Here is a 135,920-nt window from a genome sequence, read left to right on the forward strand (position 1 = left end):
GATTAGGTATTTACCTTGACATCTCCGCTTTATTGCATACATTTGTGCAATTAGCAAGTCTCATGGCGCCCAATCAACTGTGTTTCATTCATTTGTGCTCGGACCCATATTTAATTTTTAGTGAATGGACTGGTTTCTACGAAGTTTCCGCTTGACACTTTGCTATGCAATAACTCAAACTGGCTGTCTTTACCGTACAGTAGGGGCTTTTTGAATAGTTCCTGAACAGGTACTTACAAAATCTAAAACATAACATTTAAACAAAAAATTATACCTTTTTTTAATGCATTTTTTTATATTCAAACAGAACAAAATATTAATTTAGGTGTTCAATCAATAACCAACATTTATTTATATAGCCCTTAATCACCAGTGCCTCAAAGGGCTTCACAAACCACGATGACATCCTCGGATCTGAACCCACATCCGGGGAAAAAAAACCTCAATCCAATGGCAACAATGAAAAACCTTGGGAAAGACCCCTCACAGCGACCGGTGCAATGGGTATGGTTCATAATGTGAGAGTCTAGTCCATAGGGGGTCCTCTTGCATGCAGACAGGTCGGCAGCGCAGAGACGTCACCAACTGGTGCATAGAGGAGTGGTCCACCCTGGGTCCCAACTTGGAACAGCTAGCGTGTCGTCCGTGAAAACCGATCCGAGGCCTCCTGATATAACCTTTTCACGCAGGAGAGGGGCAGAGAAGAAAAGAGAAGCGGTAGATCAACTGTTCTAAAAAGAGATCTATTTAAAGGCTAGAGTATATATACTAGTTTTAAGATGGGACTACTGCTTCTATTGAGGTAGCATCTCTAACTGTTACCGGTAGAGCTTTCCAGAGTACTGGAGCTTAAATATATTTAAAAAACAAAAGATGACTGGGAATCCTTAATAAATCTTAAAACGCAGATTTCTGGACAGGACATATGGTACAATACAATCAGCAAGATAGGATGGAGCTAGACTGTTTAGTATTTTATACGTCAGTAATAAAATCTTAAATTTGCATCTTAAGTGCACAGGAAGCCAGTGCAGGTGAGCCAGTATAGGCGTAATATGATCAAACTTTCTTGACCTCATCAGAAGTCTAGCAGCCGCATTTTGTACCAACTGAAATCTTTTAGGGCTATACATAGGGATTAAATATGTTGCAGTAATCTAGATGAGCTGTAACAAATGCATGTTGTGTTAAATAATTGTAATAAAATAAAAGTAATTATGTTAGTAATTGTGTTTTAACATGAGTAGTATGATAAAAAATAACAGTGTCATAATTATTTCCGCAAAACCAGCAACAATACAGAACACAGAGGGCCTAAAATCCAAATACCAGGTGCTTAACAGTGTAAGCAAACTATATACTCAGATTGTGTTTACAATTAAAAACTGGTGCGGACCGCCCTATTTAAATGAGGATTTTGCGTGTACTTTCACCATTGAGAATCTCATTTCCTACATATTCATGTTGTCATGCTCCTACCTGTGGTGTTTTGTTATGTTTTGAAACATGACAGACATGTGTCACTTTTTATGGACATTTTAGAAGCAGTCCTGCAGGGCATCTACAATGGAACCCACTTTTTAGCGCGTTGAAGGTGTGCTCATTGAAGAGGCTGATATGAACTGCGAGCGTGCATTGGAATGTTCCAGATGCAAGAAAATACATATTGCCAGAAGCCTTTTTATATATGAGGAAAAAACGGATGTCATTAAAAAACGCCAGTCGACAAGGCAAGGCACGTTTATATATAGAGCACAATTCTTACACAAAGCAATTAAAAAAAAATTTACACAACATTAAGAGAAGGCAAAAATAAACATGTTTCAAATTAAAATCTGAAAATACAATCAAAAAAACAATCAAAATTTAATTCAAAATCAATCGAAGGTTGTAGAATGAATAAAATACTTTCAGTTGTCATATAAGTATATTTTTTGAGCAACAGGAAGCCAGTGCAATGACTTGGGCAGTGGACTAATAAGGTCGTATTTCCTGGTTCTAGTTAGGACTCGAGCTGCAGCATTTTGGATGTGCTGCAGCTGCTTTACAGCTCGTTTAGAGAGCCCAGTGAGAAGGCCATTACAGTAGTCTAACCTGCCCGGCAACAAGGGCATGGATTAGGCTTTCAAAGTCTGATTTAGACATTATTCCTCTGATTTTGGCAATGTTTTTCAGGTAGAAAAAAGCTGCTGATGTTATTGACTTAATGTGGCTGCTAGGTGACTAATAATAGTTTCTCTTTACTTCTGTGGGCCAAAGACAATGATTTCAGTTTTGTCTTAGTTTTGCTGAAGAAAATTGTTTTGCATCCACAGACTGATCTGTTCCATGCAGCAACAATCAACAGGCCAACATTCACCTGCTGTCAGTGACATCTCATAGTTGTGGTAGGACACATTGAAGCTGCATATTAGCTAGCCTAGTGGCAGCATGTACAAGCTGAACAATAGGGGTCACAAAATCGTGACTTGAGGAATCCCACAAGTATGTCCTGTGATCGAGATAGGACTTGAACCAGTTAAGAGCAGAACTGGATATTACCACCCAGTTTTCTAACACCTGTATTAAGATAGTATGGTCAACTGTGTCAAAGGCAGTGCTCAGGTCCAGCAGAACCAAGAAGGAGACTTTTCCTGCACCTGTGTTCAGACGGATATCATTTAGTATTTCATCAGAGCTTTTTCAGTGGTGTGGTGGGGCCTAAAGCCTGATTGGAAAGTATCAAACACATTGTTATACAGGAGAAAAGCACTAAGCTGTTGGTATACAACTTTTTCTAGGACACTACCCAAAAACGGCAGGTTTGATATGGGCCGATAGTTGTTCAGTACTGTGGCCCTTCTTTAAGAGGGGCTTAATGACAGCAGTTTAAGGCCTTTGGAAATGTTCCAGTCTGAAGTGAAATGTTAACGATGAGCGAATTGTGGTAACAAACTGCTCAGCACAAAATAAAAAAATCTAGTGGGTAACTCATCAAGGCAGCATGTTGATAGACTCAGACTGGTGATGACTTCTTCAACTGTTTTGTCAGTGACAGGAGTGAAATGTCGCAGTTTTAGTTGTCGAGCTTGCTGCAGAGTAGCTATTTGTTTTCCAGGAATTATTGAATTTTCAATGTCTTGAACTTTATCATTAAATCATTTTGCAAACTCATTGCACTTAAATGTAGAAATGAGTTCTGCTGGAAGTGAAATTGGAGTTGTTACTACAGTTTGATGATTTCTGAATAATATTTTTCCCTTGTTCTTCACAAAATCTGGATGAACAGATTTAACTTTTCTTTATAAATCTCATAACGAGATTGGAGCTTTAATTTGCGCCATTTTCACTTGGCTATGTGGCACTCCCTTTTCTGTTTTAATTTCTCCATGGCACATTTTGCCTACTTTTAACCATTCTAACTTTGATAGGAGCAATGGCGTTCAAACATTTACAACACTTGATGTATATGAGTTCAACAGGTCATCAACATTAGCATACGGGGTGTTTTCAACCCTAATCATTTCCACAAACTTTCCATATGCTATCATTTATGAGCCTTACCCTAACAGCCGCAGACCCAACTGTTGGTTTGGGTCTAACAGACATGTCGAAGAAAACAGAAATGATCGGATAAAGCAACATCGATGACATTCATGTTTGAATAGCGAGACCCTTCGTAATGATCAAATCAAGAGTGTGGCCTCTGCTGTCGGTGAGCTCGTTTACATGCTGAGTTAGATCAAACATTTCAATGACAGCACTGAGTTCTTTAGCATGCCTGACATTTCCTACATCTACATGCACATTTAAGTCCCCTGTGATAATCAAACAGTCAAAGTCAGTGCACCCGACTGAAAGTAATGATATAGAATCATCAATAAATTAATTTGATTTCTGTGGTAGTTGTCATGTCTGTGATCATGTTTTGTTTAGTTATGTTTTGCTTGGTTTTTGGACACTTTTTAGTTCTTGTCTTCACTCCCTTGCTTTGTCACCATAGTAACCATTAGTTTCACCTGGTTCACATCCTCATGTCACGCACCTGTCTCACGTTTTCACATTTTGAGTCACGCACCTGTTTTCACTAATCATGTCACCAGTATTTAAGCTTGTAGTTGCCAGGCAGTCGGCCTGGTGACATTATCATATCTATCTATCCTTTCTACCTCTGCTACCTGTCATGCCAAGCCATTGTTTCATGCACATTTTTCATGCCACAGTAAGTGTTGTATATTTAATGTTTAGCGTTTTTGCCTTTGTGCAAATTTTTGTTTCATTAGCCAAGTTTTTGTAGTTCCGCCTTGTGCGCGCTTTTCGTTTGTTCTTTTTGTTAGTGTAAAATTAAACATGTATTTACCTTCACGCCATGTCCAGTCCAGCTTTACTTGCATCTCCGGAAAACAACCACTCCACAGTCCTCGTCCTGACAGTAGTTTGTAGATCGTGATATAAAGTATGGATGTTTGTTTTATCTCCATTTTGAATAACACATACTCAAATGATGAAAAAGAAACACAAATGACAATTTGGGGGTGCGGATATTTTCCCTGAATATGGCAAAGACACCTCCACCCCTCTGGTTTTGTCGTGTCTCAAACAAAGCCAGGTGGAATAGTTTCAATCAGAACTGCATTTGCTGTGTTTATTTGGAGCCATGTCTCAGTTAAAAACATAAAATCGAGATTGTAAGAGGAAATACAATTTTTAATTAAAAATGATTTATTACTATCTGACATTGAGTACTGTGTGTTTGAGATTAGCTAGAGTTGCCGTGGACACTGTATTCTTCTAAGGAATGTGGATTACATTTCTCTGATCAGATAATCTGTCTGTCTTTTTACTAATCTATGTGCTTTGATAGTAGTAGTAGCACTTTCTTATTGGGCCTCCGGTTGTTGAGATGTTAACAGCACAGAGGCCCTTAGCATCCTAGACAACAGCATTGACGCTGTTGGGAATAACAGCTACGAGCACCGTTGGCGGGGGCCAGGCTGGGGCATCTTTAGTTTGTTGAATAGGCTGAGGAGGAAGAGGGGCGGGGCAGCACGGTGGTAGACTGTTAGTGCATCTGCCTCACAATACGAAGGTCCTGCGTTCGATCCTGCGCTCGGGATCTTTCTGTGTGGAGTTTGCATGTTCTCCCCGTGACTGCGTGGGTTCCCTTCGGGTACTCTGGCTTCCTCCCACCTCCAAAGACATGCACCTGGGGATAGGTTGATTGGCAACACTAAATTAGCCGTAGTGTGTGAATGTGAGTGTGAATGTTGTCTGTCTATCTGTGTTAGCCCTGTGATGAGGCGGCGACTTGTCCAGAGTGTACCCCGCCTACGGCCCGAATGTAGCTGGGATATGCTCCGCGACCCCGAAATGGACAAGCCGTAGAAAATGGATGGATGAATGGAAGAGGGGCGCAATAATTTTTAAATGAAAGAATCTTTGATCGCGCCTTGTCCGGAGTTAGGGGAATCATTTTAATCCCTGATTTCACCAATCTCTCAAGATGGTCAGGAAGTCTCATGGGTGACGGTGGAGAGGAGACAGACAGTAAAGCATCTCTTGAGGGTGGAGATGCAGCAAGTGGGATCCAGGTTTGTGGTGAGAGCCGTGATGAAGGTGATGATGATGGAGGAGTTGCTGCATCAAAATCCTGTATTTGGGACACAGGAGGTGCTGCTGTGGTTGCTCGGTCTGAGGTGGCAGCGAAGGAGCACCTCCTCTTCCACTCCCCTTCTCTCTCCTTTGTGGCAGCACAGGATCCAGCCCAGGCTGCGCGTGGAGGAGGTTATCTGTCAGTCGTCTCACTCCACCTCTGTTCTGGTGACACAAAAACACAATTCAATTTGTTTTAAACAGCCCCTTAAGTCATCCAGCAACAGTAGAATTTGAAAATGACATTGCTGTATAGATATTTGTTGACAAACATACGTAGAACGTAACTGCAGCGCAATCATCTCCTTTCTCACAGCCATTACTGAGCAACTGCCAATTTGCATGTCCTTTCTAGACATACTAAATATAGATGCAAAACAGCTTCCAGAGAACAGTTTTAGTCTTGATCAATCACACTGCTCACTGAAGAGACGCAATCCTCTGCACACCAGTTTAATACATCAGGTTTTTAGTGTGCTATCAAGTTTGCACATGTTCTAATGAATGCAAACCTAGTGGATCAAGGACCTCATGTATCAAGTGTGTGTGTGTGTGTGTGTGTGCACAAAAAGCTGGCTTATGCCCTTTTTCACGGTAAAGTTCAGATGTATCAAGAGTAAACTGAGCGTGGAAATGTGCTTTGTCTCACGATGTGGATAGAGAGGTGGTCCTTTGGGCTTTGCCAACATTTGATTTCAACAACTTGAAAAGATCGAGGCATGGAAAGAAAAATCCTTTTTTTGCCAATGCCTTTAATGCTTCATATTAATATTAATATTTGTGAGGAGACCATTCATTTGTCCAGGCGTTGATTTTGTCACATATTGCTGTCACAATGTGTTCCTGTTACTCCAGCACAGCTTGGCCAGCAGCCTCCGGTGGTTGCGGCACATTAATGGCACCGGAGACAGTGAAGGAAAGGCCCGACTTTGTGTCACATACGACTGCTACCGCTCTTTTTTTAATAAATTGACTAATCAAACATTATTCCAAATATTTCGTATCCTTTTTGATAGCGCTGGCATGTTTAAATTTAGAAGATTGCAAACCAAATATTTTCACACAAAACTCCAATCTGGCTGTGAGCATTTTTTGAATAGTGAACTACATTTATTATACAAACCCCGTTTCCATATGAGTTGGGAAATTGTGTTAGATGTAAATATAAACGGAATACAATGATTTGCAAATCCCTTTCAACCCATATTCAATTGAATGCACTACAAAGACAAGATATTTGATGTTCAAATTCACAAACTTTATTTTTTCTTTGCAAATAATAATTAACTTAGAATTTCATGGCTGCAACACGTGCCAAAGTAGTTGGGAAAGGGCATGTTCACCACTGTGTTACATGGCCTTTCCTTTTAACAACACTCAGTAAATGTTTGGGAACTGAAGAGACACATTTTTTAAGCTTCTCAGTTGGAATTCTTTCCCATTCTTGCTTGATGTACAGCTTAAGTTGTTCAACAGTCCGGGGGTCTCCGTTGTGGTATTTTAGGCTTCATAATCCGCCACACATTTTCAATGGGAGACAGGTCTGGTACCCGCACTCTTTTACTATGAAGCCACGTTGATGTAACACGTGGCTTTGCATTGTCTTGCTGAAATAAGCAGGGGCGTCCATGGTAACGTTGCTTGGATGGCAACATATGTTGCTCCAAAACCTGTTTGTACCTTTCAGCATTACAGGCGCCTTCACAGATGTGTAAGTTACCCATGTCTTGGGCAATAATACACCCCCATACCATCACAGATGCTGGCTTTTCAACTTTGTGCCTATAACAATTCGAATGGTTATTTTCCTCTTTGGTCCGGAGGACACAACGTCCACAGTTTCCAAACAATTTGAAATGTGGACTCGTCAGACCACAGAACACTTTTCCACTTTGTATCAGTCCATCTTAGATGAGCTCAGGCCCAGCGAAGCCGACGGCGTTTCTGGATGTTGTTGATAAACGGTTTTCGCCTTGCATAGGAGAGTTTTAACTTGCACTTACAGATGTAGCGACCAACTGTAGTTACTGACAGTGGGTTTCTGAAGTGTTCCTGAGCCCTTGTGGTGATATCCTTTCCACACTGATGTCGCTTGTTGATGCAGTACAGCCTGAGGGATCGAAGGTCACGGGCTTAGCTGCTTACGTGCAGTGATTTCTCCAGATTCTCTGAACCCTTTGATGATATTACGGACCGTAGATGGTGAAACCCCTAAATTCCTTGCAATAGCTGCTTGAGAAAGGTTTTTCTTAAACTGTTCAACAATTTGCTCACGCATTTGTTGACAAAGTGGTGACCCTCGCCCCATCCTTGTTTGTGAATGACTGGGGCATTTCATGGAATCTACATTTATACCCAATCATGGCACCCACCTGTTCCCAATTTGCCTGTTCACCTGTGGGATGTTCCAAATAAGTGTTTGATGAGCATTCCTCAACTTTATCAGTATTTATTGCCACCTTTCCCAACTTCTTTGTCACGTGTTGCTGGCATCAAATTCTAAAGTTAATGATTATTTGCAAAAAAAAAAATGTTTATCAGTATGAACATCAAATATGTTGTCTTTGTAGCATATTCAACTGAATATGGGTTGAAAATGATTTGCAAATCATTGTATTCCGTTTATATTTACATCTAACACAATTTCCCAACTCATATGTAAACAGGGTTTGTATGTATATTGGGGGTAATCAGAGTCACCTACCTTTTCTAAAGTTTTATATATCATTGCAGCGATATTTTCCGTCCGCTTGCCTGTTTTGGCAATGCACATCCATCTTCTTCTTCACCACCTTCTTGACGTCCGACCATTTCTTTTTTATTTCAGCGTTTGTGCAGTTTTTGCAGCCCAAAGAATTCAGAGTATGGCGTCACATTAGTGCCAAAAATCCGAGCGCATAAATACTGTTATCGCGCGCTGATTCTCCACTTCGTGCGCGCGTGACACCCTTTTGTGTGCGCGTGGTGCCTTTTTGCGCGCGCGTGGTGCCTTTTTGCGCGCGCGTGGTGCCTTTTTGCGCGCCGTCTCGGTCTGTGCGCTCTCTGTGTACTCCTGGCATCTCTCCTCGCGCTGTCTGTTTATTTTTGGCACTTTGGGGGCGGGTATGCTTAGACGGCCCCTCCTTTCTGATTGGCTCTGAACATTTTTAAATTGACCAATGATTCTCCAGCGTAGCAACGTTGTAGCCATCTTACCTCGGACAGCTAGCCTCAATCATTACATTGATGTCAATGGTACATGTACTAATTAAATTACCATAACTTGCTCGATTTTCGACCAATTAACAAACGGTTTGCCTTGTTACAAATCTTATTACATGTAGAGATGACATAGGATGCTGTACCTGTAAATGTTCAAGAACAAGTGAAAATATAAAATAATGTTAAGGTTGGATGTTATTGCTGGTGGACCAGTTCTGGCTGAAAGATGTGATTATGGTGTTTGTTGTCTTATTATTTATTTGTGTCACATTTTGTATTACCCTGTATTGTGTTTATGTGGTATGAAATAACCTTCATCAGCGCGCGACATGTTTTTATCCACTTCTTCCTCCGTAAATCTTGATACATATTGACGATGACCCGCCCTGCTATACTTCTGATTGGCTCTGAGCATTTTTCGCCTGACCAATGTGTGCCAAAATGAAACATGACAGCGCACAGACCAAGACGGCGCGCGCGCAGAAAGGCACCGCGCGCGCGCAGAAAGGCACCGCGCGCGCGCAGAAAGGCACCACGCCCACGCAAAAAGGCACTACGCGCGTGCAAAAGGGTGTCGCACGCGCACAAAGTGGAGAATCAGCGCGCGATAACAGTTTTTATGCGCTCTGATTTTTGGCACTAATGTGACGCCATATCAGAGGCTCACACATTTATTTCACTCAACTCTTTTTCGTTCGCTCGAAATACGAGAAAGAAGCACCTTTTTCTGACTCATACTAATTTCTGTTTGGGCAGAATGTCCAGATCTCAGGCACATAGCTAATTTCAGTATGATTTACGTATTTGTAAGGGGGCGTGGCCACGGCGTGTCACAGCCGCGCGAATATCTGCGATCATTTCCATGTTGATTGTAACAAGGGGATGTGCTGGAGTTAAAGTGTCAGCACACTTTAATACACCTGAATTTTTCCTGTGTATGTTCTTTTCTGGATTTGAATAAACACCAATTTTTAATAGGAAATCCATACAACTCTTAATACATTAGGCTGCAGGTCCAAAATGTGAAGAAAAAAAAAACTTGCTTGTGTAGTAATGTTGATACTCACAATTCCGGGGTTCTTGAATGCACCTCGCTTGTTCATTGACCCTGATTGTGGCTTAATGAGGAGGTGCAATGTTGTTGTTGTCGTTTGTTATTGTTGTGGCTACTGCTGCAGCGCTAGTGGTCAAGCGCTGTCGTACCTTTTGAGCTGCCGATGGCATGTTAACGTCGGTAATAAAATTTAAAAAGGCCTCTGTCGGGACGCTACATTACTTATCAATCAATCAATCAATCAATCAATCAAAGTTTACTTATATAGCCCTTAATCACAAATGTCTCAAAGGGCTGCACAAACCACAACGACATCCTGTGCTCAGATCCCACATCAGGGTAAGAAAAAACTCAACCCATTGGGAACAACGAGAAACCTTGGAAGGGACCGCAGATGTGGGGACCCCCTCGACTCCTGGTTGACCGGTGCAATGGATGCCGAGTGGATGCAGTTAATAATGTGAGAGTCCAGTCCATAGTGGGGCCAGCAGGGGATCATCTTGCATGTAGACACGTCGGGACGCAGAGACGTCACCGACTGATAAATAAGGAGTGGTCACCCCGGATTTAGGAGATATGTTTTAAATCTAAACCCTTTTTGAGCAGTTGAATAAAAAAAGATGTGCCTGTGCAACATTTAACAGTGAAAAGTTTAGAATGATTCGTTCAGCGTAAATATTATAAATCTATTTATCAATTCAAAACACGATGGAGTTTGTAGGGCTCACTATAAAAAAATAACCACCCATGAGGAAATGTTTTTGTAAGGAACACCTTGAAAGTGAAGCAAGGACATTGCAGAAAATAGTGTAGTTTCCACGTTATAACCAATCTTAGAGGTTTGTTTCTATATTGGACCATTTCATCCACAGACACAGATTGGTAATTCTATTCATTTGTTTAAAAAAAAAAAAAAAAAAAGCACAAATCTTCTATTTTTTTAAACCTCGTGAAAATCCCTGTTTTTTTTTTAATAGTTATTATTCTTTTCAAATAGCAGATATTTCTCTCCAGGCTGAGAGTGCTGGGGCTGAATGGATGTTGCCACTGCATAATGGTCCTCAGACGTTTGTTTCCCTGGCAACATGGAGAGGGCATGTGTGGAGAGGGAGGTATAAAAACACAGCCAGCTCTTTTCCGAGTCTTAGTCTAAAGTGAGAGAGCACTCTCACAGTCCAAGCGGGGACCTTTGAAGACTTTGGTTGGTCATCTTTCCTTCTCAGCTCCGGCTAAAGTAGTTGTTGAAGAATGATGCGACCAAAAGATTTACGCCAGGGCTCCGGCACCAAGACTTTCCTGGACGCCATGCACGGTGGCAAAGTTCACCTGGCGCGTTTCATCTTGGACGCCTTGGATGGACGTATCATCAACTCAAAGACTGAAAACAGCCGTACCCCGCTTATCTATGCCATTTGTCTGCAAGAAGCTGGAACCAGAGCCAAGTTTGCCCGGCTCCTTCTCGAGAAAGGGGCTGACGTCAACTGCCAGGATGAAGACGGGCGCACGGCTCTGAGCCATGCCTGCGAGCTGGGTCACCTGGACGTGGTGAAGATTTTAGTGCAGTTCAACGCCGATCCAGACGTCTCTGATGTGTGGGGTAACAGCGCTCTGATGTATGCTGCATTTTCTGGGCAAAGCCAGGTGCTAGAGTTCCTAGTCCGGGCTTTTAAAAGACTCGGACTGAGACTGGACAGGATGAATAACGCTGGACACACAGCCATCGAGGTAGCCGACTTCTTCGGACATAACCAGTGCGTCCAGATTATGAACTTTCAGTGCAGACGCAGTGTAGGCGCTGATGATCAAACTGCTGACCAGGCAAATATTGGGGAGGGAGAGCTACCTAACAGACTGCCCCGGCACGTCCTGGAGAGGTTCTCCAAACAACACAACAAAGAAGACCACCTACCGGGGGTATTTCAGAGACATAATGGCAATGGGCTGTGGAACCGATTCATGTGTCCCAGGAACCAGCTCCATGAAGAGAACCATTGCCACAATTGGCCTCCTCAGAAAAGCCAGACCGAGGCTGATCAGACTATTTTCTTTACTGCCAAACAACTCCAAAACTGCCAGCTTAGGGATCCAAGAGAGGCAAAAACACTCAATTCTGAGCCTTGCCAGAAAGAAGTCAAGGAGGACATTGGACTCCAAGAGAAAGCAGGACAGAGGTTTCCTCCCTGTGGGAAAGCAAAGTCCTTCAACTTGGAGCTTTTGAACAGCAGGAAGCAGTCCTACCAGGGAGATGTACACGACATGAGCCTGTCCGCCAGCAAGTTCAAGAGAGCCTCGCTACAGGATGAGCAATGTCTTCTGGACAACTCTCGGGTCCTGCCAAACGATGCTGACAAAATTGCCTCAGTTCCAACAGCTCCTTTAGGCATCAAGAGTCCAACGTCAAGAGCCCTCGAGGAGAAGTCCAAGATGGAAGAGTTGAATGATACAACTCCGTCAAGACGAAAAGAGCTGCAGAAGAGAGGAAGCTTCGCCCGGAGCGGCAGGCACAACAAAATGCTGTTTGGCCGACAGGAGACGGAGACCAAGATGCCCGCACGTGGCCCAGGGTTCGTGGGCCTCGGGACGAGACTGCTCCGTCGATTCACGGCGCCTGAGTTCATGAAGATGGTGATGGACTGTTCAGCTGGCTCCTCCAATGGCAGAGGGCGGATGTCCCGCTCCGAAACCTTCCCTCTTTCCCACACACACCAGCAGGTCAACAGCCAGCCGAGCGTCGACAGCATCAGCGGGGTCAAATGTGAGTTTGAGAGCTCCTCTTCTCAGTCCACCCTCGATTAGGGAGGACAGGCAGGAGGCGTTCAACAACAGAATTCATTCTTTTTACAGCACATACAAATAATGCAGTTTGGTTTCATTCTTTAAGCGGTAATGTCTTGGGGGGGGTTTTTGTATTTACAGTGTTTATGAATTGTTTATAATCTAGCGGTCAAATCATTAGGTACACCTGCAAAGTATGAGATCTCCATGAAGAACTGAATCACTTTGACACTATATGAGAAAATATATTTATTGTGGTTGCTGCATACTACCATAACATTTAAAGAGGTACAACTAAAATGTTTTGTTTGTTTTTCTTGAGATTAAAATGTTTTTCTCAGCTCTTGTATTATTCTAATGAGATTAAGTGGGTGTGCCTAATACGTTGGCTGTTGAGTGTATATTTGAAAAAATGTATACAGTGCTTTAAAAAAAAACATATTTATATTGTAAAAAAAAGACTAGTATTTCATATTGCTTCTGCACTTAGAAACTATGGATTTTTTCGCCTGATTGTGTTCAGTGACAGTGTATGATTCACGCTGAATAAACACCAGCCCTTTCCATCACGTTGTCATGCTGGACGTGTCAGAAGGTGATGATTCACTCTCATTCAATATGCATCATTTATTTGCTTTGTACAAAATTAAAATCCAGTGTAATTCCTCTTTCTCATCAATGATATCCACACACACAAATAGAAATACACGAGTCAGAGACGAGTGCATGTGCAAAGTGTTTCTCAGCAGGTGGACGTCTCACAGCATCACATGCCAGGCCTGTGTGCTTTATCTAGAAAAAATCTTCAAGAGCAACACATGGGTATTCCTTTTTTTTTTGGTAAAAAGTCAGCTTCGATACAAAGGGGCTTGTTTCGGAATCAAACAACGATGTGCCATCACACAGACGACCATGTTCTCGCAAACACACATGCACATACACACCTATCTACACATATTTCTGTAAAGAAGGTAGACCAACTAATACAATTTGGACCTAATTAGTCAGCATTGTATTTACATTATTCATTTATCTGCTTAGATATCGGTCCTTAATTATCAAATGAATGCATTTTGTAAATTCACAGCATACAAACAACCCACAAAACACCTGTTGGGAAGAAAGAGGAGGTTTTCCAGTGAGCCCATAATAGCAGCATGGCTTTCATCTAACCACTTGTTATGCTAATGACAGAGGATGCTCTTTCACGTCCCAGTTTGGTACATATTCAAGCATTCACTTCAGGCCAGGTGTGCGCCTCCATTTGGCCATGCACAAGATCATTGTTTGCTGAGGGACCACAACTGTGCAGAGGTATAACATCCGTCCACTTGCACCACAAATAATGCCCGCTATAAAAATATAAAGGTGATTTCTTGAGAGTAGCACATGACATGTATTTACGTGGAATATTGACTTGATATGCACCATCTTGTGTGTGGGTTGACGCCCACAGAATGTCACAGGGAGCCAATCAGTGTTGTGACTGAGTAGAGAGGTGAGCAATTGCATGCTGCCTTTTTGCTCACTCTTAAAGTGCTTCTCTCATGCCCAAAAACCATGCGGTGTCTTGCAACATAAACTCGCCGTCCTCGCCATCTTCATCCGTGGATCTCAGGGCCCAGTGACGAGGATGCACACCAAGAGATGAACCACGGGGTCAGCAGCGGGACATGCGCTTGCGATACTGCTCCACCAGGGGGACCAGGCACTGAGGTGAGCCGCTCTGCAGAAGGAAAGGGTGCTCGAGCAGGTCAGTGGCGCTGGCCCGCTGAAGGGGGTCCCGAGTCAGCATACGGTCCAGGAAGTCTTTAAGAACCGGGGACACCTGGACCACAGGGTGGAGTACATGTAAACAGACTAGCATGGTGGCTTTTTGAAGAAGTGAACAATAAGTCAGCTGGGTTGTCTCATGTACTCTTGCTCAGAGAATGTAGCCACCAGTGACGTGCGGTCACTGGAGGCGGGGCCTCACTTGCCATCATGGAAAGAAAAACAATTTTAAAAGAAAAAAAAAAGATTAAATTGTTATATGTATTCAGTGATTATACTATAACGTTATTTTCCATTTAACTTCACCAGTTTTAGATTATTTTTATTCAAAATCACTGAATTTTCACATTTGCCGATCAAGTACTGAGAAGAGACGGTGCGGTGATCAGCAGCCAGTTGAGGCACGTCACTCTGTTGTGCCTCACCATGGATTGCGGACTCGGCTAACTGCTGGCCTGCTGTGCAGTGAGATCGTATTGCTATATGAACTATATTATACATTTCTATAGTTTAGTTAGCTGAGGTATATAATGTACAGTGTATTTTGTCAAGAACTGTATGTGTGTAAAGTATTTATTGTGCTGAGCAATCATAAAACTGCTGCAAAGACGCACTGTGTGAGGCTCGCAGTAATCCCGCCTCCTGGTGCCAGTTAATGCACCCCCCGCCGCAGAATGCACCCCCCGACGGGAGCGCCACACCAACCAAAGCCCACACCCAAACCCTCCACGTGCAAGACCCAATCAACCCAAAAAAAGTCACTTAACAAGAAGCCAAAAAGTGCAAAAACAACAATGCTCGCGCCGGAGGAGCCGTGAACGACTGCAGGGACACAACATTAGGTACACCTGCAGACTGCAGCACGGATTTCATATTTCATTCATTCACAACTCCTCCAACACGAACACCACTGTTCCCGCACTCATAAGTAAAGGTAAGACCATAATAACGCTTTTTTTAATTAAATGTGCTTTTTTGTGTGCTACAGTTTGTATGTGTAAAGTTAAAGTTAAGTTAAAGTAGCAATGATTGTCACACACACACACTTGGTGTGGTAAAATTTGTCCTCTGCATTTGACCCATCCCCTTGCTCAGCCCCTGGGATGTGAGGGGAGCAGTGGGCAGCAGCGGCGCCGCGCCCGGGAATAATTTTTGGTGATTTAACCCCCAATTCTAACCCTTGATGCTGAGTGCCAAGCAGGGAAGAATGCTGGTATGAGCGTTTAAACAAAACCTGTTAACTGCTGCCAATCAAATGGTGAATAAGATACTCTTTAGGGTTCATATGTTTGTAAATCTGACTGTGATGAAGTCAGTGCCTCACCAGCCATGAACCTCACCGCACGTCACTGGTAGCCACATATTAGTTAGAGTAGTCAGTGTACAGCAGGGATTTTCAAGCAAAAATGTTTTAGGGCATACACTTCTGGAAAAGCTTCACTATCAGTCTTATTTTGTATATTCTGGAGAACTAGTGTCCTCTATAGTAGAGATTTGATTTTGGTCTACTTATTTTGTCATGTTACAGGAGCGCTCTGCTTTTTTTAGGGAACTTCTGAAAAAAAGCTTGTCGAAGATCATCTCCATGACAGCACTCTGGTGTTTTGAAGAATCTGCTTCAAAAATGTCAGTCTCTCACAAGTTTTTGAACGGAACCAGTTGAAAAGCCCAAATTATGGGAAAAAAAGAGGACTTTGAGGAACACGTGGAACCTCGATTTACGAACGCCTCTATTTGAGTCATTTTCGTTTTTTGAACGTTTACATCACGCCAAATATGCCTCTGTGCGCAAACTATGTTTTAGCCATACTTGCCAACCTTGAGACTTCCGATTTCGGGAGGTGGGGGGTGGGGGGTGGGGGGCGTGGCTGGGGGCGTGGTTAAGAGGGGAGGAGTATATTTACAGCTAGAATTCACCAAGTCAAGTATTTCATATATATATATATATATATAAGAAATACTTGACTTTCAGTGAATTCTAGCTATATATATATATATATATATATATATATATATATATATATATATATATATATATATATATATATATATATATATATATTGATTTTATTATATATTTTTATAAATAAGAGAAATACTTGAATTTCAGTGTTCATTTATTTACACATGTACACACACATAACACTCATCTACTCATTGTTGAGTTAAGGGTTGAATTGTCCATCCTTGTTCTATTCTCTGTCACTATTTTTCTAACCATGCTGAACACCCTCTCTGATGATGCATTCTACTTCGTCTCCTTGTTGTGTGCGCAGTTGTGCACTGCACTCTCTAAAAGCCCTAGATGTTATTGTCACATATGGATGTACAGTAGATGGCAGTATTGTCCTGTTTAAGAGTGTCACAACATTGCTGTTTACGGCAGACGAACTGCTTTACGGTAGACGAAAACGTGACTGCTGTTGTTGTGTGTTGTTACCGCGCTGGGAGGAAATTAATGAAACTGCCTAACAATAAACCCACAAAAGAAACCAAGAACTCGCCCTCGATCATTCTACAGTTATAACGTGATTGGGCAGGCACGCTGTTTATATTGTGGGAAAGCGGACATGAAAACAGGCTGTCGACACGTCACTCAGGTCCGCATGGATTTCGGGAGATTTTCTGGAGAAAATTTGTCCCGGTAGGTTTTCGGGAGAGGCACTGAATTTCGGGAGTCTCCCGGAAAATCCGTGAGGGTTGGCAAGTATGGTCTCGGCGTGCGAACGCTTGCTTCATTCATTGATTCATTCATTCATTTGGCATACTGCTTGAAGCCATTGGGGGCTGCTATTTTGATGACATCACATCCTGTACACAAGGGCACGGCCATTTTGAAGAGGCGGTGCACCTATACCTCACATTCTGTTTACATCCTGTACACAGGGACGCAGCCATTTCAAAGACCTTCGACCTTGAGCGGCACTTCTGAGAGTTTATTTTTTACAATTGGCATACCTTGCGCCGGTCAGAGCTTTGCCAACGTGTCTTTGAGATCACTTTGTGTCATCAGAAACGCTTTGAATGTGTCCAAACTCTAGCAGTCTTGCTGTATATCTTCGGGTTGCTAGACAACCACTTTGAGTTAGAATTTTAGCCTCTGGCTTGCGGTCCCTTCAGTTCGAGGATTTTGTCAGCGAAGGAGCTTTGTTCCGCACCAAGGGCCTAATTTACTAAGCTGACTCTCGCCAGATCCTTGTAGTTCGCTGAGCTTCACACAAGGATCTGGGCTTGAATGCATTGCAAACTCCTTGAAGATAGCAAAAAATAATGAATCAATCAGGATCGCCGGGCGGGATTTCATAGATGCGACGTAGCGCCGAAGCGACTGTTTGATTCAAACAACAATGCCAGCACACAGCGAGGGGTCGTGTGCTGACATTGATTCTACTATTGCAACTGTTTTGTCGAGTCTATCGAATATTATTTCTTTAAAAGATGAACAGAGAACGGTTTTGAAGGCATTTATTGGTGGCAAGGATGTTTTGGCTCTTCTTTCGACTTGGTTTGGATTTCCCAGGGTCGCTCTCATCAGCATCACGAGTTGATTTGTATGTGAGTGGTTGAAGTAGCACGTCATTCAAGATAACGGACAAGTGGTTTATCCAATCACATACAAAGTTTTTTTTACAAGGCCCCGCCTTCTGAAATACATCTCCTATTGAGAAGTCCCAGATCAAGGTGTGGAGCTCAGCGAACTACAAGGATCTGGTGAGAGTCAGGTTACTAATTTACTGAAGATTTGCGTGTACAAACAAACCTGATAGCACACGCAAAGCTGATCTACTAAAGGTGTGCAAAGTGGATTGTGTCTGTTAGGTGAGCAGAATAAGGCGTGCAATCCATTTTGCGTCTCTTGTCTTCATTAATATGGAAAATATTTGCTGATGATCACAACACACAGGCTGAAATAAAATTGAACATCAGAAAGAAGGTGAAGAAAAAGATGGATATGTACGGCCAAAACAGGCGAGTGGATCGGAGAGAGTAATGTAGTTCTGCACCTTGTTTGAAAAGATAGTCGCTGCAATGATTACGTAAAACTTTAATTCTGAATACCCCCAATATAAATATAATTTGTGTAATTTACGACAAAATGTGTTCTTGCAGTATTGCCTGCTCAGAGCCAGATTGAAGTTTTCATGTGAAAATATGTAATATTTGATTTGCAATGTTTTGATTTAAAACGTGCTTGCATATCACAAAATATACCAAAGACTTTGACTCTTGTTTGATTACTCAATGTATTACTACAAGACAGGAGAGATACTTGTAACAGCTGTATGTGACACAAAGTCGGACAATTCCTCCACTGTCTTGTGTCATTAATGTGCCGCAACCACCGGCAGCTGATGTCCGTCTGACTGGCCAAGCTGTGCTGAAGTCACAGGAACACATTGTGACAGCAATAGGTGGCAAAATGATCGCCGAGATAAACTAATAGATGTCCTCACAAACATTACTACGAATATGAAGCATTAAATACAATTGCGAAAAAGTGAACTTTGTGCCTTTGACTTAATTTTTTATTTTTTTTTACAGTGTTGAAATCCAATGTTGGACTTCTGTGTGTCGCCAAAGTATCCACAGCATGTAGAAATGTGCGTACGTAAAGCATGAAGTTGGCGTGAGGCAGCACACATTTCCACGCACATTTAATTCTTGATACATCTCATTAGGGATGTCCGATAATATCAGACTGCCGATATTATCGGCCGATAAATGCTTTAAAATGTAATATCGGAAATTATCAATATTGGTTTCAAAATTATCTGTATCGGTTTCAAAATTAAAATGTATGACTTTTTAAAACACCGCTGTGTACACGGACGTAGGGAGAGATACAGAGCGCCAATAAACCTTAAAGGCACTGCCTTTGCGTGATGGCCCAATCACATAATATCTACGGCTTTTCACACACACAAACGAATGCCAAGCATACTTGGTCAACAGCCATACAGGTCACACTGAGGGTAGCCGTATAAACAACTTTAACACTGTTACAAATATGCGCCACAATGTGAACCCACACAAAACAAGAATGACAAACACAATTCGGGAGAACATCCGCACCGTAACACAACATAAATACAGCAGAACAAATACCCAGAACCCCTTGCAGCACTAACTCTTCTGGGAAGCTACAATATACACCCCCCGCTACCCTTCTCACCTCAACCCCGCCCCCCCAACCCCGCCCACCTCAACCTCCTCATGCTCTCTCAGGGAGAGCATGTCCCAAATTCCAAGCTGCTGTTTTGAGGCATGTTAAAAAAAATAATGCACTTTGTGACTTCAATAATAAATATGGCAGTGCCATGTTGGCATTTTTTTCCATAACATGAGTTGATTTATTTTGGAAAACCTTGTTACATTGTTTAATGCATCCAGCGGGGCATCACAACAAAATTAGGCATAATAATGTGCTAATTCCACGACTGTATATATTGGTATCGGTTGATATCGGAATCGGTTATTAAGAGTTGGCCAATATCGGAATATCACATATCGGCAAAAAAGCCATTATCGGACATCTCTACATCTCATCTTTGCCCATGCATAAGCAAGCTTAATGCATGAGGCACCTGTTGTACAGCTTGTACATATTTATAAACCACACAGCCATTACTCTCCAAACAGCTAGCAACACAAGTCAGTAAAGAGATAATTGTGTCTTGCATGTCTACAGTCAAGCATTGTGGTTATAACTAGGGATGTTCCCATCAGTGTTTTATGCTGTCGATACTGATTCTGATCATCCATGAGCAGAGGTGGGTAGTAACGCGCTGCATTTACTCCGTTACATCTACTTGTGTAACTTTTGGGATAAATTGTACTTCTAAGAGTAGTTTTAATGCAACATACTTTTACTTTTACTTGAGTATATTTACAGAAAAGAAACGCTACTTTTACTCCGCTCCATTTATCTACATTCAGCTCGCTACTTGCTACTGATTTTTATCGATCTGTTAATGCACGCTTTGTTTGTTTTGGTTTGTCAGACAGACCTTCAAAGTAGGATCTATCGTGACGTTGGACCATACTTGCCAACCTAGAGACCTCCGATCTCGGGAGGTGGGGTGTGGGGGGCGTGGTCTTGGGTGGGGTGGGGGCGTGGTTGGGAGCGGGGGGCGTGGCTGGGGCCGTGGTTAAGAGGGGAGGAGTATATTTACAGCTAGAATTCACCAAGTCAAGTATTTCATACATACATATATATATATATATATATATGTATATATATATATATATATCCATCCATCCATCCATTTTCTACCGCTTATTCCCTTTGGGGTCGCGGGGGGCGCTGGAGCCTATCTCAGCTACAATCGGGCGGAAGGCGGTGTACACCCTGGACAAGTCGCCACCTCATCGCAGGGCCAACACAGATAGACAGACAACATTCACACTCACATCCACACACTAGGGCCAATTTAGTGTTACCAATCAACGTATCCCCAGGTGCATGTCTTTGGAGGTGGGAGGAAGCCGGAGTATATATATATATATATATATATATATATATATATATTTATATATGATATGTATGTGTATGTATATGTATATATGAGGTAGATCACCTCGACTTGGTCATTTAAAATGTAGCTCGTCTGCTGAAAAAGTGTGGGCACCCCTGGCTTACATGAACTCAACGTCAAATTTGAGGAAGCACATTGCGGTAAGTAACGTTAGTAGATATTTTGGCTGTCACCGTAGGCTGATGTTAGCTTCCCTGCTATGAATCACTGTCAAATGTACATCGTGTGGGGACATTTATTAACGCACTGCAGACTCACAGACACACACACACGCGCGTGCATGCATAGAAACACCAATCAGAAGTGCATAGTGTGTTTACCATGAATTGATTAACGTTGAAAAACTTATTGGGGTGTTACCATTTAGTGGTCAATAGTACAGAATATGTACTGTACTGTGCAATCTATTAATACAAGTTTCAATCTATCAATCAATGAATGCCTACTGAGCCTATGGTGCTGTTAAGTTATTGTGGCTCAATTTGTCTTAATTTTTTTTATTTTAATGTATTATTATTTAATAAATATTATTGTTTTAGTTGCTTAAGAGATATTACTGGCTCTGAATTTGCTCATTGCTATTTTTATGTTTTTGTGCATTATTTGTCATTAAACGAACAGGTTACTCTTCAGTTACTCAGTACTTGAGTAGTTTTTTCTCAACATACTTTTTACTTTTACTCAAGTAAATATTTGGGTGACTACTCCTTACTTTTACTTGAGTAATAAATCTCTAAAGTAACAGTACTCTTACTTGAGTACAATTTCTGGCTACTCTACCCACCTCTGTCCATGAGTGAGATTGGTCGATACCAATGCCAATACTGATCACATCTATTAACTGTACATGTTTTTATTTATATATGGTGAGTGATATTAACAGTGTAACAATGTCATCAAAATATTTAAACTAGTTCCTTATTCTCTTACATACAATTTTTGGAGCAACACAAAGTCAATCGTACAAAAACTAAACAAAAGGGAAAACTGCTAGCTTCTACTCATTTAAAGGAGATGATGAATTTTGTCTTCTCTGACTTAAAGATGTTGTTACGATGTTAGGTACTCATGTTAAACAATGTCAAAGCATCAAATAATGAGGTTCATGCTTGTTGGCGTGAACTTGCACACAGTTTTGGATGTCTCTGTTTGCAGGGTTTTGCAGTCTGGCTACATTGTGACATCACAGCGAGATGGGCGTACTTATTTGAACATAAAGTAAAGTTCTCCGACACAGGTGTAGGAAGGACTCAAAACGGGTTATAAAAGTGACAGTGGAGCACATTTGCACTATTTATTAGCCTTGCACATATTATCAATCAATCACTCAATCAAAGTTTACTTATATAGCCCTAAATCACGAGTGTCTCAAAGGGCTGCACAAGCCACAACGACATCCTCGACTCAGATCCCACATCAGGGCAAGAAAATACTCAAACCAATGGGATGACAATGAGAAACCTTGGAGGGGACCGCAGATGTGGGGACATCCCCCCTTTGGATCGAGCCGCCCTCCTCTAACGTGTCGTGTACTGACTATGACAATGCTGACATGCCAAAGGTTGTCTTCTCTTTAGACTCTTATTAATATACTTGTTAATGTCCTGTTCATAGCTGTTTACTTTCTGCTGTAATGTTTACTAACAATGTATTTCTTGGTGTTGTTTAAAGCTAGCTTAGCGATTAGCATGTCTGCTCCTAGCTTGCTGTTGGTGTGTAGCATGTTTAGCCTCGTCATCCAGTGATAGTTACTTAAAAGTGATACACGGAAATGCAGTTTATTTGCCGTGGAAGTGATTATTATTAGCTCAGCCGAGCGGCTCCACAATATGTAGGGAGACAGATAATTATCTACTAGCTGCTTGTCAGCCGGGGGAACTAAAAATAAAGACAGTGTCAGCCAGAGGGGATCAGCGTTTGAGATCGCCATCAAAAAAGCATTAATCGTCAAAGGTGATCAAATACTTTTGTACGAAAATCGACCGATATCAATCAGTGGCCAATTGATCAGCACATCCCTAGTTATAAGCGTCATGGTCTGAGACTAAACGAGTGCTGCCGGCATTGAGGGGGAAACATGAATTTCAAAATGTACTGTGAATTTCTGAAGCAAAGCATGAGCCTCACCCCTTGGGAAATTGGTGGCATGTCTGTTTTCCGACATGATAAGAAGCCCAAAGCTCCTCCAAGATGACAAAGGTGATGGAGTGGCTGGGTATGACTAAAATGGAGGTTTACAAAGTGTGTATCTAACATACACCAGCTTCATGACATCATCAAGTAACATGTGCAGCTTTGGTCAATTCCAAGGTATTTACAGATCATAGTAAAACTACACTGCGATACAAAATGTACACTGAATACTCTAAAGCAGTGGTTCTTAACCTTGTTGGAGGTACCAAACCCCACCAGTTTCGTATGCGCATTCACCGAACCCTTCTTTAGTGAAAAATAAAATGGTTTTTTTTTTCAAATTCAAGACAAAGTTATATGTTTTTGGTAACACTTTAGTATGGGGAACTTATTCTAAGTAACAAAGACTCAATTTAGAGTTATTTGGAAACTAGGGGAACATATTCTAAGTAATGAAGACTTCATTTAGAGTTATTTGGTTAGGGTTAGGGTTAGGGTTATAATAAGGCCATGCCGAATAAGGCATTAATAAGTACTTAATAATGACTAGTTAAGAGACAATATGTTACTAATTTGCATGTTAATAAGCAACTAATTAATGGTGAATATGTTCCCCATACTAAAGTGTTGCCATGTTTTTTTGCTGGTGCATAAAATGAACCGTGCATGAACATCACCTTGTTCAAACAACAAAACCAACACAGTGCATGAACTCACAACAAATTACACACCTGCAAACCAGTCAGCTGTTGTCGTATCCGTAATACGCCAAAAGGGAGAAGTTTTTATTTACACGATGAGTCGGGTGTGTCTAGACCTCCGCCGAACCCCTGAGCCTGACTCACCGAACCCCTAGGGTTCGATCGAACCCAGGTTAAGAACCACTGCTCTAAAGTATATGTAAGTTTCCTTTCTGTAGTATTGTCCTTTGAGAAGATACTAGTTGCTGAAATGTGAGGGGTGTACTCACTTGAGTGGTACTCAAGTAGTGTATATTTGTGTACCTGGTTGATGTTTCGCACAGTCGGCGCCTGCTCATCTCTCAGTCTCTTCATAGCTGCCACGGGGGTTTCACTGAAGTATGGCGGCTCTCCATCCACCATCTCCACCACCATGACACCCATGGACCAAACATCCACCTTGTGTGCAACACATACACAAATCATTCATAGCACAGATTGCTAATGTTGGCAATGTTATGTAGCATAACTACCCCGCCTTCTCACCTCGGTGCCATATGGCGATTTGGAAATGACCTCAGGAGCCATCCAATAAGGTGTCCCCACTAGAGACTTCCTTTTGGGGATGTCCTTACTGATCTGAGCGCAGAAGCCAAAGTCGGACAGTTTGACCTGAGGGAGAAATGGCAAACATTTTGTATCAACAACAACAACAACAGAATAACCAAGCAAAGCGATGACATACTCTTCCATCTAATGTGAGTAGTATTGAGTCACTCTTGATGTCTCTGTGGATGACTCCTTGTGAGTGGAGATAGGCCAAAGCTTGCAAAACAGCTTCACACACTGTGGCAATCTGCTCTTCACTGAGCCTGCACAAGAGACACACATGCATATATTACCATTCACTTTTACCAGTATCAACAAATTAACAGCTTGGAAAGTTTAAATTTATGAATCATCGTGCATTAAAGAAAATAACAGAGCGCAACGGGTTCATTCAACTCCCTCACAGAGAAATGACATCTTCATGCATCTACTTGGTTAATGGGACTCCACAAGACATGCTGCATTATTCCTCAGTGACGTCTCACTTAAATAGATAACAGAGCTGCATCACTTAATGGACTATTCCACCAGAAAAAATGCATAAATGCATGATCACATTCCCTGTATAATATATGTATATATATATATATATATATATATATATATATATATATATATATATATATATATATATATATATATATATATATATATATATATATATATATATATATTTATTTATTTATTTATTTTTTAAAGTTCCTGCACATTGATCTAATGGCAAATATAATAAATACAATTTAAAAGGTTAACTTAAACGACATTGAAAACTGGGCAGCCCGGTGGCAGAGGGATTAGTGCGTCTGCCTCACAATACGAAGGTCCTGGGTTCGATCCTGCGCTCGGGATCTTTCTGTGTGGAGTTTGCATGTTCTCCACGTGACTGCGTGGGTTCCCTCCGGGTACTCCGGCTTCCCCCCACCTCCAAAGACATGCACCTGGGGATAGGTTGATTGGCAACACTAAATTGGTCCTAGTGTGTGAATGTGAGTGTGAATGTTGTCTGTCTATCTGTGTTGGCCCTGCGATGAGGTGGCGACTTGTCCAGGGTGTACCCCGCCTTTCGCCCGATTGTAGCTGAGATAGGCTCCAGCGCCCCCCGCAACCACGAAGGGAATAAGCGGTAGAAAATGGATGGTTGGATGGAAATTGAAAACTGGAAAAATGACATTAGTTGCCCAGCACTACTTCCTAAAATTAGACTTCAGCATTTTAGACCAGTTGCCGTCTCTTTTCTGCTCTGCCCCCCTCTACTGCGTGGAGAGGTTATTAGGTGACCGCAGATGAGACGCTAGCTGTTCAAAGTCGTGACCCGGGGGGATGGACCACTCATCTATGCATCAGTTGGGGACGTCTCTGCGCTGCTGACTTGTGTCCACTCAAGAGGATCCCCTGCTGGCCCCACTATGGACTGGACTCTCACGCTATTAACTAGATCCACTCGACTTCCATTGCACCAGTCGTCCAGAGGGGGGTCCCCACATCTGCGGTCCCCTCCAAGGTTTTTCATTGTATTTCATTGGGTTGAGTTTTTTCTTGCCATGATGTGGGATCTCAGCCGAGGATGTCGTTGTGGTTTGTGCAGCCCTTTGAGATACTTGTGATTAAGGGCTATATAAATAAACTTTGATTGATTGATTGATTATGAAATACAATACATTACTATAAATAAATAAATAAATCATATATTTGTGTTACTTCTAATCCCAACTTTATTTTAAAAGTATAGTAATAATAATGCTGTTGCATTAACACGTTGTCTTTCGTAACACATTGTTTTAGCTTGGTTTTTCAGCTCGCCGTTAATCAATAGAATGTGAATGAGTCTGTTGGTCGTGATCTTACATGAACAATTCTCTGTGTTTTATTATTAATGTTATTATTTGAATGTACGTGTGCACCATTTATATATTAAATAATATGCGTTGTCCCTATTTTGAATAATGAGAACAAGTCACATGGTCCACAGGAAGAGGCCAAAAGTAAGTTCCCTCATTTATTTTTCTGTATAATCGACGATGGCGGCGCCACAAGCTCTGCGGCTCGGTGCTCTCCTTTGAGCTGCTGTAGACAGAGAGTCACCCAACAAAACGTTGTTGTATTTTTGACAAAGTATTTTAACGTATTTCAAGTATGACTGGGGGTTTTAATAAATCTCAACACAGTGATGTTGTTCATCTATTTTTGATTTGTTGTTGTTGTTGTTAAATCAGTACAAATCTTACAGTGCTGTTACAAAAATGAGATGGGCCAATACACATTTTACACATGACCTCTGGGGAAAATATGTGTTAAACATTTAGTTTAACACAATCACACAATGGCAAACATTGTGGGAATTGTTTCTCTGCAGACTGCACCTTTGTCAACAGCCAAGATAATTGCTGAATAGACACTAGTCGGTACCGCACTGCCCTCTTGTGGTTATATGTATATTTACCCAACTGATTGATTGATTGAAACTTGAATTAGTAGATTACACAGTGAAGTACATATTCCGTACAATTGACCACTAAATGGTAACACCCGAATAAGTTTTTCAACTTGTTTAAGTCGGGGTCCACTTAAATTGATTCATGATACAGATATATACTATTTTTATAATACAATCATCACACAAGATAATCATCAGAGTATATACATTGAATTATTTACATTATTTACAATCCGGGGGGTGGGATGTGGAGGGGCGGGGGGGGTTAGGTTTGGTTGGTATCACCACTTTAGTCATCAACAATTGCATCATCAGAGAAATGGACATTGGAACAGTGAAGGACTGACTTGGTAGGATATGTACAGCAAGTAGTGGACACAGAGAGAGATCAGAAAGTATAAGAAAAAGTGTCTACATTTGATTATTTACAATCCGAAGAGGTATGATGATGAGAAGGGAGGGTGATAGTTTAGGGTTGAAGTTGCCTGGAGGTGTTCTTTTAGTGCGGTTTTGAAGAAGGATAGAGATGCCCTTTCTTTTACACATGTTGGGAGTGCATTCCATATTGATGTGACATAGAAAGACAATGAGTTAAGACCTTTGTTAGATCGGAATCTGGGTTTAACGTGGTTAGTGGAGCCCCTGGTGTTGTGGTTATGGCGGTCATTTACGTTAAGGAAGTAGTTTGACATGTACTTCGGTATCAGGGAGGTGTAGCGGATTTTATAGACTAGGCTCAGTGCAAGTTGTTTTACTCTGTCCTCCACCCTGAGCCAGCCCACTTTGGAGAAGTGGGCAGGAGTGAGGTGTGATCTGGGGTGGAGGTCTAGAAGTAATCTGACTAGCTTGTTCTGGGATGTTTGTAGTCTAGATTTGAGGGTTTTGGAGGTACTAGGGTACCAGGAGGTGCATGCGTAATCGAAAAAGGGTTGAATGAGAGTTCCTGCCAGAATATTCATGGTGCTTTTGTTGACCAGAGAGGAGATTCTATAGAGAAATCTCGTTCGTTGGTTGACCTTTTTGATTACCTTGGTTGCCATTTTATCACAGGAAAGATTAGCTGTAGAATATAACGATGACGAGATTGGGCCTTTTCCTACCTTGTTTCAGACACAATGTTTGTTAGTGCTCCCCCTTGCAGGTACTCCATGATAACCCACAGTTCTTCTTCCACTAGGGCAGATTTGTACATCTCCACTACATTTCTGTGCTGGTAGTCCCTCATGATCACCACCTGCAGAACAAAACGGATATTAATATACATTAGACGATTCTGACTTAGTATTGAATTTTTAACTCAATTGTGTTTGTAATGTTAGCACAGCTGTAATGGGTGCTAACACAAGATGCAATACGATGAGAACTAACATATTGTGTACATAGGAGTAATGTGAATTTCATTGTCAATTATTATTGAGCTATTTCATGTAGAAATTCATATAATTGATAAGAAAATATTAATATATGACATATACAGTACAGTATTTATTGTATATGTTAGGGCTGCAGCAATTAATCAATTAAATCCAAGAGGGTGAAAAAGCACTGATTCATATTCTGTTGTTTGAATGACAAAATGTTTGAAAAGTCTGGACAGCATGGAATACTCGGAACTTTAACATGCAGACATCGTTTTCGCTCGGCTTCTGCAATAGAGCGCACATGAGGGCGGTGGTGTGTGAGTGGCATGATCAGTGCGATGGCAAATTCTATCTACTTATTTGTTTTTTTTTATAAATGCTCACGTTTAAAATGTAATTTTAATGTTAATGATGTGCATTTGTTCAAACAAGAATGAAGTTTATGGCAAGCAGAAAAGTTGTTGTTTATTTAAACTATTTTTCCTAAAATACGCATTCAAGCTGGGAAGTGTGTTTTATATATATTAGGGCTGAAGCCCTAATATATTTGTAAATAATACATGTACTATATCAACATAATATATATTAATAATGTATTATGTGTATAATACATATTCATTATTTATTTTATACATTTAGACAGCGATCCCCGTGACCCCGAAGGGAATAAGCGGTAGAAATGGATGGATGGATGGATGGATTTATAATACATAATAATAAATTAATAATTTCTTATTCTCCTTGATTTTATATAGTGCTTTTCTAGACACTCAACTTTCTAGACACTGCCAATTTGCACCTGCGGCCCCTCCCACCACCATCACACATTCATTCACATTCATACACCAGTGTGAGCGGCACTGGGAGCAAGGTGAGTGAAGTGTCTTGCCCAAGGACACAACGGCTGTGACGAGGATGGCGGACGCTGGAATCGGACTTGGAACCCTCACGTTGCTGGCACGGTCGCTCTATCGTCTGAACCATGCTGTGTGAATACGATATAATAATAATAATAATACATTATATATGTATATCATTATATGGATACAATATGTACCGTAACATTAAACATAGTTATTAGTAGAATGATCTACTTTACATAGTTAGGTTATACCATTTCATCATTTCATCATACATGTTTAGGGCTGCAGCTATTGATTATTTCAGTAATCGAGTAATATATTGATTAGTTTGTTCAAATAATTTAGTAATTGGATAAAACACACGTTATAGCCTTGATGCCTATTTCAGGGCAAATAGCTGAAATAAATAAATAGAGAAAAAAAATTTGCTTGCCATAACCTTTATTTTATTGTCTAATAAATGCAAATTTTCAACATTGAAATTGAAATTTCAGCATGTTTGACTTGATAAAAATTAAATACAAAAAAAAACTATCCACTGTTCACAGCCACAAGGATAGCACCATTGCAGTGGCCGTGCGGAAACTATGTCCACATATTTAATCCATGCGGTCCAGATTCTATCCATTTGTATTGGTTACACTCAAATGATTAATCGACGCAGCAAAAAATTTAAATTCATGATTTTTTTAATCAAATGAATCGGTTGCCGGCCTATTTATGGTTGATTATTATCATATTTTATTTTAAACAGCTTAATTGGCATTCATTGGTGATACTAAAGCATGCATATTTTTAACCTCATAGTGAAATACATTTACTTAGCAAATAATGGCATCATTTTGACTGGCATCTCATCTTTGCATATTTTCAGCTATCAAGTGCCAGTACAGCAGCTGTGCAAGGGCACCGTAAAGGGCTGTAACTTTGGGCTATTACATGGTCCATAACTGAGGCAGCCCGCAAAATATATGAAAGCATTAAATGGCTGATGGGGTTCAATATCGTGTGTTTAATGAAGTGCCAAGTATCTCCAGAGCTGCACTTACTGTTGGAGTAGTTCAACATTTTAAAGGCTGTTTTTGATTGGTTAATTTCCCCAGCCAATCCAGTCAACATGTTAGCTAGTTTAGAGATGTACCTCGTTAAAAAGCAGCTCTCTCCTCTGCTGTCGCCGCAGGTCCATCATCTTCACAGCCACTTGCCGGCCACTGTGCTTCTCTGTGGCGATGCACACCACCCCTGTGGAACCCTCCCCGATCTTCACAAAGTTCTCCAGGTAAGATCGCGGATCGCCCTTATCCACCACCATCTGCAGGGCAGCCTTGAACTGTTCATGGGTCACCTTCGGAGGGTCTGGCGGCGGCCTGGGTGAAGGGTGTGGGGGCCTAAAGGCAGGTGAGCATGTGCCTGGGGGACTGGTGGCTAGGGAGCCTGTAGGGGAGGGCCGAGGTTGGGATGGGCTGTCCTGCCGTGGGTAAGGAGGATTAGGGCACCCAGAATGTCGCAGGAAAGGCTCTGGTCCATTGGGCCTCAGTCCTATATTGGGGGACAATCCTAAAGTGTAGCTGGCGGAGGAACGCACAGTCCGCTGTGGTCGGACGCCGCTCTGAAGCGGACTGCTAGTTCCAGCTGGCAAGAAGCCGGAGTGGTATCTCACTGCTGAATCCGTCTGCTCGATTAGAAATAAGAAGATCAAACATACAGTGAGTGATATTCAGCAACAGAATATGAACATTAAAACCAAAACCTCTGCATTGACTTTACCTCATATCAATCATGTTGACATACCCTCATTAAGATTTTGCAAAGCAAACTATCCCTCACTATTGACTCAACTTTAATGCTAAACTGCATTTCCATTGAACTGAAATTAGCCCTACAGTAATGCAAATCAATATACTATTTATATGGATACTCTACAACCTAAGCTGAATATGATTCATGGTGAACTTTTCAATAATGCATATATGCAATGGAGCATCTAAAGCCTGCTGTGAAATTACTCATTGAAGTCAAATGTGGAGAAAAATGTGTGTATTTTCATTAAAAAATCCAGAACAAACAAAACATGACATCACATCAGAACTTTACCAGCACATTCCTTTGCTTTTTGTGGAGTTTTTTGTGACGCTTCAACAGGAGGGTACCAATTAGAGTTCAGCAGATCTACTGAGCCCTGAACAAATGTTACAAGACTTCAGCATATCTCTCAAGACTCCAACAGATTCTCGCAAGACTAAAGCAAATCTTGCAAAACCTCAGCATACAGTAGGTCCCCCCACCCATTCTTGGTTTATTTTAAACTGTATTTTCAAACAATATTTTTTATTGTAATGTAACGTGTCTGGTCCAGCCCTGGCTTACGGGGCTTAAACATGGGTCCTCTGAATGAGAATGCGAGAGCACTGGGCATCGAGCTAAAAGCTTTAATGCGTTAGGCAGTGAGGTTTGCCAACATAGGCTTGCACACTGGCTGGACTGCGTTACAATAACTTGAATAGAAAATGTTGTTAATGTTTTATCTGCAGGGGAAAACGTTAGTGCTGCTGCTATGAATCCAACAGAGGTCACTGTCCCACAAATCAATTCACTGGAGATTTTCCAGTAGGAAGAGGCTTTGACAAGATGTGATATTATGTAACTGTAACAAGTTTTGTAAGGACAATACAGTGAGACCTCAGCTTACTCAAGAGTGTTTGAAGATAAGAGCTGTCTCTCTGCAATCTTTTATGCTTTAAGTTACAAGCAACAATTTTAGTTACAAGCATCCCCACTATTAGTTGGCGTGGCAAATGTCACAGTGAACCATGTGAGATCCGGCCAAAACATCTGGGCCCTCATGTAACAAGCTTGCTTACGCACAAAAACCTGGCGTACAACTTTTTTCAGGGCAAAGAGGAGATGCATCAAGACTATCGTTAACGGGAAAATGTACGCTACCTCACCCCAACTTCACGGCTGATGTATGTACAGGCATGCAGAGGTGGTCGTTCCAGCTCTGCCAACATTTGATTCCAGCAAAGTAAAGAAGGTCGAGGCAAGGACACAAAATACATTTTTCATATAAAATGTCATATTTAAATGTAATTTAATTAATTAATCAAGGCGATCATTTCGCCACCTATTGCTGTTAAAAAGTGTTCCTGTGACTCCTTGGCCATGTCAGTCGGACAGCAGCAGCGGGTGTTTGCGGCACACTGGCATCGGAGACCGACGAGGATGTCACGTATCATTCTAAAGGATTAACTTCATACGCTTGATTTGCTTTTTCTGTTGCCTCTATGAAATCCCATCACAAAAATGCCCTAGTTATCATGATAACTAGGGCAAGTCCAACTTTTTCACTTCTGATACGATAAAAATATTGGAGTCCTGAGCATTGGATTTTTTAATTACTTCAACCCCGATACGATATTCGCATAAATCCTGGTATATAATTGTATTATTTTGTAGTGTGAAATGTTAGAAAAGGTTTGATCAAGTGAAATTTCTCAAACAGAAAACAATGCTTGGTATGAAAACTTAACCTAACCTATTTAACTCAAATGGACTTATGATGTCTTTAAATTGAAGTGGAGTAGTTATGTTTATTTCTTGATCCCTAAAGGTCACAATAATTCATCAAGTTAAGCTCATGACGCAGCAAATTGAATGATGGGTGCACGTTTGTTAGTGGATGCGTTCCAGTACGCTTGTGCATTGGCGACTTTAGGCCGGATTTACCAAGCTCCAAATACCAGGTGCTGAACAGCGTGTGCAATCTATAAAATAGCGTGTACTATTAGTTGGCGTGTAGCATGCGATCTACTAACATTGCACGTGCTATTCTTAACCGGTGCAGACCGCCTTATTTGAATGAGGTTTTTGCGTGTCTACGCGGCTTTCACCACGGAGACTATCATTTACTGCACATTCATGTTATCATGCTCCTATCTGGGTACGATGTGCTGAACCAGCAGCACACATTTATTATCTGTAACGGATTTTCTGAATCACAATTCAGACAACAGATACATTTTTAGCACGCTGACAGTGCATTCTCAGCGCAAGGCTTTTGGATGACTTCTCCGCAGCACATTGGTGCGACTGGAATGACTCAAATGCAAGAAAATGCATAATGAAAGACGTTTTTTCATATAGGAGATATCATGTAGTAATACATTTACTAAATTAATTAACAAGCATTTAAAATAAAATGCCAACAGGCACTAAAACATCCATCCATCCATTTTCTACCGCTTATTCCCTTCGGGGTCGCGGGGGGTGCTGGAGCCTATCTCAGCTACAATCGGGCGGAAGGCGGGGTACACCCTGGACAAGTCGCCACCTCATCGCAGGGCCAACACAGATAGACAGACAACATTCACACTCACATTCACACACTAGGGCCAATTTAGTGTTGCCAATCAACCTATCCCCAGGTGCATGTCTTTGGAGGTGGGAGGAAGCCGGAGTACCCGGAGGGAACCCACGCAGTCACAGGGAGAACATGCAAACTCAACAGAGAAAGATCCCGAGCCCGGGATTGAACCCAGGACTACTCAGGACCTTCATATTGTGAGGCAGACGCACTAACCCCTGTTCCACCGTGCTGCCCGGCATTAAAACACTTACATTTTAATCAGTCTCTTAAGTCAGTGGTCCCCAACCTTTTTGGAACTGCGGACCGGTCAACGCATGAAAATTTGTCCCATGGACCGGGGGGGTTGTCATAAAAAAATACAATCATGGGTGCTTACGGACTGTATCCCTGCAGACTGTATTGATCTATATTGATATATAATGTAGGTACACTAATTGTAAGTGTGTCTTTTTATGTTGATTTAATACTTCTTTTTTTTTTTTCTTGTGCAGCCGGCCGGTACCAATCGATCCACGGACCGGTATCGAGCCGCGGCCCGGTGGTTGGGGACCACTGCCTTAAGTCAACCAGCATGCAACTATAAAATTATATATTTTAGTTTTACTGTGATGAGGTGGCGATATGTCCAGGGTGTACACCACCTTCCGCCCGCATGCAGCTGAGATAGGCTCCAGTGACCCCCCGCTACCCTGAAAAGGGACAAGCGGTAGAAAATGGATGGATGAATGGATTTTAGTTTTATATATGTTTAATATTTATTATTTCTGACAGTCCAAATATGTTGACACACACACATAGGACAGGATTCTCTGTCCGTCGACTGTTTTTGCAGCGGGAGCTCCTCCTCTCTCACAGCCATGTGCGTAACTGTATCAGTTTGCACATACTTTTCAGACATGCTAAATTAGTGGTCCCCAAACTACGGCCCGGTTACGGCCCGCCAGCATCCAAAATCTGGCCCATGGGAGGTCCCAAGTAAAAAATATAAATATTTTGTTTTAATTATTATTTTTTCATCTGTCCTTTCTAGCCCATCCATCAATCCATTTTCTACCGCATGTTACTCTTGGGGTCTCCTAGCCTCTCATCATATTGTCTAAAAATACATTTTCCCATCAATAACGTGACGTCAAGTGCGTGCTCTTCCAGTAAATTGGCACGCGAGGGAAAAAAAATGTGAAATCGTTGGTGAAACGTAAAGTAATTTCAGAGTGTTGAGTTTAGAATTTTTGCAGTTTGACTAATCTGCAAAAAGACAGTGGCGATGTTTAAAGAATTGAACATTCGGCGACACTATGAAACTCGCCACGGAGGACAGTATGTGAGCTTGTTGGGCAAAGTGAGAGGAGAAAAGATGGCAATGCTAAACCGTGAATTTGCTGCCCAGCAGAGTACAAAGCTGCGCAAAACACAGGCAAATCAGGCATCTGTTTGGGCCACATTCAAGGTAGCTAAACTAATTGCAAGCTGTAGAAAGGCGTTTACTGATGGGGAGTTTGTAAAACTCAAGAAAGATGCTCTGAACGTGGTGATTCTGTCCGCATCTACAATTACAATTACCATATACTGTATACGTGTGTGTGTGTATATATATATAGCTCTGCCACATTTTTTTTACCTCAATGCGGCCCCTGAGTCAAAAAGTTTGGGGACCCCTGTGCTAAATACAAGGCAAAATAGTTGTCGAAAAATGGTGAGAAGTGTTGATAAATCGCATTGCACGTGCTGTATAATACATTTGCATCTTCTCCTCCCAGTATTGTGTGCCTTTTGATAATCAGCATATATTCTACATAGTCATGGAGACGGCAAAGCTCAATGGATTCTGCTCACTTAACAGACGCAATCTAATTTTAGTAGATCAGCTTTGTGTGGTTTATCAAGTTTGCACGTCTTTAAGTACTTTTAGTAGATCAAGCCCATTGTAGCTGTAAGTAATATGCAACTATAATTGTTTTATACTTGTTTGTATTGACATAGGTTGTGTTTTAGACTGCAATGTTGTTTGCTATTGTGTGCTTAGCTATTGTGTAGCTGCTAGCTCCTTGTATCCTATAGGTGGGTTGCAATCACGTGACCTAGAGGCACATCCGGGCACTTCCAGGTTTCAGGCGATGGTGTAAGCCACATTAGCATATTGTTTATTTACCTGATTCCGTTCAGATTTAGGCCTCTTTTGAAAGCTTTAAAGGCAAATATTAAAGCGATCACAATAAAATATTTTAAAATGGGATGGAGTGGATTTTTACACTCTTAAGAAAAATACATTTTTAAAAAGCTTCAAACCAAGAGGTTACTGCTCGCTACTACCTCACTTCTTTACACACTTGCGGTATTTAGAGAATAAAAAATTGGAGGCACATCATGTCTTTACATCTGAGGGGTTCACAACTTAAACATCAATCCGTAAAAGAAAAAGTTTGACTTACTCATGTATCGCCAAGTATTGTACTTAATTGACATAATGAGTTCTGTGCTGCTGTGATCGTGACAATAAGTTTGTTTGCAGTTGATTTCCTGCTACAAATATTAGTCTCATCTACAATTTATGTCTGCAGTTGTTTTTATTATGTGAAGTTCATATTTTGTCTCATTATTTAGCTATAGATGTCCCTGTTGTTCAGCCATGTTTGCTAGCAATATCAAGATTCAGTAAATGCTGTTGAGCCTACGAGATATTTATTGCTAACAAATATCCCCAAAGACGCTATAATGTGGTCATCCGTATGGAAGAAAGCGCTTGGCTTTCCTGCACAACAACAACTAAGCTTTTAGATTCTGTTATGAAAATCAAGAAAGAAAATACGGTGGATTGCACCAAAAATAAAATATTCATTACTAGGACTTAACATGACATTAGTTTATTTGCACAACCAGATCTTTTTTTAGTTATATTTAGACATAGTAACCACAAAAGAACACAAACTAATGCAGTCTTTTGTCTTTTCTTACATTTAGTTCTGCTATCAAACACTACTAATATGGTAGAGAATAAACTCAATTGCATCACAGAAAGTTTCTCAAACAAATAAAATGTTCAAACAAACATTTTACAAAGTGATCGCTGCAGACACAAGCATGGTCCGATTGTATTACACAAGATGATTAAAGTTATATTTTTCCTTCGACGCACTCTATGAAAGCTGTTTCCTATCTCTGTATTTGAACGATTGGAACACCCAAGAACAGAACAGCAATACACCATTTTTTGATCAAACTTTACACTCACTCTCACTTGTTTTAATGCTACACTCTCGCTGCTTGACCATTGTGTGAATTAGGCCGCAAAAAAAAGAAAAACACATGTGACGTCATATGCAATCCAGCTATAGTCTACCATGTTTATCTTTTGTAAATTACTTTACAAAAAAACAAGAAAAAAACAACCTTGTGTGCTTATTGGAAGATATTTAGATGTTAACTGGCTGTCCAGCTTTGCACGAGTAAACTGCTTGTAACAGAGCTTATATTGAAGATTTGAGATGCAAACCGACATGATCCAATACTTGTTTTTTTACTGATATTGGACTGATATCTGATATTAATATTGGCTTGCAATCCCCTACTGATAACCATACAATAAAATAGAATTAAACAAGTCGTAGACACCGCAATACAACACGGATAGGTCGACAATAAACTGACAACAGTGGTTTACTCTGGGTTTGTTCGCAAAATCACAAAAAAGATACTTATGTTCCATTAATTATGGTGTTCACACTAGAGGTTCTATTGAGTTGAGGTCTATAAATCATGTATAACTCATGGTGCACTATCAGGCTTACTTTCAGGTCGTAGGAGGAGAAAGGCCTCCCCGGGCTGTTCTGAGGGTGCATGTACATCGGTACACTGGGCCGCAGCTCCGTGGGGACTGCGCCTTGATCTTGGTGCTGCTGCATAGTCATCGCTGGGCTATAGAAACAGGCCACAGGTATTTGATTCGGTGGCATCCCCCTGGGCAGCTGGAAATCTCTCTTCCATATCACTCTCTCCTGAGGGCTGCCCACGTCAGCGCCTATATAAGAGCCTCGACTCGGCCCTGTAATGTTCTGGCCTGTTTGAGAAGGTCCCTCCAGCGGGCCACCACTGACTTCATAGGTGGATGTTGTTTTTGGTATAATCCCATTAGGCTGCAATGTGATGCTCTTCTTCATGCCCAAATAAGGGGTGTTGGTCTCACTGTGGATGTTCCTCGCTTTGTCCCGCCACTGATCCTGAGCCGCATCCTCGTCATCCTCATCGTCCTGAATCAGGCCTTCGTACTGATAGGCGTCTCCCTCGCTCACCTCTCCCAGCCTTCCCAAAGACTTGGCCCTTTTCCTGGCTGAGGGACTGCTCTTCCGCAGAGAATTAGAGCTGGTCACAGACAGGCGGCTCATGTCGTTGATCATGGCTGCGATGTAGTCTCCATGACCGATCATGCTCCCTCGCACAATGGTCTGAAAGAGAAGGGGCATTAGAGTACAGAAAAAGAATTATGAGCTAAGGGTTACATAAGCATTGTTCAACGCCGAGTTAAATTTAGACTCACAAATGTGTAAAGGACATCGTTGTCGAGTATCAAACCAAATCCCCCTGTGGCAATTGTGACAATGCAAATAGTGAGCATATTTAAAACACACGCTAAGAACACGTTGACGCTATGCGCTGCAAAGCAGGCATGTTTAGGCAAAGTATTGGAGCCTGCTTTAACAGGAAACGAGACAACCGCAAGCTGTTTTGCCAGTGCAACACTAACAGGGCGTGCAGGGTGTCTCATTAGTCACTTTAAGGGCAGAGTCATGTTCAGTTCATGCCAGCTAACAGCCTCTCTTGTGGCTCAGACATCACAAGGGAGGGGTAACAAAAGATAGGATCTCACCTAGTGCCTCCAAGAAAGGTGAGATCCTGATCATGTTTGTAATAAGATTGCAGCAGACTGTAGGGGCTGTCCTCCACTGACCAAGTCTTCTAGCACATCGGTAGATTAGAATAGAATCATATACAATAGAAATTAGGGGCCTGATCTACTAAAGGTTTGCGTGTATTAACCCTTGTGTGGTGTTCGGGTCTGTGGGACCCGTTTTCATTTTTTATTAAAAGAAAAATTATACAACTAATTCATTTTTCAAACTGAGACTCACTGACTTTGGCTCATTTTCTGTGAAGAACATATATCAGAATACATATTTAATAACCACACACCATACACTCTCCCTACACATTTCTATTACATATAAGATGTCCGGGGCTAAAAGAAGTGTGGAAATGTATGTTCTGTGTACCACAACACACACACACACACACACACACACACAGCAGGCCTAGACAGGGGGACAGAGTTTAGGTACACAGAACATCAGAGGGTCAAATGTGCGACAAAATGAGAGCAGACAGTGTTGACAAACAATGTTGCAACCTTGTGTGGGAACCGCAGGTGCAGAAACACAAAAGAAGAATCCCTGTGGGAAGCAGAAACTGGCAGAGAAATTTTCCATGCAACATTCATATTGTTGTTACTCAGCCAGTGTTTGTGGGTCTGATGGACCCGTTGCATTTTGTGGCTTTTAATGCCTCACAATCAAACACTTTTATGTTAAAATACTGAACAGATGTTTACTTTATCCCAATAAACATCAGGCCATGGCCTACATCAGCTGTGCATGTACTATCAAGATTACGCTTGTTTTAACCCTTGTGTAATGTTGATATTGTTGTTACTCAGCCAGTGTTTGTGGGTCTGATGGACCCGTTGCATTTTGTGGCTTTTAATGCCTCACAATCAAACACTTTTATGTTAAAATACTGAACAGATGTTTACAGATGTTTATTGGGATAAGGTAAACATCTGTTCAGTATTTTAACATAAAAGTATTTGATTGTGAGGCATTAAAAGCCACAAAAAGCAACGGATCCATCAGACCCACAAACACTGGCTGAGTAACAACAATATGAACATTACACAAGGGTTAAAACAAGCGTAATCTTGATAGTACATGCACAGCTGATGTTGTAAACTCCTGCGCACAGGATTGCATCTCTTAAATGAGTAAAATAAGGAGCACAATCGATTTAGCGTGTCTGTGTTTATGAATCTGCAGAATATATGCTGATTATCAGAACGCCCATAATACTAAGAGGAGAAGATGCAAATATAATAATTTAGCACGCGCAATGTGGTCTATGCAGGTTTTATTTTGTTGTTTTGTTTGAAAGTTACGTGCAAACTGGCACAGTTATGCAAAAATGGCTGTGAGAGAAGAGCTGGATAGTGAGAGAGAATCCTTTGTCCTGCGTGTGTGTGTGTCAACATATTTGGAGTGTCCTAAAAAAAAATATTAGCCATATTGTCTATTCAGCAATATCATTGTATAATGTTATAGCTGCTGAATTACTTAAGGGGCTGATTAAAAAAAAATTCAACGGATGCATTCTGGTATTTGCTGGGGAGTTTTTTTAATGGTGTTTGTTTTTTCATTCAGGAAATATGATATATCTCCACCCAGCCATCCATTTTCTATACCACTTCTCCTCATTAGGGTCGCGGGTAAGCAATAGCCTATCCCAGCTGACTTCACTACACCCTAGACTGGTCGCCAGCCAATCGCAGGACACATTTAGACAAACAACCATTCACTCTCACCTTCGTACCTATGGACAATTTAAACTACTCAACTAACCCAACATGCATATATTTGAAATGTCGGAGGAAGCCAGAGTACCCAGAGAAAAACCCACGCAAGCATGGGGAGATCTTCCAGACCAGGCCTGCATGCTAACCACTAGGCCACCGTGCAGCCCCATAATATATCGCCAATATGAAAAACTGTCTTGCAATATGAATTTTCTTGCATTTGGATCAGTCCAGACGCGCTGCGGTGTTGTGATTATTCACCGCCTCCCTGCAGAGCGCACTGTCACAGCATTTTTTTTTAAGTTTCTGTTGCCAAGATTGCAAGTCTATATTAGAGAAAATGTGTTAAAGATTATAGATGCGCGCTGCTTGTTCTGCATTTCACACAGGCTGGAGAGCACGATAACATGAATGTGGAGGAAAATGAGTGTTTCCATGGCCACATAGTGCAGGTAGCACACGTAACATTCTCATTTAAATAGGGCTGTCTGCGCCACTTTTGCATTTGTTATCAATTGTACACGAAGTCTTAGTAGATCACCTGCAAAACATCAACTAATACTACATGCTATTTAATAGTTTGCACACACTGTTTAGTGCCTGGTATTTGGATCTTAGTCGATCAGGCCCTTAGTGTCTACGCATGGATTTATTTATCGTATGGCTAACAATAGTGTTTGGGAGAAATATTCTTAACAATGGAGATGGGAGCCTTTCACATTTGAACCAATGTACCATTTGGGGGTCAATACCAATACTCAACGGTACCAATTGTTGGTACTTCGGTGTGTGTTCATATATAAATTAATGTTTATAATAGTATAATATCTAATATAATAATAATTTGTTTCATAACAAAATCGTGTATTTTTATTTAACATAGAACAGTGAGCTGGAAATGATAACTGTGACGTCCAGTTGTTATATCATGATTTCTTACACTTCTGAGTCTCATTTGCAAATATCATATAGTAGACTTTGCATGCAGTTGCAATTCCAAGACGCTAGATGGCAGTTTTGTATAGGCTATGGTGTGTTGCCTGGTCAATGAGTAGTCTTTGCCATGAAGCTCAACCTAGTATTGGGTTGTGCCCTAAAAAGTGTTTAAACTGTAAGTATTGTACATACTACACACCAGCTGTTTGATTCATCAATTTGTTATTCAAAATCATTAATTATGTAATCATTTTCAATTGCAATAACATGTTCCATAATATGAACAAATATGTTTGTTTGTCTGTCTGTGTTGGCCCTGCGATGAGATGGCGACTTGTCCACGGTGTACCCCGCCTTCCGCCCGAATGCAGCTGAGATAGGCTCCAGCACCCCCCGCGACCCCGACAGGGACAAGCGGTAGTAAATGGATGGATGGATGGATGGTCTATAATATGAACAATTATGTTTGTTTGTCTGTCTGTGTTGGACCTGCGATGAGGTGGCGACTTATCCAGGGTGTATCCTGCCTACCGCCCGAGTGCAGCTGTGATAGGCTCCAGCCACCCCGCGACCCTGAGAGGGACAAGCGGTAGAAAATGGTTGGATGGATGCATGGACACTGCAAAAAAGAACTGACAAAATATAAGATAAAAAGACTACATTTTCAGAAAAAAATACTAAAAACGAGTGAAATCATTTGTCCATGCAGCCAGTTAATTTTACTTGATAAGACATTCTGATTTAAGATTTGTATATCTAGAAATTAGCAGGACTTTTAAGCTATAAATAAATATTTTATACGGAAAAGAAGCATTATTCAACTTGCAATTTTTAAACAAGATTTGAGGGGGAAAGCAAAATAACTTATTTGAATAGTTATTTTCTCAATTTTAACATTTTTAAACTAGAATAAACAAAGCATAATTATTTATGCTAAAATTCCAATTATGACATAAAGTCAATAACTAAAAATAAATTAATAGTTCTTAAAACTAGGAACATTTCTAGAAATAAGATTTTAAATATTGGAAAGTGGCAAATAATTTGCAGTGTAAGACGTTGACCATGTCCTGGAAGTGAATGTTTTCATGTAAGGGGTTCCTCTTGTATGTTACTATTTGCCTGGCAAGGTTCATTGCCCATTTCCAATCTCTAAACTCACCAACTTAATTGTTCTCATCATAAAAAGTACTAATGGAACAAAATATTTACTGGTTGTTTTTTGCAACTACTGTATTTTTTTGGACCATAGGGTGCACCAGATTATAAGGCACACTGCCAGGGCTGTTCTGGTCTATTTTTATACAAAAGGCGGATTATAAGGTGCATTAACGGGGTTATATTATGATTTTTTTTTTCTACATTTAAAAGATATTCTTGTGGTCTACACAACATGTAATCTATTCAACATTTTCACTGAAGAACCTTCAGTGAAAATGTTGAATAGATTTATGTTTTACAGACCATCTTCAAGCCACAAATGTATTTTCCGTTAAAGAGAAATCATGCCTCTTCAATGCAGCTACTACTTGCTTGTCTTGATGATTTTAAGGCCTGGATGGCCCTAAACTTCTTAAATTTCAATGAAAAGAAGACAGAAGTAGTAGTGTTTGGACCTAGTGGTACCTGTGAGCTCCCCCCTGTTGACTTTGGCCCCTTGGCTTTGCATGTTAAACCCATGGTCACCAACCTGGGCTTTCGTATTGACAGTGATTTTAAATTGGACCGTCACATTGGCACAGTGGTGAAAGACAGCTTTTTTCATTTACGTCAGATGGCCAAGGTTAAAAACCTTCTTTCTAGGCAACAGTTTGAGACAGTAATCCATGCCTTTATCACATCTCGGCTGGATTACTGTAACTCTTTGTATTTTGGAATTAGTCAATCCTCCCTCTCACGTCTGCAGCTGGTCCAAAATGCAGCTGCCCGACTTTTAACTAACACAAGAAAAAGAGAGCACATGACTCCTGTTTTAGCCTCCCTCCACTGGCTGCCTGTGTCTTTTAGAGTCCATTTTAAAATTATTGTACTCGTTTTTAAATCCTTACGTGGTCTTGCCCCACCGTACCTCTCTGAGCTGCTCCACCTCTATGCTCCCATCCGGTCCCTCAGGTCAGCTGATCAGCTGATCCTGGAGGTACCCAAAACAAAGCGCAAGCTCAGAGGGGACTGGGCCTTCTCTGTTGCGGGTCCCAAACTCTGGAACGATCTCCCGCTCCATGAGAGACAGGCCCCTTCTTTGGCTACTTTTAAGACCCTTCTTAAAACCCATTTTTATTCACTGGCTTTTAACCCAGCATGAGACTTTAAACTGTTTTTAACTTTTAACTGTTTTAACTGTTTTTAACTTTTTAAACTGTTTTTTATCCAACAAATTGTTCTTAGGGTAATTAGCATTTGCTTTTTCAATGTGTATTTTTATTTCTGTTTTAAATTTTATTTTTTAGTCTGTCCTTTGCCTGTTTTTCTTTGTGATGTACAGCCCTTTGTTCTTCAACTGTGCTTGTTTTTAAAGGGCTTTATAAATTAAGTTGGTATGGTATGATATGGTATTAATTGCCTATATGGAGTGATAAACCTCATTGCCACTTATAGGTTCAACATGTTGCTGTCAATGTAAACATCTGGGCCCTAAGCCCAACACCCTTTGTAGACAAGAGTGCAAAAACATCAGCAGACTTCCACATTATCATCATTTTCTGAGACAGCAGGAAGCCTCAGCAGCACCGAGGCATCATCATCATCGGCGGTCACTCGTGGTCGAGTATGACTGTCCTCCTTCCTGGTCTTTGTGGGTCTTCAGGTGGGCGTGGAGGCCGATTCTGGACCCGATTATTCTGGGGCAATGTGGACAAGGGAATGCAGTGGTGGTGGGTTTGGGTTGGGCCTGTTTGGTGGATGCTCTCTCCTTTCTTTGTCTGCGCTTGTCTTGTGCAGCATGGCGGAGGTCGTCATTATATTGCGCGGCACCCTCACAGACAAGGTTTCTCCACATCGTCCTGTCTTTTGCCTTGACTTCCCAAGACTTAAGGTCTATGCGACACTTTGTCAGGTTTGCCTTGATGTTATCCTTAAATCTCTTCTTTTGACCTCCCTGGGCCCGTTTCCCTTCAACAAGCTGGGAATAAAGGACTTGTTTTGGGAGGCGAGAGTCAGGCATGCGGACTACATGGCCAGTCCATCTGAGTTGGTTTTGGGCTATCGTGGCAGTGATGGTGGGCAAGCCAGCCTCCTCCAGGACGCTGGTGTTGGTGCGTCGGTCCTCCCAGCTGATCCTGAGGATTTTTCTGAGACATCTATGATGGTAGGTCTCGAGTGCCTTTAAGTGCCTGCTGTAGGTGGTCCAGGCTTCTGACCCATACAGAAGGGTGGGGAGCACGACTGCTTTGTAGACCAGGATTTTGGTCTTTGCTTGGAGGTCACGGTTCTCGAAGACTCGCTTCCTTAGCCTTGAGAAGGCCCCACTGGCACAGCTGAGGCGGTGGTGAATTTCATCGTCAATGACAGCTTTAGATGACAGGAGGCTCCCGAGATATGGGAAGTGGTCCACATTTTCCAGTCGGATTTTGTCAATTGACAGGTTTGGTGGCAGGACAGGCGCACTACTGTTTGGTGGTGATTGGTGGAGGATTTGGGTTTTCTTTATATTGATGACAAGACCAAGCTGTTTGTATGCCTTCGCAAAAGCAGACAGAGTGCACTGTAGGTCCTCTTCTGAGGGGGCTATGAGGGCATTATCGTCTGCATACTGCAGCTCCATGATGGATATGGTGGTGGTTTGACCTTTAGCCCTGAAACGGTTGATGTTGAGGAGTTGACCGTCGGTTCTGTACATTATTTCGACTCCCTGGGGCAGATGTATGTTTGTGAGATGAAGGATAGTAGCAACAAAAATGGAAAATAGTGTTGGAGCGATGACACATCCCTGTTTTACACCTGTGTCTACCCTAAAGGGTTCCGTTTCATCTCCACTGCCACTGAGCACTGTGGCTGACATGTTATCATGCAGTAGTCTCAGTACCCGGATGTATTTATCTGGGCAGCCAATCTTGGACAGAACCAGCCAAAGTGCCTGACGGTTAACCGAGTCGAAGGCTTTGGTGAGGTCTATGAAGGCCATGTATAGTGATTGGTTTTGTTCCCGGCATTTTTCTTGCAGTTGTCGTGCGATGAAAATCATGTCTGTGGTGCCTCTGCTTGGGCGAAATCCACTCTGAGACTCAGGAAGCACGCTTTCTGACAGGGGGGTGAGTCTGTTGGCCAAAACCCGAGCGAGGGCTTTCCCTATGGTGGACAGGAGAGAGATGCCACGGTAATTCCCACAGTCTGCCTTGTCTCCTTTCTTAAATATGGATACAATTAGGGCATCTCTGAGCTGTGCAGGGATTTCCTCTTCTTCCCATATTTTGAGAAGCAGGGCATGGATGTGCTTGGTAAGATCGGGTCCGCCTTTCTTCAGGACCTCTGCTGGAATGCCGTCGGGCCCAGCAGCCTTGTTGTTCCTCATCTTCCCAATGGCATCCTGCAGCTCATCCAAGGTAGGTGGTTCTCCCATGCTTTCATCTGTGGGTTGTTGTGGGAGTTGGTCAAGAGCCTCCATCTCAGGTATAGTGTCCCTGTTTAAGAGGTCCTCATAGTGTTCTTTCCACCTGTTTGAAATTGCGTCCTTGTCCTTCAGCAGCAGCAGACCATCCTTTGAGCGAAGGGGGGTTACGCAGCGGTGGCTGGGACCATACACCACTCTTGTGGCATCGAAGAAGCCTCTCGTGTCTCCAGAGTCAGCAAGCTGCTCGATCTCCAGAGCCTTCTTTGTCCACCACTGGTTCTTCAGTTTCCTAACCTGTGTTTGGACAGCTGCCTTCGCTTTGGCGTGGGCTACTCTTTTCACTTTGCAGTGGATGTCATTTTGCCAAGTGATGAAAGCTTGCCGCTTGTTGTCAATTAGTTGCTGGATCTCAGTGTCGTTCTCATCAAACCAGTCTTGATGTCTCCGCTTTTTGAGACCAAGAATATTTTTGCAGGATTTCATTATGGCAGTCGAAAGTGTGCTCCAGTGTGTTTCCGTATCCTCTGGGTACTGTTTGGGCAATGCTGCGCTAAAGGTCTCCTGCAGCTGTTGTTGGTAGGTGGTGTCACTCAACAGCTCGATGTTAATTCTTGGCCGGCACTGTCTTTTCTGCATTCGTCTTTTCCGCATTAAGCGGATGGACATGATGGAGCGAATGAGGCGATGGTCGGTCCAGCAGTCGTCTGCACTGGTCATTGCTCTGGTGTTTAGGACGTCATGACGGTCTTTAGAGCGGACAATGACGTAGTCAATGAGATGCCACAGTTTGGAGCGAGGGTGCATCCATGATGTTTTGAACTTGGTTTTCTGATGGAAAAGTGTGTTGGTAATGACCAGGTTGTGCTCCGAGCACTTAGTTAGCAGTAGTGCGCCATTAGAATTTGTATTTCCGACCCCTTCTCTCCCCAGCGTACCCCTCCATAGGTGGTGGTTTTGTCCCACTCTGGCGTTGAAGTCTCCAAGCAGGATTAACTTGTCCTCCTTGGGGACTTCAGATAGAACTTTGCCCAGGCCAGCATAAAAGGCCTCCTTAACTTTATCCTGTGCATCAAGGGTTGGTGCATAGGCACTAACGACTGTGGCCATATGACTGCTAGCAAGCATAAGGCGTAAGGTCATTAGGCGCTCGTTGATGCCCACAGGGAGTTCATGGAGGTGGTTGATGAGGCAGTTCTTAATAGCAAAACCCACACCGTGGATTCGTGGCTCATTTGCAGGTTTTCCTTTCCAAAAGAAAGTATACCCGCCTTTTTCTTCCTTCAGCTGCCCTTCGTCGGCCAGTCGGGTCTCGGAGAGTGCTGCGATGTCGATCTGGAACTTCCTTAGCTCTCTGGAGATGATGGCAGTTCGCCTTTCCGGTCGATCGCTGGCTTGGTTGTCCGTGAGGGTTCGCACGTTCCAGGCTCCAATGAGTAATTTGTGTTTTTTTTGTTTCTGACCGCGTGGTGGTGATCCCTCTGGATGCGGTATTCCAGACAGGATGTTGCGAGGCAGGCTATTTTTAGGGTACCTTTTCTAACCCCCTCCCCTACTGGGGTGAGCAGAGTGGATCCTGAATAGGGCTGCTCAGTCATGGGTGCAGCTGCCGAGAAGCTCTTCTGCCTCAGTCCATGAGCTTAACGACTGAATCTAACACCCACCGTCTGTGTGCCAGGTTGTGGCTAGGGACTGCCAGACTTCACTGTCCTGCCCCCGTTACCACTTCCCGGTCGCCAAAGGACTTTGAAGTACTAGGGATGTAAAATGGATGGGTTCCCATTCGGGAGGACGCCTGCGCGTGACGTCTTTTAGCGTGGGGAGACTGATGCACCTGCAGCCACCACACGGTCCTTGGCAGAGAGGGGCCTTGATCCAGTGGCATGAATCCATGACGACTGGAGACCACCCTCTGTTGCAGCCTTCATCCGCCTTCAGTGCCGTTGTGACATGCAGTGTCATCCTCCGCCATTTCCATCGTTGAGGTCTTATATCTATTTAACCCATAGATGGGGCAGTGGTTGGCGGACGCCAGGGCGTGTCCACACACTGGTGGGCCTGCACGCCTCGCCTCTGGGGCCCACTGCTGCTCCGAGATCCCCTACAGTTTAGCCTGTGTCCGCAAAGACGCAGTTTACCGTGTGTGGCCACGAGGAGGCACCACAGGGGTCTTGGTGGTGGAGAGGCTTTGTACCAGCAGGAGGAGGCTTACGCACTCGGCTCCTCTTTTCACCCACCCAGGGGCTAGCTGGCAGCGATAGCTGTAAGCAGAGAGTAGCAAGCAGGGGCAGCATGCAGCATGCACTAACTACAAGCACTTCTGCCACAAATCTAACGCACTGACGCATCACACGCACCCTGTGCGCGAGCACACACACCGAGGCATACAACAAGAAGCACATGATGTGCACTTGAAGACTAAAATGTTTGCTTTTCACAAAGGCGGGGTTGAAATATTATGATTAGTTCAAGGTCAGGTCAAAAGTGCAGCGTGTGGTCTACCTTTTTGGGCCTGAGCTCCACTTCCGTAATCCTGGAAGGGTCCACCACGGGCCGAGGCCTGCGCAGGTTCTCTATTAGGCTCTGCCATTGTGAGGGCAGGCCTATAAAGCAACCCCGCTTGGTGTCGAAGGAGGTATGGACACGGTGCTCAAAGTTCTTAGGCGCTGATATCTCAGGCCTCTTCTTTTTCTTCTTGCGAAACATCCTCACGTCCTCAAGAGAGACAGCCTCCCTGCGTCAGAAAATCCCTGTAAAGACATGTTTTCATTTGTCAACTGTGAAATGAGCAGAACTGCTGCTGTCTAGGATCTTAAATGGTGGTAGGGCCAGTTACACAATGACTACTGGCACTGACAAAATGTGACAACATCTCATGCTTAATTCTAACCGCGTTTGATCAAATTTGACAGAGCTTCACATTTAGAGTTGAATTAGGTTTTGCAAGCTAAATTGAAGGAAAACTGGACACATTATGGTAAATACTTATTTTTCAAAGCATTAATTTTTACTGTATATACAGTATATACTGTATCTCACAGAAGTGAGTAGATGCTCAAATTGTAATATTTTACACATTTTAGCATTCTGTATAAAATCTATATTGCGATTTATATATTGCAGCCTCCTGCAATAAGGATATATATCCCAATATATTATCTGGTATATATATATATATATATATATATATATATATTGATAATAGAACCATTTAAAACAGGTTTAAAAAGGCTTCTAATTTGACTAGTAACATGTGGTAACATTCTGTATTTTCGGTTGTGTTTATTTCATCAAAACTATTATTAAATATACTTGCTAATGTACTGTTAAGAGCGAGTTACATTCTGCTGTAACATGGTTCCAGCTACACTTCTGTTAGAATGTAATAAACTCTTATTCTTCAGTTGTTTGGATACTTAGTTTTGGGCGATACTATAAATGTGGGTGTCGATCCAATACCAAGTTATTACAGGGGCAGTATTGGTCATACCAATGCTGATGCGGCTACTTCAAATTTTCAAGATCATCGATTGGTTACATTTTTTAACACAATTATAACTAGACAAAAACACAGGATGGCGGTGTAACACTATCACTTAAATAATTAAATTATTTCCCACTATTGCCTCCGATTTAAATATTTTGAGTTTTGCCCTTAAAGTCCTCCTGTGTCGAGGGACTTATTTCCTGTGTTTGTAAACAACAACAAAAATGACAAAATATGTTTTTATGATAAAAAAGCATTGATCATTCTAGCCAACGTAGTATCGACCTCATATATTGTCTATATTGTACAACCATATCTGGCAACCCGAATGAGTGCCAAGCATCATTATCTGGGCCTGCATGAGTGCTGCCGACACCGGGGAGCTGCGGTTCATTGAGGAAAACATTTACTTTGACATTCTGAAGCAAAACTAATCTCTTCTGCTTAGAAAATGGCATGGCAAAACCAATTTCCATTCAACTTTTAGATCAAAATTTGGTGAGATTTAGAACATACTGTAGGTGCCGATACGAAAATATGTCCATCATCCACATGTAATGTTTGCATTTTTATTAACAGTTTGGCCTTAGTAAAGGCCTGCCCTCTGTTGAGTTGTAACTGAAATCAAAATAAATACATAAATATAGTTATTTATGTACCAATCCTGCCTACTTTGCCCATGTTGAGCCTCACTGGTTCGTCCCTTTGATATGAGAAAAGGTCTCCAGGGAGAATGGATGCATTTGTTAGCAGATGTATAATGAAGGATGCGTGGTCAATTAAGGCTTATTCATTCTCCGTGCCCTTTTCCTGATGAGCGTGTCACTGGGCTGGCATGCGCCCACAGGCTTTCTGAGCATTAGCAGGACAAAACACACACTCATGCACACAAACATGCAGTGAGGATTTCCTTCATAACCCTGTTGTAACACTTTAATATCCCATGCTGATTATTAATGCCACGTGGGACCATGATCGCATCGAGGGGTTGCATTTAATCCTAACCTTGAGTTTACTGTATCATCACTTTTATTCATTCTAGCAATTCAATACAGTAGAGAATGGATTCATATGGTCAGGGGGGGGTTTATCATTTTGCATTGCAGTCTGCTAAAAAATGATGGTAAGCGCCACACTCTACATAGCAACTGACGCTGTGGTCTTGGAATTGCCACAAAACCCATTTGAAAATATTCAAAACACTACTGCAATCTGGCAACTAAAGTGGATAGTGAAGCCCCCCAATTCTTCACGTTTCATGTGTCAGGCAAATTCCCTTACTAATGTAAATAACAGTTTGGGAGATAAGCACTCAAAGTATTCACAGTCCTTTATTTTCCCACATTTTGTTGTCTTATTCCAAAAAGGAATTCATACTTTTTCCTAAAAATCTACACGCAACATAAAGTAATGACATCATCCATCCATCCGTTTTCTACCGCTTGTCCCTTACGGGGTCGTGGGGGGTGACAACAGGAAAGATGTATTTTATAAGTTTTTGCAAATTTATTAAAAATACATAACTACGAAATCCCAAGTATTCACAGCAAGGATGTACCATTTAGGGTTTATTGCTGGTTTAGCCGATACTGATATCGATACCAATACCAATACCAATTGCAAGTCCATCCATCCATTTTCTACCGCTTATTCCCTTTGGGGTCGCGGGGGGCGCTGGAGCCTACAATCGGGCAGAAGGCGGGGTACACCCTGGACAAGTCGCCACCTCATCGCAGGGCCAACACAGATAGACAGACAACATTCACACTCACATCCACACACTAGGGCCAATTTAGTGTTGCCAATCAACCTATCCCCAGGTGCATGTCTTTGGAGGTGGGAGGAAGCCGGAGTACCCGGAGGGAACCCACGCAGTCACGGGGAGAACATGCAAACTCCACACAGAAAGATCCCGAGCCCGGGATTGAACCCAAGACTACTCAGGACCTTCGTATTGTGAGGCAGATGCACTAACCCCTCTTCCACCATGCTGCCCCCCAATTGCAAGTATTGAATGTAAATATTTCGATTTATTTATGGTGAGTGGTAGTTTAAAAATAGCAACACCATTTTTAGATTAGCTGATTATTCTCTTTCTCTGTGTGCAACATTTTTAGCCTTGTCCTCTAGCGATAATGATACTTCAGGTACAAATCTTTTTTTTCCAAGTTTATTTGCCGTAATAGAGGTGATTACTATTAGCAGCTCCACACAGTGTATGCACACACATAATTAGATGCTAGCCACTTGCCAGCCGGGGAACTCTAAATAAATATAGTGTCAGCCAGAGGGGATCTGCGTTTGTGATCGGGGTAACACTTTAGTATAGGGAACATATTCACCATTAATTATTAGCTTATGAACCAGCAAATTAGTACCATATTGGCTCTTAATTAGTCATTATTAAGTACTTATTAATGCCTTATTCTGCATGGCCTTATTATATAACCATTAAGCCATTAACTAACCCTAACCCTAACCCTAACCCTTATTGCTTATTAGTAACCCTAAACCTAACCCTAACCCTAACCCAGTGGTTCTTAACCTGGGTTCGATCGAACCCTAGGGGTTCGGTGAGTCGGCCTCAGGGGTTCGGCGGAGCCTCCGCCACGGAGGTAAAGACACATCCGACTTATCGTGTAAATAAAAACTTCTCTCTATCAGCGTATTATGGATACCCCCAAACAATGTTCCCTCTAATTTTCCATCTGATTTGCAGGTTGTTTGATTGATTGATTGAAACTTTTACTAGCAGATTGCAAAAAAAGAGAATACATTATATGAAACAGTACAGTTTACACAGTACAGTTCATATTCCGTACAATTGAGCACTAAATGGTAACACCCGAATAAGTTTTTCAACTTGGGTCCACGTTAATCAATTCATGGTAATGTGTGTAAGGTGTGTAATTTGTTGTGAGTTCATGCACTGTGTTGGTTTTGTTCTTTGAACAAGGTGATGTTCATGCACGGTTCATTTTGTGCACCAGTAAAAAAACATATAACTTTGTCTTGAATTTGGAAAAAAAAACCATGTATTTTTCACTAAAGAAGGGTTTGGTGAATGCGCATATAAAACTGGTGGGGTTCGGTACCTCCAACAAGGTTAAGAACCATTGCCCTAACCCTTATATGTTCCCATACTGTCCAAATAACTCTAAATTAAGTCTTTGTAACTTTAATAAGCAACTAATTAATGGTGAATATGTTCCCCATACTAAAGTGCTACCGTTATCGGCAAAAAAGCATTATTTGGCAATGGGCTATCACATACTTTTTCACGGAAATCAGCCGATCAATCGGCACATTCCTAATTCAAAGCATTTTAAAAATAGGTGTTTCACATCATATGGACGGAGACCAGGTGCCCAGATTCAAGATACGATCTCCCATCATGCACAGAGAGAGGCGTGGGCGTTGAGGAAATGAGTTTTGCCGTCATCCATGGCTCGGCGAGCCATCACGCCAACCGCCTCTCCTCCGCCCTCAGACCAGCATGGCTTTAATCGGCATTAACGGCGCAAGTTATGACGCTGTTCTGCCTGCCCATCATCGCAGGGTAAAACGGACACACTGGTCAAATCAGCTCAGCGCTCCTTGTGGAAAAAAGGGCGGATTACAGCAGAACGAGGAGGGTGTGGATGTGAAGGGGAATCACACTGCTCCGAGAGACGTGTCACCCTCCAAGGATAATTCAATCACGAGGCTAATATGCTAAGTGATGCATAAACGCATGGCGGTGTGCTCCCCCTGCGTATACAAGGTGGTGCTGGAAGGACTTCACTTCTGCCTGACAGGAACATTATGGTGTGAGGGCTCTCAGGAGGTTGTGCTGTCAGGAGCTGTACCGAGTCAGACCTCGATGTCTAAAAGAGACCTGTGGAAACTCTAAGGTCGGACAAAATCTGTAACAGGAGACAATTGTTTTTGGAAGCACAATTATTTAGCTAAACAACTACCAATAGCAAAGCATATTTGCTTATGCATGTGTGTGGCGACATAGCATAAGAATGCTATACCATATTTTCCAGACTAATAGCTGCTACTTTTTTGCCACGCTTTGAAGCTTATAAAACTGTGCGACTAATTTATGGATTTTTCTTCACTAAAGGCCATAATGTTTTGTATTCAACAAATGGTTTTCATAGAACATTTGAGACATTGAAAGGGTGTTTTATTGTTTGTGCTATGGCGCCATCTTTTGGACAAGTTCGCAGGTTAAAAATGTGCCTCTTTGAACCGGAAGTATAACCCTCCATAGCCTTTCTGCTCAAAATGATTCTTCATTCATCACTCCAAGCAACGTTTGTTAGTTTTACAATATAACTAAAACAATTCATACTCACTGAAACTGTATTAATTATCATTTTAATGATCTTATGTAACGTATCGGTATCAGCATTTGTATTGCCAATACTGCCTCTGTAACTACTTGGTATTGGATCGATACCCAAATGTGTAGTATGGCCCAAAAGTAATGTAAAGTATCCGAACAACAGAGGAATAAAGGTTAATACTTTTTTAAAAGAAGTGCAGATAGAACCATGTTACTGCAGAAAGTAACAAACAAGCTGTTAACAGTAAATTAACAAGTAGATTAAGGTGCATTAAAGGGGTTATATTGTGATTTTTTTTTCTACATTTAAAAGACATCCTTGTGGTCTACATAACATGTAATGGTGGTTCTTCAGTCAAAATGTTGAATAGATTTATGTTTTACTGACCATCTTCAAGCCGCTTTCTGATCGTCTTTTCAGGATGTGCCGGTATGCAAGCCACTTGTGCCACTTTCTGAAAACCGAACTTTGTCCCTGCCCGGGGCTTCCCACAGTGAAACATTACCACAGCCTGTGTATAGTGTAGCTTATGATGCAGTCTTACCTTTTAATAAACCAGCACAATGTTGGAAAAAAGTTGCCCCTGGAAGTTTTGCGCCCCCACCTAGCTGAAAAATGTCACATGTGACCATCAGGCGCATTAAGCGATGTATCCTGTTTTTGTTTGGGGTCAAATTATTGTACAATTTTCAGGCTTGCTACTGACAGTTTGGTTATGTTTGGGTTTTCCTGTGTTTAGAATCACTTCCTGTTCTGGTGCTCTTGTTTTGCCAATGTTTCCTGTATGCTCCCTGTGTTTTGCAGCACCTTTACTTTCTGTTCCATGTCCTGTCAGCACACCTGTTCCTTGTTTAAGTAGTTCTATTTAGTTCCACCTTGGTCCCTCCTTCAGTGTTGGATCATTCTTTCTTGCTCTTCCTTTCGAGACTGATGCTTTTTGTGCTGTTTTGGGTTCCATGCCTCTTTGTAGGTAATAAATTGTGTCTTACATGCATTCCACCTGCCGTTCTCCTTGGGGTCACGCCGAAGCAACGCTCACCTTACTATGACACTATATGGTATTATTTTGATTATTGATCAAACAGAGTACAAAGGGTATGCAGTCAGTTAGAGATGGCTCGATGGGATCGGCCGAGGGTCGATATCTGCCTTTTTAAACTGTGTCCCAGTATTTACATGGCTAAAGATTGTACTCACGGGAAAGATTCCTTAAAAAAGGATGCACGCTCAGGGGAACACAATTACATTTTCATATTCCTTGTTACACACATACAAGTGTTGCCTGAATTCCAGGAGGGTGCGTGTCTTGCCAGAACACCGGCTTAGATTTGGGAGCAGGCTGCAACGAACGCGTTGTCTATCCACAGTGCGACTCCGCTTCTAAAATACTAATCCTCACCAACACGGCGGAAAATAAACTAAACTTCTTTCATTATCAACATTATCAGTGGAGGACAAGAGGAAAATGAATGGCCAAGCTGGCTGGCTATACACACACACACACACACACACACACACACACACACACACACACACACACACACACACACACACACACACACACACACACACACAGACACACACACTCGCCGAGCAGAGCGACACAATAAAGTAGAGGTGATGGATACAGATGTTGATACTATCCGTATACAAATGATACTAAAGCTATTAGATCGATATTTTTCTTGTTCTTATTATTTGAAAAAAAATTTTTTGGTACTTTGTGTTTACAAACTCAGAGAGTAAGTCTGTGGATACAGGGAAGTTTAAAAAGCAAAACCCAAATGATTTAAATGGGAGTCGATAGTAGTTTTTGTTTACAAACCCCGTTTCCATATGAGTTGGGAAATTGTGTTAGATGTAAATATAAACGGAATACAATGGTTTGCAAATCCTTTTCAACCCATATTCAATTGAATGCACTACAAAGACAAGATATTTGATGTTCAAACTCATAAACTTTTTTTTTTTTTGCAAATAATAATTAATTTCATGGCTGCAACACGTGCCAAAGTAGTTGGGAAAGGGCATGTTCACCACTGTGTTACATGGCCTTTCCTTTTAACAACACTCAGTAAACGTTTGGAAACTGAGGAGACACATTTTTTAAGCTTCTCAGGTGGAATTCTTTCCCATTCTTGCTTGATGTACAGCTTAAGTTGTTCAACAGTCCGGGGGTCTCCGTTGTGGTATTTTAGGCTTCATAATGCGCCACACATTTTCAATGGGAGACAGGTCTGGACTACAGGCAGGCCAGTCTAGTACCCGCACTCTTTTACTATGAAGCCACGTTGATGTAACACGTGGCTTGGCATTGTTTTGCTGAAATAAGCAGGGGCGTCCATGGTAACGTTGCTTGGACGGCAACATATGTTGCTCCAAAACCTGTATGTACCTTTCAGCATTAATGGCGCCTTCACAGATGTGTAAGTTACCCATGTCTTGGGCACTAATACACTCCCATACCATCACAGATGCTGGCTTTTCAACTTTGCGCCTATAACAATCCGGATGGTTCTTTTCCTCTTTGGTCCGGAGGACACGACGTCCACAGTTTCCAAAAACAATTTGAAATGTGGACTCGTCAGACCACAGAACACTTTTCCACTTTGTATCAGTCCATCTTAGATGAGCTCAGGCCCAGCGAAGCCGACGGCGTTTCTGGGTGTTGTTGATAAACAGTTTTTGCCTTGCATAGTAGAGTTTGACTTGCACTTACAGATGTAGCGACCAACTGTAGTTACTGACAGTGGGTTTCTGAAGTGTTCCTGAGCCCATGTGGTGATATCCTTTACACACTGATGTCGCTTGTTGATGCAGTACAGCCTGAGGGATTGAAGGTCACGGGTTTAGCTGCTTACGTGCAGTGATTTCTCCAGATTCTCTGAACCCTTTGATGATATTACGGACCGTAGATGGTGAAATCCCTAAATTCCTCTCAATAGCTGGTTGAGAAAGGTTTTTCTTAAACTGTTCAACAATTTGCTCACGCATTTGTTGACAAAGTGGTGACCCTCGCTCCATCCTTGTTTGTGAATGACTGAGCATTTCATGGAATCTACTTTTATACCCAATCATGGCACCCACCTGTTCCCAATTTGCCTGTTCACCTGTGGGATGTTCCAAATAAGTGTTTTATGAGCATTCCTCAACTTTATCAGAATTTATTGCCACCTTTCCCAACTTCTTTGTCACGTGTTGCTGGCATCAAATTCTAAAGTTAATGATTATTTGCAAAAAAAAAATGTTTATCAGTTTGAACATCAAATATGTTGTCTTTGTAGCATATTCAACTGAATATGGGTTGAAAATGATTTGCAAATCATTGTATTCCGTTTATATTTACATCTAGCACAATTTCCCAACTCATATGGAAATAGGGTTTGTAGTTATTGTGCATTAGCCACTTTATTTTGTTGAAAAAAAACTATGTAGATTTCAATACCACATATTTAATATTTCAACTAATTTACAACAATACTAGCAAATACTACATTTAGAAGATAAGCTTTAGTTATTTGCTATAAAACATTTTCAGTTCTAAGTTGTTTTTTTAATCAGGACATCCCACTTCTTCCCTCTCCACCAATCACACTAATGCAAGGTGCAGTTGAAACTGGCATTGCAAACTTTTTTTTTTAAATATCAGCGCTCAATTCCAAACTGCACAACATGAGAGGGATTCAGCGTCTCTCTTATTGTTTTTGTTTTTTTAACCCTGGACTGTATTTTGAATAACAATGGCCTGGCAAAAAGAAATGACAGAAACACAAGATTGGGATCTTCTTTCCCTTTTGTGCATGTATGGCACTATCTGTTTGCATAGCTGTTCAACATGTAGATGTTGACGTTGCCTGAGCCAACATTTGCAGATACTGCCCATGTATCCTTTTACAAGCAGATCGATCAATATTTACTCATGAGTGAAATGCAAACTGTTATATCCCACACTGTCAGCAACAGCCGGGCGATACCAATACAAATAGCACAACCAAATTGTCGAGTACTTCATCGCTTCAGTTAGAAGTTCAAAATATTTTCATTACTCATTCTAGACCACAGTCCCAAGGGAATATAAAGTAACCACTGTGTTACTCCAAGCAAGTAGAAAAACACACTTTGTTGACTATGCAGTTGAAGTCATTCAATTAATCTACACCAGTGTTTTTCAACCACTGTGCACGGTATACAGTCTGGTGTGCCGTGGGAGATTATATAATTTCACCTATTTGGGTTAAAAATATTTTATGCAAACCATTAATTATAATCTGCAAATAAAGTGCTGTTGTTGAGTGTCGGTATTGTCTAGAGCTCGGCAGAGTAACCGTGTAATACTCTTCCATATCTGTAGGTGGCAGCAGGTAGCTAATTGCTTTGTAAACGTCGTATCTAATGCTTAAACCAAGGCGAGTGTCCCTAAAAAAGGCATTGAAGCCTAAGGATGGCTATGGAAAACAAAACTAAACTGAACTGGCTACAAAGTAAACAAAAACAGAATGCTGGACGACAGCAAAGACTTACATCGTGTGCAGTAGACGGCGTGCACAAAGTACATTCATACATGACAATCAACAATTTCCACACAAAGAAGGATAGCGTCCGCACAACTGAAATAGTCTTGATTGCTAAAACAAAGCAGGTGCTCAAAGGAAGACATGAAACTGCTACAGGAAAATACCAACAAAACAGGAAAAGCCACCAAAATAGGAGCGCAAGACACTACTACACAGGAAAACACCAAAAAACTCCAAATAAGTCACAGCGTGATATGACAGCTCGTGACACTTACTTTGAGACAAGAGCTATAGTGATGCATGGTTGGTTATGGTTTGAATTCATAACCAACAATTGCAACAATATCAACCACAGAGTTTACATTTTTAATGTTTTCTGCTGGTGGTGTGCCTCCGCCTTTTTTCGATGAACAAAAATGTGCCTTGGCTCCAAAAAGGTTGACAAACACTGATCTACACCACACTGGCCCAATATTGACCCCTTTACAAAGCGTGTGACCATCTTGACAACAATAAGCTATCGATTTTCGGGTATAATAGATATGCACAGGGTACAACTGGCACAGTGCAAAAATCGTGCTTCCTGGTCACATATCCTCCCTAAACTGTTGGGACTTGACCCTATGCCTCAGTGGCTTATCTTGAATCTATCAAAGTGCTGAGGCACAATTCCGACAGCTACTGCCTGGGAGGATGAGGCCATGCTGGAATCGTGCTTCATTGGTTATTTCCATCCTTGCGACCGCATGCCAGGCGTGAAACGCGTTTAAGGAGAGGATCAAAAAATGGAGCATGCAAATTGGGAGCGATATCAAGATCTAATCTGCCCGCGGTGTTGCCCACATAACTGCACAAATAAACAACGGAGTGGAAATAAATGTCCGATTGCAAGCCTACCCCCCAACCCCAGCTGGATGGTCCCCTCGTCAGGCTACAGAGAAATGCAGCCGAGCAGTCCATATGATTCCAACATGCAACACAGGAGGCATATTTTCTGTCCACTCATGTTCACATCCTGCGGAGCAGTAGTGAGTGGGAGGGGATGGCGAGATAAGAGAGGTATTGGATTTGCTCGACGTTAGCGCCCTGAGCTGTGCTGAATGATTCCACCCCCCGTCCCTCCCATACTATTTGCCCTAAATTCTGCCTCTCTTGTATAAATGTGGTGAATGTGCATGCAGGTGACGCTGCTAGTATGTGCAGTCCTTCACTGATCTAATTTTAGGATTCTCTAGCAAAAGTGTTTACTCTGTGTGTGATTCGTGTCAACTCGTGAGGTGAGAGTGGGAAAAAAATGGTGGTGATGAGGTAATCCTCTTTTCTTTTTTTATATGCCTGTCAATGCACGTACAGTGGAAACATAATCCAGCTGTAATGAATTACCAAGCGTATCCAGTCATGGGATGATGGTTGGCGTCAAGGTTCTTTTCTGACTGCAGTGCAGTGGTGTGAGCGCAAAGATTGCTCTTCTATCAGCTTCATTATGATGACCGTTTTGCCCTTTGAGTGTGATGAGACTGTCTCTCATGCGGGGAAAGCAGAGGATGGGTGTGCGGATCACATCTGAGGAGTAAACTTGCAGAAGAATGGCACGCAGCTACTAACTCTGTAAAGTCACCACATTTTGCAAAAGATGCATTTCAAAAAAGGCCCTGCAGTGTCTTCCCAAGGCAGGTCACGCTAAAGTTTTGGACTCACATGCCATCTGGGAGATAAAAAAAAGTGTTCGGGTGAAGTTTTCCATAGATTCTACGTGCATGTTCAAGCATGATTAATCTGCACCTGTGATAAAGCTCCATTCCAAGACAAGGACACAATATAGAGAACACCCAAGGACATGTGAAGTGACATTTATGGAGTACTTTCACTATATAGTTTATGGAAACTGAAGTACGGAAAGGGGGCAGCACGGTGAAACAGGGGTTAGTGCATGTGCCTCACAATATGGAGGTCCTGAGTTCAATCCCGGGCTCGGGATCTTTCTGTTTGGCGTTTGCATGTTCTCCCCGTGGCTGCGTGGGTTCCCTCCGGGTACTCCGGCTTCCTCCCACCTCCAAAGACATGCACCTGGGGATAGGTTGATTGGCAACACTAAATTGGCCCTAGTGTGTGAATGTGAGTGTGAATGTTGTCTGTCTATCTGTGTTGGCTCTGTGATGAGGTGGCGACTTGTCCAGGGTGTAACTCGCCTTCCACCCGAATGCAGCTGGAATAGGCTCCAGCCACAGCTGCGTCTCTGAGAGGCACTAGCGGTAGAAAATGGATGGATGGTGTTTCATTGTATCCATTAAGCCATATCCAATTGTATTTACAATCCACCAAATAGGTGAACATATAAACTTCTCAAAATGCCACAAATTCAGTCAGCCACTTTGAATATTCCGCTCCAAGCGTCACTGGAGTAACACTTCTGCACTCTGACCATCATATCAAATCAGTCATACTGGAAATACGCAAACATTAGAGAGAGTTGTGCTGTCTATCATTCACAATCCTTACATAAGACATGGACACATATGGTATGTTTTTCTTTTTTATATGCATTCATGCATATAAATGTGACTTATGACTTATGCATACATAAGTAAATACATAAATACATCTTCTAACAATGTAGTCAATGGGGGCTTTCTATTTTGCCAACAAAATTCTCTAAATAACTATCCAAAACCCGCCACCAATTCTCTATATGCATATTGTGACCTGCACATTGACCAAATATTAGTGATGTTGTTATTATCAGCGCTAAGACAGACTAACAATTTTTTCGCGGCGGATTGATAGCACACAGCTAAGTAGCCCTCTGCTGCTTTACTGTGAGCTGGCCACGATGTCCTGCTGCTCCCGCATCATCGCGTCTCAGCTCGTCAAAGTTATTCTAGATTTTAAATCATGACTCTCATCTGGATATTAGGAGGATTTAGCCATACATCTCAAAGCTGTTCATCTGTGACATTCAAGTCATACCCGGAGATGGACACAAACACACACAACCGAAGACGGTGTCTGCAGGGAGACTTTTCCTTGTTAACCCTTCGTGTGCATCATGATTAATTCTTCATATAAACGGGAAGATATGGACATCCTATTCATCGTTGTCAAAGTAATAGCAGACATTGTACAGTAAGCTATTGTTTTATTATGTTTGTAGTTTGTATTTCTTGTTAAGCACTTAGCAATATTGCTGAATTATGCTACATAATGCTGTTTCACTAAAGCTCGATCTGTATAGCAGATATTCTAAAACTTGTAGCTCACCCTCCTTATATTTAGGATAAAAAATATAAGTTTCCGGATCATAATATTTCCCAAAGTAACCGTTGTTGGCTCTCACAAAGTCTGCATGATTTGCGTTGTTGTTGGTGGGGAAGGGATCTGCGGTTCCTACCTCTATGTCACGTGATCACGTGACTGGTTTGCTCAGTATCTCTCAAAATGGCTCGGGAATCTCAGTGAGATTGATATTATTTTAATCATATCTATTTAATTGCAAACTTTGTAAGTCTTTCGGTGTCATACATCAGAGATATATGATAATAACTTCAATTTAGAGGGAACTTCTTTTTCCACTTTACTGGTACTCTAATTGAATCATGAATAGGGATGGTACTGGAACTTGGTATCATAATGGCACTGGTAGTAGAAGTGGGAATCTTTGGGGACCTCACCATTAAATTCAATTCAGGGGCTACGAGTCAACTATAAATAAACTATTTATTTAACTTTAATTAGTATATTGTAACTTATTATTGTGTATTTCGTCCTTTTTGGTTTTCAGATGCCATCGCGCACGGCATACATTCTTGTTGTTTTAGTTTTGGTGCCTTCTAAAACCACGGAATTTTTATGATCCTACACGGCAGTTTTAGAATCAGAAATCAGAATCAGAAATACTTTATTAATCCCCGAGGGGAAATTAAAATTTGGACATTAATATGAGTTTCCTGTATTTTGTATTATTTCTAAACCAGCATTACATTTTTCATTCTACTTCCTGTCTGCATTTGTTTCCCAGCCACTTTACTTCTGGCTAGAGCACCTGTCCCCAGATTGTTATTAAGAGACTCACCTGTCGGTAATAGCGAATCAGGAAGCTTCTTCTCCCGTCCCCGTTCAGAAGATTTTGCTGGATAATTTGCTTTTATGCTTTCTATTTTTGAGTGTTTCTGTGTTTTGTATACCTTGACAAGTGTTTGTCTTCTGTGTACTTCCAGTGCTGCACTAGATTTCATTTATTTTGCCTTGTTTTTTCCCTAAAAAAAAGGTTTTTTTTACCCGCATGCTGCCTTTCTTTGCACTGCATCCTGGGGTCCAGACCAGGGAAGTAACAGGAATGCCCAGAACCGAGCACAAAATGAAGCAAAAGTAATGGAAGCAATGTAGAAATCCTTCAGTTATTTCTGAACTGTATTGCCTTCTTTAGCGCGCCAATGGCTGTGTTTACTTCCAACACGGTATTCAAACTAGTGCACGTTTCTCTGTCACTCTTGACGCCAGCAACACCACACTTCCTCATTAAACATGAATCACACTCATGGCACGATGCATTCACAAACAGCGGAATTCTGAGCATAAACATTGCAACACAAGCAGGTTGTTGCACAAGTCTAACAATATAGCAATTGTGTCACTTTTTATCTAAAATACAGTCCATATTCTGCACACAATTCTATTTAATTGTGGAGGATTAATTACTTATTATTTTTACATTTATGTAACATAAGTATTCAAATTATTATTCTGTTCAACTTGCGTGTGGCAGAATTGTGTTTAAAAAGGTACTGTAGAGTTTTTGGGCAAAATTTGTATTTTTATTTTTATTTTAATTACTGCTTCAGGCACTGTTTACGAATTACTGTGCAGTACAGATTTGGCAACGCTATCAGATAAAATGTGAACGATACCCACCCCTTATTAATCGATTGACAAGAATACTCAAAACGTTCACAATCAACCATGAATATATATAAAACAAGACTTTAACACCAGGGTCGTTGATGCCTATCCGTCTTGTCCTGGAACAAGAGAGTACCGTACCAAGGTGAAAAGTGAAGAAGAAAAAAACTGGACATTTAGCTGTAGTGACAGCTAGAGGAGGAAAGCGATGAGCAAGCAAAGAAGAGGATGAATAGATGGAGCTGATATGAAGGAAAATAATTAAGTAGGCTGAAAGAAAGGAGCAGTCTGTGTCTTCACAAATCAGACACATTTTTCTGTCTCCTTACATTACATGACTTGACCCTGTGTGTGCGCAAAGTCTAACCTCTTTTCTCAGTCATCCTCAGCGCTTCTCTGTGCAGTCAACAAGCGTGTACTTAAAGGGGGATTTGAGGACGATTGCATCGAGTGACTTCATACATCATACTGTCACTACACCGTATCGGCCCCGTTAATGCTTGACGTCAAAATGGACAAAAATGTGTTCCGCCCTGCAGCAAGCAACATGGACATTAAAGCGAGCTTGGCTTGAGCTGATGTTGCTGCGTGGGCGCGCATGGTTGCTGGCGGTATCGTCACAAGAAGGGGATCCTTCATCTCCGGCTCCATCAGCACCTTCTGGTACCACTCGTCCATCCGCGCCGCACTGTACTTCTCCGAAGGGTCACTCGAAGGAGGAGGCGGACTTTCAGGAAGTTGCGGCTTGGTGGAAGCTGTGCGTCCCCAGCTGAACAGCTACCAGCCCTGGACCCCCTTCAGGAAGCTGATGACAATAAAGGTATTCTGATTCTGACTCTGATTCAAGACGGTGTCATTATTTGGCCCACGACCTCAGCGTGAAGTGAAGTCTGTACATATCCTTATTTTATCATATTACATTCATATAGCACTTTTTCTCCAGAGACTCAAAGCGCTTTTACATAGTGGAACCTACACTGTAAAAAAAATTCTGTAAAAAAACGGTCATCTACTGGCAGCTACGGCTGCCAAACAAAAACCATAAAATTAAAGTAAAACATTGTAAACCAAATAATGATCAAAAACATATTTACAGAAATTTTCATGAAACGTTTTGCGGAAAAATATCGTAATTTTTCAGATTTGTACTAAATTATTAAGATCAACCACCTTTAATAAAGTGACGATGCAAACAGTTCTGCAGAAAAATATCTTTATCAAACACCTTTAATGAAGTGACAATGCTGGCAGTTCCACAGAAAAATACCATTATTTTACAGATTTTTTCTGAATTGTTAAGATCAACCACCTTTAATAAAGTGACGATGCAAACAGTTCTGCAGAAAAATACCTTTATTCTACAGCTTGTGTGTCAAACTCTGGCCCGCGGGCCACATTTGGCCCGCCGTGTAATTTCACTTGGCCCTTGAGGCGATATCAAATTAACACTAAAGCTGGCAAACGCCAGCCAACCAGCCAGCCTAACGAGTGCTGGCCCAGTCACATAACATGTGCGGCTTCTGCACGCACACACATTAGAATGCAACGCATACTTCATCAACAGCGATACAGGTTACACTGAGGGTAGCCGAATAAAAAACTTTAACACTGTTAGAAATATTCGCCACACTGTGAATTCACACCAAACCAGAACCCTTTGCAGCACTAACTCTTCCGGGACGCTACAAGGTGTGTGTGTGTGGGGGGGGGGGGGGGGGGGGGGGGGGGGGGGGGGGGTTTGGTGGTAGCGGGGGTGTATTTTGTAGCGTCCCGGAAGAGTTAGTGCTGCAAAGGATTCTGGGTATTTGTTCTGTTGTATTTATGTTGTGTTACGGTGCGGGTGTTCTCCCGAAATGTGTTTGTCATTCTTGTTTGGTGTGGATTCACAATGTGGCGTATATTTCTAACAGTGTTAAAGTTTTTTATACTGGCACCCTCAGTGTAACCTGTATCGCTGTTGATGAAGTATGCGTTGCATTCGCTCCTGTGAGCGTACAGTGACTGGGTCTGAACGATGTTAGAATGGATGAAAAGCGGACGTGACGATAGCTCGTAGAGTACGTTAAAGGTTAATTTGTTCAACCTTAGCCCGCGGCTTTGTTCAGTTTTAAATTTTGGCCGACTCTGTATTTGAGTTTGACACCCCTGTGTTAGATTGTTAGTATGGACATAGACTTTTATATAACAAGCTACCGTACATATTTAATGAAAGATAATTACTGTAATTTTACATGAATTTGAAAGTAATTTAAGAAAACAGAAAATGCTATGTATAATTAATTTGGTATTTTTCTGTAAAAAAAATAGAAATATACATAGTTTGTCATTACTGGCATATTACTTAAAATAACAGGCGGATTATTTATTTACAGATAATGTCTTCAATTCTACAGTTTTATAAACTATTTAAAAAAAAAAGGAAAATTACAGTAGAAATTTAGAGTAAATTAACCATAAAAATAGGATTTTTTTTTTACAGTGTAGGGTTGTACGGCATACCGGTACTCAGGCACGTGCACACATAGGGCCCTATGGGTGCTTGAGCCCCTGCCCTTTTTTGCCTTGTCTTAAAAAGTGCCCTCTGCCTGTGTGTGTGTGTGTGTGTGTGTGTGTGTGTGTGTGTGTGTGTGTGTGTGTGTGTGTGTGTGTGTGTGTGTGTGTGTGTGTGTGTGTGTGTGTGTGTGTGTGTGTTTTTCTTCTTCTTCTTTCTTTAAACAACATTAATAAATTCCTGTCAGGGATGTAAAAAAAAAAGAAAGAAAAAAACAGCGGTACAAAAACTCCACGTTTTCTTGTAATACCGGGTTGTTTGAGCCTGCCGCTTCCGCCAGAGAGAGAGAGAGAGGGCGAGTGAGTGAGTAAGTGAGAGGAGAGAGAGCCAACTGCGCCCCTGAGGAGACGTGAAAGTGGAGCAATTTAAACCTGTGAGTTATGGTCTAGTCGCCGTCCACTTATTCAGCATCTAATATGGGTAATATTTCAGAAAAACGCCGTATTATTGTATTATTCAATGTGTCAGCTTCTGTTTTTGCCGGACGTCGGAGCACGGCACATCAAATCCGCACAGAGCAGAGCGGATCGTGCGGGACAGGAAGTAGTGTACAAAATACAAAATAAAACACCGGGTTAATTTTCAAAATAAAATGCAATGTGTTTACGATCACATTTCTCTCACAGTAGAGGTTTAGATATAAAGTTTATTGTGACTTTGCTATTACTGTGTGGGTTAACAAAATAATAATAATAATAATGATAATAATAACAATAATAAGAAGAATGACACATGACACTCTCACACTGAAGGGGATCTTAAGAACACTAAGAGACAACAGTGGACATGACATCTTTCCAGCACTGGAAGAAATTATGAAAACATATGCCACGATTCCAGTGTCCACTGCCACAGTAGAGAGGTCTTTTTCTAAACTGAAGCTGGTCAAAAACTCACTCACGTAGTCATAAATCACAATGATGTGATCAACATCTACAGGGACATGGAAGGTTGATGCTTTAAGGCCCCCAGAAATTTTGGCTACTGATTGTGCACTGATTTCACAGCATTTCATGGAAGCCCTGAATTTACATTGAGGAACATATTTGGGTATGGGTGGCCTCCATCCTACAGCCCTCTACTGGCCCCTGGTCCATATTTTTGGCCCTGTATTGCGTTTCAGTTGTTTAGTCTGAGCATTAAGTGAGAAAGACCATAAGTTACAACTTGATGGTGTTTTCATCAAGTTAAGGGAAGAAGGACAGATTTTCACATTTAAGTTTTTTCCATTTGGGTATTTATTTTTGTATTTTTTTTCAAAGTTCATGTTGCACTGTTCAATGTTCAATATTAAAGTGCTTATATTTAACAATAAATAGCCTAATAATAAACCAGTGTTTTGTTGCTTTTCATGTCTTCCAAGCCAATGATAATGTGAATTAACTCATTATGACAATAATTTGTTGACACAAAAGAAATGGCAATCACTTTTACCTACAAAGGACACACAGCTAAGTAGTTAGCTTCCTATTAGCAAATTTAATTTTACATTAATTTCGATATTGTGTAAAGGACCAAAAAAAAAATTCCTGCCCTTTTTTGACTTTGAGCCCCTGCCCCTCTATAAACATGTGCACGTCCCTGCCGGTACTAGTATAGTATCGCGGTACTAATGAATCAAAAACGGAGCTATACTCTGTTTGAAAAGTACCGGTTCCCAATAGGCATGACGGCGCGCCATCACGTCATGACATTGCTGAGAGGAGCATGTTCGGCAGGGCACAATCACAGAGTACTTACAAGCAGACAAGGTGTGCAGATGCATTTTGGCCTAAAAACTGACGATAAAGGTGAAGCCATAACACTGAAATGCCTGCAGGAAGAGGTGCTTTAAGACATGGCTAGCTAGCTAGCAGCGAACATCCATCCGCAGTCGGCAGTGTTTTAGCTACTTCTAAATCACTAATTCTCGCCTCCATGACGACAAATAAAGTGAGTTTCTTACAAGTATCATCCCTGCCGGACGAGGAATAGCTAAACATGCTTCACAACACACCATAGGAGGATACAATAGCTCACCGGCGTCACCGCTAACAAAAGCTAGCGCGCCTGAATGTAAACAAATGCCATGAGTGGATCTACACCTGACATCCACTGTAATGATGATCTAAATTTTTTATCGTCACAAAATCCTTTTTTCTTTTTCTTTAAAATTATATTATGTTTATAAACTCAGGAAATACGTCCCTGGACACATGAGGACTTTGAATATGACCAATGTACGATCATGTAACTACTTGGTATCGGATCGATACCTAAATTTGTGGTGTCATCCAAAATTAATGTAAAGTATCCAAACAACAGAAGAATAAGTGATAAATACTTTAAAATTTAATATCGGAAATGATCGGTATCGGTTTCAACCTCCCGATTTTCCCGGGGGAACTCCCGGATTTCAGTGCTCCTCCCGAAAATCTCCCGGGGCAACCATTCTCCCGAATATCTCCCGATTTCCACCAACATTACTGGGGGCGTGCCTTAAAGGCAATGCCTTTAGCGTCCTCTACAACCTGTCGTCACGTCCGCTTTTCCTCCATACAAACAGCGTGCCGGCCCAGTCGCATAATATATGCGGCTTTTACACACACATGAGTGAATGCAAGGCATACTTGATCAACAGCCATACAGGTCACACTGACGGTGGCCGTATAAACAACTTTAACACTGTTACAAATATGCGCCACACTGTGAACCCACACCAAACAAGAATGACAAACACATTTCGGGAGAACATCCGCATCGTAACACAACATAAACACAACAGAACAAATACCCAGATCCCCTTGCAGCACTAACTCTTCCGGGACGCTACAATATACCCCCCCCCCCCACCCCCCCCCCACACACACACCCCACCCCCCCCACACACACACCTCAACCGACAAAAAAGCCATTATCGGACATCTCTAATTATTACATTTTAACAGCAGTGTAGATAGAACATGTTAAAACAGAAAATAACCAGATATTAACAGGAAATGAACAAGTAGGTAATCCATTTTTACAGCTTGTCCTTTATAATGTTGACAAAATAATAAAATAAGAAATGACACAAAAAGTTACTGCATATGTCAGCAGACTAATTAGAAGCCATTGTTTGCTTACTTACTAATAAAAGACAAGTTGTCTAGTATGTTCACTATTTTATCTAAGGACAAAATTGTTCTTCGATTGCTATAAGAAACTGTCAGATTGTTTGTTAAAATAAAGCCAATAATGCCATTTTTATGTGGTCCCCTTTATCGAAATACATTTTGGTACCGGTACCAAAATATTGGTATCGGGCCAACCTTAGTGGTACCCATTATCTACATCTTTAAGCTTCATTTAAACCAGTGTGGGTGGCACTGGGAGCAGGTGAGTAAAGTGTCTTGCCCAAGTACACAACGGCAGTGACTAGGATGGCAGAAGGGGGAATCGAACCTGGAACCCTCAAGTTGCTGGCATGGCCGCTCTGCCACGCCTCCGCCAGCAGGAGCAGAAGCAGAAGGTGGGCGTTGGGAAGGCGGGCTGCAGGAACAGGAATTGCAGGGGCTTAGGTCTTGAAAAACTGTGAGGTGGGCGGAGCTTGAATGTGATTATTTGGCTGCAGCTGTCTCTCTACTTTAGCCAGGGACAAAATGTCTATATTGTCCTCAACAGCTAGCTTGCTGTTGCTTAGTTTAGGCTGACTAGCTGCTTTAATGTCTGTTGGAGGACATGTTACCTCTGACAGCTGTGCCGGCAGCTGTCAGAGGTAGACAGTCTGTAAGCGGCGTGACGTCATCTGAGCACACCCTTGCGCGTGCCTGACGTCCACTCCCCTGTTTGCGCGTCCACTGTGGAGCAGGAAAAGGAAATGCAGAAGCTTAAGTCTTAGGAGGCTGTGGAGTTGGTGAGGTGGGTAGACCTTGCATCTTAGGGGGCGGGGCTTGCATAAGGGATGGCGGGGCTTGAATATGGTGAGGCGGAGCTTGAGTCTTGGGAGGCAGAGGCTGAATGGATTCTTTAACAGTAGAAATGTTCATCAAGTTTGCAACAGTAGATTTAATGACATTTGGATAAGTTAAAGTTAAAGTTAAAGTTAAAGTTTAGTTAAAGTACCAATGATTGTCACACACACACTAGGTGTGGTGAAATTTGTCCTCTGCATTTGACCCATCACCTTGATCACCCCCTGGGAGGTGAGGGGAGCAGTGGGCAGCAGCGGTGCCGCGCCCGGGAATCATTTTTGGTGATTTAACCCCCATTTCCAACCCTTGATGCTGAGTGCCAAGCAGGGAAGAATGCTGGTATGAGCTTTTAAACATAACCCGTTAACTGCTGCCAATCAAATGGTGAATAAGATACTCTTTAGGGTTCATATGTTTGTAAATCTGACTGTGATGAAGTCAGTGCCTCACCAGCCATGAACCTCACCGCACGTCACTGGGGATGGCGGTGTGATGTCATCGGGCTGCGACGGGGCTGAGTCTTGACTGGGCTGATTGGCTGAATGACATTCCAAGACGTATAAACAGAAGCAATGTGTGGGTTTATCATACCGTTCTCGGGCTGAATTGGCAAGGAAAGAGATGCGAGTGGAAAGCGCACTGAGGACGACTTCTGTGTGAGTCAAGAACGGGACTGCAGAGCTGGTACGTCACCGGGCAAAACAAGACCCGACAGCGTGGTCTCCTTGTTTCTTTCCCGGAAAAGGTGCCGGTTCTCTGTAATCGAAATCTTAGAGATTAGCGAGTTCCAGGCCTCCACAACCTCAGGAGAGATGTCCACGTCCACCTTGAACTCCTCGTCCGAGCCATACCACAGCAAGCGGGCGTCTGTCTTCATCTACTCATATATTCACCGTCCATCTTCCTTCGCGAGAAACCCATTTCGGGTTTCCAATCTGTCACGTATGGTGGTGACGATCGTGTTCTCAAGATGCGTAAAGGAAAGGCAAGAGGCAGCAGGAGCAGCGTGCATGGAAAGTATTTAATCTAAATAGGCAAAAATACAATAAAGGAATTGTGTCGCTGAGAAAAACGCTTGGAAAGTTCAGTGCTTATTCAGCATAGCTAAATAGGCAAATACTACGTGGAATGTAGTATAAAGCTGACAAAGAACATAACAAGCAAAGCCAGAAACGTAACTGGGTGAAGATTGGAACCGCGCTAACTGCATGGCAGAGCGTGCATAATAATCGAGATGATTAGCCTTACAACAGGCGGGGACGCTAATCATGATGAGAGACAGGTGTGTGCTTGAGGCTCCTAGCAACGGAATGTAAATAAAGGGAGCCGAGTGACACTAGGAACAAAACTAGTATTAAACATAGGGAGAATACTATTAAACTTAAAGGCCTACTGAAATGCGATTTTCTTATTCAAACGGGGATAGCAGGTCCATTCTATGTGTCATACTTGATCATTTCGCGATATTGCCATATTTTTGCAGAAAGGATTTAGTAGAGAACATCGACGATAAAGTTCGCAACTTTTGGTCACTGATAAAAAAGCCTTGCCTGTACCGGAAGTAGCAGACGATATGCGCCTGACGTCACAGGTTGTGGAGCTCCTCACATCTGCACATTGTTTACAATCATGGCCACCAGCAGCGAGAGCAATTCGGACCGAGAAAGCGACGATTTCCCCATTAATTTGAGCGAGGACGAAAGATTCGTGGATGAGGAAAGTGAGAGTGAAGGACTAGAAGGCAGTGGGAGCGATTCAGATAGGGAAGATGCTGTGAGAGGCAGGTGGGACCTGATATTCAGCTGGGAATGACTAAAACAGTAAATAAACACAAGACATATACATACTCTATTAGCCACAACACAACCAGGCTTATATTTAATATGCCACAAATTAATCCCGCATAACAAACACCTCCCCCCTCCCGTCCATATAACCCGCCAATACAACTCAAACACCTGCACAACACACTCAATCCCACAGCCCTAAGTACCGTTCACCTCCCCAAAGTTCATACAGCACATATATTTCCCCAAAGTCCCCAAAGTTACGTACGTGACATGCACATAGCGGCACGCACGTACGGGCAAGCGATCAAATGTTTGGAAGCCGCAGCTGCATGCGTACTCACGGCACCGCGTCTGCGTATCCAACTCAAAGTCCTCCTGGTAAGAGTATCTGTTGTCCCAGTTCTCCACAGGCCAATGGTAAAGCTTGACTGTCATCTTTCGGGAATGTAAACAATGAAACACCGGCTGTGTTATCCGGCACAACAGTCAGGGGGTGCATTCTACGGCGGGGGTGCATTATCCAGCACAACACCTGCCGCAATACACCGCTTCCCACCTACAGCTTTCTTCTTTGCTGTCTCCATTGTTCATTGAACAAATTGCAAAAGATTCACCAACACAGATGTCCAGAATACTGTGGAATTTTGCGATGAAAACAGACGACTTAATAGCTGGCCACCATGCTGTCCCAAAATGTCCTCTACAATCCGTGACGTCACGCGCAGGCGTCATCATACCGAGACGTTTTCAGCAGGATATTTCGCGCGAAATTTAAAATTCCACTTTAGTAAGCTAACCCGGCCGTTTTGGCATATGTTGCAATGTTAAGATTTCATCATTGATATATAAACTATCAGACTGCGTGGTCGGTAGTAGTGGGTTTCAGGAGGCCTTTAAACTAAGACATGACCAGGACAAAAAAACATAATGTGAAAAAACATTTCCCTTTGAAAATTGTGTAATATTAGGTTTAGCAATCAGTGCTATCAAAAACGATACCAAAGACTTTGACTCTTGTGTGGTTATTCAATTTAATATTAAAACACAGGAGAGCTACTTGCGATAGCAGCCATACATGACACAAAGTCGGGTCATTCCTTCTCCGTCTCCGGTGCCATTAATGTGCCGCAACCACCGGCATCTACTGTCCGCCCAACTGGCCAAGCACATGTGTTGGAGTCACAGGAACACATTGTGGATAAACAATAGGTGGCAAAAAGATCACCTACATTAATTATTAGACGACCTCACAAATATTAATATGAACATTAAATGCATTGGAAAAAGGTGAATTTTGTGTCCTCCGATCTTTGTACATTGTTGAAATCAAAGGTTGGGGAAGCCCAAACGACCACCTCTGTGTGTTGCCAAAGTATCCAAAGTGGAAATGCACGTTTGCAAAGCATGAAGTTGGTATAAGGCAGTGCACTTTTCCACGCTAATTTCACTCTTGATTAGGGCTGGGCAATGTATCGATATACTCGATATATCGCGGGGTTGTCTGTGCGATATAGAAAATGACTATATCGTGATATTCGAGTATACGTTCTCACGCAGTTGCTTTCAGCTGCGGGCATTACACTACAGGCTTTTTTCACTCTTTCTTGTCTCTCCTTCTCACAGAGACTTAAAACAAGCGCACCTTCTTACATACGTCACATACTGTCACGTCATATGCTCTTGCTGAGCAGAGAGGTAGCAGCATGGGTAACATTAGCTGTGATGCTAGCGGACTGGTGCGAATGGTAATACGAGAGAAAGAAGGTGCGAATCTGGTAACAAATGAAGGAAGAATTAATTCCTAAGAAAAACAGCACAGGGTCCATCGTCTGGCGGTGGTATGGCTTCAAGCGGGAAGATGTCGAACAAGTATGCGGCAAAAGCTTTGCTACAAAAAAGAGCACCTACTGTTAATTTGTAGCATCATTTGAAAAGGATCGGTTCGCAGCCGCATGTGAAGCGACTGGGATGAGAATCAGCACCTCCAAGTCCGAGTCCATGGTTCTCGCCCGGAAAAGGGTGGAGTGCCATCTCCGGGTTGGGGAGGAGACGCTGCAACAAATGGAGGAGTTCAAGTACCTAGGAGTCTTGTTCACTAAGTGAGGGGAGAGTGGATCGTGAGATCGACAGGCGGATCGGTGCGGCGTCTTCAGTAATGCGGACGCTGTATCGATCCTTTGTGGTGAAGAAGGAGCTGAGCCGGAAGGCAAAGCTCTTAATTTACCGGTCGATCTACGTTCCCCTGCTAACCTATGGTCATGAACTTTGGGTTATCACCGAAAGGACAAGATCACAGGTACAAGCGGCCGAAATTAGTTTCCTCCGCCGGGTGGCTGGGCTCTCTCTTAGAGATAGGGTAAAAAGCTCTGCCATCCGGGAGAGCTCAAAGTAAAGCCGCTGCTCCTCCACATGGTGGTTCGGGCATCTGGTCAGGATGCCACCCAAACGCCTCTCTAGGGAGGTGTTTAGGGCACGTCCAACCGGTAGGAGGCCACAAGGAAGACCCAGGACACGTTGGGAAGACTATGTCACCGGCTGGCCTGGGAACGCCTCGGGATCCCCCGGGAAGAGCTGGACGAAGTGGCTGGGGAGAGGAAAGTCTGGGCTTACCTGCTTAGGCTGCTGCCCCCGCAACCCAACCTCGGATAAGCGTAAGAAGATGGCATTTGAAAAGTCACCTGCTAGAGAATGAAGAGTGCTTGAAACTCCGCATGTCAACATCTCCGTTCGGTGCCACACCAACAAAATGCCCAAGCAACCATTTCCACATCAACATCGTATGAAAAAAATAGTGAACAACAAAAGGAGATAACGTCCGCAGTAACCTACCACATAGCGAAGGACATAAACCATTTGATTTCCTATTATGCAGCCTAATTTTTATTTGACAGTTATTGAAATATCTTGTGTGACATCATGCACAAAAGTGCACTTTATTTGTGTTAAACTATTGTAGTTGCGTTCTGTACAAAAAGTGCACTTTAATTTAGTGTTGTTTTGATATGTCATCTTAGTGACATCATGCACAAAAAGTGCACTAACAGCTTGTTTTAAAATGTCTCTGACAATCTTGCACGTTCTGTTTTGGAAATTACATGAATGTTTGTGCCACTGCTTAATAACTGTTTAATAAATACAGTTTTGGTAAATTGACTTAGTTGTGATTTCCCTCTCTGCATGAAAGTTTAAAATAAGCATATATTAATGCAGTATGAACAAGAATGTTTTAATGTAGACACATAGAATCATCATACTGCTGTGATTATATGCATCAGGTGTTAATTCAAGGCTATGGCAAAATATCGAGATATATATCGTGTATCGTGACGTGAGACTTGATAGATTTCATCCTTGCCGTGAAAAAGGGCGAGCACCGAATTTTTGTGTGGACGCCAGCTAAATACATGAGTGTAAAATGCAAATGTATTTCCTGAAAAATCCTCTTGACTCGCACATGCAGTAAAGATCAGCTAATGTACCAAATGGTACCAGTTCAGATCTTCTCTCATGGGTCTAATTTATTGATGCAGCAGGCCTGTGTGCAGGCTGCATGTGCTTAAGAAAGCTTTGATTCCTATTTCTCATGAGAGGCGACGCACAGGCTCAAGCTCTCCAGCAGTATCAATGTGTACCCACTCCTCTACCTTCCAATGTCACGGGCGCTATTTTCCAACCCAGCGAGGGAACTTGCGACACGCTGTCCTAATTTAGACTGCCTGTTTTAATCCTGACTGCCGGTTACGTTAAGCCGCTAATGCGCATGTTTGCTTCCAAGGGCTGACTCATGATATAACAATAACACATGATAACAGGCGTGGATACCAGTGACACCTCCACGTATGTTTTGTCTCCCAACATGTGTGAGGCTTCTGTCACTCCCTGTCAGCGCCCTCTGGGCACGTGTGTTTGCATTGTGCGCGATTGAGAAAATGATGATGATGGCCATGTCAGCCTGCATGTCGCCTCCAGTGAAGAAGAAACTCACCTGTGAGTGAGGGTATGTGCAATTAAAGGACATTCTCTGTTACCTTGCTTGTCAATATCAATGATTGCATACAGGGTACTTTTAAGGTGTTGTGTTTTGAGCATGCATGTTGCAGGGCTGTCAATATGTGAACAATTGTGATGAAAAAGCAATTTGGCTAAAGCTAAAATCCATTCGCTTCTTGAGAACAGCTTGCTCTCTCATTGATTTTCAGTGGATATTTAAGTGAAGTGAATTATATTTATATAGCGCTTTTTCTCTAGTGACTCAAAGCGCTTTACATAGTGAAACACAATGTCTAAGTTCCATTTAAACCAGTGTGGGTGGCACTGGGAGCAGGTGGGTAAAGTGTCTTGCCCAAGGACACAACGGCAGTGGCGAGGATGGCGGAAGCGGGGATCGAACCTGCAATCCTCAAGTTGCTGGCATGGCCACTCTACCAACCGAGCTATACCGCCCCAGAGTGGAAGAGTGGAACATGTTTTCAACCAGCATATACACTATATTGGGCAGCACGGTGGTACAGGGGTTAGTGCATGTGCCTCACAATACGAAAGTCCTGAGTAGTCCTGAGTTCAATCCTGGGCTCGGGATCTTTCTATGTGGAGTTTGCATGTTCTCCCCGTGACTGCGTGGGTTCCCTCCGGGTACTCCGGCTTCCTCCCACCTCCAAAGACATGCACCTGGGGATAAGTTGATTGGCAACACTAAATTGGCCCTAGAGTGTGAATGTGAGCGTGAATGTTGTCTGTCTATCTGTGTTGGCCCTGCGATGAGGTGGTGCCTTGTCCAGGGTGTACCCCGCCTTCCACCCGAATGCAGCTGAGATAGGCTCCAGCACCCCCCCCCCCCGTGACCCCAAAAGGGACAAGCGGTAGAAAATGGATGAAAATCGATGGATATACACTATATTGCCAGTAGTATTTGGCCACCTGCCTTGACTGACATATGAACTTGAATTGCCATCCCATTCCTAACCCATAGGGTTCAATACGATGTCGGTGAACCTAAGGGGCCAAGCCCAACTCCTGAAAAATAACCCCACACCATAATTCCTCCTCCACCAAATTTCATACTCGGCACAATGCATTCCGAAATGTAGCATTCTCCTGGCAACCTCCAAACCCAGACTGGTCCATCCGATTGCCAGATGGAAAAACTTGATTAATCACTCCAGAGAAGGCGCCTCCACTGCTCTACAATCCAGTGGCGACGTGTTTTACACCACTGCATCCCACGCTTTGCATTGGTCTTGGTGATGTATGGCTTAGATGCAGTTGCTCGTCCATGGAAACCCATTCCATGAAGCTCTCTGCGTACTGTACGCGGGCTAATTGGAAGGTCACATGAAGTTTGGAGCTCTGTAGCAACTGACTGTGCAGAAAGTCTTTGCACTAAGCGTTTCAGCATCCACTGACCCCTCTCTGTCAGTTTACGTGGCCTACCACTTGGTGGCTGAGTTGCTGTTGTTCCCAAAATCTTCCATTTTTTTATAATAAAACCGAGAGTTGACTTTGGAATATTTACGAGCGAGAAAATTTCACGACTGGATTTGTTGCACAGGTGGCATCATATGACAGTTCCACGCTGGAAATCACTAAATGATAATTAAATGATAAATGGGTTATACTTGTATAGCGCTTTTCTACCTTCAAGGTACTCAAAGCGCTTTGACACTATTACCACATTCACCCATTCACACACACTATCACACACTGATGGCGGGAGCTGCCATGCAAGGCGCTAACCAGCAGCCATCAGGAGCAAGGGGTGAAGTGTCTTGCCCAAGGACACAACGGATGTGACTAGGATGGTAGAAGGTGGGGATTGAACCCCAGTAACCAGCAACCCTCCGATTGCTGGCACGGCCACTCTACCAACTTCGCCACGCCATCCCTCTTGAGAGCGGCCCATTCTTTCACAAATGTTTGTAGAAACAGTCTCCATGCCTAAGTGCTTGATTTTATACACCTGTGGCCGGGCCAAGTGATTAGGACACCTGATTCTCATCATTTGGATGGGTGGGCAAATACTTTTGGCAATATAGTGTATCTTGTTTTATTAGAGTCAAATCCACAAGCAAACAGTTCAGAGTTGAAACATTGCCTCCCTTGTTTAGACAGTGTTTGCTGTTCTAGTCATTGCTTTCACTCACAACACATCAGTGCTACTTCGGTTTTCGTATAATTCGGTTTTCAACTGCAATTTTTGCTGAAAGTTTGTTTCGGTTATCGTGCAGCCACACATTGTGCATACCCTTAAGGAGAAGTCAGTATGAGGTTTATTTACACGAGTTTGGTGTCAGCTAACATATTTAGGATGAACTACAAGAAAGATTATTTCAAATAAATACTTCCTTACAACGTGACCCCGAGATGCAGAGACAGCAGGCGGTTGCAAGTGAAAAGGTAACTTATTAAGTACAAATGAAAACTTGCGCAGCTCGGAAGTGCACAGAAAACTATCAACTGTCGAGGCGTAGCATAGTCACTAAACAATGAAATGATGCCGTCTGAAGGACAGGGCTGGCATATTAAAACAGCCCGATTATATGTGGTGTCCTGATTGCCGAGCCTCCATTTCACAGAACATCTGTGACCCCTGACCTCACAAATTCCTCAGGTGTGCTCTTCAATCTTCCCATGAGAGTGGAGGACAAAGTCATTTTTCCATGAGCTTGAAAGAGCACACACGCTCTGTATTTGCTTTGAGTGATCCGTATGAAGGTTGACAAAAGAGACGACAGAAAAAAGGGGGAGGATGTGGCGCTGCATCTACGTCTTTTTACCGTCAACACCTCCTGGCTGCTCTGCATTCTCACCGCCGCTCTATCCCGCTTCCCTTCCAACCAACCGATTGCGTACACTCGCCTTCCTCAATGACATGGAGCTTCTTTATATAGCAAGAGAGGGAACATGGGGAGGCACTGGATGCAAAACATAACCCTTACCTTACTGTCCAGTGACGGGGGGAGCCACTCTCCTCCAGGAAGGGTTGAAAGTGGGCACATACACACTGGCGGCACTCATGCACACACGCGCGAAGACATGAGAGGACTGGCTCTCACTGCAGGCTGCCGCTTGCCTGGGAAAGCCTGACGCGTTCCTCCCTGCAGGCACAAGCGCACGCTGCCATCTCAAAGGCTCTCCGTTGGGGATGATCTATCCTCGGCGCCATGGCTGCTGAGTGCTGCTGGTCCGTGCGGGGTCGACACGCTGGAGGAAGGACAGAAAAAGCCATGAAGGGGCCAGGCAGCAGCATCCAGGAGGAGACAATATCTCGGCCCCATCCAGGTCCTTGTATCCCCACCCCCTCTCTACCTCTCCTTCTCCAGCTCGCTCGCTCTCTCAGACACACACTCCCTCTCTCTGTCCTTCCCTGCCTCCTCCCACTGCCTCATTGGAGTGTCCTTATAATAAATAATGGCAGCGTATGCATGTGTCTGCGCACATGGAACGCATGAGTGTTTTCTTAAACGTCTGGTATCCAGTGACTGTAAGGAGAGCAGACCTCCCGTACACCTCATCACCTGGGATACCTTTCATCCGTCTGCCAACCCACTCCTCCCTTCCCCACGCTGTCTCTTTTACACGTAATCTGGGTGACATGAGAACATGAGGGTGCTGCCTACTGTGCTGCTGTTCCGTCAAATGCATTATCCATGGGATGACGGGGTCAGGGATGGCAGATGGTATAAAAGGAAAGGGGAGGGGGCACAATCACCTTCCTCGCAACTTTCTTAATGTGACCCAAAAGAAAAGTCATGCATCTCCAGGTCATTGCGTGAATGAAAACGTTCTCCTCTCTTTTCCACCACAAGCATTTCCTGAATAATTTACAGAGCAGCTATAAGACGAGGCACTAAGCAAAAAAAATGTATTTGGGTCAAGTCATGCAGAAATTACTGGCAGCGCAAGCAGGATCAGGATTTGGGGCACACGTGTGTAAAACATGGCGTTTGGATATGAGGAAGGCGTGCTGAGCGAAGGATGTATGACCCCTGGCCTCACTCACACTTGACAGCATCATTGTAAGGGCTATGTAATATTTTATTGACTACATACATTTTGTTTAAATCTAGCCTAAGTTAAGCACATTTTATCTCAATTTATGAATGTTTGGGTTCATCTTAAAATGAATAAGAACAATTTGCTTAAATGTAGTCATTTTATTCTTAAAGGCCTACTGAAACCCACTACTACCGACCACGCAGTCTGATAGTTTATATATCAATGATGAAATCTTAACATTGCAACACATGCCAATACGGCCGGGTTAGCTTACTAAAGTACAAATTTAAATTTTGCGCGAAATATCCTGCTGAAAATGTCTCGGTATGATGACGCCTGCGCGTGACGTCACGGATTGTAGAGGACATTTTGGGACAGCATGGTGGCCAGCTATTAAGTCGTCTGTTTTCATCGCAAAATTCCACAGTATTCTGGACATCTGTGTTGGTGAATCTTTTGCAATTTGTTCAATGAACAATGGAGACAGCAAAGAAGAAAGCTGTAGGTGGGAAGCGGTGTATTGCGGCCGACTGCAGCAACACAAACACAGCCGGTGTTTCATTGTTTACATTCCCGAAAGATGACAGTCAAGCTTTACCATTGGCCTGTGGAGAACTGGGACAACAGAGACTCTTACCAGGAGGACTTTGAGTTGGATGCGCAGACGCGGTACCGTGAGTACGCATGCAGCTGCGGCTTCCAAACATTGTATCGCTTGCCCGTATGTGCGTGCCGCTATGTGCATGTCACATACGTAACTTTGGGGACTTTGGGGAAATATATGTGCTGTATGAACTTTGGGGAGGTGAACAGTACTTTGGGCTGTGGGATTGAGTGTGTTGTGCAGGTGTTTGAGTTGTATTGGCGGATTATATGGACGGGAGGGGAGAGGTGTTTGTTATGTGGGATTAATTTGTGGCATATTAAATATAAGCCTGGTTGTGTTGTGGCTAATAGAGTATATATATGTCTTGTGTTTATTTACTGTTTTAGTCATTCCCAGCTGAATATCAGGTCCCACCCGCCTCTCACAGCATATTCCCTATCTGAATCGCTCCCACTTCCCTCTAGTCCTTCACTCTCACTTTCCTCATCCACGAATCTTTCATCCTCGCTCAAATTAATGGGGAAATAGTTGCTTTCTCGGTCCGAATCGCTCTCGCTGCTGGTGGCCATGATTGTAAACAATGTGCAGATGTGAGGAGCTCCACAACCTGTGATGTCACGCGCATATCGTCTGCTATTTCCGGTACAGGCAAGGCTTTTTTATCAGCGACCAAAAGTTGCGAACTTTATAGTCGATGTTCTCTGCTAAATCCTTTCAGCAAAAATATGGCAATATCGCGAAATGATCAAGTATGACACATAGAATGGACCTGCTATCCCCGTTTGAATAAGAAAATCGCATTTCAGTAGGCCTTTAAAGTAAAAAGTAAAATATTCTTGTTTTAAGAATTCTTGCCATTAATTTAGATTTTCCCATTACCAGAAAATGTGTCTCTTTTTGAACTAATTTGAAGTACGGCTGTTTTTGCAGTGTATATACTACATTTTTTGTAGGACTGTCAAAAAGTGAACTCGTGATTAATCACAAAAGATTATCACATTAATCATGTATATACGCAGGTTAATAACGCAATTCATTTTAACAGGACATGCTCCAAATATTGCTTTACTAAGTTAAATTAAATCATGCAAGCGAGTAATAACTTCTGGTTAATAATGATTAATCAAATTCAGAAGTGTGATTAATATGAATTCAAATGTGGTCGTTTGACCGCACAATTTTTTGTAATATGTTATTTTATCAGCAGCTTTCTTTAATTATAATACTTTTTTTTCATGAATTGGATGGGTGAAATCACAGGACTCTCTTGATTTGTAGTATGACTTGTGCGTTAGTCATTTTTCAAAAATGTTTGGTTTTGCCTGCAAAGAGCATTAAAAACCACGGTGGAAAAATGGTGAGCGCTCGTGCCTGACAGCAAGAAAGTCCTGGGTTTGATTCTCGGGCTCAGGGTTTTGCTGTGTGGACTTTGTATGTTCCCCCTGTGACTGTTTGGGTTCTCTCCTCCAAAAACATGGACCTAGGGATAAGCTGATTGGCAACACACTAAATTGAATGTGAATGTTGTATGTCTATCTGTGTTGGCCCTGTGATGAGGTGGCGACTTGTCCAGGGTGTACCCCGCCTTCCCCCCGAGTGCAGTTGGGATAGGCTCCAGGCCTCCCTACAGTGAGTTAGTGTGTGACAAATACTTTCATTATATATATATTAATATTTTCATTTTATTCATTTTTTTAATGTGTATTTAAAGATTTGTGTTTTCCCAATTTAAAATGCATGTTTCCATAAATCACCACTGCATGGCTAAAACCCTTGATTTCAATTGATTTGAAAGCTTTAAAGGTGATAACCTGGCTAAAGCTGCGGGTGAATGAGGGCGCTTACAATGACAACAGTGGCTTTAAACCTCCATGTCATTAATATGAAAGCCTAGAAACTGCATATGTAAGAGCTGCCCTGATATTTTTGCATTTCAAATCACTCATTTATTGGAGCAGCAAGGATTACTGTGGGGTCAGCAAGGTTCAACCTATAGAGTTAGCTAGATTTAAAATATAGCTAACAATGTATTGGTTGACACGAATACAACTACTTTTTGTTACCTTTTGTTAATGTCCTACACATCAATTGGTGTAATATCCATCCATCCCACACATGAATTGGTATGATATTCATCCATTTTTTTTACTGTTTGTCCCTCTCGGGTTGGGGGGGATGGCTGGAGCCTATCCCAGCTGCCTTCGGGCGGAAGGTGAGGTACACCCTGGACAAGTCGCCACCTTATTGCAGATGTTATATTTATATATATATGTACATATATATATGTATATATATATATGCACATACATTATATATATATATATATGTATGTATACGTATACGTATGTATATATATATATATATATATATATATATATATATATATATATATACATACGTATATATATACATACGTATACGTGTACATACATATATATATATATATGTATGTGCATATATATATACATATATATATGTACATATATACACACGTATACGTATGTATATATATATATATATATATATATATATATATATATATATATGTATGTGCATATATATATACATATATATATATGTACATATATACACACGTATACGTATGTATATATATATATATATATATATATATATATATATATATATATATATATACATACGTATACGTCTACATACATATATATATATATATATATATATATATATATATGTATGTGCATATATATATACATATATATATGTACATATATATATATATATAACATCTGCAATAAGGTGGCGACTTGTCCAGGGTGTACCTCACCTTCCGCCCAAAGGCAGCTGGGATAGGCTCCAGCCATCCCCCCCGACCTGAGAGGGACAAACAGTAAAAAAAATGGATGAATATGGATTTGCAATGTGTTCCAAGAAAACATTATCTATACTATGACTTGTATTCCCTTGATTGATGCATTTTCCTGGCAGTAGCAGACTCCAAACCCTCTCAAATAGACGTTGCCAATAAATTACACTAATATTATGTTGCAGACCTTTCCGGGGGTTCTTTCCTCTCCTAAGTAAACTAAGCAAGTAAAGTTCTCTTCGTGCGCTTGTCATGTCCAAAAGTGAGAGGCAGAAAACTTGGTAAAAACAAGCTAAAAGTGGGTTAAAAGCACATTGCCTACAGGACCTGAGTGCTGCCGTCTTTCAATTTAAAAGCACAAGACAAATGCTGCATGTGCTCTGAGGGCCTGTTTGCACTATTTCCCACCGCACAGTAAAAGAAGTCACTATAGATTTTCTGTCTTGAGTGCTATGCAGTCGCTGCCTGCTTGCTTTCATGGGATGAGCTTTTAATAAGTCCTGTCAAAAAGCGAGCCATAGATTATAATGTGGCTATGGTGTGTTATTACCATGGCAGTGCATCATGTACTTCAACATTTATCACCAAATTCCAGCTGCTCTCTGCACCCAAAGCCAAACATTTTCAAGTAGACATTTTGGCAACTCACCATTTGAGAAGCTCTTGGCTGGCTGTGTTATATTTCCATTACAGTATGTGATTAAAGTCACTTTTTCTGCAGTGTTCCATGTGTAATACTTGCCTCTGCAACACAGCACTAACTTAACTGTATAGTGGGAGACGGCCGAAAGGTCTGCGAGCCTGCCCGCAAGTAGGATTTGACTTGCTAATGAGCTGACCACCTATCCTCAAGCCATTCATCAACATCTGCGCTGCAAACTGCATGTGTGTGTGTAAAGGGGATTGCTTCATAACAGTAGATTAGCTCAACTTTAGTCAGCAGGATAAACCACTGCTGGAGAATGATTAACATCAGGCCAGATGGTTGCAATATTTTTATTAAGCCAAAGGGATTCCTTTAAATGGAATACAAGTCGCTTCGTTAGACTCACATTAGTCTAATTAAAATAAGCAATTAGAACACACAAAAAGGAATTAAGTCCAAACCTGTATTGACTAATTAGTAAATTTAGTGCTCACCTTTTTTGGGGGGCCTCATTTTTATTATCACCATTATTTGATAGTCTTTAATATTACTAGAGTTTGATTTACATTCAAATGTTTGATTGATTGATTGATTGATTGAAATTTTTATTAGTAGATTGCACAGTGAAGTACATATTCCGTACAATTGACCACTAAATGGTAACACCCGAATAAGTTTTTCAACTTGTTTAAGTCGGGGTCCACTTAAATTGATTCATGATACAGATATATACTATTTTCATAATACAGTCATCACACAAGATAATCATCAGAGTATATACATTGAATTATTTACATTATTTACAATCCGGGGTGTGGGATATGGAGGGAGGGGGGAGGGGTTAGGTTTGGTTGGTATCAACACTTCAGTCATCAACAATTGCATCATCAGAGAAATTGACATTGGAACAGTGTAGTACTGACTTGGTACCTTGGTACATATGTACAGCAAGTAGTTGACACAGAGAGAGATCAGAAATTATAAGAAAAAGTGTCTACATTTGATTATTTACATTTGATTATTTACAATTCGAAGAGATATGATGAGGAAGGGAGGGTGCTAGTTTAGGGTTGAAGTTGCCTGGAGGTGTTCTTTTAGTGCGGTTTTGAAGGAGGATAGAGATGCCCTTTCTTTTACACCTGTTGGGAGTGCATTCCATATTGATGTGGCATAGAAAGAGAATGAGTTAAGACCTTTGTTAGATCGGAATCTGGGTTTAACGTGGTTAGTGGAGCTCCCCCTGGTGTTGTGGTTATGGCGGTCATTTACGTAAAGGAAGTAGTTTGACATGTACTTCGGTATCAGGGAAGTGTAGCGGATTTTATAGACTAGGCTCAGTGCAAGTTGTTTTACTCTGTCCTCCACCCTGAGCCAGCCCACTTTGGAGAAGTGGGTAGGAGTGAGGTGTGATCTGGGGTGGAGGTCTAGAAGTAATCTGACTAGCTAGTTCTGGGATGTTTGGAGTCTAGATATGAGGGTTTTGGAGGTGCTAGGGTACCAGGAGGTGCATGCGTAATCGAAAAAGGATTGAACGAGAGTTCCCGCCAGAATCTTCACGGTGCTTTTGTTGACCAGAGAGGAGATTCTATAGAGAAATCTCGTTCGTTGGTTGACCTTTTTGATTACCTTGGTTGCCATTTTATCACAGGAAAGATTAGCCTCTAGAATGGAACCTAGGTAGGTGACCTCATATTTCCTGGTGATAACAATGGCACCCACTTTTATAGTGAAGTCATTGACTTTCTTAAGGTTGATGTGGGACCCAAATAGGATGGATTCCGTTTTACCCAAGTGTATTGATAGCTTGTTGTCAGCGAGCCAGGTGCAATTTCTACAGAGTTCAGCACTGAGGATTTTCTCCACCTGTGACTTGTCCTTGTCTGATACCAGCAGGGCCGAGTCAGCCGCAAACAAGAACAATTCACAGTCGCATGCTGATGACATGTCGTTTATGTATATTTGGAACAGTAAAGGCCCTAAAATACTGCCTTGGGGGACTCCACAGCTTTCTTGAGGGGGTGGGGGGACACGGTGCCGTTCAACTCAACCACCTGTTCTCTCCCCTCCAAGTAAGATTGCATCTGGATCTGGATTGAGCTGTTGTGTGGCCATTGGCTTTGGGTTTAGTTATTTTGCGGGTGCAGAAGGTTAGATAGTGGTCGCTAAGACCACAGATCATGACCCCACTATTTTTTATGTTATGCCGGTCTGATGAGAGAATGAGATCGATGGTTGATTGGGTGGAATCACACACCCTTGTGGGTAGTGTTATTAGTTGGGAGAGGCCGTGCAGTAATTGATCACTAGTAATTGAAAATATAAACCGAGTGCTTCTACATTGACTTGAACCGGTCAGACTTTCTGATCATGTGGTTGTGGCCCTAAACAACCGTACAGTGTTTATGCCACACAGGAGCCGGAGTTCTGAAAAAATGTGCCGCTTCATAAAAAAATGCAACCAATTTCTCTCCAAAATATACTGAACAAAAATATGAACACGTTTGTTTTTTTCATGAGTTAAACTCTGTCAGGCTTGTCACTGACAGTTTGGTTATGTTTTGGTTTTTCCTCTGTTTGTGTTTTATTTCCTGTCAGCGCTCTTATTTTCGTTCCTTTTCCTGCATGTCTCCCTGAGGGCTTGTTTCCCTCACCTGTACCTAGATGGCAGTCTGGCACACCTGGTGGCAATTGCAAATCAGGCTACTATTTATACCTGCCTCACCCTCCAGTCAGTGCTGGAGTATTGTTTGCTGTGAGCTGTTCCTGTTTGCTGGTTCCTGATAGCTGTTTGCTGTCTCCAAGCTCCTTGTTTCTTGGTTTCCTGTTAGGTGTGGCATATCAAGATGCTGATTAAACAGCATGATTATTGCACAGGTGTGCCTTAGGCTGCCCACGGTAAAAGGCCACTCTGAAATGTGCAGTTTTTCTTTATTGGGCGTTTGAGGGCGTCAGAAAAGCAGTCAGTATCTGTGTGACCACCGTTTGCCTCACGCAGTGCAACACATCTCCTTCGCATAGAGTTGATCAGGTTGTTGATTGCGGCCTGTAGAATGTTGGTCCTCTCCTCTTCAATGACTTTGCAAAGTTGCTGGATATTGGCAGGAACTGGAACAAACATGCTTACTGGGTGACATGTCCGGTGAGTATGCTGGCCATGCAAGAACTGGGATGTTTTCAGCGTCCAGGAATTTTGTACAGATTCTTGCAACATGGGGCCGTGCATTGTCATGCTGTTACATGAGGTGGTGCATGTCTCCGGTGAATGGCACAACAATGTGCCACAGGATCTTGTCATGGTATCCCTCACGCTGCGGCCACTTCTCCGAAACCAGCAAGAACTCGACTCGGTGAAAGAAACAACGTGAGTATGGTTCCCTGCTCTTCGTTCACTGTTCTCATGGATAGGTTGGCCCTACTACAGGACCGTGAATGCCAGTTAGAGCAGAGTAATTTCGTAACTTTCTTGCTGTCAGTGGCATTCGCCCACTCAAGTTGGTTACGACAATGAACTGCAGTCAGGTCGAGACCCCGATGAGGACAACGAGCATACAGATGAGCTTCCCTGAGACCGTTTCTCACAGTTTGTGCAGAAATTATTTGGTTTGCAAACCAATTGTTGCAGCAGCTGTCCAGGTGGCTGGTCTCAGATGATCATGGAGGTACACCTGCTAGATGTGCAGGTCCTGGGCTGGTGTGGTTTCACGTGGTCTGCGGTTGTGATGCTGGTTGGATGTACTGCCAAATTCCCTAAAATGCCTTTGGAGATAGCTATTGGTAGAGATATAAACATTCAATTCACGTGCAACAGCTCTGGTGGACATTCCTGCAGTCAGCATGCCAACTGCACGCTCCCTCAAAACTTGTGACATCTGTGGCATTGTGCTGTGTGATAAAACTGCACATTACAGGGTGGCCTTTTATTGTGGGCAGCCTAAGGTACACTTGTGCAATAATCATGCTGTTTAATCAGCATCTTGGCATGCCACACCTGTGAGGTGGGATGGATTATCTTGGCAAAAAAAGAAATGCTCACTAACACAAATTAAGAATGATTTGTGAACAATATTTGAGAGGAATAGGTATTTTGTGTATATAGTAAAAGGTTTAGATCTTTGAATTCAACTCAAGAAAAATGGGAGCAAAATCAGAAGTGTTTTGTTTATATTTTTGTTCAGTGCAGGTCCTGGAACAAGTCATTTTGTATTTTTCATTATTTCTCATATTAGGTGTTTTTTAAAATACTTGTTGACATTCATTCTGTCACCATACAGTATAGACAAACAACCAGCCATGCATTTTAGGTTAATCAAGATTTATACCGTTTTTGTTTTGGTTTGTTTCCTGGTATGTAAAAAAAGAAATGCTAAATATAACCACAATATATCAACATGTTTTACTTTAATAGCTGTGGTTATTTTGTTCAAGGAAACCTTTACTATTATGTGCATGCTCAGGAGCATTGGCAAATTTTTCCAGAACACAGGCCTTGGTTATGTGTATACGGACAATATTTTTTTAAGTATTGTTGCGAATGGAACAGGAAAATGTCTTGAACGTAAGTGAAGCATTGACCAGAATGCTTCATGGACGAGTGAGAATAACTGCTATCATGTTTTTGAGACCACAAACCAGTTGAGACTGAATCAACAGCACCTCTGCTGGTTACAGCCAGCCAAGTAGTGCATTCCATTTAGCCTCAATTTATAGAAAACAGGTCAAAATTTTTACTGGATTATTTTCACTTCTTAATCATAGCTGTAGCGAGCTGACTATCCCAGCTTGTAGCAGACCTAAGCGGCCTACAAGCCACGGTGAACCGGTTGAGACACATAATAGATTTAGCCCTTCAGCTAGTCCTACACCATCACCCAAAACATACAGCTTAGTAAACCAGCCATAATTAAGTATATTCCCGGGGCCACAGCACCAGACATCGAAGCTAGTCTTAGGGAGCTAACTTGCAACAGGCCAAGTAAACACGTACGACAGGCTAATTGTACCACTAGCTACGCGAACATAGTTGTACACGTCGGCTCCAATGACACTAGGATGAGACAGTCAGAGATTACAAAGAGGAACATAGCTAGGGCTTGTAATCTTGCAAGGAAGATGTCCAGGCATCGAGTACTTGTCTCTGGCCCCCTGCCTGCAAAAGGCAATGATGAGAGATATAGCAGATTAGTCTCGCTTAACAAGTAGCTGGCTAGTTTTTGTAGAGAACGGGGACTAACCTTTATTGATAATTGGCCCTCTTTCTGGGGCAAACCGGGCTAGCTGAGGAGGGACGGCCTTCACCCTAACAGGGAAGGCGCCATCACTCTATCTAGAAATATAGACCACTATTTAAGTGAAGCTTGACTAACTACACTAGAGCAAGCTCGGACACAGGCAATTACAGTGTATGTTAGTTCGGGTGAGGAGTCAGTTAAGCTAGAACTAATCAGTGCCATGCTGGAAAATTCCTGCACACATAGCATTTCTCGTAGAATAATACACAACTTACATAGTTTTTTCTGTAGTGACTGTGCCAGAGGTTAACAAGCATTCTACTGAGGTGGCACACTTATGACGCATTCAATCAATGTCAATCACTCGTCATTGGCCTCAGCAAAACCTGGCTAAAACCAGATTAATGTTTCCGCTTAACGAGGCATCTCCTCCTAACTATACGAATGCACATATTGCCGGTCCCCTTAAAAGGGATGGAGTGGTCGCACTAATATCCAATGGAAACCTTAACCTTACCTCTAACCTAAGTAATAAATACAAGTCATTTGAGATGCTTACTATGAAGTCTGTCACACCTTTACCTCTCTATCTGGTAGAGGGGGCCCTATTTGGACCGTATCAGTGAATTTTCAGAGTTTGTCGCTGATCTCGTGACGCACGCAGATAATATAATTATAATGGGGGATCTTAACATCCATATGAATACCCCGTCAGACCCTCCGTGCGTGGTGCTCCAGACTATAATTGATAGCTGTCGTCTTACACAAATAATAAATGAACTCACGCATCGCAACAGTAATACGATAGACGTAGTGTCACCACCTCCCAAGTTACGGTATTCCCGTACACTAAAGTAATGTCCGATCATTACCTTAGAAAATTCGAAGTTCTAACTCATTGTCAACAAGCTTCTAATAATCATTGCTTTAGCAGCCGCAACATTAATGCTGTCACAACTATGACTCTTGCTGGCAGACTGACTTTGGTAATGGCGCCATTCCCAAATTATGTGGGCTGTATCAATAACCTCACTGACAACTTTAACAATGCCCTGCGCAACGCCATTGATAGTATTGCACCGCTAAAGCTAAAAAAGGCCCTTAAAAGCATGGAGTGATAGTTTAATAACTTATAAATGCACGTATACCTTAGCTAAAACTAATTACTACTCCAATCTCATCCGCCTTAATAAAAACGGTCCTAAATATTTGTTCAGTACAGTAGCATCGCTAACCCAACAAGGGACTCCTCTTAGTGGCTCCAGCCACTCGGTTTATGACTTTATGAATTTCTTTAATAAGAAAATTGAACTCATTAGAAAGGAGATAAAAGACAACTGGATTCTATTCACGCAGATACGTATGTATGTACGACGGATATTGCCCTCCAAAATAATCTCTCTTTTTGAATAAATAACATTAGAGAAACTCCTGCGACGTGTGAATGGGACAAAACAAACAACATGTTTACTTGACCCACTTCCTGGGAAACTTATCAAGGAGCTTTTTGTATTATTAGGACCATCCGCGCTAAATATTATTAACCTATCACTTTCCTCTAGCACTGTTCCCCTAGCATTAAAAAAAACGGTTATTCATCCTCTGCTCAAAAGACCTACCTCAATCTTGACCTCATGGTAAACTACCGGCCAATGTCCCACCTTCCCTTTGTCTCGAAAATCCTCAAAATAATTGTTGCATAGCAGCTAAATGAACACTTAGTGTCTAACAATCTCTGTGAACTCTTTCAGTCCGAATTCACGGCAAATCACTCTACAGACAGCCCTCGCAAAAATGACCAATGACCTATTGCTAATTATGGATTCCGATGCGTCATCCATGTTGCTGTTACTTGATCTGTAGCGCTGCTTTCGATACCGCCGATAACATTTTATTAGAACGTATCAAAACAAGTATCGGTATGTCAGACTTAGCTTTTTCTTGGTTTAACTCCTATCTTACTGATGCAGTAAGTCCCATAATAATGTGACCTCAGAGTATATTAAGGTAATGTGCGGCGCTCCATAGGGTTCGGTTCATGGCCCTGCACTCTTCAGCATCTAAATGCTGCCGCTAGGTGACATCATACGCAAATACGGTGTTAGCTTTCACTGTTATGCTGATGACACCCAACTCTACATGCCCCTAAAGCTGACCAACACACCGGATTGTAGTCAGCTGGAGGCGTGTCTTAAAGAAATTAAACAACGGATGACCAGCAGCTTTTTGCAACTTAACGCTAAGAAAACGGAAATGCTGATTATCGGTCCTGCTAGACACCGGCACCTATTTAATAATACCACCTTAACATTTGACAACCAAACAATTACACAAAGCGACTCAGTAAAGAATCTGGGTATTATCTTTGACCCAACTCCTTCATTTGAGTCACACATTAAGAGTGTTATTAAAACGGCCTTCTTTCATTTCCGTAATATCGCTAAAATGTGTCCCATTTTGTACACCACCGATGCTGAGATCATTATTCATGCATTCGTTACATCTCCGTTACTATAACGTACTATTTTCGGGTCTCCCTAAGTCTAGCATTAAAAGATTACCGTTGGTACAAAAAGCGGCTGCTAGACTTTTGAACTGTCTAGCTCCATCCTATCTTGCTGATTATATTGTACCATATGTCCCGGCCAGAAATCGGCGTTCAAAGAACTCCGGCTTATTAGTGATTTCCAAAGCCTAAAAAAAGTCTGCAGGCTTTAGAGCGTTTTTTATTCGGGCTCCAGTACTCTGGAATGCCCATCGGTAACAGTCAGAGATGCTACCTCAGTAGAAGCATTTAAGTCCCATCTTAAACTCCTTTGCATACTATAGCCTTTAAATAGACCCTTTTTGGACCAGTTGATCTGCTTTTTCTCTTTTCTGCTCTTCCCCCCTCTCCTGCATGGAGAGGTTATTACGTGACCATGGATCAGCTTCCACGGATGACGCGCTAGCTGTTCAAAATCGGGACCCAGGATGGACCACTCCTCTTTGCATCAGTTGGTGACGTCTCTGCGCTGCTGACTTGTCTCCATGCAAGGGGATCCCCTGCTGGCCTCCCATTGGACTGGACTTTCACATAAGGTCGGGACCCGGGGTGACCACTCCTTTATGTATCAGTCGGTGACGTCTCTGCGCCGTGACATGTCTACATGCAAAAGGATCCCCTGCTGGCCCCACTATGGACTGGTCTCTCACATTATTGTGACCATTGGGTTGAGTTTTTTCTTGCCCTGATGTGTGCAGCCCTTTGAGACACTTGTGATTAAGGGCTATACAAATAAACTTTGATTTACAAACTTTATGGCGCACGCAAAGCTAATCTATTAAGCTTGTGCGCCAAGGACTGTGATGAGCAAAATAAAGAGCATAATGTGAATTGTGATTTACATTTATATAGCGCTTATTCTCAAGTGACTCAAAGCGCTTTACATAGTGAAACCCAATATCTAAGTTACATTTAAACCAGTGTGGGTGGCACGGGGAGCAGGTGGGTAAAGTGTCTTGCCCAAGGACACAACGGCAGTGACTAGGATGGCGGAAGCGGGGATCGAACCTGCAACCCTCAAGTTGCTGGCACGGCCACTCTACCAACAGAGCTATACCGCCCCTATCCCTTTAAAGTGTCTGCCGTCATAGAGATGTAGAATATTTGCTGATTATTAGAACACCAACGATACCAGGAGGAGAAGCAGTTAAAATAATGTTGCGCTCGCAACGTGATATATCAAAGCTGAAACAATGTTGCGTTTAAATTTTGCACGTTTGGAAAGTGCATGGAAACTGGCACAATGGTTACGCCGCAGTCAGAAGGAGGCGATGAGTGCAATAAGAAAGATGATGGAAACACAGAATCATCCATGCATGTGTCGACAATTGACATATTTCTTTCAGAAATAAAATTAACATGGTCTGTCCAGCAGTTCTATCTTTGAGCTGATGAATAACTCAAGGGGCGATTTGAAGGCAGCAGACACCGAAAATAATCAATCTTCCTTATAAAAAAAAATTCTGGCAAAATGCATTTTCCATTCATTTTCATTTACCAGCACACAAGATAGTGACAGCGTCTCCCAGAATACACCTTCAGCGTGCTAAAAAAGTTGGTTCCATCGTAAACTGCACTGGAGCAGTGCTTGTAATAGACTGCCACAGATTGTATAGTTGCATGCTGCATGTTTCACAACATAGCAAAGTGCCACAGGCTGAAAACATAACATGAGTGTGGAGACTGAAGAGAAATAAGTGTCTCTGTGGTGACAGACGGTAACTATTACAAAATCTTCTTTTAAATAGGGCTGCACTTATCAATTGCACAAGCAGTCTTAGTAGATCACCAAATAATACGGCCACTAATAGTACACACGTGTTTTAGCTTGCACACACTATTCAGCACTTGTTATTTGAGACCATAGATCAGACCCTAACACTATTGAGGATGGCTGTCAAAGCACCGCTGATTTCTTGTACACTGGAATTGTTTTGACAACACATATAAAGAACAGAAAGCACACAAGAAGAATTCACTAATGGACTAAAGGGTAGAAGTGGTATTGAAGCAAATCAATACATTAGGGACACCTTTTTTGCAGTTTATTTCCCATTACAGTAAACCATGGTGTGTAAAACAGAGACTTAATAGGTTTCTAATTCCTACAAGAAAAGCTAATGTAAGATGATAGTAATATGATGTAGTAATAGTAACATGATACCTACTCAGTGGTCTAGTGGTTAGAATGTCCGCCCTAAGATCGGTAGGTTGTGAGTTCAAACCCCGACCAAGTCATACCAAAGACTATAAAATTGGGACCCATTACCTCCCTGCTTGACACTCAGCATCAAGGGTTGGAATTGGGGGTTAAATCACCAAAAATGATTCCCGGGCGCAGCACCGCTGCTGCCCACTGCTCCCCTCACCTCCCAGGGGGTGAACAAGGGGATGGGTCAAATGCAGAGGACAAATTATGCCACACCTAGTGTGTGTGTGTGACAATCATTGGTACTTTAACTTTTAACTTTAACTTAACGAATACAAGTGATGTATAAGTGACGTTATACTTTAATGCAGTGCTTCTCTATTTTCTACACTACAACACAAAAATGAATAAAACAATTTGTGCTGATTTTTTTTTTTTTATCAAATGACAAGGTCAGGATTAATGGCTTCAAAGAGTTTTGTAGTGCATTTTTTAAAAGTAGGGTTTGAAGTATGATACTGATAAAGCATGACCCCCATCCCCGTATCCAGGAGCACCCGCCCCACTATTTGAGAAGCACTGCATAAAAAGGACCCAAGTGGATTTTCAATGTGAATGGGATATATCATAAGGTACACCAGCATATGTTTAAAAAAAATGCTGCCTTCGCGATTAAAATTATTTTCTTTTTTTTAATGACACTGTCAGAGAGGATTAACTATAATGTTTATTATTGTCATTGTCAAACAACATCATACCAAGAGAGGCTTCTAATATCTTGGTAAATGTATTAAATTACTTGAGACAGGCACAATTTTAGAAACACGCTTCTACAAGCCACAAAGTCAGTAGTAAGAATCTGATTTATTGGCCAAGTATGTTTAACACACAAAAAAAATGACTTGGTAGACCATGCTCTCTTTGTTCAATGCAAGAAACTAAGAAAAACGCAACAACAACTACGAGAGAGAGCACAGTACCGTGGCGCCATTAATAATAAACATATTGTTAAAAATTAACTAAGCTTGATTGTGATTTCTGATACAGCGCTTGTATTGGTTTGTATCAAGTACGAGTGAGTCGTTTGTGAAATATTTCACAAATATTAGTCATTACTTTCTTTTCGGTATTTTGTAACTTCAGTGGATGAGCAGCAATTACTATGTTGACTTTTGATACATCGGAATTTGAAGGTGTATCTAATGAAACTTTTGCCTTGTCAGTTTGTCTCCGGGTCACTTGGCGGGTTGTCAGGGCAGCTGCCCGCCTCTGAATTCTTCTTTGTCTGGGAGTAGAGCTCAGCACGTAACTCCTCTAAGGAAAATTCGGTGGTGCCGCTAAAGAGAAGCTCTTTGCAGTACATGCTCTTTTCCAGCTCTTTGCCCGATTCGGCTTCTTTCTGTCTCTGTTTGTGCTCCAGCAGTTTTTTCAGAGGAGTGTCTTCTCTGCAGGGCTTGCGTGCTGATAAAACGTTGTTCACCGTCGGGTAGATCTTGCACGGCGTCCTGAGCAAGGGGTCACGCGCACACCATAGAGTAATAAAAGAGAAAGCTTAGTCACAATGGTCAAGAAGAAAAACATTTTTTTTACTTGCTTTTAAATAATGATCCACATTTCAAAATAACAGATGCTCAAACAAAGTCATTATCTGTTGTGCATTTTATATACTCAAGCAAACAATTGAAAATGTCATGCAAATTTTCAGACCATATTTTATTCACTCTTTTTAAAAATTACAAATAGGTTGCAAACTATATACTGTACCACATATATGCACATAGGACAGTTACATTGGCAGTGTAGTTTTAAATACTCAGTCCAAACCAGCCATGCCTTGTCAAAGTAGCCAGCAAAATGTGAACAAGCTCCATTTACCAACTTGGAAATAAGGTATGTCAGGTTGCAATCTGAAACCTTAACACCAGATGTGACTAGATGCAATTTCGTTCATTAAAAGTGGCTGCAACATTTACAGATGCTTCGAGGGCTCCAACTTTCCAATATATTTTACACAGTATATCCAGCCCTCTTGCGGCTTCTAGTACGTAATGACTTAATTACGTACGTATGTAACACATGTACGCGCATTAGCTTTGAGTGTTGTTAGTTAATAATAGCAATTTAGTTAGCTAGCGTTAGCTGTCATTGAATATATATTCTATCATAACAATAACATGACTGCAAATTTTTCGTCTCTTCTCATGGACTGGTTTTGTATGTGTGCACGCGCTCTTTGTGCGTACATGTTGACGAGACTGGGTAAGTGACCGCTGTACACAAAAGTTTTATTTTATAAAATAATTGCGAAAAATATAGACAATTGTCAAATAAATGTGTTCTGTTAAACCATTAATGGTATAAGGTGTTCTTGTTATATTGTTTGCTTTAAAAAATGTTGCAAACAGCAACTTCAATTTTACATGAGCTCAACTAATCAGGCTATTGCTTGGATTAAGATGACATCCAGCTCACGCTCGACTCATTGAATATGCTTTTTTCGTGTTGTTCTTGCCAGTTCCAGATCCTGAAATGGCTGTCAAAGTGTCCCAACTTGTCGGATTATATTCTCAGCCATCTACTTTTCAGGTGAGAGGCATGATTTATGATCGAGAATAGACTTCTACCAGCAGGGTAGCAAGAAGCAGCAGACCACTGGATGATGTAAACATTGGCACACAAGCCTGTTATAACGGCGCCGCTATAAATAGTTTGTCTGTGTTAGCGCTTATAATAACAATATCACTAATACTTCAGTTCAGTTTAGTTTCAGTTTATTCCGAACATGCATACGATACAATGTAATGCATCACATAATTGGTTAATATTCAAGTCACAAAATGTAAATTGAATATTATTGGCGCTTTTTGAATGGTCATTTATCTAATTTTATGAGCAGAATAATGGAACTCCAACTGGCTCTGCTGTAAGCTGACTTTTATTTACGTTTATTTAATATTTAGAAAGCATTAAAAAACAAATCTACCCGTTGTCATGTCTTTCATAATGATTGTGAACGATAGGCAAAATTCGAACAAAGGTGCAGTTCCCCTTTAAGTATTATCTTGATATTATTTGTATTTTGTAAAACACATTTTTGCTACGGGTGTTTCGCAAAGCACCAACTCGGCGAGTCTAAATAAAAGAAAGAAAATGTGAGCAAACCCTAATAACGTTAAGTTTTTACCAAAGGCAGCAATCATAAATTAAGCTTTCAGCACATATACAATGTTGACATCTCTAGTTATATTTTGATAAAGACGGAAAAAAACATGTTACCGGTACTCGTAAACGGGATGTGCAACAACAAACATTGCTGTTGATGCGAAGTTAAACCATGAAATACAACCTTACCCCAGCAAAAACTATGCATTATTTATCCGGGAGAGTTTTGATACCAATTTCCTTGTCCCAGCCACACACAAAGAAGTTGTAGACCTCCATTCTTTTCAAAGTTTTATCTGTTTTGTCATGTAGACTGACATCTGAAGCACAAGTGCTCAGTGGCCTTGTGGTTAGAGTGTCCGCCCTGAGATCGGTAGGTCAAGAGTTCAATCCCCAGCCGAGTCATACCAAAGACTATAAAAATGGGACCCATTACCTTCCTGCTTGGCCCTCAGCATCAAGGGTTGGAATTGGGGATTAAATCACCAAAAATGATTCCCGGGCACGGCCACCGCTGCTGCCCACTGCGCCCCTCACCTCCCAGGGGGTGAACAAAGGGGTGGGTCAAATGCAGAGGACAAATTTCACCACACCTAGTGTGTGTGAGAAAATCATTGGTACTTTAACTTTTTTTTTTAACTTAACTTAAGATAGTTTCACATGTCTGGTAAGGCACCCAACAGATAATCTTTGATATCACTCGACAAATCTTGTTTTTGTTTTTTTAAATAAAATATAGTGATCTATCCATTGCATAGTTTGATGTCATGCTCGTCTCTGCTTTTTGCAGGGAGATTGAGGCCCCTTGCGTACTTAGATAATTTTTGTGCTGCTTGCTTCACAACAGCCATCATGGCTTGGTTGACCACTATTTTTATTTTCACTTCTGGGAAGAAGTCATGTGTCGGTATACAAGCAATAGTTTTTTTATTGTTTAACTACTCACATTTTTGGAAGATCATCTGACTCCTCAACATATGGTTGGAAAGTGGGTTTCAAAGTAGGAGGAGGAGCCATAATTGTGTTTCCAAATCTGGACTTCTGGCGCATCTAAGAATGGTAAAATTAAGAGAAAATGTAAGCAGACATTACAGGGCATTGATTTTGATACAATATATATTTGCCATACCTTCACATCACACCATTTTTCCACAACCTTCTCATTTTCTTTTGCCTTAGCAGGAGGGGGAGCCAACCAAGGCTCAAATATAGTTTCCAAAGGAGCGGCATCTGCCTTGTTCTCATCATAGACCACCAGCTTACTATTGCTGCTGCTTTCGCCAACGGTTGGGACACGTAAACTCAGTCCCTTTGAGACACCTACACACATTCAGACATTGAAAAACATTTTAAATCACCTTTTACTGCTTGCAATTTTCATTCCAATACAGTCTAAATGGTGCCATTGATTTTAGCATTATTTTGCTTACTTTTTATTGCGGGTCCAATTCTGTTTTTAGGCACGACGGCCTTCTTTCCTCTGGTTTTGAGTTCGGCAAGAGAGACTCTCCCAGGTTGTTCGAGCTCGGAATCACTGTCAGTCTCACTGAATTTTTGTATCACCTGCCGGGACACACGAGACTGCAGCATCCTAAAAAAATGGAACAATGGAATTAGATGCAGGGAAAGGGTTACAGTGGCTACAAACAGTGAACATAACCTTGTTACCAGCTGTGGAAAATGATGTAAATTATTACTTGTGACCATTCGATTCAGAATCGAATGTACTCTATGTGATAAAAAGACAGTCTAGTAGCCCAAATAATACAATAGTAGATGCTTCAGGGTTTCCTCTCATTTGCCATCATACCTTTGGCAGTGGGGTCATAAGTTGTAACGGTGCATACATCATCTTTAAAAAGGCAAAAAATATACATACATTTAAAATAAATCTGTGTTATTATTAATTAGTGTTAATTTCTTACATTATATAATGACATTATGTAAGACATTGTATGTAAGATATATTATGCAAGAAATAAGAAATGTTACTGTACAATGTAATTTTTTTTCTAAAGATTTCTGCAATCTGTTTAGTCACTTGTTCTTTATTAAAAACGACCAGCAACAAATATAGCATCTATTTCTGGTGTTAATGTAGACTACTTGTGTTTAGAGACCTACTTCTGTCACGCCGAACAAACTGTGAGCCGCACAGAGCCTAACATCACATTGGCTTCAAACTGCCTTCTTCTCCTTAAAAGCCGCCACTCCTCTTAGATTTCAAAGATCGCTTTCCGCGGGTATATCTCGGATATATTAAAGTATGTCACACAACAGACATGCTGCCTCTGCTCCAGACAATCATGTGCGTATTGCTTACGTCATCACATCATCTGGTTTCGGCAGAGCTGTTTTCACCAGTGATCAAAGTCCTTTTTCAGCGGCCAAATTTTCGGTGCATCACTAGTCAATTGCTTGGACTTTAGTAATGTCACGTCCTGTTCATTGAATAAGTGTGGTGGTCAAGCAGCGTCTGTTCTCAATGGGTATTCTGGGACATTTAGCCTTTCTCAAAGAAAAATACCCCTATGCTTGCTTTGTTTTCGGCTGTACAACAAATCTTATTTTGATAAAGTATAGATATCTATTCTATTGCATAGTTAGATTTTTTGTTCGTATCTGCTTTTGGCAGGAAGATACTGGCCCCTTTCGTACTCATATAGTTTGCAGCTTGCTGCACAACAGCCATCTTGGCTTGGTTGACCACCGCTTTTTTCCTCTTCCGGGAAGAAGTCACGTGTCATAAAACAAGCAATAGTGCGAAAAAATAAATTATATATATGCATTCATACTGTAACGGCTTGCTGGTGTTAATGTGCACTGTATGTTATGTTCATTGTTCCCATGCGGGGAATGAGGAAATGTTATTGTGTGTCTGGGATGCGGAGGCGGACGTGTGTGCACAGAAGAGATTGAGTGTTGTAATTGGGCCGGTTGCCAGTATAAGATTGGCAATAAAAGTTAAAAATAGTGTTGGACTTTGTGTCTCTTTTTCTGGGCGCTACATTATATACCTTTCAATTTGTTTTCACGTAAAAAAAAACCCTCATTTCTAATGTCTGGTGGCTAATATTTTGCTGTGGTGGGCTGCCACAATAAATTACATTAAGGGGAAACCATGTGCCTACTTGTGAAACTGCTGAAGTTTGTCGATAGGCTGGGCAAACATCTTGAGTCCTTCCTGGTAGATCATGTCAGCTTTGAGGAAGTCGCCACGGTTTTCATACTCCTCTGACCAGGCAATGTAGAATGCGGCCCTGGTAGTCCCTATACCTTGAGCTTGCATGTACCTGTAAAAGTCCAAGCGTTCCAAAAAGCACCGGGCCTGATAAACACACACATTGAGGTTTTAATCAGTTTTGATCAGTAAGTCAGGTTGTGACAGCTTAGTAAATTACTGAATCAGAAGCCGCACGTATTTGATCCAGAGGTCAACGTAGCGAGGATCATTGTGATACTTCTCTTCATCTGTGAATCGGGTGACAGCTTGTTCCAACAGTTTGCTCAGGTTGCTGTCCTTTCCTCCCTGTGGAAACATTTGCTCAGACCATTTGATGTACCTGTTTAACACAGAACCGCATGAGGTGAACAAAAATGGCTTATTAGCGCTGACGAGAACACTGTAATTTAATACTTACCGATCCCAAACATCAAGTGGATCATCTCCATCGTACAGCCACAATTCCTTCTCAAAAGCCCTAAAAACAAAACATATTTCAGTGTCCTAAAAAAATCTTCATTTCTAAAGTAAACATACTGTTTCTGTTGGAGGATGGAAGTGCTTGGGCCATCTTTAGTTTGACTGAGCGCCTCCAGCAAAGCTGACATGTTCCTTCCTCGTCTCAGGGGCTTAATGTTCTCTTTGCAGAGCTCCCATTCCGCATCCTCCCCGTCTGCCATTGTGGAAAGCAGCTGCACACAAACACACAAAGATGAGCTTAGAAAAACAATTCTATTTTTTAAAAATCAATCTTATCCACCTATTTTCTATTTTGTTTGTCCCCAGTAGGGTTAAGGGTGAGCTGAGCCTGTAGCCTATCATTGCTGACTGTATGGCACACCCTGGACTGGTCACTAGTCAATCACAGGACATTTACACTCACACCTAAGAATAATTTCCAAATAGCATAAACTGCATGTTTTTGAACAGTGGGAGGAAGAGTAAAAAACAACAAGCATTAAATCCATTGAAGATTTGAACCCAGATCGTTTGAGTGTCAATCTCACCACAATTAATAGCAGGGGAAGCAGCTGTCCCCCATTCTTTTTAGGAGGTGTAAAATAAAAGTAACAAAAATAAAGAAACAATTTAGAAATGTATAGGATCCAGATAAATGTGTTACTTACTCACATTTTAGTTTACTAGTGCCCATTGTCATACTCTAAACCAGTGGTCCCCAACCACCGTGACGCATTTGCTACCGGGCCGGAGAGAAAGATTAAATAATTTATAAAGGACTGCATTTTCTCCGACTTAACTTTGGCCTGTCCTACTAGACCAGGAGTGTCAAACACCACAGTCATGGCTGCCATTAGAGGACCACTTGTAACAGTAAATAATTGATGAATTTGCCTACAAATTTAAATATTTTCCATTTATTTCACGTAAAGAGTAAAACAAATCTGTAGATTTGACCAGTTTTTTACAGAAAAAAAACTGGCAGCTTAGTTGCCAGACTTTTACTGTAAAATATATGGTGTTATTTTATTATTATTATTTTTACAAAATATTACTGTAAAAAGGAATACAGTACCGCTGTTTAATTTTATTTTGGAAACTCAGCTGCCAGTTTTTTACCATAATAAAATGTGGTACCATAAAATCATCAATAGTGGATTTTACAGTAAAATAAAATTTAAAAAAACTGACAGCTCAGTCGATATAATTTTACTATAAAAAAAAAACATTGGTCGCTTTTTTTCAAACTTACAGTAATATGCTGTAAAAAGAAACTCCCTAAATTTTACATTAAAATCTATTGGTCATTGTTATAGTGTACAATTTGATGAATAACTTGCTTCGAAATCATAAGTTAAGCAGATATTTAAGTATTTATTTGGATTTTGACCAACAAAGTTAGATAATATATTTGTTGCAATATTGGAAACTATTGTTTTCCTTGTCAAACTAGAAAAAAAACAACTAATACCTTTAGTAAGAAAATAAGAAAGTAAAGAAAGAAAATAAGGTATTTTATTGACACATTATTTCCAGGCTTTTGCGGGCCATATAAAATGACGTGGAGGGCCAGATTTGGCCCGCGAGCCTTGAGTTTGACAATGGTGCACTAGACACATCTATAAGCTCGTTTATAGACGTACAATAAAACTCCTCATAGGAAGTTGCCATTTGTTATATTTGTTATAACTTTGTGACACGATACAATGCACATCAATGAACATATCTAATTGCTAAGAAAGACTAATTCAGCGTTATAGTAAGTTGTATTTTTCATGCACTTATTCTTGCTTTATTTATCTGGCACAAAGTGGAAAGCCGGTCCCTGAAAATAATGCCTACATTAAACCGGTCCGTGGTGCAAAATAGGTTGGGGACCACTGCTATAAACTACAGTAATGTCAATGAAAATAACAAAACATTAGTTTAAAAGGATTTCAGACTCATTAGATTCCAGCTATTATGACAACTATCGTCAACGGAACGAGTTTGGCAAATTACATCTTTTTCATCCATCCATCCATTTTCTACCCCTTGTCCCCTTTGGGGTCGCGGGGGGGGGGGGTGCTGGAATAAATCTCAGCTGCATTCGGGCGGAAGGCGGGGTACACCCTGGACAAATCGTCATCGCAGGGCCAACACATAGACAACATTCACACTCACATTCACACACTAGGGCCAATTTAGTGTTGCCAATCAACCTATCCCCAGGTGCATGTCTTTGGAGGTGGGAGGCAGTCGGAGTACCCGGAGGGAACCCACGCAGTCACGGGGAGAACATGCAAACTCCACACAGAAAGATCCTTAGGCACATGCACTAACCCCTGTTTCACCGTGCTGCCCATAACGTCGAAAATCATAGGGGTACAACAAATGTGTAGCGTTGCGTAATTCAAACAACAGACACTCAATGGCATATAAATGAAAAACAACACGTGCATGCAGCGAATTGGTCCAGTAAACCAATAGCATTACATAATAAGTATATAAAAGTATTGTTTGGAAGCAAATTGAGCAACAACGTTTTCAGTTCACAAACGCATAACTTTGGGGAGCTAATGTGCTAGCTAGCTAGCTAAAACGAACTTAAAGTCGAATATTGTTACAGCTAACCCCCACCCTCACCCCATGTACAGCAGTGAAATAGCGGAACGGAATAAACAGTTTTATTACCGCCTGCGTGAAGTGGAAAGCTTCTTTGTCGGAGATAATCGTGCGGTAGTGGGCTGGGTGACTGTTTTGAATGAGGACCGCCGACGAATTCAGACCAAAATGATTGGAGGAACTAAAAACCGGAAATGACGTCGCAGGAACAGTTTCCGGAATACTTCCTGTTTTGTTGGCGATGATTTCCAGTAATGAGCTGAATGTCAAAATATTGTTCTAATAGTAGGCTGACCTCGCCTATTAACCACTGATCGTTTCGTGACTTGACGCGCGTCGGCATGGATAACCGTTGTTATTGTTGTACATCCAAGTTCGGTGTCTTTAAAAAGGAGGTAGGACATTGAATCGGACGCGACATCAAATTGGTTAGCACCAAAACGTAAGTCATACTTGTAACTTATGTGATTTGGTTGTATTTTGCGCCTAGCTGGGTTGTAAAAGCTGCGGTCGCTCCTTCTGCGCCAACTGTTTGACGTTCAATGCGGTGGTGCCCCGGCATGGCAACACCCAGCAGAAGGTTTGCAAGGAATGTCATGGTAATCTGACAAGGTACGTACATGAATTTAACCTGCATGAGAAGATCGGTTGGTGTTAGTAAACAATACAGGGAGATGCTCCTCCTCGTGTTTTTAGTGGGAATCTATTAAATAATGCAGGGAGATGGTCACCTCCTGAAAACTACAAAAAGTGAGTGGACAATTACGTTTTTGAATATCACGATGTGTTCATAATAAAAAACAAAATGATGTGTATTTTGTTCCACAGGCGTGTTGCTGCGTATGAAGCCAAACAGCAAGGACAGAACACACAGCCACTTGGAGCCAGTAAATATGCTCTTGCAGGTCTTCCGCCACCTAAAGGCCTGAGTATGGAAGATCAGGCAATTGCTGAAAGGCTTCAAAAGCTGAAAGAGGACACGGCACCAAGTATTATAATTTCTTATTTAGCAGTTATCTGTGTTTGTACAGTACAAGGAATACTGATTGTTGTTGTGTACCTCAGAGTCTGTCCCGTCTGACAAAGAGCTTGAGGCTCGCCTTGCAGCCCTTAAGGCTCCCAGCAAGCCAGTGCCTTCTTCACAGGAGATGGAGGACCGGCTAGCAGCGTTAAAGGGCCAACCTCCTCCTTCACAAGCTCCTCCACCTGTGAACCGAACACTTGTTTTGTAGCATTTACTGTCTCCTTTTTGTTTCAACCACTCACATGTATGTTCTCCTCTATGCAGGTCCACCGGCCTCCAGATAACAGGACTCAGACTGAACACGCGAATGACCTTCTCACTCAGATGACAGAGGAAGTTGTCATTGATAACCAGTTTTCAAATGCTGGATGTGGTAAGACGAAACACCCATTACATATTTTCTTCACCCAAGCCAATCATATAGGTGTAGCAATTCTAAGTAACTTGATACCTGTTTTTTATGAACACCGTTCCCCCAATTCATTCACATACCTGCCAACTACTCCGGTTTTCCCGTAATTAGTACGGTTTTCATCAACCTATTCCGGGTTACGGTTGCAGTGATAAAAAAATACGGTTTTTCATTAATTAAAATTTTTTTTTTTTTTTTTAAAGTTTTATTCACGAAATCGCGTAACAACAATGACAATCGACACTGCTTCCTAGGGCTGGGCGATAAAACAATAACAATATATATCGCGATAGACATGTGATCAATATCAATAGAAAATGGGGTCGATAGAAGTTGAACGTTCGATAATTTCACTGAGTTCTGTTAGAAAAAATAGGAAGAAATGCCGAGCCGGAACCGCACGGCATTCTGGGGGGTGTAGGCAGAGGAAGGGCTTTGGCCTCTCAACCTATCACGGCCGAGCCTGAACCGCAAGGCATTCTGGGAAATGCTAACAGGAAAAAGAAAAAAAAGCAACAACGGCGAGCTGACGACGAAGAGTGAAACAAAACGGGAATATGAGTGCGGCGGCACGAGAGGAAATTGTAAATAAAAAAAGGAAACGTCACGTCACCAGTTTGGCAGTATTTTGGATTTTTTAAGTCCGATACGAATAAGAGTAATACTGTCTGCAAACTTTGCAAGGTCGTCGTCCCGACCAAGTCTGGGAACACGACAAACTTATTTTACCACCTGAGCCGCTCTCACCCGCTGGAGTACAGCAGTAACAAACAACCACAACCATCTACATCAGTCGGTGCAAGTGGAACAGCACCGAAGCGGCAACAACAGACCACCATCGAGAGATACTCGGCAGCAGTGCCATATGACAAAAATTCAAAACGTTATAAAGAAATAACGGATGCAGTGGTGGATCAATTAGCGAAGGACATGCTACCTACTTATATTTAAAATAAAAGTATTTAAATTCAGCCTTTTTTCTCCTGGTCTTTATTTAGAATTTTTTTTTTTTTTTAATCAATAATTATCGATATCGACTGATATGAAACACTTATATCGTGATACATTTTTTAGTCATATCGCCCAGCCCTACCAGTGCTTCCCGTAACTTCCTATTGAGCCATTCCGAATGCCATGCGCGAGGCTATTTATAGCACCGCTGCCAAGCCCGAGGCACCAGTTGCCATTGTTTCCAAACAAGCGAACGATCATGGAATCAGCCGGAGAAAAATCGCATACGAGTCTTAAACCGAAAAGGAAACTGCAGTCATTCCGTGAAGAATATTCAAAAGCCTATCCGGGAATAATTATCCGTTCCAAAAAGGGTGAAAACTACGCGAATTGCACCTTGTGCAGACAAGATGTTTCGATCGGACACGGAGGAATTAGCGATGTAAAAGACCACGTTGGGACAAAAAAACACAAGTCTAATGCCGTTGCTAGCGATACAAGTGGAAAACGTTCAACGTTTTTCGTCGCCCAAACAGATTCTTTAGATGTGATAAATGCCAAAGTTTTATTTACGGAGGCAATAATTGAGCAAACAAAAAGGTAATGACACCAATGTTATCTATTGGAATTGTTTAGTACTGTTATACTGTTAAAAGTGTTTATACTATTTATGCTTTCAAGTCCAAGTTGAAGAAATCTTGTTAAATGTTGATAGCATAACTACCAAAATACAGAAGTATGTCCTTAATATTTTTGCAGTGCTATTTCTGTTGAAAAGTTAAAATGATTACATTAGAGATGTGATGTGCCACTTTTCAAGTGTCTGATGGCTTAAATTAATTTTCATTAATTTTTCATATTTTGAATTCTTTTGAAAGGTTTACAAAAAAACTACATTTGAATTGTAATTCCATGCTATTGACAGGACTATTAATTTTAATGAAGTTAGCTTACCATGTTTACAGTATGATAATTGTGATAGAAATGTGAATTTTAGGCACAGAATATTTTTTGGGGACGGCGTGGCGCAGTGGAAGAGTGGCCGTGCGCGACCCGAGGGTCCCTGGTTCAATCCCCACCTAGTACCAACCTCGTCATGTCCGTTGTGTCCTGAGCAAGACACTTCACCCTTGCTCCTGATGGGTGCTGGTAGCGCCTTGCATGGCAGCTCCCTCCATCAGTGTGTGAATGTGTGTGTGAATGGGTAAATGTGGAAGTAGTGTCAAAGCGCTTTGAGTACCTTGAAGGTAGAAAAGCGCTATACAAGTACAACCCATTTATCATTTATTTATTACAATTGAACAAGGCAGTAGATTATACAAGCTTGGACAGAAAGTTAATAATGACACCAATTTTTTTTTTAATGGAATTGTTTAGTACTGTTTTACCATTTGTTTACTGTAAAAAGTGTTTATACTGTTTATACTTTCAATTAACAAATTGAAGTCTTGTGAAAGGTTGACAGGATAACTGGCATTAACTGTCAAAATAATTTCAAACTATTGAAGTTAGCTTACAGAATAAACATGTCAATCAACCCATATGATTTTTGCTGTAATATTTTTGTTTTGAAAAGTCACTGTGACTGATAGAAAAGTGATGGTTTTAGCAACATTTTAACCTGTCTGAATGCTAATAATCATTTTGCGTCGGGGGGCGAAGGAACCCCCCACCAGGACTTTGTCCTGGACCTACCAGGGCCTGCGGCCCCTGGACCCTGGATACTAGGTTTTTCTGATTTCAAAAGTTGGCAGGTATGCTTTCAAAATATAGAAACAATTGTATTCTCCTCCAGATATAAATATATCAGTAGAGTATAGTAGTACCTCAACTTCATGCTGAAATGGTTCTGTGACGGAGCTCCTAACTCAAAACAGGGGAGGCGTGGCTCGGTTGGTAGAGCGGTCGTGCCATCAACTTGAGGGTTCCACGTTCGATTCTGGATTCCGCCATCCTAGTCACTGCGGTTGTGTCCATGGGCAAGACACTCTACCAACCTGCTCTTAGTGTCATCCACACTGGTTTAAATGTAGATAATGGGTTTCACTATGTAAAGCGCTTTGAGTCACTTGAGAAAAAGCGCTATATAAATATAAATCACTTCACTTCAAAACACTTGTGTCTCAAATTAGCGTCTCCCATTAAAATTGAAATACATTTTTAATTGGTGCCTGCCTCCCCCAAACACTAAGATTATAAAATGTAACATGCCTTAAAAACAAACTTATCGATAAGAACTATTGGATAAAAACAATACAATGGAATGTAGTACAAACAGGTACAGCAGTTTTGTGAAGTAATGTAATAATAATAATATGCAACATTTACCATGGAGATTGGACTTTTACAGTATCTCATTCCAGCTGTTTCTCTGGCAAACATTACATTTAAGTTAAATGCAGACTCTAAATTGTCCATAGATGTGTATGTATGTGAGTGTGAATGTGCCCTATAGTTGACTGGTATCGTGCCTCATTCCCTAGTTAGCTAGGATAGGTTCCAGCTTACCTGGGACCCTTAACTGGCTAAGCAGTCAAATTAATTAAAGTAAAGATAAAGATCACCCAATAAACACCTTACCCTTCATCAAGGTTGGCCCCTGGTATAAACACTCTATGTGGTTGTCTGTGCTAAACTTTTATTCAGCGGTGAGTCAACATGTCCTTTGTAATAGGTTTAGTTCAGTTTAGCGGCATCACAGCCGTGTCCATTCAAAAGCCTGTAGAGATAATTGTTCATTTAGCATCAGTTTGAACGCCGTCACTGTGACAGATTTACAGCCGTAATTCTCAAAAAGACTGTACTGTTTAACATATTGTAGTCAAACCTTTCCGCTAAATATATAGTGTAACATTTATTTTATTTCATTTTTTAATAGTTTTTGACATTTATTGTATTTTGTTTACTTTTTCAATTAATGCTGAAACGGCATAGCAGTTTTGAACTGGCTTCATAGTGGTAGAAGATATCGAACACTTTTGAACCTATCAACTTATTTTTTTTTTTTACATTTTCATATGAACTTTGGACATTATCTGTAATATGAACAGATGACTATAGAATATAATGGATTTAAATTAATTGAGTGTTGTCTTGTTTATTGTTCATATGTGATTATTTATAGTACAAATACAAATCTTTAGATAACTTGTTAAATTTGACCTATTGATTACAGTTGCATAGCTATTGCACAAAAGCATGTTTACAACCTTTTAAAATATGTTTTTCAACATTATAAAGCCCTCTAGACATGAAATAACACCCACATAGTCACCTTTACAGCCGGTCTGCGGTCCCCTCCAAGGTTTCTCATTGTCATCCCATTGGGTTGAGTTTTTTCTTGCCCTGATGTGGGATCTGAGCCGAGGATGTCGTGGCTTGTGCAGCCCTTTGAGACACTCATGATTTAGGGCTATATAAGTAAACATTGATTGATACAGCCGGAAACTTTGAATTACAATGTGGCAAGGATTATAAAGTATTACAATACTTACTAGCCTGCAGTCAGCTATAGCTCCTAGTGTGTTACCCAATTAATATTAAAGAAACGGGGCCACAAACTAATTCTTAAATGCCTGGTACTCTGCAGTTGAGTGAAAAATCCCCACTGGCTACTATTTGAGTTAGTATTATGTTGCCAGATGAAAATGATCGAATGAACGACCTCAACAAAGGAGAAGAGACGACACAGGAGGACAATCTGGAGCAAAACCAAGATTCGGGGAGGCAGCTTGAGACTGAGGCAGCCCATGTTCTTAAAGAGGCTAAAGAAGCTCTGAAGAAGGATCATCATTCTGATGAGCAGATTCTCCACATGGTCAAGAGAATTGCACAGCTGAAAGGACATGACCCAGACAAAGGTTCTAAGCATGTCTTGTTTGTGTGATCTGTAGTCAGATTAAACCATTCACTATATAACATTCACATCTTAATGACAGAACACAAGATTTATGTTCCTTTTCTTCTTCTTGTCACTTTTAGTTAAGATGGAGGACATCAAAAAGCCCGACAGTGATGAGGAAACAGAGGACGAAGCCATAATGAGGGTTTTAAAGCAGGTATCATGTTTGTGTGGATGAAGGTGACCCTCTGATGTTAGACACACATTGATCTTGCGACTACTTTCCACCAGTTAACATATTTATATGACGAAATGTATGGCTTTTGTTACAGCTCTCAGAAGAAGCGGCACTCGATGAGGCCAGTGGCTACAACATACCTCCAGAACACAGTGGTCCACGCAACAGAGAGAGGAAAAAATCGTCCAAGAAACCTGTATGAAACCATAAGCAAAATATATATTTTAATATTTCCAAACTACAAATGAGAAGAGGCAAAATGTGATTGTTTTTTTCCCGCATGTTTACAGAAGAGTAAGAGTTCACCAGTAGCTGTAAAATCGGCACATCAGCCATCTGACAGTGACGACGATGAACTTCCGTGGTGTTGCATCTGTAATCACGACGCCACTCTGCGCTGTCACACCTGCGATGGAGACTTGTACTGCAACCGCTGCTTCAGGTTAGAGCTGGGAATCTAAGAGGAGCTCGCAATACGGTGCTATTTGGGATACAGTCATAGTATAATACGATCAGAAAAATAAAATGTCAATACGTATTTTGCAGTCTAATTTAACCAGGGTGTAAACAGCAATAGTGCAACAAAAGTGATGCTGTTTTAGGGCAACATAATAGTAAACAGGATTATTACTAGAGCGCCCCATGCAGGTAGGAGCCATATAACAGTTTTGCATGTTTTGTTAAAAAAATAAATGCAGTCGATATCAATATGGGTGAGGCCAACATTTAATTAATAACTACATTTGTAGTGATGAGTTCAAAATATTCTGACAATGTTGATTTAATGTTTTTGTTGCTTTTTACAGAAGTGTAAGAGAAATTATCTCTTGAACACACCATCAAATGAGAGCTAATGAAGGTTTAAGTGTTAAGAAAAACGTATTACAGAATACTCGTGTAAGGAAAATGTAAGAGTTGTGGAAAAAAACTACTTCTATTTTCTTTACACCCCATGGAATTTTAACTACGTCAGGAAAGCACACTAGGAAGTCCAGATATTATTGGGGATATCTCACACAAAAGGAAGAATTAAAACAAACAAACATAAAACAATACAACAAGAGTGAATTGATAGTTGTTTCATGAGGTTAAATAACGCAACTATTTACTGTATATTGTCACACTCCTACTTCAGATATCACTGCATGCATTTCTTTCAATTCAGCCCACTGCCTTGATGCCAAATCAAGATGAATTAGAAATCCAGGCGATGACCCAAATAAATTAGAGGCAAGCTGCTGCCATACTGCCAAGCAGCATGCATATGAAATATTTAGTGTTATGAATTATCAATCCACAATCTCTTATCTCCACAGGGAAGGACATGATAAATATGACAGGAAGGAGCACCGCACCTCCAGTTACACTGCACCAAAGAAGAAAAGGAAGTCCTGATAGTTAGTGACACTGATGGCCAACTGTGGTGAACTTGTGCTTTAACCATTAATTAATGTTGATTAAAAAGTCTTGCAATAACTCTAAAACAAATCCAACCTGTAGAACTCTAGTCATGCAAAATGTCAAATACGTATACTGTAAGTGAATGAATCTCAATAAAGTGTTGACATGGAAAAACAATTTTAGTGGAACCTTTAATGTCACTAAAGTGACACAATTCCAGGGTACCCGCAGGGTTTTAAAAAGTTAAAATTCAAATATTTTAAATTTAGGGCCTTCAAATATCTTTTAATTCAAAATCTCATAGAAAGTCTTCAATACGACTATTAAGGGTCTTAAAAATATAACATGTTTATTCAAAACAATTGCATTAACTTTTGACTCAATTTTAAATGTTTCGATATTTGAGGGTGCTATTCATGAATACAAAACACAACTAAAGTACTTGCGCAGCCCGGTCAGAAATAATCGAACACAACTGGCGAGTGTGCGGTGTTGTGTGCATGCCACGGCTTGTTAGCGAGCAACAGAGATTACAAAAGCCCTCAGCAAAGCCAAGTTATTTGTGTAAGATGGGTAAGTGCAAGTTGAAAGATTTGTGGTTCCAAAACAAACAAGTTCATGCATGATTGAATTTGGGGGATGGAAAGTATAAAGTGTTTTCACCAATGTCACAACTCGGGTCAGAACCCAGATGTGGTGCCATCGTGGAGGTCAGTGTTTGTAAACATTGTGGTGGAAGTGAATGGAACGATAATGAAAAAGTTGAAAATCCGAGACAAGTCTGTATCAAAAGATGCCAAAACACCTCTACAAATGTACTGGGATCCATTTGTAATTTGTGTGTCAGTATGAATGTGAAATGGGTGAGTCTGAAAGGGGACCTATGATAATTGTATCCATCAATTCATTTTCTACTGCTTGTCCCTCTCGGGGTCACGGGGGGAGCTGAAGCCTATCCAGCTACACTCCGGCGGAAGGCGGGGTACACCCTGGACAAGTCGCTACCTCATCGCAGGGCCAAAACAGATAGAATATAATTTAAAACACTTTCTTGTGGTCAAGATCATAATTATTGGATAAACTTTGGAGTAAATTTAGCTGCGCAGTCCACTTTTATACCTTGTTTTTTGAGTGTGTCTGCAAGATGTTTGATCCTGGAGGTGTTCCGAGAGTGCGAATTAAACCACGCCCCACATCCTCCAAAAGTATCAGAATTTATCTTTTGAAAAAGTACACTGTTATATATCTTGAAGTCATCATCCTGACATGTTCAAAAATACAATTCATAAACATTATATAGATTCACTCTCCCATCGATTCAGAGTGTATTAAAAAAGCTATCTTTAGCAGTATTTATGTTACTGCATGTTACATGACAGTGTTTTTATGCACATGCCACGATTAGAGGAAAATATCAACCTTTATCTTTTCTTTGTGTTTATGCACAGCCTGAAGCAGAGAGCGCAGCTCTGGAGGAGAGCTTGACTTAATGTTAAATAAGAAAGTCCACCTCGTGGTGATGTCATGACATAGCCAGTCTGCACATCCAAAACTGTGCAAGCTCACAGCAAAATGCATAAACCTAATAATTTGATGCTTTGGCATCGTTTTATTCGAGTGTCCATCATTGTAACAACATTTTTAAGTCAGAAAAGACGAATTTCATTATAGGTCCGCTTTAAATTCGACTTGTAGAAACCTATAGAGACCGTACATTTTTTGGACTTTCTGGACTTCAGCTCGGCGTTGAACACCATCATCCCGCAGCACTTGGTGAGCAAACTGGGCCCCCTTGGATTCAGTACCCTCCTATGCAACTGGCTGCTTGACTTCCTCACAGACAGACCCCAGTCTGTGAGAGTGGTTGACAACACCTCCAGTGCCATCTCCCTGAGCACCGGCTCCCCCCAGGGCTGCGTCCTGAGTCTGCTGCTGTTCACATTGATAACCCATGACTGCTGCGCCAGGTCCACTACTAACCACATTGTGAAGTATGCGGACGACACAGCAGTAGTGGGCCTCATCCATGACAACAACGACGTGGACTACAGGTCGGAGGTGAAACATCTGGTTGACTGGTGCAGAACTAACAACCTGGTCCTGAACGTCGACAAGACCAAGGAGATCATCGTTGACTTCAGGAGGCACCAGTCCAGCCATGCTACACTCTTCATCAACGGCACAACAGTGGAGATCGTAAGCAGCACCAAGTTCCAGGGGGTGCAGATAACTGACAATATGACCTGGTCGCTACACACCGGAGCTCTTGTAAAAAGAGTTCAGCAGCTCATGCACTTTTGGCGTCGGATGAAAAGAGCACAACTCCCTCCCCCCATTCTTACCACATTCTACAGAGGCACTATAGAGAGCCTACTGACCAACTGCATCTCTGTCTGGACTGGAGCCTGCAGTGCCTCAGACTGGAAGTCTCTCCAGAGAGTGGTGAGGACGGCGGAAAAGATCATCAGGACCCCTCTTCCTCCTACCCAGGAAATCGCAAAAAGCCACTGCCGGACCAGGGCTCAGAAAATCTGCAGAGACTCTTCCCACCCTCACCAAGGACTGTTTTCACTGCTGGACTCTAGAAAGAGTTTCCGCAACCTCTGTAGCAGAACCTCCATGTTCTGTAATAGCTTCTTCCCTCAGGCCATAAGATTCTTGAACGCATCATAATAATCCCCTCAATTCCCGCCAAAAATGGATTAACTCGCTGGAATATAAAGACAATATAACATACATCCATAAACGTGGATGAATATGCAAAAGTGCAATATATTTATCTGTACAGTAATCTATTTATTTATATCTGCACCTTATAGCTCTTTTATCCTGCACTACCATGAGCTAATGCAACAAAATGTTGTTGTTATCTGTACTGTAAAGTTCAAATTTGAATGGCAATAAAAAGGAAGTCTAAGTCTATAAGTCTAAGTCTAGTCTAAATCCGCATCAGCACCCTAGTTAACCTAAAAAAAAGTGTAATGCAAAATCATGCATGCAGTTCATACGGTACTATGAAGTTATATTTGACTTTAGAGGCTTTTTTTTTTTACATACAGGGGTCTTTGTACACCCCACTTTTTGTTTGATTCGGTCTCCAAAAATGTTTTGCCAAAAGGGTGATGATGCATTTAAACTTTTCCCTCTAGTTGGGCCACTTCCGTCCTTTCCAGGCATTATGCTCTCAAAAACATTTGAAGCACAATGTGGCGAAGCACGACTGTCTATGACCCCTGTCCTCAAAATTCTACACACACAATGCCCCGTAATGATACTGTGAAAATATTTGTGATGCACCTTTGGCAGCAAATACAGCCTCTAGTCTTTTTGAATACGATGCCAGGAGCTTGGGACAGTTTCACCCTCTCCTCGTTGCAGCACCTATTATGCGCCATCAGGTTGGAGGAAAAGCGTCGGCGCACAGCCATTTTCAGATCTCTCTAGAGATTAATTCAAGTCTGGGCTCTGGCTAGGCCACTCAAGGATTGCTTGAGTTGTCCTGAAGCAATTCCTTTGATAACTTGGTTGTGTGCTTAGGGTTGTTAGGGTCGCCCCAGTCTAAGTTTAAGAGCGCTTTGGAGCCAGTTTTTATTCAGGTTGTGTCTGTACATTGCTGCATTCATCTTTCTATCCTGACTAGTCCACCGGTTCCTGCAGCTAAAAAACATCCCCACAGCATGATGCTGCCACCACCATGCTTCACTGTAGGGATGGTAGTGTCCTGGTGATGAGCCGTGCCTGGTTTTCTATAAGCATGACGCCTGGCATACACGCCAAAAGTAAATCATTGTCTCATCAGACCAGATAATTTTGTTTCTCATGGTCTGAGAGTCTTTCAGGTGCATTTTGGCAAACTTGTATGAAGGAATGGCTTCTGTCTGGCCACTCTATCATACAGGCCTAATTGGTGGATTGATGCAGAGATGGTTGTCCTTCTGGAAGATTCTCCTCTCTCCACAGAGGAATTCTGTAGCTACGACAGACTGACCATCGGGTTCTTGATCACCTCCCTGACTAGGGCCCTTCTCCCCCGATCGCTCAGTTTAGACGACAGACCAGCTCTAGGTAGAGTCCTGGTGGTTCCAAACTTCTTTCATTTAAGGATGGTAGAGGCCACTGTGCTCATTGGGACCTTCAAGGCAGCAGATAGTTTTCTGTACCCTTCCCCAGATTTGTGCCTCGAAACAATCCTGTCTCAGAGGTGTAAGGACAATTCCTTCGACTTCATTCTTCGTTTGTGCTCTCCCACACACTGTCCAGTGTGAGACCTCTTGTATAGACAGGTGTTTGCCTTTTCAAATCATGTCCAATCAACTGAATTTACCACAGGTGGACTCCAATTAAACTGTTGGAACATCTCAAGGGTGATCAGTTGAAACAGCATGCACCCGAGCTCATGTTTGAGCTTCATGGCAAAAGCTGTGAATACTTATGTACATGTGATTCCAAATGTATTTTTCATTACATATGTAAAAAATTGTAAAATTGACCTTTTTCACATTGTCATTTTGGGGTGTTGTGTGTTGAGGTTTTAAGACAAAAATGACTGTATTCCATTTTGGAATAAGGCTGTAACATGACAAAATGTAGTAAAGTAAAGCACTGTGAATATTTTTTCGAATGTACTTAATGATACATAAAATAACAATATAGTGAGAAAGCTGTACAGTTTCATTAATGAAAAGCATTTTGTGTTACCTGGCCTGCTTCTTAAATGCAACAAAGGCCACCCCTTGAAATGTGAGTATCTTTAAATGTTAACAATGCATACATGAACTAATCTGGGATGATTTACAACCTCAGACTGTCAGCACTAGACTGAAGAAGCTCCACAGAGTCAGTATAAAAGGATTAGTGGGGTTTTTGTTTTGTGTTGGCAGACTCCTCTGCGACACTTGTAATCTATGTTTGGATGTGTGTCGAACATCACAGCATTGCCTCTCTCCTCTGTGCATATAATTGCATTAGACTGGCTGCTGGAGCGGTTGTCATTTAGAGGTATGTGGATCTGTTTTTGTTAGATTTTGAACATTTCCAGTCAGGTATCACTTAGCAGAACTGTGTCAGTTCGGCCGACCTGGCCGCAAGTAAGGAGTATGTAGGCGAGAACTGAGTTAGTTGTCATTTCTCAAATTGTGGTATGGAAATTTACGGAATTCAGAGTTCACCTACATAATAATATTCCCTAAAGTAAACCAACTGAATTTTTTGTGTTTTTCCTGTCAAGTTGTAAATATTCTACTTCTCAGTATTTGTCTTCTAGGCTTTTATACAATTGGTTATTACAAGACAATTGTTAACTTTGGGCAGTTCTTCTCAAATAGTAAGACGAGCCCTTCTGGGGTGAACACGCTTTATCAGTACCATGTAGTATCATACTTCAAACCCTGCTTCATCTGTGCGCTCCACTGAGCGTGCCACTCGTGCAGCAGCTGCGCAGCTGCACTTACTCAGCAATCAACACACCTGGCACTGATGAGAGGGACGCCTTCTTAAACCACCGCGTCCTGAGATCCAGTGCCAGAACGTAGCGACCTGTACATCGTACCGTAAACTCGTCTCAAGCTCCCTTATTGCCTTGCATTCCTGATCTCTGTGTTTTCCCAGCGTTGATTGTCGTGTCCTTCCTCGTCCCGCAGTTCCTTGTGTGTGTCCCCGAGTCGAGCTGTGTGTCTCGCACTCTTGGATCTTTCCTGTATTCCTCGTGCTTCCTGGATTCTGACCCCTCGCCTGTTCCTGGGCTACGACGCCTCGCTTCCGCCTCTCGACCATTCTTCTGTCCCCAGACTACCCTGCATGCCTTGCCCTTGTCTGACCGCACCGCTCCTCTCAACACGCACCTCCAACATTTACGGTAACACTCTCCAGTTAAATACCACACATAGTCTGACACTCATTCTCTTTAGGTTAGCTACACATCATATATTTATATCTTTAATAAATACGGCCATGGCTAAACGCTCCCCCAGCCTCAGTGCCGTCTTCTTCTCCCCGGTACTATTACATAAAGTGTTTTATACATTGTGGTCCTGCGTTAATGTTGCTAAAAATTTGAATGTATTAATATTTATTGAGTTCATTTAATTTTATATTTCAGTATCAAATAGTTCATTTTAGTTAAAAAATGTTATAGTTTAAATAAGGATCACTTTAAACATTTTTTGTTTCAGACTAAAAAGCAACGTTAATAAAGTTGTTCTTTGTTGTAGGTTGATTTATATTTCTTTCGTTTTTGTTTTCTTTACTGTTAAAAAGGACACAAAATTATGCAGAAGGGTACTTATAACAATTTTATAGAGAAATTCTATTATACACCACATACTATATCTATATTTATAGTCATGACAGCGCATGGGGGGGATGCGCAAAATGTTTTCATCTTCCTGCGGTGGGGGATAACAGAAAAACAGCCTTAGGGAAAAACAATAGTTAAAATCTTATTAGCTAACTAACTAGTTTTTAAACTGTTGTTAGTCTTGATGCGACCCCAGAAAGGGACAAGCGGTAGAAAATGGATGGATGGATGGATGGCCTAAAGCTCCTGTTTATGTTTCTTGCTTACTTTGGGTTCATATGCATTATCTCAAATTCTCAATGCAATTAAACTTAAAAAATTTGAAAATATGTTTTCCCAATTTGGTTGTCGGTTGGGTCGTTCGTGTTGGTGTTTAACTATCTTTTATAGTTAATTTTCCTCTTTGTTACAAAGAGTTGGAAAACGAGAGGGACACACAATTCAAGTAATGGTGGAAATAATTATCGGACCGGTAATTAACAGGAATTATGACGTCACACCGATAATTCAATAACATGAGATAAATAGCACCGATAAGCGATAATAATAAAAATGCTCCAATCAGGCGAGATTACCCATACTCTGCTGGATGTATATTAAGGTGAACAATTACCAATCTTGTGGGAGGTCTTAACTTCATTGAAACTCACCAAAGTAAACAAACATGGCTTCCGTCGGTCATGTGGGACGCAGCCAGTCCCTCCTTCATGTGAGTTACATGCCGTGTGTATGTCCAAGCATGCTAAGCAGTCAATCATATCATGGGAAATAAAACAATGCAGACAAATTAGTGATACACTTGACCCCAGGGATATCAGGGATACACAATCGTTATTGACACTTTCGACAGCAGACCTTCTGGAGCCATGGTTAGCTCTTCTTAACTGCCGCTTTTTTTCTGATGTATGTTTTGCTCGCAAACATGTTAATCAGGACATAAGAGTCATTATTAATTTATGAATGTGATGTTAGTTAGTTTCAGTGGTGATGTCATATTTGGTTAGGATTAATCTACAGGTACAACTTGTCAAATTCACCTTTGAGTCTTTCTTACACACAGGAGTGCATAAACTACATAAACTAAATCTGCATTTGAAAAATAATAGAGGTAAATAAGTTCACGGTTATTGCCAGCTTGAAAATAAAAATATTGTGCATCCTTAGTTTAAAGCCAACATCTTCAGCTTCAGTGTAATGTAAGAATGACTCTTGACAGATGTTTTGATGATGAGCAATTCACAGTAGAGTAAAAAATGTGACAAGTTCAACCAACCGCGTGTTCTCCTACTGTAGACGGCCTTTACAGTGGAAATAGAAGAGATCCAAGCAAATTACTGTAATGGACCCTAATGGAGCCAAAAGACCCTTATGTGTGACAGGGAGACCAGCAGAGTGCAGTCTCATCAGGATGCATCACCGTCTCGCCAACCGGGAAGGAACCATCATCACGCTCTCCTCCGGGGGCTCCATTAAGGTTCGTATGGCTGTAGTTAATGTGTTTGCCTTCTCTGGCCATGTCGTACACACACCACAGACAGGAAATGGGAGAGGATAATGGGTGCATTCTTAATGGCGCTTCCTGCTGACGATTTTTGCTGTGTTTACTCCTAAACTTGACATGTCCACACACCCCTCAGCTCGAACGATAAATGTCAGACATTGCTTTCTGGAAATGATATCCTGATTACCATTTTAGAGTGCAGTCTGTAATTGTTATGTAATGGCAATCAACTACTTTTGAGAAAGAGGTCTTCAATAGGGCGTTCGCGACCTCAAAAGGGTGTGCAAAAGTACTGCAGGGGGGTTGTAAAATTTTAGTTTTTTCTAAAAAAAAAAAAAATGGTGCATTGCCCATGCCAAATGTATATCAAATTTAAAGGGGAACATTATCACAATTTCAGAAGGGTTAAAACCATTAAAAATCAGTTCCCAGTGGCTTATTTTATTTTTCAAAGTTTTTTTCAAAATTTTACCCATCACGCAATATCCCTAAAAAAAGCTTCAAAGTGCCTGATTTTAACCATCGTTATATACACACGTCCATTTTCCTGTGACGTCACACAGTGATGCCAATACAAACAAACATGGCGGATAGAACAGCAAGATATAGCGACATAAGCTCGGATTCAGACTCGGATTTCAGCGGCTTAAGCGATTCAACAGATTACGCATGTATTGAAACGGATGGTTGTAGTGTGGAGGCAGGTAGCGAAAACGAAATTGAAGAAGAAACTGAAGCTATTGAGCCATATCGGTTTGAACCGTATGCAAGCGAAACCGACGAAAATGACACGACAGCCAGCGACATGGGAGAAAACGAGGACGAATTCGGCGATCGCCTTCTAACCAACGATTGGTATGTGTTTGTTTGGCATTAAAGGAAACTAACAACTATGAACTAGGTTTACAGCATATGAAATACATTTGGCAACAACATGCACTTTGAGAGTGCAGACAGCCCATTTCAGGCGCGCTAAGAACATATATTTTTCCACGATTTCAGCACTCAGGTTAACTATACCTAAATAGACACAAAATACTGCATTACACAAGACTACCCGAATGTACTCGAATGATTGAAAAAAATAAATGTTTTTAAGCTAAATTACTGGTAAACACAGTTTATGTATAATAATTTACGTAAAACCGTGAGTAATGAATAAAGTTTTCATCAATTAATATATTCTGTAGACATACTCTCATCCGCTCTCTTTTCCTGAAAGCTGATCTGTCCAGTTTTGGAGTTGATGTCAGCATCTGCTTTGAGTGTCGCAGGATATCCACACATTCATGCCATCTCTGTCGTAGCATAGCTTTCGTCGGTAAAGTGTTGCGGAACAAACGACTGACCATTTCGTCGGCTTTCCCCACAGCCTCGTATTTTGAACAAATTTCGTCCAATTTCTTGCCACTTTCGCATCTTTGGGCCACTGGTGCAACTTGAATCCGTCCCTGTTCGTGTTGTTACACCCTCCGACAACACACCGACGAAAGTGAGAAAATGGCGGATTGCTTCCCGATGTGACGTCACGTTGTGACGTCATCGCTCCGAGAGCGAATAGTAGAAAGGCGTTTAATTCGCCAAAATTCACCCATTTAGAGTTCAGAAATCGGTTAAAAAATATATGGTCTTTTTTCTGCAACATCAAGGTATATATTGACGCTTACATAGGTCTGGTGATAATGTTCCCCTTTAAATGTTTTTTAAACACACACATTGCTCCAACACAACTAAGTTGAATGAATAATTATTATATTATTGTGTTTAATGTTAGCATATAAGATAGCTTGCGATAAGCTTGCTTGTTATCAGCTTGTAATTAGCGCACTAGTTTTCAGCTAGCAATTAGTGCTCCAGTTGCCAGCTAACAATTATTGCGCCAGTTTTCACCTAGCAATTAGCTCACATGTTGTAAGCGACCAACGTGTGCGGCAATAGTTAGCTACTGATTAGCGCACCACTTGTCAGCTTCAATTAGTGCACACTTAGCGATTAACGTGCCAGTTGTCAGCTAGCTATAAACACGCCAATTGTCAGCTAGGGATTATTGCACCAGTTGCCAATTCGCAATAAGTGCTCCAATTGTCAGCAAGCAATTAGCGTGCTAGTTGTCAGCTAGCGATTAGTGCGCTAGTTGCCAACTAGCTATCAGCGACACTATATAATTTCAATATGTTACTATTGCACAATAAAAAGGTACCTTTAGGACCAGTTTAATTTATAAAACATTTTCATACAAGAGATATAAGTAGGGGGTTCTCGCTTCATCTGTCCGTCAGTCTGGGGGCCCTTGGCCTGGAAAACCTTGAAGACCCCTGCTTTAAGAGAAGCACCTAGCCGGTTGTATTTATTGGTACCCTACATGAAAGGAAATAATGTAATATACAGTCGTCCCTCATTTATCGCGGTTAATTGATAAGCACATTTCTGTGAAGTAGTAATCATTACAAATCGAATATGTTTAAGACCTTCGAAAAATCTTTTAATCCAATATAGTAATGCTGCCTGAGGCTGAACCAATCAGTGGCCAGGATACTGAACAGCGCGCTCTAATTAGTTCAGTCACCTAGTGGCCAGTACTATACTGTAGTATTGATATTTTCGGTTAATTTAGCAGTTTTTATGCTTGGAAATGCTTAATTAAGCCAAACATTTTGTAAAATATGGTTTAAGGAAAAACAAAACAAAGTGAAGCCGCAATATTTGGGACAATATTTTAACAATTGTACTGCATATGTGGAATAAATAATATCAGAAGTTGTGACTTCACTGAATTAAAATTGACTCTGAGTATTGAAAATGCCTTATTTTATTGCAATTCAACACTCTTAAAACAAACAAATATGTATTTACATGAGCAAGCAAGCAAACATATTCAGTCTTACACAAAGGAAAAACATCTAAGTACAGCTTTCATAAGATGTACATTACAGTACTATATCCAGAGGAGACATGATGTTACAGCAATTCACAAATCCGAATTTTAAAGTTTATTGAATAGTTAGAATATTGATAGACTGCTTTGGTGTTGTAATAATTGAGGCTGACCTGGTAAGAGAAACGGAAGACTCCCAATACTCTGTGCATGTGAACCACAAGCCCAGGCCTCCAAATGGTAAACAAATCAAAACCTATTGTCCCGATGTGTTGTTGTTCTTAACTGACCAACAGCAACTACTTCTTCAACGGGCCTGACATTTTACGTAGTCCCTTTATCCTATAGAGCAGCTCGTTGACAAAATCCTGCAGACAAGACACACAAAACAATGACAACAAGCTTAAGATTAGAACATTTTCTCTGCGAAACAGTTCAAAATGTGTCATTACTGGACCATGCCACTGAATTGGTGCCAATTGCGTACCCGGGAAGTAAAATATATAAATGAACAACAAAATTATCTATGAAATAAAAAGTTAATTGCCTTTGTTGCCTGTGCCCAAAATCATACTTTACCATGGAATCAATCATTTAAAATTATTTTTAAAATTGTATATATATTCTATGTCCAATTCAGTCAGACATCACTCTTTAGTGTTGTCACTGGGATCTTTACGACAGCTCTGTCTTTACATGTTAAAGATTGTACTCGTGAAATAATCCTTCAAAGGAACGCACACTCAAGTAGACACAATTACATTTCAGGATTCCATGCAGGGGTTGTGTAAATTCCAGCTCGGGGCATGTCTCGCCAGAACGCTGGCTGGAATTTGAGAGCAAGCAGCAACAAATGTCTATCCACAGTGCGTAGCCGCTTCCAACATACTAATCCACACCACCATGGCGGTAAAAAAAAGTTTAGTTAAAGTTGATTAGTAATAAAATGTCTTCCAAGTACATCACTGGAGGACTCGAGGAAAAGGAATGGCTAAGACACACTAAGCAGGACGACACAAGAAGCTAACCGCTAAAAGTTAAAGTTAAAGTTAAAGTACCAATGATTGTCACACACACACTAGGTGTGGCGAGATTATTCTCTGCATTTGACCCATCACCCTTGATCACCCCCTGGGAGGTGAGGGGAGCAGTGGGCAGCAGCGGTGGCCGCGCCCGGGAATCATTTTGGTGATTTAACCCCCAATTCCAACCCTTGATGCTGAGTGCCAAGCAGGGAGGTAATGGGTCCCATTTTTATAGTCTTTGGTATGACTCGGCCGGGGTTTGAACTCACAACCTACCGATCTCAGGGCGGACACTCTAACCACTAGGCCACTGAGTAGGGGTGATCGATCCAGATGTGGATACTGTCGATACCTAGTATAAACGATACTAAATCAATACTTTTCTTTCTTTTGTTCTTATCAGAATCACTTTTTTGGCCAATTTGTTTTTGTTTACAAATTCTGTGGATACAGGAAGGCTTTGAAGGCAAAACCCAATTGATTTAAATGGGAGCCAATAGTAATTTTTGTTTATGTTTGGTTATTGTGCACTAGCCACTTTATTTTGTTAAAGTGTATGTAGCATTCAATACCACGGATTTAAAACAATACTAGCAAATTCAAAATTTAATAAGATAAGCTTAATAAAAAATGTGTTAATGCTTTGGATCAGGACTCAAAATCGGATTGAATCTGAGGCCAAAAGATTTGGTAAGGATCAGAGGCCAAACATGTTGATTGAGACATGCCTATTAAAAAGTAATTCCTGTCAATGAGTCAAATCTAGTTAAAAATGAAATATATTTGATTGACACGGGGCGGTATAGCTCGGTTGGTAGAGTGGCCGTGCCAGCAACTTGAGGGTTTCAGGTTTGAGCCCCGCTTCCGCCATCCTAGGCATTGCCGTTGTGTCCTTGGGCAAGACACGTTACCCACCTGCTCCCAGGTCACTATGTAAAAGCGCCTAGAGTCACTAGAGAAAAAGCGCTATATACAGGTAAAAGCCAGTAAATTAGAATATTTTGAAAAACTTGATTTATTTCAGTAATTGCATTCAAAAGGTGTAACTTGTACATTATATTTATTCATTGCACACAGACTGATGCATTCAAATGTTTATTTCATTTAATTTTGATGATTTGAAGTGGCAACAAATGAAAATCCAAAATTCCGTGTGTCACAAAATTAGAATATTGTGTAAGGCTAATACAAAAAAGGGATTTTTAGAAATGTTGGCCAACTGAAAAGTATGAAAATGAAAAATATGAGCATGTACAATACTCAATACTTGGTTGGAGCTCCTTTTGCCTCAATTACTGCGTTAATGCGGCGTGGCATGGAGTCGATGAGTTTCTGGCACTGCTCAGGTCTTATGAGAGCCCAGGTTGCTCTGATAGTGGCCTTCAACTCTTCTGCGTTTTTGGGTCTGGCATTCTGCATCTTCCTTTTCACAATACCCCACAGATTTTCTATGGGGCTAAGGTCAGGGGAGTTGGCGGGCCAATTTAGAACAGAAATACCATGGTCCGTAAACCAGGCACGGGTAGATTTTGCGCTGTGTGCAGGCGCCAAGTCCTGTTGGAACTTGAAATCTCCATCTCCATAGAGCAGGTCAGCAGCAGGAAGCATGAAGTGCTCTAAAACTTGCTGGTAGACGGCTGCGTTGACCCTGGATCTCAGGAAACAGAGTGGACCGACACCAGCTGGACTGCTGCTGAGTGGTCCAAAGTCATGTTTTCTGACGAAAGCAAATTTTGCATTTCCTTTGGAAATCGAGGTCCCAGAGTCTGGAGGAAGACAGGAGAGGCACAGGATCCACGTTGCCTGAAGTCTAGTGTAAAGTTTCCACCATCAGTGATGGTTTGGGGTGCCATGTCATCTGCTGGTGTCGGTCCACTCTGTTTCCTGAGATCCAGGGTCAACGCAGCCGTCTACCAGCAAGTTTTAGAGCACTTCATGCTTCCTGCTGCTGACCTGCTCTATGGAGATGGAGATTTCAAGTTCCAACAGGACTTGGCGCCTGCACACAGCGCAAAATCTACCCGTGCCTGGTTTACGGACCATGGTATTTCTGTTCTAAATTGGCCCGCCAACTCCCCTGACCTTAGCCCCATAGAAAATCTGTGGGGTATTGTGAAAAGGAAGATGCAGAATGCCAGACCCAAAAACGCAGAAGAGTTGAAGGCCACTATCAGAGCAACCTGGGCTCTCATAACACCTGAGCAGTGCCAGAAACTCATCGACTCCATGCCACGCCGCATTAACGCAGTAATTGAGGCAAAAGGAGCTCCAACCAAGTATTGAGTATTGTACATGCTCATATTTTTCATTTTCATACTTTTCAGTTGGCCAACATTTCTAAAAATCCCTTTTTTGTATTAGCCTTAAGTAATATTCTAATTTTGTGACACACGGAATTTTGGATTTTCATTTGTTGCCACTTCAAATCATCAAAATTAAATGAAATAAACATTTGAATGCATCAGTCTGTGTGCAATGAATAAATATAATGTAAAAGTTACACCTTTTGAATGCAATTACTGAAATAAATCAAGTTTTTCAAAATATTCTAATTTACTGGCTTTTACCTGTAAATATAATTCACTCACACTCACATGGGCAAATACACATTTTGAGTAGTTTTAATATCAAAAGAAAGACAGAAATATAAGGATTTTTTTTTTAAATAATTACAACAGCCAAAAGGCACTGATTCAGTGGAATGGCCTAACGGTACAAGTAATGGTGCATGTCTCACCTCTATTGGCTTCCCGCATTCCTGCAACAACTCCTACCAAAATGCAGTAAAAGTATGTTAGACATTACTTCACAATATGGTCAAAAGTTTCGGGACAGACTGTTTGTTTTTGCATTTTCACCAGATTTTTCATCATTTTAGACCAGCTATTCTCAAACTGCGGTACGCATAACGCTAGAATTAAGAATCACTTAAATAAATATTCAAACACATTGTTACTATTCAAACTGTGTGTAATGTTATAGCGGCCAAAAATATTAAATGTACGTGTTAAACAAAACCTTTGCCTTGTTTTTAATAAATATTAAGCCCTACTATGATACTGTATTTTAAGGTTGGTCTATAAGGTGGTACTTGGAGAGCCAAGTGTTTTCTGAGGTGGTACAGTTTGTACTTGGTGAAAAAAGTTTGAGAACCACTGTTTTAGACAATATGCTTCCAACTTGGTAAAAGCTAGGTCCAAAAAGGCCTGGCTGCAGTTTTGTTTGGGGAAACCTTAGAGTCTCGACCTTTTTGGGATGAACTACAAATGAATAGCCAGGTCATCTTCTTGTGATGTATGATCGCTCCAATGTTGATCAATAGGGAAAAATACCTCCACACACATCACAATACTCCCAAGTTGTACTTCCTGTACCCCAACACTTTTTTTCCACTGTTTATGAACATTGCAGCGTTGAGCATGACAAGTGTTAGTTCAGATCTAAGCATACAAAACAAATATATTCCCGAGTCAAACAGTAACACAATGTTGAAATGTTATCTGATCCATTGACTTGATATTGGACACTATGCAGTCATCTGTAATTTAGAAGGTTTTTAGAAAAAAATTGTCACACTTTTAAGAAAGAAACTGCTTTCACCAATGTTTTCTTGACAACAGCCAACATAATAATTAAACAAATGAATGTGTGTTGAGATTATGCAAAACTATACATGTTTTTGTGATTTTACAGTACAATTTAAACACCATTATATCTTAGCCATTATCATCACTATGATGCATTTTTACAGGTGTGCCCAAATAATTGTGCAACTAATTTTTTATTGTACAGACAAAATAATTGTATTATGAATTATATATTTTATTATATTAACTTTTTTTAAGCTAGTACAGTATGTATTGACCTACATTGGATTGATTTTTACCATCTTTTTAAACGTTTTAAATTTTGAAAACCTTTCAACGTGGCCTCCTGCAGCCTTCTATTTTGCTGTATGTGTCCCTTGGTAAAACAGTTTTGGACACCCTTGCACCCCTCATGTTACTACTTTTTCCTTCAGTTTGCTGTTTCTTACAAAAAGGTGGGATTCATTCTTTACCTGCAAGTGTATTTAACACTCACCGGTCTGAAGAAAATCCCCTTAACCTACCTCGCTCCCCTTCCAATCATTCAGCACTTTGACAATTTCCCAACTCTGACCAACTTTATTTTGACGTGTTTTCAAAGGTGAGAATATAACTATGGTGATTAAGAGCTGCTGACATGCTGTTGAGTTGGGTACAGTTAAAGGGGGCACTGCAATTTTTATTTTATTTTGTCCATCATCCACAATATTTATGTGAGACAAAAACACGTCTTTGCCTTTTCTGTGCATTCTAAATAGTGAAAAACTGCTAGTAAGAGGGGGCTAACAATGCAGGTAATGATGAATTCCACCTATAAAGCCCTCTAAAAAACATCAAAAGCCTTCATCAACATTTGTTTATACATGCTCTAAGTATGTGTGTAATGTAGTGACAGGCACTTTCATAGTAACATGATATATATATTTACGGTATTTTGGTCATTTTGGGCATTACCATAACTTCCTTCCTGGGCGCGCTGACTTCACAGAACAACGGTAGTGTGCGTTGCTATGCTCTCTGTCAAATCATAATTGTCAACAACAGCAAAGACGGCACTTTTTGTGTTTGCTACCTATAATTGCCAACTTCCTGAGATCCTTGGAATGTTATCATGTAGCACTATTGCTAAACATCCATCCAATTTTCCACCACTTGTCCCTCTCGGGGTCACGGGGGGTGCCGGAGCCTATCCCAGCTGCATTCGGGCAGAAAGCGGGGTACACCCTGGATATTTTAAAACTAAACAGTGACTTACAATATTCTCTCTCACTGAGATGTTGACTGGTAGGATGGTTGTATCTTTCAGCACATGTGCGCTCCTTAAACTGCTGAATTCAAAATAATCCTTAGTGCTCAGATTTAAATAAAAAAAATGCTTCCTAGCGATAGTTTTATGCTGCATTCTATTTGTTTAGCACCATTTAGTATCAAGTTTGTGGATTTTCAAAGTGGACCAACTTCACAACCTTCTACTACACAGATGAGATGCATGATGCATAAATTAGCATGAACTTTTCCAAACTCAAAAGCAATACAGCAGCATCAGAAGCAGCTCAAGTTCCTTCTTCTTTATTTTATGGCGGGTTGCAACCAACGTTTTTCGTAGATGTTGCTAGTAGCTAGTAGCTGGCTGCTCGCTAGTGGTCGAAGGAGCAATATGAACAAGGTGATGTGTCACGACACCAGAAAAGTAGTTCTCTAAGTGTTAGCTCTTACAATAATCATGTCGCTACAGCTTAATAAATAAGCAGATAATTGCATGCTAATGGAGCGTTGTCGGTGGTTTTTGGATGTTTTTTAGAGTGCTCTAGAGGCGGAATAGATTAATTCTTCATTGTTAGCCACTTCCTATAATGGAACTTCGATTTAAAAACGAAGTTGGCTCTTGACCGTGGTTCCTAAATTGAAAAGTTTGTATATCGAATCCAAGTTCTCTACAGGAAACAATGTAAAAATTAATAATGGGTTCCAGCTTTGACAAAAATAAATTTTTTACACTTTAAGCGCAATACAAATCGCTATACGGTACTGTATATTAAACAAATCACAGGGGTGGTTGTTCTTCTTTTTTGTTGTTTTATGGTGGGGCACTCAACATTAAAGGTGCATTACCGCCACCTACTTTATTGTAGTGTGAACCAGAGTTCCCCCCCTTCTCCTTCTCTCACATAGATATATGGTACCTTCCCATACTAAATTCCATCCATCCATCTTCTTCCGCTTATCCAAGGTCGGGTCGCGGGGGCAGCAGCCTAAGCAGGGAAGCCCAGACTTCCCTCTCCCCAGCCATTTCGTCCAGCTCTTCCCGGGGAATCCCGAGGCGTTCCCAGGCCAGCCGGGAGACATAGTCTTCCCAACGTGTCCTGGGTCTTCCCCGTGGCCTCCTACCGGTTGGATGTGCCCTAAACACCTCCCTAGGGAGGTGTTCGGGTGGCATCCTGACCAGATGCCCGAACCACCTCATCTGGCTCCTCTCGATGTGGAGGAGCAGCAGCTTTACTTTGAGATCCCCCCGGATCGCAGAGCTTCTCACCCTATCTCTAAGGGAGAGCCCCGCCACTCGGCGGAGGAAACACATTTTGGGTGCTTGTACCCGTGATCTTGTCCTTTCGGTCATAACCCAAAGCTCATGACCATAGGTGAGGATGGGAACGTAAATCGACCGGTAAATTGAGAGCTTTGCCTTCCGGCTCAGCTCCTTCTTCACCACAATGGATCGATACAGCGTCCGCATTACTGAAGATGCCGCACCGATTCGCCTGTCGATCTCACGATCCACTCTTCCCTCACTCGTGAACAAGACTTCGAGGTACTTGAACTACTCCACTTGGGGCAGGGTCTACACCCCAAATTGGAGATGGCATTCCACCCTTTTCCGGGCGAGAACCATGGACTCTGACTTGGAGGTGCTGATTCTCATCCCAGTCGCTTCACACTCGGCTGCGAACCGATCCAGTGAGAGCTGAAGATCCTGGCCAGATGAAGCTATCAGGACCACATCATCTGCAAAAAGCAGAGACCTAATCTTGCAGCCACCAAACTGGATCCCCTCAACGCCTTGACTGTGCCTAGAAATTCTGTCCATGAAAGTTATGAACAGAACCGGTGACAAAGGGCAGCCTTGGCGGAGTCCAACCCTCACTGGAAACGTGTCCGACTTACTGCCGGCAATGTGGACCAAGCTCTGACACTGATCATACAGGGAGCGGACCGCCACAATCAGACAGTCCGATACCCCATACTCTCTGAGCACTCTCCACAGGACCTCCCGAGGGACACGATCGAATGCCTTCTCCAAGTCCACAAAGCACATGTAGACTGGTATACTAAATTATATTCCATAAACCTGTTTCTTCTAGAAATTTCACTAAAATGTTTTGGTTGCTGCATAGTGCACCTTTGAGAGTAACCTCCTTATGTCTATGTATTCTTTATCCAACTATCCTTTTATTACCAAAGCCAAAATAACAACTACTGACTGAACTGACCTCCTTTCACAGTCTCCTTGCTTACACGCACACACACTGTCACTAACCCTGTGGTGAAATCACAAAACTACTTTCTTTAACAGCCAGGTTGCTACAAGGATTAGGAACAAAAAAGTATATCCACTTTACCTTGTCTGTTAATCGTCTTTGCATGCAATGGAAGGGAGGGGTGGGGGGGAAGGCAGTGTCAACAATGCTGTGGGTACTTCCTGAATGTTTCAAAGCACACATCGCTTGTCCATTGCTCTCTTTGGACTCATTATGAGCTAGCAAAACTAAAATAATTATGTAAAAAAGCTACTGCTGCTTTCGATACCGTCGATCATAATATTTTATTAGAGCATATCAAAACACGTATTGGTATGTCAGACTTAGCCTTGTCGTGGTTTAACTCTTATCTTACTGACAGGATGCAGTGCGTCTCCCATAATAATGTGACCTCGGACTATGTTAAGGTAACGTGCGGAGTTCCCCAGGGTTCGGTTCTTGGCCCTGCACTCTTTAGTATTTACATGCATCATACACAAATACGGTGTTAGCTTTCACTGTTATGCTGATGACACCCAACTCTACATGCCCCTAAAGCTGACCAACACGCCGGATTGTAGTCAGCTGGAGGCGTGTCTGAATGAAATTAAACAATGGATGTCCGCTAACTTCTTGCAACCTAACGCCAAAAAAACGGAAATGCTGATTATCGGTTCTGCTGGACATCGACATTTATTTAATAATACCACCTTAACATTTGACAACCAAACAATTACACAAGGCGACTCAGTAAAGAATCTGGGTATTATCTTTGACCCAACTCTCTCGTTTGAATCACACATTAAGAGTGTTACTAAAACGGCCTTCTTTCATCTCCGTAATATCGCAAAAGTTTGTTCCAATTAATCCACTAGCGACGCTGAGATAATTATTCCTGCGTTCGTTACGTCTCGTCTCGATTACTGTAACGTATTATTTTCGGGTCTCCCTATGTCTAGCATTAAAAGATTACAGTTGGTACAAAATGCGGCTGCTAGACTTTTGACAAGAACAAGAAAGTTTGATCATATTACGCCTATACTGGCTCACCTGCACTGGCTTCCTGTGCACTTAAGATGCGACTTTAAGGTTTTACTACTTACGTATAAAATACTACACGGTCTAGCTCCATCCTATCTTGCCGATTGTATTGTACCATATGTCCCGGCAAGAAATCTGCGTTCAAAGAACTCCAGCTTATTAGTGATTCCCAGAGCCCAAAAAAAGTCTGCGGGCTATAGAGCGTTTTCTATTCGGGCTCCAGTACTATGGAATGCCCTCCCGGTAACAGTTAGAGATGCTACCTCAGTAGAAGCATTTAAGTCCCATCTTAAAACTCATTTGTATACTCTAGCCTTTAAATAGCCCCCCTGTTAGACCAGTTGATCTGCCGTTTCTTTTCTTTTCTCCTCTGCTCCCCTCTCCCTTGTGGAGGGGGAGACACTCAGGTCCGGTGGCCATGGATGAAGTGCTGGCTGTCCAGAGTCAGGACCCGGGGTGGACCGCTCGCCTGTGCATCAGTTGGGGACATCTCTCCACTCGGGATGGTTTCCTACTGGCCCCACTATGGACTGGACTCTCACTATTATGTTGGATCCACTATGGACTGGACTCTCACAATATTATGTCAGACCCACTCGACATCCATTGCATTCGGTCTCCCCTAGAGGGGGGGGGGGTTACCCACATATGCGGTCCTCTCTAAGGTTTCTCATAGTCATTCACATCGATGTCCCACTGGGGTGAGCTTTTCCTTGCCCTTATGTGGGCTCTGTACCGAGGATGTCGTTGTGGCTTGTGCAGCCCTTTGAGACACTTGTGATTTAGGGCTATATAAATAAACATTGATTGATTGATTTGAGAAAAAAAAACGCTTGAAAAGCACACAAAGTGGCACAGTAGCTGCAACACAGTGCAGACAAATAATGAGAAGTAAGCATCAGAGATCGCTCGGCTCGCCCACGATGGGTCTGCTGCCATTCACGAAATGGCTGCCCTGCCATATTTTTAGTTTGTCTACGGTTCTAAAATCAAAAAGTTCTCACAACGAGGGGTTTGTAAACCGAGATTTCAGAAATGCACAGAAAAGGGAAAGAAGTTAAAATTAAAGTCCCAACGATAGTCACAAACACACGAGGTGTGGTGAAATGATCCTCTGTATTTGACCCATCCCCTTGTTCACCCCCTTTAGAGGTTAGGGGAGCAGTGAGCAGCAGCCGTGGCCACGCTCGGGAATCATTTTGCTGATTTAACCCCCAATTCCAACCCTTGATGCTGAATGCCAGCAGGGAGGCAATGGGTCCCATTTTTATAGTCTTTGGGTTTGAGCTCACAACCTTCCAGTCTCAGGGCGGACACTCTAACCGCAAGGCCACTGAGCAGGTCTCACAAGGCCACTGAGCAGGTCTTGACTACTGAGAACGCTAAGCGTGTTCTCGTCTCACACAAGCATTGTGGCTTTAAAAAAAAAAAAGTGCAGTTCCCCCTCAAGAACTCTTATCATTTAAAACAAATAATATTGAGAGCATATTGCTGGATCATCTCTGTTTTGTGTCAACCTTACCTGGAGTCGAAGTCTTTGCCCTTCATCTGATAGTTCCAAGAGCTCGTCTATGTCAATCTCCAGCTCTGGGATGTCTTCTTCCTGTATGAGTCCAAATATAATGAAGCAATGTTGTCTGTAAGCCTTCATTGCTATCCTTGTGTTACACCCGTGTGCAGGAGACAAAAGCCCACAGTGATATATGCCATGCTAAATCCCAGTGGAATGATTGTCCACACCATTGAGCAGAGTCACCGGGAGGGAAAAGAAGCGAGGGCGTAGATGTTTCCTGTGTGCCTATTAGCCCAAGACACCATTGTAGTCATAACTTTTTTTAAACTTCTAATTGAGGCTATGGAATAAATGATATTCCAAATGTGTCTTATCAAAAACTTTATGACTTTATGACTGAAGGGGGGAATCCCAGGAGGGAAATTGGCCACCAGTATATTCAGACTCAGCAGGTGTACGCTCAAATCTGACAGCTTGGTTTGCTTTTCTAGGGGAAAGTTTTCCGGTTGGGAAGGTTTCATGGCTTGGACGGTTTTCTGGATGATGAGAGCTAATCAATGTGAAGTGCTGAGTAGTGGAGTGGATGGACCCTCCTGCTAGGTCTCCTGTGCCCCCTCTAATTGATACACGCTGCCAGAAAGATTCTGCTGATGTCTGCAGGATGGAACCTTTTCTTTTTTTTTTCTTTTTATCACGTTGGTTAATGATGCTGTTCGTATTGTGTTTTACCTGTCTAACTCCAATTATAAATATATAAATGGGATGATATATTTCATTTTATAGCTATAATTCATTGTTGCATCTCTGCATGTAATGTATTTTCCATTGCTGCAAAGCCCTGCGTGTGATTCTAACTGGAAGCTACAGCCGCCTATTCAAATGAATTGGAACAACATGTTTAACCATGCACTGGAAATGCTCTGTTTTTCTGATTTTTACATTCTTGCCACTCAGGGGTCACAATAATCACTTTAAATCATCAGGTTGGCAGTGGCTAAACAATTTAGGAATAAATATAGTCCGGGTTGTGAAGGGAAGTGAATTATATTTATATAGCGCTTTTTCTCAAGTGACTCAAAGCGCTTTACATTGTAAAACCCAATATCTAAGTTACATTTTTAAACCAGTGTGGGTGACACTGGGAGCAGGTGGGTAAAGTGTCTTGCCCAAGGACACTACGGCAGTGACTAGGATGGCGGAAGCGGGGATCGAACCTGCAACTCTCCAGTTGCTGGCACGGCTGCTCTACCAACCAAACTATACCGCCCCACAATTGGGGTTAAAATTTGAGTGGTCCTAAAAAGATTCTGCACGTCCCAGTAGATGGCACACTTCCTGATCAGAAATCCCACAATATTTACATGTTTCCCAGCAGGAAGAAGACATTAAAACAACGTTGAGAACTTGTTGAATGAGGTCCTGGCGTTGAGCAACTCAAACCTTACGTTGGAACAACATGCTTTTTGACGACGTTTAATCAATGTTGGGTTCTGACGTTGATCTGACCAATGAATTTTGGTCATTTTCCAACTCAAATACAACGTTGAAACAACATGCTTTTTGACAACATCTATTCAATGTCAGGTTGTGGCGTTGATTTGACCATTGAAATTTGGTAATTTCCCAAATGTGTCCCAATTTACAAATACAACTACGGAAACCAAAAACCAGTGAAGATGGCACGTTGTGTAAATCGTAAATAAAAACGGAATACACTCATTTGCAAATCCTTTTTTCAACCTATATTCAATTGAATTCACTGCAAAGACAAGATATTTAATGTTCGAACTGACATACTTTGTTATTTTTTGAAAATACTAGCTCATTTGGAATGTTGTGCTTGCAACATGTTTCGAAAAAGCTGGCACAAGTGGCAAAAAAAAGACTGATAAAGTTGAGGAATGCTCATCAAACACTTATTTGGAGCATCCCACAGGTGAACAGGCTAATTGGGAACAGGTGGGTGCCATGACTGCGAATAAAAGCAGCTTCCATGAAATGCTCAGTCATTCACAAACAAAGATGGGGCGAGGGTCACCACTTTGGGAACAAATGCGTGAGCAAATTGTCGAACAGTTTAAGAACAACATTTCTCAACGAGCTATTACAAAGAATTTAGGGATTTCACCATCTACGGTCTGTAATGCCATCAAAAGTTTCAGAAAATCTGGAGAAATCACTACACTGCACGAAAACCAACGTTGAATACCTGTGACCTTTGATCCCTCAGGCGGTATTCAATCAAAAAGCGACATCAGTGTCTAAAGGATATCACCACATGGGCTCAGGAACACTTCAGAAAACCACTGTCAGTAACTACAGTTCGTCGCTACATCTGTTATTGCAAGTTAAAACTCTACTATGCAAAGTGAAAGCCATTTATCAACAACACCCAGAAGTGCCGCCGGCTTCGCTGGGCCCGAGATCATCTAAGATGATCTTATGCAAAGTCTAAAAGTGTTCTGGGGTCTGACGAGTCCACATTTCAAATGATTTTTGGAAACTGTGGATGTGGTGTCCTCAGGACCACAGAGGAAAATAATCATCTGGATTGTTATAGGCGCAAAGTTAAAAGCCAGCATCTGTGATGGTATGGGGGTGTATTAGTGTCCAAGGCATGGGTAACTTACACATCTGTGAAGACATCATTAATGCTGAAAGGTACATACAGGTTTTGGAGCAACATATGTTGCCATCCAAGCAACATATTTTTCATGGACGCCCCTGCTTATTTCAGCAAGACAATGCCAAGCCACATTCTGAACGTGTTACAACAGTGTGGCTTCGTAGTAAAAGAGTGTGGGTACTAGACTGGCCTGCCTGTATTCCAAAGCTGTCTCCCATTGAAAATGTGTGGCACATTATGAAGCGTAAAATACAGAGACTTAAGCTGTACATTAACTAAGAATGGGAAATAATTCCGCCTGAAAAGCTTAAAGAATTGGTCTCCTCAGTTCCCAAATGTTTACTGAGTGTTGTTAAAAGGAAAAGCCATGTAACACATTGGTAAAAATGCTCCTGTGCCAACTTTTTTGCAATGTGTTGCTGCCATTAAATTCTAAGTTAATGATTACTTGCCAAAAAAAATGAGTTTCTCAGTCAGAACATTAAATATCTTGTCTTTGTAGTTTATTCAACTGAATACCAGTTAAAAAGGATTTGCAAATCATTGTATTCTGTTTTTATTTACAAATTACACAACATGCCAACTTCACTGGTTTTGGGTTTTGTATTTTACACTTTTGCAGTTTTAAAGGACATGTATGTATAATCAACATTGTATCAATGTATTGTGCCTGCTGGGTTAGGTCTATGTTTCATCAATAATGTTTTTCATTAAATGTCCGAACCAGTGACGTCATCAGGCCATTTTGAGGGGCCTAAAGGCTTTAAAATGATTTGGTGTTGTTTTATTTTATAAAAAAATCTTTTTTTTTGTTTTTGTTTTTTAACAAAATGGTGCTGACAAATGTGATATGAAGAATGTCAGTCAAGTTGCCCTTTACTTCATAATGTATAGTAGAAATGAGCTGATCCATGTAGGATTATCATTAGTGGATTGTAAAAATCAGAATAATACATAATTATAATAATAATAATTATTATCATTATTCCATCTCACAAACGCGCATGCGGTAGCGGTAGTTGTGACCCCAAGATGTGGAGACAGGAGAGGGCGTGCAGGTTAAAGAGTTTAATACTCTTAACTACATTTCAAGGGTGTCGCAGCAGCAAGAACACATGCACACTAAACAGAATACGCTATGTCATGGATTCTCAAACAGTGGTACGTGTACCACTTTAGTGGTACGTGGGCTCCAGCTAGTGGTACGCCAAAGAATCACTTAATTAAGGTACAGTGTTTTATTTTCCAATATTCAAACACAGCGTTACTGTTTCAACTGTGTATAATGCTACAGTGGCCAAGCATAGTAAATATATTTGTAATATAAAACCTTTGCCTTATTTTTAGTGAATACCGAGGCCTACTACCCTACTATATTTGAATGTTGGTCATTACGGTGATACTTGGAGAGCCAGGTTTTACCTTAGGTGGTACTTGGTGAAAAAGGTTTAAGAACCACAATAATAATAATGTCCAAAACTGTCATGTAGGATCATGCCTATTATAAGTCCATATACTAGGGGTTAAACGTCGCAGTTGTTTGAAAACTACTTTCAAAACCAAAACGATATATAGATTTTTTTCCTACATTTTAGGGCTC

General features: G+C 41.6%; 5 protein-coding genes across 10 annotated transcripts in view; 2 read left to right on the forward strand and 3 right to left on the reverse strand.

The window, feature by feature from the left end:
• Positions 1 to 11,057: 11,057 nt before the first annotated feature.
• On the forward strand, positions 11,058 to 13,213 carry LOC133611678 (uncharacterized). The gene has a single exon (XM_061968697.1). The coding sequence runs from the start codon at positions 11,135 to 11,137 to the stop codon at positions 12,680 to 12,682; it is 1,548 nt and encodes a 515-aa protein (XP_061824681.1). The 5' UTR covers positions 11,058 to 11,134; the 3' UTR covers positions 12,683 to 13,213.
• Positions 13,214 to 13,273: 60 nt separating this feature from the next.
• On the reverse strand, positions 13,274 to 78,293 carry LOC133611677 (serine/threonine-protein kinase PAK 6). Of its 5 annotated transcripts, none has more exons than XM_061968695.2 (9): positions 77,951 to 78,293; positions 48,011 to 48,258; positions 37,202 to 37,855; positions 30,192 to 30,722; positions 27,927 to 28,060; positions 24,529 to 24,655; positions 24,330 to 24,455; positions 24,108 to 24,242; positions 13,274 to 14,489 (listed from the first exon to the last, which is right to left on the reverse strand). In XM_061968695.2, the coding sequence occupies exons 2-9, from the start codon at positions 48,212 to 48,214 to the stop codon at positions 14,322 to 14,324; spliced, it is 2,079 nt and encodes a 692-aa protein (XP_061824679.2). In that variant the 5' UTR covers positions 48,215 to 48,258; positions 77,951 to 78,293; the 3' UTR covers positions 13,274 to 14,321. The 5 variants fall into 5 exon arrangements, with proteins under 5 accessions (XP_061824679.2, XP_072769774.1, XP_072769775.1 ...); XM_072913673.1 differs by having other exon boundaries at positions 30,192 to 30,725; XM_072913674.1 differs by lacking the exon at positions 77,951 to 78,293 and adding an exon at positions 53,720 to 53,833 and having other exon boundaries at positions 30,192 to 30,725.
• Positions 78,294 to 93,344: 15,051 nt separating this feature from the next.
• bub1bb (BUB1 mitotic checkpoint serine/threonine kinase Bb) lies at positions 93,345 to 103,664 on the reverse strand. 2 transcript variants are annotated; one of them, XM_061968687.2, is made up of 9 exons: positions 103,536 to 103,664; positions 99,950 to 100,104; positions 99,831 to 99,890; positions 99,608 to 99,752; positions 99,321 to 99,517; positions 97,620 to 97,780; positions 97,319 to 97,509; positions 97,136 to 97,239; positions 93,345 to 94,532 (listed from the first exon to the last, which is right to left on the reverse strand). In XM_061968687.2, exons 2-9 carry the CDS (start codon positions 100,090 to 100,092, stop codon positions 94,247 to 94,249), a joined length of 1,287 nt encoding a protein of 428 aa, XP_061824671.2. In that variant the 5' UTR covers positions 100,093 to 100,104; positions 103,536 to 103,664; the 3' UTR covers positions 93,345 to 94,246. The 2 variants fall into 2 exon arrangements, with proteins under 2 accessions (XP_061824671.2, XP_061824670.2); XM_061968686.2 differs by lacking the exon at positions 103,536 to 103,664 and adding an exon at positions 102,545 to 102,694 and having other exon boundaries at positions 93,349 to 94,532.
• On the forward strand, positions 102,674 to 110,519 carry zfyve19 (zinc finger, FYVE domain containing 19). Its single transcript, XM_061968688.1, has 11 exons — positions 102,674 to 102,870; positions 102,966 to 103,087; positions 103,172 to 103,225; positions 103,304 to 103,464; positions 103,541 to 103,683; positions 103,764 to 103,872; positions 108,504 to 108,722; positions 108,844 to 108,920; positions 109,036 to 109,137; positions 109,232 to 109,383; positions 110,258 to 110,519. Exons 1-11 carry the CDS (start codon positions 102,817 to 102,819, stop codon positions 110,334 to 110,336), a joined length of 1,272 nt encoding a protein of 423 aa, XP_061824672.1. The 5' UTR covers positions 102,674 to 102,816; the 3' UTR covers positions 110,337 to 110,519.
• A 10,427-nt stretch (positions 110,520 to 120,946) lies between these two features.
• Positions 120,947 to 135,920, reverse strand: part of ppp1r14d (protein phosphatase 1 regulatory inhibitor subunit 14D) — a 22,938-nt gene continuing 7,964 nt past the window's right edge. The window contains exons 2-4 of the mRNA XM_061968689.2: positions 131,704 to 131,784; positions 124,776 to 124,808; positions 120,947 to 121,381 (exon numbers count right to left, since the gene is read on the reverse strand). Coding sequence (XP_061824673.1) covers positions 121,313 to 121,381; positions 124,776 to 124,808; positions 131,704 to 131,784 — 183 coding nt within the window. The 3' untranslated portion in view covers positions 120,947 to 121,312. The remainder of the gene's footprint in view (positions 121,382 to 124,775; positions 124,809 to 131,703; positions 131,785 to 135,920) is intronic.

This window comes from Nerophis lumbriciformis, linkage group LG08 (assembly GCF_033978685.3).
Source record: "Nerophis lumbriciformis linkage group LG08, RoL_Nlum_v2.1, whole genome shotgun sequence".
NCBI lineage: Eukaryota > Metazoa > Chordata > Actinopteri > Syngnathiformes > Syngnathidae > Nerophis > Nerophis lumbriciformis.

Excerpts from the sequence above, each read along its gene's own strand:
- LOC133611678 (XM_061968697.1), top strand. The coding sequence starts at position 11,135 with ATGATGCGACCAAAAGATTTACGCCAGGGCTCCGGCACCAAGACTTTC.
- bub1bb (XM_061968687.2), bottom strand. The coding sequence starts at position 100,092 with ATGGCAGACGGGGAGGATGCGGAATGGGAGCTCTGCAAAGAGAACATT. Across the intron at positions 99,753-99,830 it reads CCACTTGATGTTTGGGATCG|GTACATCAAATGGTCTGAGC; the intron begins GTAAGTATTAAA and ends TGTGTTAAACAG. Across the intron at positions 97,781-99,320 it reads AAACTTCAGCAGTTTCACAA|GATGCTGCAGTCTCGTGTGT; the intron begins GTAGGCACATGG and ends CCATTTTTTTAG.
- zfyve19 (XM_061968688.1), top strand. The coding sequence starts at position 102,817 with ATGGATAACCGTTGTTATTGTTGTACATCCAAGTTCGGTGTCTTTAAA. Across the intron at positions 103,088-103,171 it reads TGTCATGGTAATCTGACAAG|TGGGAATCTATTAAATAATG; the intron begins GTACGTACATGA and ends TCGTGTTTTTAG. Across the intron at positions 109,384-110,257 it reads TACTGCAACCGCTGCTTCAG|GGAAGGACATGATAAATATG; the intron begins GTTAGAGCTGGG and ends TTATCTCCACAG.
- LOC133611677 (XM_072913673.1), bottom strand. The coding sequence starts at position 48,214 with ATGTTTCGCAAGAAGAAAAAGAAGAGGCCTGAGATATCAGCGCCTAAG. Across the intron at positions 24,243-24,329 it reads AATCGCCATATGGCACCGAG|GTGGATGTTTGGTCCATGGG; the intron begins GTGAGAAGGCGG and ends GTTGCACACAAG. Across the intron at positions 14,490-24,107 it reads CTGTGCGAAACATCAACCAG|GTGTCCCCGGTTCTTAAAGA; the intron begins GTACACAAATAT and ends CCTGTGGTCCAG.